At 32.4% G+C, this 144,179-nt stretch overlaps 3 protein-coding genes across 3 annotated transcripts; 1 reads left to right on the top strand and 2 right to left on the bottom strand.

Annotated features, from left to right (window-relative positions):
• Positions 1–77,783: 77,783 nt before the first annotated feature.
• On the bottom strand, positions 77,784–92,580 carry LOC134699730 (cytohesin-interacting protein-like). The gene is made up of 7 exons (XM_063561160.1): positions 92,425–92,580; positions 83,635–83,787; positions 83,244–83,346; positions 82,043–82,136; positions 80,961–81,027; positions 80,022–80,088; positions 77,784–78,247 (listed from the first exon to the last, which is right to left on the bottom strand). Exons 1-7 carry the CDS (start codon positions 92,482–92,484, stop codon positions 77,784–77,786), a joined length of 1,008 nt encoding a protein of 335 aa, XP_063417230.1. The 5' UTR covers positions 92,485–92,580.
• Positions 92,581–92,671: 91 nt separating this feature from the next.
• On the top strand, positions 92,672–133,996 carry LOC134699818 (alpha-catulin-like). Its single transcript, XM_063561231.1, has 13 exons — positions 92,672–92,867; positions 100,002–100,191; positions 100,926–101,095; positions 102,323–102,442; positions 102,894–102,983; positions 103,984–104,199; positions 105,899–106,084; positions 107,803–107,823; positions 126,307–126,357; positions 128,724–128,984; positions 130,103–130,225; positions 131,047–131,130; positions 133,562–133,996. The coding sequence occupies exons 1-13, from the start codon at positions 92,781–92,783 to the stop codon at positions 133,739–133,741; spliced, it is 1,779 nt and encodes a 592-aa protein (XP_063417301.1). The 5' UTR covers positions 92,672–92,780; the 3' UTR covers positions 133,742–133,996.
• On the bottom strand, positions 120,769–122,762 carry LOC134699745 (uncharacterized). The gene has a single exon (XM_063561174.1). It carries the CDS (start codon positions 122,656–122,658, stop codon positions 120,949–120,951), a length of 1,710 nt encoding a protein of 569 aa, XP_063417244.1. The 5' UTR covers positions 122,659–122,762; the 3' UTR covers positions 120,769–120,948.
• Positions 133,997–144,179: the final 10,183 nt, after the last annotated feature.

The following is a 144,179-nucleotide window of genomic DNA, read 5'->3' as shown; positions in this document are numbered from 1 at the left end:
TATTTTAATACAATGTAGGTGCCCACTATATACATGTGTTGGATGGTTTTGACACTCATTGGAACTACTATGTTGCCATGGAAACTACACCAAAAATTTCAAAATTCTCAAAATGCTCCAAACTTCAGGAAACTGCACAGTAATGATGAGCAACATTGAAAGATGTGGAATTTGGCGTTGGAATTTCCAAAATCGCTGTTGTTACCATGGAAACAATGCAAAAAGGTCAAAACTTTGAATTTTCATAGAACATTCCAGAACATCAATGTTAAATTTATTCTACAAACATTTAATTGTACATGAAAATGGAGGGAAAAAATTGCAGCGGCGTTTTCACTTTGGAATATTCAAAATGGCCGCTGTTACCATGGGAACAGCAAAAATATGAAAAACTTGAAAATGTTTTAAATTTAATGAAACTTATAATAAATGTTGCCTAGCTTATGTTGACTTGACTTTTGAGTTTGAAATTTTCAAAATGGCCGCCGTTGCCATGGAAACAGCAAACATTTTGTAAATGGCTGCCGTTGGCCTGGCAATGGGGGAAGGGTGCCATCCGCTATTGCTTGCAATGGCAAATCTAGTTATTATTATTTTTCTTGCAACCAATTTTGTCCAGGCGATTTCTCGAAATCCAATGGACCAATGTTGATGGAACTCTACTATAGTAAGGACCCCCACATGCAGAGTTGCAGTAAGCATGGAATGGTTCAAGATGGCTACCGTTTCCATGGAAACAGAACAAATGTGAAAAAATCCAGTTTTTGGTTTTGGTGAACTGTTTGGTTATGCATTAACTCAGAATCATTATATTTTAATACAATGTAGGTGCCCACTATATACAGGTTTTGGATGAGTTTGGCTCTCATTGGAACTACTATGTTGCCATGGAAACTACACCAAAAATTCCGAAAATCTCAAAATGCTCCAAATGTCATGAAACTTCACAGTAACGATGAGCAACATTAGAAGATGTGGCATTTGGAGTTGGAATTTCCAAAATAGCTCTTGTTACCATGGAAACAATGCAAAAAGGTCAAAAATTTCAAAAAAAATGAATATGCTGCAAACTGGATGAAACTTTACAGGAATGGTAACTAGCATAAGCAGAGTTGCATTTTGAAGTTGGAATTTTCAAAATGGCCGCCGTTACCATGGAAACAGCAAAAAAATCAAAAATTTCAAAATGCTTTAAACGTTTTGAAACTTTGAAAAAATGTTACTGGACATCTGTAAATACACTTTTTGACTTTAAAATTTTCAAAATGGCCGTCGCTCACCTGGCAATGGGGGAAGGGTGCCATCCGTTATTGCTAGCAATTACAAATCTAGTTATTATGGCACCCTCAACGGAGTTGGGGTGACGTATTGTTATTCTACGTTTCTTTTTTTTTTTATTATGGCACCCTCAACGGAGTTGGGGTGACGTATTGTTATTCTACGTTTCTTTTTTTTTTCTTATTATTTTTCTTCCACCGATTTTGTCCAGCTTATTTCTCGGAATCCAATGCACCAATGTTGGTTAAACTCTACTATAATAAGGACCACCATGATAAGTTGTGCAGTGGACTTTTTGATGTGCATGATGTGCACCGTTACCATGGAAACAAAATAAATGTAAAAAAAAATCAAAATTCCAAATCTTTCATTGTAAGACACTACTTGATGAAACTTTATGGAAATGTTGCTTGGTAGGCCCTGATGTACCGACAATATTTAGAAATTCCAAAATGGCTACCATTGTCATGGAAACAGGGCGAAAGTTTAACATTAGCCCTATGGGAAAATACATAAAAGCTGCATTTTCTTGAAGAATAAAGCATCAATCCCAATGATTCTTTAGAAACATGTAACATGACATGTACCAATGTGGCACCTGTCTTTGGAATTTTAGAAATGGTACCCGTTACCATGGAAATAGCAAAATTTCTAAAAAATTCAAAATGTTCCAAAATTAATGAAACTTTACAACATAGTTAATACACATCTGTAAACGTGGTCTTTGAGTTTGGAATTTCAAAATGGCTGCTGCTCACCTGGCAATAGGGGAAGGGTGCCATCCGCTATTGCTGGCAATGGCAAATCTAGTTTTTATTATTTTTCTTCCACACATTTTGTCCAGGAGATTTCTGGAAATCCGATCAACCAAAGTTGATGGAACTCTACTATATTGAGGACCCTTAGGCGAAGAGTTGCAGGCACCATGGAATGGTTTAAGATGGCTGCCGTTTCCATGGAAACGGAACAAATGTGAAAAAATTCAGAGTTTTGTTTTTGTGAACTGTTTGGATATGCTTGAACTCAGAAACATTATATTTAAATACAATGTAGGTGCCCATTATATACAAGTGTTGGATGATTTTGGTGTTCATTGGAACTACTATGTTGCCATGGAAACTACACCAAAAATTTCAAAATTCTCAAAATGCTCCAAACTTCAGGAAACTTCACAATAACGATGAGCAACATTGGAAGATGTGGTATCTGGCGTTGGAATTTCCAAAATATCTGTTGTTACCATGGAAACAATGCAAAAAGGTCAAAACTTTGAATTTTCACAGAACATTCTAGAACATTAATGTTTAATAGACATTAAATGGTATATGATTGTATATGATTATGCAGGGACACAATTGCAGCGGGGGTTTGACTTTGGAATATTCAAAATGGCCGCCGTTACCATGGAAACAGCAAAAATACAAAAAACTTCAAAATGCTTCAAATTTATTGAAACTTATAACAAATGTTGCTCAGCTAATGTAGACTTGACTTTTGGGTTTGGAATTTCCAAAATGGCCGCCGTTACCATGGCTACCTCTCACCTGGCAATAGGGGAAGGGTGCCATCCGCTATTGCTTGCAATTGCAAATCTAGTTATGGCACCCTCAACGGAGTTGGGGTGACATATTGTTATTCTACGTTTCTTTTTTTTCTTATTATTTTTCTTCTTGCAACAAATTTTGTCCAGGTGATTTCTCGGAATCCAATGGACCAATGTTGATGGAACTCTACTATAGTAAGGACCCCCATGTGCAGAGTTGCAGTATGCATGGAATGGTTCAAGATGGCTACCGTTTCCATGGAAACAGAACAAATGTGAAAAAATCCGGTTTTTTGTTTTGGTGAACTGTTTGGATATGCTTTATCTCAGAATCATAATATTTTAATACAATGTAGGTGCCCACTATATACAGGTGTTGGATGATTTTGGCACTCATTGGAACTACTATGTTGCCATGGGAACTACACCAAAAATTTCAAAATTCTCAAAATGCTCCAAACTTCAGGAAACTTCACAGTAACGATGAGCAACATCGGAAGATGTGGAATTTGGCGTTGGAATTTCCAAAATCGCTCTTGTTACCATGGAAACAATGCAAAAAGGTCCAAACTTTGAATTTTCACAGAACATTCTAGAACATCAATGTTTAATTTATTCTAGAGACATTAAATGTTATATGATTGTGGAGGGAAAAAATTGCAGCGGGGGTTTGACTTTGGAATATTCAAAATGGCCGCCGTTACCATGGAAACAGCAAAAATACAAAAAACTTCAAAATGCTTCAAATTTATTGAAACTTATAACAAATGTTGCTCAGCTAATGAAGACTTGACTTTGGAATTTCCAAAATGGCCGCCGTAACCATGGCTACCGCTCACCTGGCAATAGGGGAAGGGTGCCATCCGCTATTGCTTGCAATCGCAAATCTAGTTATTATTATTTTTTTTCTTGCAACAAATTTTGTCCAGGTGATTTCTGAAAATCCAATGGACCAATGTTGATGGAACTCTACTATAGTAAGGACCCCCACCTGCAGAGTTGCAGTAAGCATGGAATGGTTCAAGATGGCTACCGTTTCCATGGAAACAGAACAAATGTGAAAAAATCTAGTTTTTGGTTTTGGTGAACTGTTTGGTTATGCTTTAACTCAGAATCATTATATTTTAATACAATGTAGGTGCCCACTATATACAGGTGTTGGATGATTTTGGCACTCATTGGAACTACTATGTTGCCATGGAAACTACTCCAAAAAATTCAAAAATCTCAAAATGTTCCAAACTTTAGGAAACTTCACAGTAACGATGAGCAACATTGGAAAATGTGGAATTTGGCGTTGGAATTTCCAAAATCGCTCTTGTTACCATGGAAACAATGCAAAAAGGTCAAAACTTTGAATTTTCACAGAACATTCTAGAACATCAATGTTTAATTTATTCTAGAGACATTAAATGGTATATGATTGTGGAGGGAAAAAATTGCAGAGGGGGTTTGACTTTGGAATATTCAAAATGGCCACCGTTACCATGGAAACAGCAAAAATACAAAAAACTTCGAAATGCTTCAAATTTATTGAAACTTATAACAAATGTTGCTCAGCTAATGTAGACTTGACTTTTGAGTTTGGAATTTCCAAAATGGCCGCCGTTACCATGGCTACCGCTCACCTGGCAATAGGAAAAGGGTGCCATCCGCTATTGCTAGCAATTGCAAATCTAGTTATTATTCTTATTCTTCCAATGATTTTTGTCCGGCAGCTTTTTTGGAGACAATGAAACCTGACTCTTGATTATAGTAAACTATAATGAGGAACAAAAAATTTCGGGTTGCAGTGGGTCTGAAGACCATTAAAAATGGCTGCCGTTACCATGGAAACGGAACAAATGTGAAAAATTCCACTTTTTGGTTTTGGTTAATTATTTGGAGATGCTTATACTTAGAATCATTATATTTTGATACATTGTAGGTGCCCACTATATACTTCTTTTGGATGATTTTTGGCACTCATTGGAACTACCATGTTGCCATGGAAACCACACCAAAAATATCCAAAATATCAAAATGCTCCAAATTTTATGAAACTTCACAGTAATGATGAGCAACATGGGAAGATGTGAAATTTGGTGTTGGAATTTCGAAAATGTCTGCCGTTTCCATGGAAACAAGGCAAAAATGGTCAAAACGCTTTAAAAACCTTAAAAAGTGGCATTTACTATCTTAAAATGGTAGGTCAAATCCATTGAAACTCTGATGGTATGTTCCCTCCCATGTACCAATGTGGTATCTGCCATTAAAATTTTGGAAAGGTCTCTGTTACCATAGTAACCAACCAAAATGACAAAAATTTCCAAAATTTCAAAATGCTCCAAAATTAATGAAACCTAATATGATTGTTGACTGTCAGGTCTGCATGAGATTTTTGAAGTTGGAATTTCCAAAATGGCTTACGTTGCCATGGAAACTGCAGAAATGTCAAAAATTTTCAAAATGCTCCAAACTTAATGAAACTTCATATTATTGTTAACTAACATGTACAGATGAGACTTTCGACTTTAAAATTTTCAAAATGGCTGCCGTTGCCATGGAAACAGTAGAAATATGAAACTTTTAACAATGCTCTAAATGTACTGAAAATTTACAGAAAGATATATTGCAATTCATAGATCTGCTTAATTTACTGTTAAATTGTTTTGAGATGGCTGCCGCTTAGGGGCAATAAGGGAAGGGTGACATCCGCTATTGCTTGCAATGGCAATTCTAGTTATGGCACCCTCAACGGAGTTGGGGTGACATATTGTTATTGTTCGTTTCTTTTTTTATGGCACCCTCAACGGAGTTGGGGTGACGAATTGTTATTCATCGATTCTTTTTTTCCTTATTCTTCTTCCACACATTTTGTCCACGCAGTTTCTGGGAATTGAGTTGACCAATGTTGATGGAACTATACCACAATGTGGACCAGCATGTGAAGTTGTGCACCTGACTTTGGAATGGTCAAAATGGCTGCCGTTTCCATGGAAACAGCAAAAATCCGAAAATATTCAAAGTGTTCAAAACTGGCTGAAACTTCACTAAAATAGTAACAGGCATGGCCTGAGCTGCATTTTGATCTTGGAATTTTCAAAATGGCCGCCGTTACCATGGAAACAGCAAAAAATCCCAAAATTTTCAAATACTCCAAATTGTACAAATCTTTACTGCAATGATAACTGGCATGTTTTAATGTGATTTTCGACTTTTAAATGTTCAAAATGGCTGACGCTCACCTGGCAATGGGGGAAGGGTGCCATCCGCTATTGCTTGCAATGGCAAATCTAGTTTCTTTTTATTAAGTCACCAAAACGGAGTTTTGGGGACTTTATGTTTTTGTTCGGTTTCTTATTATTATTATTATGGCACCCTAAACGGAGTTTGGGTGACATATTGTTATTCTACGTTTCTTTTTGTTTTTTTATTATTTTTCTTCCACACATTTTTGTCCAGTCTGGAACTCTTATATCAATGGCCACAAGAAGATGGAACTATACCATATTGTTAACCACCAAATGAAGATTTGCTTTTTGGGGGTGGCACTTTCAAGATGGCTGCCGTTACCATGGAAACGGAACAAATGTGAAAAAATTCAGTTTTTTGTTTTGGTGAACTTTTTGGATACTATTTAACTCAGAATCATTATATTTTAATACAATGTAGGTGCCCACTATATACAGGTGTTGGATGATTTTGGCACTCATTGGAACTACTATGTTGCCATGGAAACTACTCCAAAAATTTCAAAATTCTCAAAATGTTCCAAACTTAATGAAACTTCACAGTAACGATGTGCAACATTGGACGATGTGGAATTTGGCGTTGGAATTTCCAAAATCGCTGTTGTTACCATGGAAACAATGCAAAAAGGTCAAAACTTTGAATTTTCACAGAACATTCTAGAACATCAATGTTTAATTTATTCTAGAGACAATAAATGGTATATGATTGTGGAGGAAAAAAATTGCAGCGGGGGTTAGACTTTGGAATATTCAAAATGGCCGCCGTTACCATGGAAACAGCATAAATACAACTTGAATTTTCACAGAACATTCTAGAACATCAATGTTTAATTTATTCTAGAGACATTAAATGGTATATGATTGTGGAGGAAAAAAATTGCAGCGGGGGTTAGACTTTGGAATATTCAAAATGGCCGCCGTTACCATGGAAACAGCAAAAATACAAAAAAATTCAAAATGCTTCAAATTTATTGAAACTTATAACAAATGTTGCTCAGCTAATGTAGACTTGACTTTTGAGTTTGGAATTTCCAAAATGGCCGCGGTTACCATGGCTACCGCTCACCTGGCAATAGGGGAAGGGTGCCATCCGCTATTGCTTGCAATCGCAAATCTAGTTATTATTCTTATTTTTCTTTTTCTAACCCCTTAAACGGTCCTACCATTTTCTTGGAAGGAGTAGAGGATGGAAATTTTATATTTTTTCTGGGTAAGGGTCTGCATCATGGGGGATGCAGAACCCAATGTCCATGATACCAGGGTGTCATCTTGGCATAATTAGGGGGGCTCAAAGATGGGTGGGGTCAATTTTTTTTTACATTTCCTAAATTTTCCACTGTATGTAGAGTAGATGGAATTATATATTCTCTTATGAATATTTAGAGACACATGTCTGCTTCAACTTGGCACTAATTTTATTTCAGTAGGGGGTCTCCATGGCATAATTTGAGGGGGGTGAATTTTCATGGAATATTCTAGAACATCAATGTTAAATTTGTTCTAGAGACATTTCATGGTATATGATGGTATATAATTATGGAGTGAACAATTTGCAGCAGAAGAGACACTTTGGAATTTTCAAAATGGCCGCCGTAACCATGGAAACAGCAAAAATAAGAAAAACATCAAAATGCTTCAAATTAAATGAAACTTATAACATATGTTGTGAAGCTAATGTAGACTTCACTTTTTAGTTCGGAATTTCCAAAATGGCCGCCGTTGCTATGGAAACTCCAAAAATGTGAAAATTTTCAAAATGCTTCAAAATTGATGAAACTTTAAACAAATGTTGCCAACCATATGTAGACATTACTTTTGACTTTAAAATTTCCAAAATGGCCGCCGTAACCATGGAAACGGCAAAAATGTGAAAAAAATCAAAATCCTTTAAATTTAATGAAACTTTACACACAGGTTATGTGGCATCATGGATACCGTAAAACAATGATTTGGGGTCCGTTTTGGTGACTTTTGTGTTAGCATCCTAACACAGGATTACTTGTTATTATGGCACCCTCAACGGAGTTGGGGTGACATATTGTTATTCTACGTTTCTTTTTGTTTTTATTTTTATTATTATTTTTCTTCCACTATTTTTTGTCCGGAGCAGTTCTCGGAATTGAATGGACCAAAGTTGATGGAACTATGCTATAATGTTGACCACCATGTGAAGTTGTCCCTCTGACTTTGGAATGGTCAAGATGGCTGCCGTTGCCATGGAAACGGGTAAAATGTGAAAAATTTCAAAATTTTCAAAATGCTCCAATCTTTCTAAAACTTTACAAAAATGGTAAATGGTATGTACTGATGTGCTCTTTGACTATGGAATTTCAAAAATGGCTGCCGTTGGCCTGGCAATTGGGGAAGGGTGCCATCCGTTATTGCTTGCAATTACAAATCTAGTTATTATTTTTATTCTTCCACACATTTTGTCCATACTATTTCTCAGAATTGGTCAGACCAATGTTGATGGAACTGTACCATAATATGAACCGCCATGTTAAGTTCTGCAAGAGACATTGGAATGGTAAAAAATGGCCGCAGTTACCATGGAAACTGAACAAATGTAAAAAAATCCATTTTTTTGTGTTGGTGAACTATTTGGATACTATTTAACTCAGAATCATTATATTTTAATACAATGTAGGTGCCCACTATATACAGGTGTTGGATGATTTTGGCACTCATTGGAACTACTATGTTGCCATGGAAACTACTCCAAAAAATTCAAAAATCTCAAAATGATCCAAACTTAATGAAACTTCACAGTAACGATGAGCAACATTGGAAGATGTGGAATTTGGCGTTGGAATTTCCAAAATCGCTGTTGTTACCATGGAAACAATGCAAAAAGGTCAAAACTTTGAATTTTCACAGAACATTCTAGAACATACACCAAAAATTTCAAAATTCTCAAAATGCTCCAAACTTCAGGAAACTGCACAATAATGATGAGCAACATTGGAAGATGTGGAATTTGGCGTTGGAATTTCCAAAATCGCTGTTGTTACCATGGAAACAATGCAAAATTGTCAAAACTTTGAATTTTCACAGAACATTCTAGAACATCAATGTTTAATTTATTCTAGAGACATTAAATGGTATATGATTGTGGAGGGAAAAAAATGCAGCGGGGGTTTGACTTTGGAATATTCAAAATGGCCGCCGTTACCATGGAAACAGCAAAAATACCAAAAAATTCAAAATGCTTCAAATTTATTGAAACTTATAACAAATGTTGCTCAGCTAATGTAGACTTGGCTTTCGAGTTTGGAATTTCCAAAATGGCCGCCGTTACCATGGCTACCGCTCTCCTGGCAATAGGGGAAGGGTGCCATCCGCTATTGCTTGCAATTGCAAATCTAGTTATTATTATTATACTTCCACCTATTTTGTCCGGAAGGTTTTTTGGAGTGAAATGGAACCAATCTTAATGATAGTTCACTATAAGGTGGAACACAAAATTTCGGATTGCAGTAGGGTCTAAGACCATAAAAAATGGCTGCCGTTACCATGGAAACGGAACAATTGTGAAAAATTCCAGTTTTTGTTTTTGGTGAATAATTTGGAGATGCTTAAACTCAGAATCATTATATTTTAATACAATGGAGGTGCCAGCCATATACTGGTTTTGGATGATTTTGGCAATCATTGGAACTACTATGTTGCCATGGAAACTACACCAAAAATTTCAAAAATATGAAAATGCTCCAATTGTTTTGAAACTTTAACATAACGATGAGCAACTTTGATAGACAAGGAATTTGGCTTTGGAATTTCCAAAATGGCTGCCGTAACCATGGAAACAATGCAAAAAGGTCAAAATGCTCCAAAAATGTCTGGGTTTGGGGACTAACTTTGATATGCTTGAACTTAAAATCATAAAATTTCTATACAATGTAGTTGTCCACTATATACAGGTTTCGAATGATTTTTACAATCATTGGAACTACTATGTTACCATGGATACAGGATCAAATATTTCAAAAATTTCAAAATGCTTCAAAATTGATGAAACTTAATATGATTGTTGACTGTCAGGTCTGCATGAGATTTTTGAAGTTGGAATTTCCAAAATGGCCACCCTTGCCATGGAAACTGCAAAAATGTCAAAAATTTTCAAAATGCTCCAAACTTAATGAAACTTAATAGTATTGTTAACTAACATGTACAAATGAGACTTTCGACTTTGGAATTTTCAAAATGGCTGCCGTTGCCATGGAAACAGTAGAAATATGAAATTTTTAACAATGCTCTAAATGTCCTGAAAATTTACAGAAAGATATATTGCAATTTATAGATCTGCTTAATTTACTGTTAAATTGTTTTGAGATGGCTGCCGCTTAGGGGCAATAAGGGAAGGGTGACATCCGCTATTGCTTGCAATGGCAATTCTAGTTATGTCACCCGATCGACAATGTCGGGTGACATATTGCTTTTCTTATGTTTCTTTGTTATTATTATTATTCTTCCACCTTTTTTTGTCCGTCAGGTTTTTTGTAGTAAAAGGGAACCAATGTTGATGGAACTCTACTATAATGAGGACCCCCATCTGAAGTTGTGCACCTTGCTATGGAATGGTAAAAAATGGCCGCCGTTACCATGGAAACGGAACAAATGTGAAAAATTCCACTTTTTGGTTTTGGTGAATATTTTGGAGATGCTTAAACTCAGAATCATTATATTTTAATACAATGTAGGTGGCAGCCATATACTGCTTTTAGAGAATTTTGGCAATCATTGGAACTACTATGTTGCCATGGAAACTACACCAAAAATGTCAAAAATATGAAAATGCTCCAATTTTTAAAAAACTTTAGCATAACGATGAGCAACTTTGGTAGATGTGGAATTTGGCGTTGGAATTTCCAAAATGTCTGCCGTTTCCATGGAAACAATGCAAAAACGTCAAAATGCTCAAAAAACGTCTGGGTTTGGTAAATAACTTTGGTATGCTTGAACTTAAAATCATCAAATTTTCATGCAAGATAGTTGTCCATTATATACAGGTTTTGTATGATTTTGACCATCATTGGAACTACTATGTTACCATGGATACAGGATCAAATATTTCAAAAATTTCAAAATGCTCCAAAATTGATGAAACTTAATATGATTGTTCACTGGCAAGTCTGAATGAGACTTTTGGCGTTGGAATTTCCAAAATCGCTGTTGTTACCATGGAAACAATGCAAAATTGTCAAAACTTTGAATTTTCACAGAACATTCTAGAACATCAATGTTTAATTTATTCTAGAGACATTAAATGGTATATGATTGTGGAGGGAAAAAAATGCAGCGGGGGTTTGACTTTGGAATATTCAAAATGGCCGCCGTTACCATGGAAACAGCAAAAATACCAAAAAATTCAAAATGCTTCAAATTTATTGAAACTTATAACAAATGTTGCTCAGCTAATGTAGACTTGGCTTTCGAGTTTGGAATTTCCAAAATGGCCGCCGTTACCATGGCTACCGCTCTCCTGGCAATAGGGGAAGGGTGCCATCCGCTATTGCTTGCAATTGCAAATCTAGTTATTATTATTATACTTCCACCTATTTTGTCCGGAAGGTTTTTTGGAGTGAAATGGAACCAATCTTAATGATAGTTCACTATAAGGTGGAACACAAAATTTCGGATTGCAGTAGGGTCTAAGACCATAAAAAATGGCTGCCGTTACCATGGAAACGGAACAATTGTGAAAAATTCCAGTTTTTGTTTTTGGTGAATAATTTGGAGATGCTTAAACTCAGAATCATTATATTTTAATACAATGGAGGTGCCAGCCATATACTGGTTTTGGATGATTTTGGCAATCATTGGAACTACTATGTTGCCATGGAAACTACACCAAAAATTTCAAAAATATGAAAATGCTCCAATTGTTTTGAAACTTTAACATAACGATGAGCAACTTTGATAGACAAGGAATTTGGCTTTGGAATTTCCAAAATGGCTGCCGTAACCATGGAAACAATGCAAAAAGGTCAAAATGCTCCAAAAATGTCTGGGTTTGGGGACTAACTTTGATATGCTTGAACTTAAAATCATAAAATTTCTATACAATGTAGTTGTCCACTATATACAGGTTTTGAATGATTTTTACAATCATTGGAACTACTATGTTACCATGGATACAGGATCAAATATTTCAAAAATTTCAAAATGCTTCAAAATTGATGAAACTTAATATGATTGTTGACTGTCAGGTCTGCATGAGATTTTTGAAGTTGGAATTTCCAAAATGGCCACCCTTGCCATGGAAACTGCAAAAATGTCAAAAATTTTCAAAATGCTCCAAACTTAATGAAACTTAATAGTATTGTTAACTAACATGTACAAATGAGACTTTCGACTTTGGAATTTTCAAAATGGCTGCCGTTGCCATGGAAACAGTAGAAATATGAAATTTTTAACAATGCTCTAAATGTCCTGAAAATTTACAGAAAGATATATTGCAATTTATAGATCTGCTTAATTTACTGTTAAATTGTTTTGAGATGGCTGCCGCTTAGGGGCAATAAGGGAAGGGTGACATCCGCTATTGCTTGCAATGGCAATTCTAGTTATGTCACCCGATCGACAATGTCGGGTGACATATTGCTTTTCTTATGTTTCTTTGTTATGTCACCCGATCGACAATGTCGGGTGACATATTGTTATTCCTCCGTTTCTTTGTTATTATTATTCTTATTCTTCCAATGATTTTTGTCCGGCAGCTTTTTGGAGACAATGAAACCTGACTCTTGATTATAGTAAACTATAATGAGGAACAAAAAATTTCGGGTTGCAGTGGGTCTGAAGACCATTAAAAATGGCTGCCGTTACCATGGAAACGGAACAAATGTGAAAAATTCCACTTTTTGGTTTTGGTTAATTATTTGGAGATGCTTATACTTAGAATCATTATATTTTGATACATTGTAGGTGCCCACTATATACTTCTTTTGGATGATTTTTGGCACTCATTGGAACTACTATGTTGCCATGGAAACCACACCAAAAATTTCCAAAATATCAAAATGCTCCAAATTTTATGAAACTTCACAGTAATGATGAGCAACATGGGAAGATGTGAAATTTGGCGTTAGAATTTCGAAAATGTCTACCGTTACCATGGAAACAATGCAAAAATGGTAAAAATGCTTCAAAAACCTTAAAAAGTGGCATTTACTCTCTTAAAATGGTAGGTCAAATCCATTGAAACTCTGATGGTATATTCCCTCCCATGAACCAATGTGGTATCTGCCACTAAAATTTCTTTGTTACCATAGTAACCAACCAAAATGTCAAAAATTTCCAAAATTTCAAAATGCTCCAAAATTGATGAAACCTAATATGTTTGTTGACTGTCAGGTCTGCATGTGATTTTTGAAGTTGGAATTTCCAAAATGGCTACCGTTGCCATGGAAACTGCAGAAATGTCAAATATTTTCAAAATGCTCCAAACTTAATGAAATTTAGTAGTATTGTTAACTGGCATGTACAGATGAGACTTTTGACTTTGGAATTTCCAAAATGGCTGCCGTTGCCATGGAAACAGCAGAATTTGAAATTAATCAAAATGCTCTGAATGTACTGAAAATTTACAGAAACGTGTATTGCTATGCATATATGCGCATTCACTGTTCAACAATTTTGAAATGGCTGCCGCTTAGTGGCAATTAGGGGAAGGGTGACATCCGCTATTGCTTGCAATGGCAATTCTAGTTATTATTATTATTCTTCCACCTTTTTTTGTCCGTCAGGTTTTTTGTAGTAAAAGGGAACCAATGTTGATGGAACTCTACTATAATGAGGACCCCCATCTGAAGTTGTGCACCTTGCTATGGAATGGTAAAAAATGGCCGCCGTTACCATGGAAACGGAACAAATGTGAAAAATTCCACTTTTTGGTTTTGGTGAATATTTTGGAGATGCTTAAACTCAGAATCATTATATTTTAATACAATGTAGGTGGCAGCCATATACTGCTTTTAGAGAATTTTGGCAATCATTGGAACTACTATGTTGCCATGGAAACTACACCAAAAATGTCAAAAATATGAAAATGCTCCAATTTTTAAAAAACTTTAGCATAACGATGAGCAACTTTGGTAGATGTGGAATTTGGCGTTGGAATTTCCAAAATGTCTGCCGTTTCCATGGAAACAATGCAAAAACGTCAAAATGCTCAAAAAACGTCTGGGTTTGGTAAATAACTTTGGTATGCTTGAACTTAAAATCATCAAATTTTCATGCAAGATAGTTGTCCATTATATACAGGTTTTGTATGATTTTGACCATCATTGGAACTACTATGTTACCATGGATACAGGATCAAATATTTCAAAAATTTCAAAATGCTCCAAAATTGATGAAACTTAATATGATTGTTCACTGGCAAGTCTGAATGAGACTTTTGGAGTTGGAATTTCCAAAATGGCCACCGTTGCCATGGAAACTGAAGAAATGTCAAATATTTTCAAAATGTTCCAAACTTAATGAAACTTAATATTATTGTTGACTGGCATGTATAGATGAGACTTTTGACTTTAAATTTTCAAAATGGCTGCCGTTGCCATGGAAACAGAAGAAATGTGAAACTTGTGACATTGCTCAAAATGAACTGAACAGTTACAGAAAGATATATTGTAATGCGTTGACCTGCATTCACTGTTAAATTGTTTTCAAATGGATGCCGCTAAGTGGCAATAGGGGAAGGGTGACATCCGCTATTGCTTGCAATGGCAATTCTAGTTATTATTATTATTATACTTCCACCTATTTTGTCCGGCATGTTTTTTGGAGTGAAATGGAACCAATCTTAATGATAGTCCACTATAAGGTGGAACACCAAATTTCGGATTGCTGTAGGGTCTAAGACCATACAAAATGGCTGCCGTTTCCATGGAAACGGAACAATTGTGAAAAATTCCAGTTTTGGGTTTTGGTGAATATTTTGGAGATGCTCAAACTCGGAATCATAATATTTTTATACAATGTAGGTGCCGGCCACATACTGGTTTTGGATGATTTTGGCAATCATTGGAACTACTATGTTGCCATGGAAACTGCACCAAAAATTTCAAAAATATGAAAATGCTCCAATTGTTTTGAAACTTTAACATTACGATGAGCAACTTTGATAGATAAGGAATTTGGCGTTGGAATTTCCAAAATGGCTGCCGTTACCATGGAAACAATGCAAAAAGGTCAAAATGCTCCAAAAACGTCTGGGTTTGGTGAATAACTTTGTTATCCTTGAACTTAAAATCCTAAAATTTCTATGCAATGTAGTTGTCTACTATATACAGGTTTTGTATGATTTTGACAATCATTGGAACTACTATGTTACCATGGATACAGGATCAAAAATTTCAAAAATTGTAAAATGGTCCAAAATTGATGAAACTTAATATGATTGTTGACTGGCAAGTCTGGATGAGACTTTTGGAGTTGAAATTTCCAAAATGGCCACCGTTGCCATGGAAACTGCAGAAATGTCAAATATTTTCAAAATCCTCCAAACTTAATGAAACTTGATATTATGGTTAACTGGCAGATAAAGATGAGACTCTTGACTTTAAAATTTTCAAAATGGCTGCCGTTGCCATGGAAACTGAAGAAATGTGAAACTTTTGACATTGCTCAAAATGAACTGAACAGTTACAGAAAGATATATTGTAATGCGTTGACCTGCATTCACTGTTAAATTGTTTTCAAATGGATGCCGCTTAGTGGCAATAGGGGAAGGGTGACATCCGCTATTGCTTGCAATGGCAATTCTAGTTATTATTATTCTTCCACCTTTTTTTGTCCGTCAGCTTTTTTGGAGTAAAAGGGAACCAATCTTAATGATAGTTCACCATAGGGAGGAACTAAAAATTTCGGGTTGCAGGTGGGTCTAAGACCATACAAAATGGCTGCCGTTTCCATGGAAACAGAACAATTGTGAAAAATTCCAGTTTTTGGTTTTTGTGAATAATTTGGAGATGCTTGAACTCAGAATCATCATGTTTTAATACAATGTAGGTGCCAGCCATACACTGGTTTGGGATGAGGTTTGGCAATCATTGGAACCACTATGTTGCCATGGAAACTACTCCAAAAATTTCAAAAATATGAAAATGCTCCAATTTTTTGGAAACTGTAGCATAACGATGAGCAACTTTGGTTGATGTGGAATTTGGCGTTGGAATTTTCAAAATGTCTGCCGTTTCCATGGAAACAATGCAAAAAGGTCAAAATGCTCCAAAAACTTCCAGGTTTGGTAAATTACTTTGGTATGCTTGAAAATGAAATCATAAAATTTTTACACAATATAGTTGTCCACTATATACAGGTTTTGTATGATTTTGACAATCATTGGAACTACTATGTTACCATGGATACAGGATCAAATATTTCAAAAATTTCAAAATGCTCCAAAATTGATGAAACTTAATATGATTGGTGACTGGCAAGTCCGGATGAGACTTTTGGAGTTGGAATTTTCAAAATGGCCACCGTTGCCATGGAAACTGCAGATATGTCAAAAAATTTCAAAATTCTCCAAACTTAATGAAATTTGATATTTGTGTTAACTGGCAGGTAAAGATGAGACTTTTGACTTTGAAATTTTCAAAATGGCTGCCGTTGCCATGGAAACAGCAGAATTTCAAATTATTCAAAATGCTCTGAATGTACTGAAAATTTACAGAAACATGTATTGCCATGCATATATGTGCATTCACTGTTCAACAATTTTGAAATGGCTGCCGCTTAGTGTCAATTGGGGGAAGGGTGACATCCGCTATTGCTTGCAATGGCAATTCTAGTTAAGTCACCAAAACGGAGTTTTGGGGACTTTATGTTTTTGTTCGGTTTCTTATTATTATGTCACCCGATCGACAATGTCGGGTGACATATTGCTTTTCCTCTGTTTCTTTACTATTATTATTATTATTCTTCCAATGATTTTGTCCGGCAGTTTTCTTGGAGCCAATGGAACCAATCTTAATGATAGTTGACTATAAGGTGGAACACAAAATTCCGGGTTGCAGTAGGGTCTAAGACCATTAAAAATGGCTGCCGTTACCATGGAAACGGAACAATTGCGAAAAATTTCAGTTTTTGTTTTTGGTGAATAATTTTAAGATGCTTAAACTCAGAATCATTATATTTTAATACAATGAAGGTGCCGGCCATATACTGGATTTGAATGATTTTGGCAATCAATGGAACTACTATGTTGCCATGGAAACTACACCAAAAATTTCAAAAATATGAAAATGCTCCAATTATTTTGAAACTTTAACATAACGATGAGCAACTTTGATAGATAAGGAATTTGGCGTTGGAATTTCCAAAATGGCTGTCGTTACCATGGAAACAATGCAAAAATGGTCAAAATGCTTCAAAAACCTTAAAAAGTGGCATTTACTTTCTTTAAATGGTAGGTAAAATCCATTGAAACTCTGATGGTATGTTCCCCCCATGTACGAATGTGGTATCTGCCATTAGAAATTTGGAATGGTATCTGTTACCATAGAAACCAGCCAAAATGTCAAAAAATTCAAAAAATTCAAAATGCTTCAAAATTGATGAAACTTATTATCATTGTTGACTGGCAAGTCTGGATGAGACTTTTAAAGTTGGAATTTCCAAAATGGCCACCGTTGCCATGGAAACTGCAGAAATGTCAAAAATTTCCAAAATGCTCCAAACTTAATTAAACTTAATAGTATGATCAACTGACATGTATAGATGAGACTTTTGACTTTAGAATTTTCAAAATGGCTGCCGTTGTCATTGAAACAGCAGAAATGTGAAATTTTTTACAATGCACTCATTGAACTGAAAATTTACAGAAAGATATATCGCAATTCATAGATCTGCATTCACTGTTTAGGTGTTTCAAAATGGCTGCTGCTTAAAGGCAATGGGGGGAAGGGTGACATCCGCTATTGCTTGCAATGGCAATACTAGTTATTATGTCACCCTGACGGAGGTCGGGTGACATATTGTTATTGTACGATTCTTTTTTTTATTCTTATTATTATTCCACACATTTTGTCCATACTATTTCTTGGAATCGTATGGACCAATTGTAATGGAACTATACCAGAATGTTAATGACCATTGTCAGAAGTGCAGTCGAGGTTGGCACTTCCAGGATGTCTACTGTTACCATGGAAACAGAAAAAGAGTGAAAAAATGAAGTTTTAAGTTTTTGGTGAATAATTTAACTATAACAAATCATCTAATCGTCATATTTTTATACAATGTAGCTGTCCTCTATATACATGCTGTGGATGATTTTGAGATTCATTGGAACTACGATGTTGCCATAGGAACTGATCAAAAATATCAAAAATTTGAAAATTCTTAAAAAATATATTAAACTTTTACAGAAATGTTGCCTGGCAAATCTAGATGTGGCATTCAACTTTGGAATTTCCAAAATGGCTGCCGTTACCATGGAAACAAGGCAAAAACATCAAAATGAGAAAATGTGATGGAACATTCCAGAACATTAGTGTTGTACAGCCATTAAATTTTATATGATTGTAAAATATTATGGGGAGAACAATATGAAGCGGAAGTATGACTTTGGAATTTTCAAAATGGCCGCCGTTGCCATAGAAACAGTAAAAACATCAAAATTTTAAAAATGCTTTTAACTTTCTAAAAATTTGCAAACTGATGCATTGTAAAGTAAATTAGTTAATTTAATGTTAAAATTTCGAAATGGCTGCCGCTTAGTGGCAATTGGTGGACCAGGGTGACATCCGCTATTGCTTGCAATGGCAATTCTAGTTATTCTTATTTTTCTTTTTCTAACCCCTTAAACGGTCCTACCATTTTCTTGGAAGGAGTAGAGGATGGAAATTTTATATTTTGTCTGGGTATGGGTCTGCATCATGGGGGTTGCAGAACCCAATGTCCATGATACCAGGGTGTCATCTTGGCATAATTAGGGGGGCTCAAAGATGGGTGGGGTCAAATTTTTTTTACATTTCTTAAAATTTCTACTGTATATAGAGTAGATGGAATTATATATTCTCTTATGAATATTTAGAGACACATGTCTGCCTCAACTTGGCACTAATTTTATTTCAGTAGGGGGTCTCCTGGCATAATTTTAGGGGGGTGAATTTTCATGGAACATTCCAGAACATCAAAGTTGAATTTATTCCAGACACATTTAATGGTATATGATGGTATATAAATATGGAGAGAACAATTTGCAGCAGCAGTTTGACTTAGGAATATTCAAAATGGCCGCCGTTACCATGGAAACAGCGAAAATATGAAAAAAATCAAAATGCTTCAAATTAAATGAAACTGATAAGAAATGTTGCCTAACTTATGTAGACTTGACTTTTGAGTTTGGAATTTGCAAAATGGCCGCCGTTGCCATGGAAACAGCAAAAATGTCAAAAATTGCAAAATGCTTCAAAATCGATGAAACTTACAACAAATGATTTCTAGTATATCTTGACTTGACTTTTGAGGTTTGAATTTCCAAAATGGCTGCCGTTACCATGGAAATGGCTCAAATGTAAAAAAAAACTAAATAATTCTTCATATTGAATAAAACTTTACACAGACATTATTTGGCATCAATGATAATGCAGAACAATGATGTGGGGTCCGTTTTGGTGACTTTTGTGTTAGCATCCTAACACAGGATTACTTGTTAAGTCACCAAAACAAAGTTTTGGGGACTTTATGTTTTTGTTCGGTTTCTTATTATTATTATTCTTATTTTTCTTTTTCTAACCCCTTAAACGGTCCTACCATTTTCTTGGAAGCAGTGGAGGATGGAAATTTTATATTTTTTCTGGGTATGGGTCTGCATCATGGGGGTTGCAGAACCCAATGTCCATGATACCAGGGTGTCATCTTGGCATAATTAGGGGGGCTCAAAAATGGGTGGGGTCAATTTTTTTTTACATTTCCTAAAATTTCTACTGTATATAGAGTAGATGGAATTATATATTCTCTTATGAATATTTAGAGACACATGTCTGCCTCAACTTGGCACTAATTTTATTTCAGTAGGGGGTCTCCATGGCATAATTTTAGGGGGGTGAATTTTCGTAGAACATTCAAGAACATCAATGTTAAATTTATTCTAGAGACATTAAATGGTATATGATTGTATATAATTATGGAGGGAACAAATTACAGTGGGGTTTGGACTTTGGAATATTCAAAATGGCCGCCGTTACCATGGAAACAGCAAAAATAAGAAAAACTTCAAAATGCTTCAAATTTAATGAAACTTATAACAAATGGTGCATGCCTTATGTTAACTTGAATTTTGAGTTTAAAATTTTCAAAATGGCCGCCGTTGCCATGGAAACAGCAAAAATGTCAAAAATTTTCAAAATGCTTAAAAATTGATAAAACTTAAAACAAATGTTGCCTACCATATTTAGACATTACTTTTGACTTTAAAATTTTCAAAATGGCCGCCGTAACCATGGAAACGGCAAAAATGAATAAAATATAAAAATTCTTTAAATTTAATGAAACTTTACACACAGGTTATGCGGCATCATGGATACCGTAGAACAATGATTTGGGGCCGTTTTGGTGACTTTTGTGTTAGCATCCTAACACAGGATTACTTGTTATGGCACCCTCAACGGAGTTGGGGTGACGTATTGTTATTCTACGTTTCTTTTTTTTTTTTTATTATGGCACCCTCAACGGAGTTGGGGTGACGTATTGTTATTCTACGTTTCTTTTTTTTCTTATTATTTTTCTTCCACCGAATTTGTCCAGCTTATTTCTCGGAATCCAATGGACCAATGTTGGTTAAACTCTACTATAATAAGGACCACCCTGATAAGTTGTGCAGTGGACTTTGGTAAGTGCATGATGGCTACCGTTACCATGGAAACAGAACAAATGTGAAAAAATACTGTTTTTTGTTTTGGTGAACTGTTTGGATATGCTTGAACTCAGAATCATTATATTTTAATACAATGTAGGTGCCCACTATATACAGGTGTTGGATGATTTTGGCACTCATTGGAACTACTATGTTGCCATGGGAACAACACCAAAAATTTCAAAATTCTCAAAATGCTCCAAACTTCAGAAAACTTCACAGTAATGATGAGCAACATTGGAAGATGTGGAATTTGGCGTTGGAATTTCCAAAATATCTCTTGTTACCATGGAAACAATGCAAAAAGGTCAAAACTTTGAATTTTCACAGAACATTCCAGAACATCAATGTTAAATTTATTCTAGAGACATAAAATGGTATATGATTATGGAGGGAAACAATTGCAGCCGGGGTTTGACTTTGGAATATTCAAAATGGCCGCCGTTACCATGGAAACAGCAAAAATATGAAAAACTTTAAATTTAATGAAACTTATAACAAATGTTGCCTAGCTTATGTAGAATTGACTTTTGAGTTTGGAATTTCCAAAATGGCCGCCGTTACCATGGCTACCGCTCACCTGGCAATAGGGGAAGGGTGCCATCCGCTATTGCTTGCAATGGCAAATCTAGTTATGTCACCCGATCGACAATGTCGGGTGACATATTGTTATTCCTCCGTTTCTTTGTTATTATGTCACCCTGACGGAGGTCGGGTGACATATTGTTATTGTACGATTCTTTTTATGGCACCCTCAACGGAGTTGGGGTGACGTATTGTTATTCTACGTTTCTTTTTTTTTTTATTATGGCACCCTCAACGGAGTTGGGGTGACATATTGTTATTCTACGTTTCTTTTTTTTCTTATTTTTCTTTTTCTTCTTCCACACATTTTGTCCGTCGTGTTTCTCGGAATCCAATGGACCAATGTTGATGGAACTTTACTATAAGGAGGACCCCCATGTAAAGTTGTGCACCTTGGTATGGAATGGTAAAAGATGGCCGCCGTTTCCATGGAAACATCATAAATGCAAAAAAAATCAAAGTGTTCCAAACTGGAAGAAACTCCACAGGAATGTTGACTGGCATGTGCTGATTTCCAGTTTGACTTTGGAATTTTCAAAATGGCTGCCGTTACCATGGAAACAGCTTAAATATCAAAAATTCTAACTCTTTCGTTATAAGATCCAACTGGATAAAACTTTATGAAAATGTTCTCCAGTATGCCAAGATGTCAAGACAATATTTGGATAGTTCAAAATGGCCGCCGTTGTCATGGAAACTGGGGCCAAGTTTTGCATTGACCCTACGGAAAAAGGCAAAAAATCAGCATTTTCTCAGAGAGTATTGCACCAAAGTAAATGAAACTGTATTGATATATAACATGACATGTGGCAAAGAGATGTACGCTTTTAGAATTTTGGAATTATCTACTGTAACCATGGTTGCAGCACAAATGTTCAAAATTTCCAAAAAAAATAAAGTGCTGTAAACTGGATGAAACTTAACAGGAATAGTGACTGACATGTGCGGAGTTGCATTTTGAAGTTGGAATTTTCAAAATGGCCGCCGTAACCATGGAAACAGCAAAGATATCAAAAATTTCAAAATGCTTCAAACTTAATGAAACTTTGCAAAAATGTTACTAGACATCTGTAAATGCATTCTTCGACTTTGAAATTTTCAAAATGGCTGCCGCTCACCTGGCAATGAGGGGAAGGGTGCCATCCGTTATTGCTAGCAATTACAAATCTAGTTTTTATTATTTTTCTTCCACACATTTTGTCCAGGAGATTTCTGGAAATCCGATCAACCAAAGTTGATGGAACTCTACTATATTGAGGACCCTTAGGCGAAGAGTTGCAGGCACCATGGAATGGTTTAAGATGGCTGCCGTTTCCATGGAAACGGAACAAATGTGAAAAAATTCAGAGTTTTGTTTTTGTGAACTGTTTGGATATATGCTTGAACTCAGAAACATTATATTTTAATACAATGTAGGTGCCCATTATATACAAGTGTTGGATGATTTTGGTGTTCATTGGAACTACTATGTTGCCATGGAAACTACACCAAAAATTTCAAAATTCTCAAAATGCTCCAAACTTCAGGAAACTTCACAATAACGATGAGCAACATTGGAAGATGTGGTATCTGGCGTTGGAATTTCCAAAATATCTGTTGTTACCATGGAAACAATGCAAAAAGGTCAAAACTTTGAATTTTCACAGAACATTCTAGAACATTAATGTTTAATAGACATTAAATGGTATATGATTGTATATGATTATGCAGGGACACAATTGCAGCGGGGGTTTGACTTTGGAATATTCAAAATGGCCGCCGTTACCATGGAAACAGCAAAAATACAAAAAACTTCAAAATGCTTCAAATTTATTGAAACTTATAACAAATGTTGCTCAGCTAATGTAGACTTGACTTTTGGGTTTGGAATTTCCAAAATGGCCGCCGTTTCCATGGCTACCTCTCACCTGGCAATAGGGGAAGGGTGCCATCCGCTATTGCTTGCAATTGCAAATCTAGTTTTTATTCTTATTATTATTCCACACATTTTGTCCATACTATTTCTTGGAATCGTATGGACCAATTGTAATGGAACTATACCAGAATGTTAATGACCATTGTCAGAAGTGCAGTCGAGGTTGGCACTTCCAGGATGTCTACTGTTACCATGGAAACAGAAAAAGAGTGAAAAAATGAAGTTTTAAGTTTTTGGTGAATAATTTAACTATAACAAATCATCTAATCGTCATATTTTTATACAATGTAGCTGTCCTCTATATACATGCTGTGGATGATTTTGAGATTCATTGGAACTACGATGTTGCCATAGGAACTGATCAAAAATATCAAAAATTTGAAAATTCTTAAAAAATATATTAAACTTTTACAGAAATGTTGCCTGGCAAATCTAGATGTGGCATTCAACTTTGGAATTTCCAAAATGGCTGCCGTTACCATGGAAACAAGGCAAAAACATCAAAATGAGAAAATGTGATGGAACATTCCAGAACATTAGTGTTGTACAGCCATTAAATTTTATATGATTGTAAAATATTATGGGGAGAACAATATGAAGCGGAAGTATGACTTTGGAATTTTCAAAATGGCCGCCGTTGCCATAGAAACAGTAAAAACATCAAAATTTTAAAAATGCTTTTAACTTTCTAAAAATTTGCAAACTGATGCATTGTAAAGTAAATTAGTTAATTTAATGTTAAAATTTCGAAATGGCTGCCGCTTAGTGGCAATTGGTGGACCAGGGTGACATCCGCTATTGCTTGCAATGGCAATTCTAGTTATTATGGCACCCTCAACGGAGTTGGGGTGACGTATTGTTATTCTACGTTTCTTTTTTTTTTCTTATTATTTTTCTTCCACCGAATTTGTCCAGCTTATTTCTCGGAATCCAATGGACCAATGTTGGTTAAACTCTACTATAATAAGGACCACCATGATAGGTTGTGCAGTGGACTTTGGCATGTGCATGATGGCTACCGTTACCATGGAAACAGAACAAATGTGAAAAAATCCTGTTTTTTGTTTCGGTGAACTGTTTGGATATGCTAGAACTCAGAAACATTCTATTTTAATACCATGTAGGTGCCCACTATATACAGGTGTTGGATGGTTTTGGCACTCATTGGAACTACTATGTTGCCATGGAAACAACTCCAAAAATTTCAAAAATCTCAAAATGTTCCAAACTTAATGAAACTTCACAGTAACGATGAGCAACATTGGAAGATGTGGAATTTGGCGTTGGAATTTCCAAAATCACTGTTGTTACCATGGAAACAATGCAAAAAGGTCAAAACTTTGAATTTTCACAGAACATTCTAGAACATCAATGTTTAATTTATTCTACAGACATTAAATGGTTTATAATGATTGTATATGATTATGGAGGGGAAAATTTGCAGCAGGGGTTTGACTTTGGAATATTCAAAATGGCCGCCGTTACCATGGAAACAGCAAAAATACAAAAAAAATCAAAATGCTTCAAATTTATTGAAACTTATAACAAATGTTGCTCAGCTAATGTAGACTTGACTTTTGAGTTTGGAATTTCCAAAATGGCCGCCGTTACCATGGCTACCGCTCACCTGGCAATAGGGGAAGGGTGCCATCCGCTATTGCTTGCAATCGCAAATCTAGTTATTCTTATTCTTCCAATGATTTTTGTCCGGCAGCTTTTTTGGAGACAATGAAACCTGACTCTTGATTATAGTAAACTATAATGAGGAACAAAAAATTTCGGGTTGCAGTGGGTCTGAAGACCATTAAAAATGGCTGCCGTTACCATGGAAACGGAACAAATGTGAAAAATTCCACTTTTTGGTTTTGGTTAATTATTTGGAGATGCTTATACTTAGAATCATTATATTTTGATACATTGTAGGTGCCCACTATATACTTCTTTTGGATGATTTTTGGCACTCATTGGAACTACTATGTTGCCATGGATACTACACCAAAAATTTCAAAAATATGAAAATGCTCCAATTCTTTTGAAACTTTAGCATGACAATGAGCAACTTGAGTAGATGTGGAATTTGGCGTTGGAATTTCCAAAATGTCTGCCGTTTCCATGGAAACAAGGCAAAAATGGTCAAAACGCTTTAAAAACCTTAAAAAGTGGCATTTACTATCTTAAAATGGTAGGTCAAATCCATTGAAACTCTGATGGTATGTTCCCTCCCATGTACCAATGTGGTATCTGCCATTAAAATTTTGGAAAGGTCTCTGTTACCATAGTAACCAACCAAAATGACAAAAATTTCCAAAATTTCAAAATGCTCCAAAATTAATGAAACCTAATATGATTGTTGACTGTCAGGTCTGCATGACATTTTTGAAGTTGGAATTTCCAAAATGGCTACCGTTGCCATGGAAACTGCAGAAATGTCAAATATTTTCAAAATGCTCAAAACTTAATGAAATTTAGTATTATTGTTAACTGGCATGTATAGATGAGACTTTCGACTTTGGAATTTTCAAAATGGCTGCCGTTGCCATGGAAACAGAAGAAATGTGAAACTTTTGACAATCCTCTAAATGAACTCAAAATTTACAAAAAGATATATTGCAATTCATAGATCTGTATTCACTGTTTTATTATTTTGAAATGGCTACCGCTTAGTGGCAATGGGGGAAGGGTGACATCCGCTATTGCTTGCAATGGCAATTCTAGTTATGGCACCCTCAACGGAGTTGGGGTGACATATTGTTATTCTACGTTTCTTTTTGTTTTTATTTTTATTATTATTTTTCTTCCACTATTTTTTGTCCGGAGCAGTTCTCGGAATTGAATTGACCAAAGTTGATGGAACTATGCTATAATGTTGACCACCATGTGAAGTTGTCCCTCTGACTTTGGAATGGTCAAGATGGCTGCTGTTGCCATGGAAACGGGTAAAATGTGAAAATTTTCAAAATTTTCAAAATGCTCCAATCTTTCTAAAACTTTACAAGAATGGTAAATGGTATGTGCTGATGTGCTCTTTGACTTTGGAATTTCAAAAATGGCTGCCGTTGTCCTGGCAATTGGGGAAGGGTGCCATCCGTTATTGCTAGCAATTACAAATCTAGTTTTTATTATTATTATTCCACACTTTTTTGTCCACACTATTTCTGAGAATCGGATGGACCAATTGTTATGGAACTTTACCAAAATGTTAAAGACCATGTGCAGAAGTGCAGTCGAGGGTTGGCATATCCAACATGGCTGCCGTTGTCAAGGAAACAAAAAGAATGTAAAAATGTAATGGAACATTCTAGAACATTGGTGTTAAAGTAAATCTACGACCATTAAATGTTATATAATGGTATTATATTATGGCCAGCACAATATAAAGCAGCAGTATGACTTTGGAATTTTCAAATGTTGCCATGGAAACTGTGCAAAAAAAGCAAAATTTTGAAAATTCTTCAAATCTGTATGAAACGTTACAGAAATGTTAACTTGTTAATCTAGATGCGGCTTTCAACTTTGGAATTTCCAAAATGGCTGCCGTTATCATGGCTGCTGTTTAGTGGCAATTGGTGGACCAGGGTGACATCCGCTATTGCTTGCAATGGCAATTCTAGTTATTATGGCACCCTCAACGGAGTTGGGGTGACATATTGTTATTCTACGTTTCTTTTTTTTCTTTTTATTTTTATTAATCTTCTTCCACACTTTTTGTCCACGCTAGTTCTCGGAATCTAATGGGTCAATGATGATGGAACTCTACTATAATAAGGACCCCCATGTGAAGTTGTGCATCTTGCTATGGAATGGTCCAAAATGGCCGCCGTTTCCATGGAAACGGTAAAAATGTAAAAAAAAATCAAAATTCCAAATCTTTCATTCTAAGACCCAACAGGATGAAACTTTATGGAAATGTTCCTTGGTATGCCCTGATATACTGACAATATTTAGAAATTCCAAAATGGCAGCCATTGTCATGGAAACAAGGCAAAAGTTTAACATTGGACCTATGGGAAAATACATTAAAACTGTATTTTCTGAAGGATTTTAAGATCAAATCTATTAAAACTTTATTGATATATTGCATAGCATGTTCCAAAGTGGCACCTGTCTTTGGAATTTCGGAAATAGTAACTGTTGCCATGGAAACAGCAAAAATTTCAAAAATTTCAAAATGCTCTAAACGAGATGAAATTTAACAACATAGTTAATAGACATGTCTAGAAGCGTTTTTTGACTTTAGAAATTTTCAAAATGGCTGCCGCTCACCTGGCAATGGGGGAAGGGTGCCATCCGCTATTGCTAGCAATTGCAAATCTAGTTATTATTTTTATTCTTCCACACATTTTGTCCATGCTATTTCTCGGAATTGACCATACCCATGTTGATTGAACTATACCATAATATGAACCGCCATGTTAAGTTGTGCAATAAACATTAGAATGGTAAAAAATGGCCGCCGTTACCATGGAAACTACAAAAATGTTAAAAAAAATCCAAATTTTAAATCTTTCGTTGTAAGAGGCAAAGTCTTGAAAGTTTGAGTAAATGTTGGCAGTGGTGCCCCGAGGTACCAACAGTACTTGGAATTTTCAAAATGGCTGCCATTGCCATGGAAACTGGACAAAAGTTTAACATTGACCCTATGGGAAAATGCATTTAAGCTGCATTTTCTTTAAAAATATAACAACAATTCCACGGAAATCGTAATTAGGAGTATGTGCATAGGGTCACATGCATTGCTGTACTGCTAACATGTACTAGAATATTCTAGAATAAAAACATGTATTTTATTTAATGTGCTTTAAAAGAGAAAATCGCCACCGACAGAACGAGAAACACTCAGAGTACAAATTGCTGACATTTCTGCACTTTACGTTAAAGTACATATCCGTGAATGACACACCTGCTAAAATATACACATTAGCTGAAATCAATCGATAAACATGTAATTAAATTGTACACGATAGGTTACATGTATTGTATGATACGCGAGCTATTGAAGAATAAATTGAACAGTTAATACGCCGCTCCGTCAATATATACACATGTTGTCTGTCCAAGGTCCCCTCTAAAAAGAATATTAATATGCTAAGTCCACGATAATATACTTGAGTATCACGTGACACCACCTTCCTACTCGCGCGCGTGTCTAATTTTAGATTTAAAAGGATTCCCAAACTATGTATAGAACTGAAACGTAGTCTACGGAAAAGAAAAAAAAGGGGGGGGGGGGGGGGGTGTTAAGAAATGCTGATTCTGTCATGTATAATAGATATGTCATTTGACTTTTGTACACTCATAAGTGTTGATGGTACTGTGACAATGTGCAGTACGGGGTGCCATCATCAGCTATTGCTAGCAATAGCAAATCTAGTTATTATTATTATGGCACCCTCAACGGAGTTGGGGTGACGTATTGTTATTCTACGTTTCTTTTTTTTTTTTTATTATGGCACCCTCAACGGAGTTGGGGTGACATATTGTTATTCTACGTTTCTTTTTGTTTTTATTTTTATTATTATTTTTCTTCCACTATTTTTTGTCCGGAGCAGTTCTCGGAATTGAATTGACCAAAGTTGATGGAACTATGCTATAATGTTGACCACCATGTGAAGTTGTCCCTCTGACTTTGGAATGGTCAAGATAGCTGACGTTGCCATGGAAACGGGAAAAATGTCAAAATTTTCAAAATTTTCAAAATGCTCCAATCTTTCTAAAACTTTACAAGAATGGTAAATGGCATGTGCTGATGTGCTCTTTGACTTTGGAATTTCAAAAATGGCTGCCGTTGTCCTGGCAATTGGGGAAGGGTGCCATCCGTTATTGCTAGCAATTACAAATCTAGTTATTATTATTTTTCTTCCACTATTTTTTGTCCGGAGCAGTTCTCGGAATTGAATTGACCAAAGTTAATGGAACTATGCTATAATGTTGACCACCATGTGAAGTTGTCCCTCTGACTTTGGAATGGTCAAGATGGCTGCCGTTGCCATGGAAACGGGTAAAATGTGAAAATTTTCAAAATTTTCAAAATGCTCCAATCTTTCTAAAACTTTACAAAAATGGTAAATGGCATGTGCTGATGTGCTCTTTGACTTTGGAATTTCAAAAATGGCTGCCGTTGTCCTGGCAATTGGGAAAGGGTGCCATCCGTTATTGCTAGCAATTACAAATCTAGTTTTTATTATTTTTCTTCCACACATTTTGTCCAGGAGATTTCTGGAAATCCAATGGATCAAAGTTGATGGAACTCTACTATATTGTAGACCCTAAGGTAAAGAGTTGCAGGCACCATGGAATGGTTCAAGGTGGCTGCCGTTTCCATGGAAACGGAACAAATGTGAAAAATTCCAGTTTTTTATTTGGGGGAACTGTTTGGATGTGCTTTAACTCAGAATCATTATATTTTAATACAATGTAGGTGTCCACTATATACAGGTGTTGGATGATTTTGGAACTCATTGGAACTACTATGTTGCCATGGAAACTACACCAAAAATTTCAAAATTCTCAAAATGCTCCAAACTTCAGGAAACTGCACAGTAATGATGAGCAACATTGGAAGATGTGGAATTTGGCGTTGGAATTTCCAAAATCGCTGTTGTTACCATGGAAACAATGCAAAATGGTCAAAACTTTGAATTTTCACAGAACATTCTAGAACATCAATGTTTAATTTATTCTAGAGACATTAAATGGTATATGATTGTGGAGGGAAAACATTGCAGCGGGGGTTTGACTTTGGAATATTCAAAATGGCCGCCGTTACCATGGAAACAGCAAAAATACCAAAAATTCAAAATGCTTCAAATTTATTGAAACTTATAACAAATGTTGCTCAGCTAATGTAGACTTGGCTTTCGAGTTTGGAATTTCCAAAATGGCCGCCGTTACCATGGCTACCGCTCTCCTGGCAATAGGGGAAGGGTGCCATCCGCTATTGCTTGCAATTGCAAATCTAGTTATTCTTATTTTTCTTTTTCTAACCCCTTAAACGGTCCTACCATTTTCTTGGAAGGAGTAGAGGATGGAAATTTTATATTTTTTCTGGGTAAGGGTCTGCATCATGGGGGATGCAGAACCCAATGTCCATGATACCAGGGTGTCATCTTGGCATAATTAGGGGGGCTCAAAGATGGGTGGGGTCAAATTTTTTTTACATTTCCTAAATTTTCTGATGTATGTAGAGTAGATGGAATTATATATTCTCTTATGAATATTTAGAGACACATGTCTGCTTCAACTTGGCACTAATTTTATTTCAGTAGGGGGTCTCCATGGCATAATTTTAGGGGGGTCAATTTTCATGGAATATTCTAGAACATCAATGTTAAATTTGTTCTAGAGACATTTCATGGTATATGATGGTATATAATTATGGAGTTAACAATTTGCAGCAGAAGTGACACTTTGGAATTTTCAAAATGGCCGCCGTAACCATGGAAACAGCAAAAATAAGAAAAACATCAAAATGCTTCAAATTTAATGAAACTTTAAAATAATGTTGACTAACTTGTGTAGAATTGATTTTTGAGTTTGGAATTTTCAAAATGGCCGCCGTAACCATGGAAACAGCAAAAATAAGAAAAACATCAAAATGCTTCAAATTTAATGAAACTTAAAACTAATGTTGACTAACTTGTGTAGAATTGATTTTTGAGTTTGGAATTTTCAAAATGGCCGCCGTAACCATGGAAACAGCAAAAATAAGAAAAACATAAAATGCTTCAAATTTAATGAAACTTAAAACTAATGTTCACTAACTTGTGTAGAATTGATTTTTGAGTTTGGAATTTTCAAAATGGCCGCCGTTACCATGGAAACAGGAAAAATATGAAAAAAATCAAAATGCTTCAAATTTAATGAAACTTATAACAAATGTTGCCTAACTTGTGTAGACTTTACTTTTGAGTTTGGAATTTTCAAAATGGCCGACGTTACCATGGAAACAGCAAAAATGTCCAAAAAAAATTCTGCTTATTGATTGAAACTTTACACACACCTTATTTGGCATCAATGATACCGCAGAACAATGATGTGGGGTCCGTTTTGGTGACTTTTGTGTTAGCATCCTAACACAGGATTACTTGTTATGGCACCCTCAACGGAGTTGGGGTGACGTATTGTTATTCTACGTTTCTTTTTTTTTTTTTATTTTTATTATTTTTCTTCCACACATTTTGTCCAGGAGATTTCTGGAAATCCAATGGATCAAAGTTGATGGAACTCTACTATATTGTAGACCCTAAGGTAAAGAGTTGCAGGCACCATGGAATGGTTCAAGGTGGCTGCCGTTTCCATGGAAACGGAACAAATGTGAAAAATTCCAGTTTTTTATTTGGGGGAACTGTTTGGATGTGCTTTAACTCAGAATCATTATATTTTAATACAATGTAGGTGTCCACTATATACAGGTGTTGGATGATTTTGGAACTCATTGGAACTACTATGTTGCCATGGAAACTACACCAAAAATTTCAAAATTCTCAAAATGCTCCAAACTTCAGGAAACTGCACAGTAATGATGAGCAACATTGGAAGATGTGGAATTTGGCGTTGGAATTTCCAAAATCGCTGTTGTTACCATGGAAACAATGCAAAATGGTCAAAACTTTGAATTTTCACAGAACATTCTAGAACATCAATGTTTAATTTATTCTAGAGACATTAAATGGTATATGATTGTGGAGGGAAAACATTGCAGCGGGGGTTTGACTTTGGAATATTCAAAATGGCCGCCGTTACCATGGAAACAGCAAAAATACCAAAAATTCAAAATGCTTCAAATTTATTGAAACTTATAACAAATGTTGCTCAGCTAATGTAGACTTGGCTTTCGAGTTTGGAATTTCCAAAATGGCCGCCGTTACCATGGCTACCGCTCTCCTGGCAATAGGGGAAGGGTGCCATCCGCTATTGCTTGCAATTGCAAATCTAGTTATTATTATTATTATACTTCCACCTATTTTGTCCGGCATGTTTTTTGGAGTGAAATGGAACCAATCTTAATGATAGTCCACTATAAGGTGGAACACAAAATTTCGGATTGCTGTAGGGTCTAAGACCATAAAACATGGCTGCCGTTTCCATGGAAACGGAACAATTGTGAAAAATTCCAGTTTTGGGTTTTGGTGAATATTTTGGAGATGCTCAAACTTGGAATCATAATATTTTGATACAATGTAGGTGCCGGCCACAAACTGGTTTTGGATGATTTTGGCAATCATTGGAACTACTATGTTGCCATGGAAACTGCACCAAAAATTTCAAAAATATGAAAATGCTCCAATTGTTTTGAAACTTTAACATAACGATGAGCAACTTTAATAGATAAGGAATTTGGCGTCGGAATTTCCAAAATGTCCGCCGTTACCATGGAAACAATGCAAAAAGGTCAAAATGCCCAAAAAACTTCAGGTTTTGGTGAATAATTTTGGTATGCTTGAACTTAAGACCATCAAATATTAATGCAATATAGTTGTCCACTATATACAGGTTTTGAATGATTTTGACAATCATTGGAACTACTATGTTACCATGGATACAGGATCAAATATTTCAAAAATTTCAAAATGCTCCAAAATTGATGAAACTTAATAGGATTGTTGACTGCCAAGTCTGGATGAGATTTTTGAAGTTGGAATTTCCAAAATGGCTACCGTTGCCATGGAAACTGCAAAAATGTCAAAAATTCTCAAAATGCTTTAAACCTAATGAAACTTGATATTATTGTTAACTGTCAAATAAAGATGACACTTTTGACTCTGAAATTTTCAAAATGGCTGCCGTTGCCATGGAAACGGCAGAAATGTGAACTTTTTAAAATGCTGTTAATTTTACTGAAAATTTAAGAAAGATGTATTGCCATGCAAATATGTGCATTCACTGTTAAACAATTTTGAAATGGCTGCCACTTAGTGGCAATTGGGGGAAGGGTGACATCCGCTATTGCTTGCAATGGCAATTCTAGTTATTATTATTATTCTTATTTTTCTTTTTCTAACCCCTTAAACGGTCCTACCATTTTTTTGGAAGGAGTAGAGGATGGAAATTTTATATTTTTTCTGGGTAAGGGTCTGCATCATGGGGGATGCAGAACCCAATGTCCATGATACCAGGGTGTCATCTTGGCATAATTAAGGGGGCTCAAAGATGGGTGGGGTCAAAATTTTTTTACATTTCCTAAATTTTCGGCTGTATGTAGAGTAGATGGAATTATATATTCTCTTATGAATATTTAGAGACATATGTCTGCTTCAACTTGGCACTAATTTTATTTCAGTAGGGGGTCTCCATGGCATAATTTTAGGGGGGTGAATTTTCATGGAATATTCTAGAACTTCAATGGTAAATTTGTTCTAGAGACATTTCATGGTATATGATGGTATATAATTATGGAATTAACAATTTGCAGCAGAAGAGACACTTTGGAATTTTCAAAATGGCCGCCGTAACCATGGAAACAGCAAAAATATGAAAAACTTCAAAATGCTTCAAATTTAATGAAACTTATAACTAATGTTGACTAACTTGTGTAGAATTGACTTTTGAGTTTGGAATTTTCAAAATGGCCGCCGTTACCATGGAAACAGCAAAAATATTAGAAAAACCAAAATGCTTCAAATTTAATGAAACTTATAACAAATGTTGCCTAACTTGTGTACACTTTATTTTTGAGTTTGAAATTTTCAAAATGGCCGCCGTTGCCATGGAAACAGCAAAAATGTAAAAAAAAATAATTTAATTCTTCATATTGAATTAAACTTTACACACACATTATTTGGCATCAATGATACCGCAGAACAATGATGTGGGGTCCGTTTTGGTGACTTTTGTGTTAGCATCCTAACACAGGATTACTTGTTATGTCACCCTGACTGAGGTCGGGTGACATATTGTTATTGTACGATTCTTTTTTTTATTATGTCACCCGATCGACAATGTCGGGTGACATATTGTTATTCCTCCGTTTCTTTGTTATTATGGCACCCTCAACGGAGTTGGGGTGACATATTGTTATTCTACGTTTCTTTTTGTTTTTATTTTTATTATTATTTTTCTTCCACTATTTTTTGTCCGGAGCAGTTCTCGGAATTGAATGGACCAAAGTTGATGGAACTATGCTATAATGTTGACCACCATGTGAAGTTGTCCCTCTGACTTTGGAATGGTCAAGATGGCTGCCGTTGCCATGGAAACGGGTAAAATGTGAAAAATTTCAAAATTTTCAAAATGCTCCAATCTTTCTAAAACTTTACAAAAATGGTAAATGGTATGTACTGATGTGCTCTTTGACTATGGAATTTCAAAAATGGCTGCCGTTGGCCTGGCAATTGGGGAAGGGTGCCATCCGTTATTGCTTGCAATTACAAATCTAGTTATTATTCTTATTCTTCCAATGATTTTTGTCCGGCAGCTTTTTTGGAGACAATGAAACCTGACTCTTGATTATAGTAAACTATAATGAGGAACAAAAAATTTCGGGTTGCAGTGGGTCTGAAGACCATTAAAAATGGCTGCCGTTACCATGGAAACGGAACAAATGTGAAAAATTCCACTTTTTGGTTTTGGTTAATTATTTGGAGATGCTTATACTTAGAATCATTATATTTTGATACATTGTAGGTGCCCACTATATACTTCTTTTGGATGATTTTTGGCACTCATTGGAACTACAATGTTGCCATGGAAACCACACCAAAAATTTCCAAAATATCAAAATGCTCCAAATTTTATGAAACTTCACAGTAATGATGAGCAACATGGGACGATGTGAAATTTGGCGTTGGAATTTCGAAAATGTCTACCGTTACCATGGAAACAATGCAAAAACGGTAAAAATGCTTCAAAAACCTTAAAAAGTGGCATTTACTCTCTTAAAATGGTATGTCAAATCCATTGAAACTCTGATGGTATATTCCCTCCCATGAACCAATGTGGTATCTGCCACTAAAATTTTGGAAAAGTCTTTGTTACCATAGTAACCAACCAAAATGTCAAAAATTTCCAAAATTTCAAAATGCTCCAAAATTGATGAAACCTAATATGATTGTTGACTGTCAGGTCTGCATGAGATTTTTGAAGTTGGAATTTCCAAAATGGATACCGTTGCCATGGAAACTGCAGAAATGTCAAATATTTTCAAAATGCTCCAAACTTAATGAAATTTAGTATTATTGTTAACTGGCATGTACAGATGAGACTTTTGACTTTGGAATTTCCAAAATGGCCGCCGTTGCCATGGAAACAGAAGAAATGTGAAACTTTTGACAATCCTCTAAATGAACTCAAAATTTACAAAAAGATATATCGCAATTCATAGATCTGTATTCACTGTTTTATTATTTTGAAATGGCTACCGCTTAGTGGCAATGGGGGAAGGGTGACATCCGCTATTGCTTGCAATGGCAATTCTAGTTATTATTATTTTTCCACACTTTTTTGTCCAGACTATTTATGAGAATAGGATGGACCAATTGTTATGGAACTTTACCAAAATGTTAAAGACCATGTGCAGAAGTGCAGTCGAGGGTAGGCATATCCAACATGGCTGCCGTTGTCATGGAAACAGAAAGAATGTAAAAATGTAATAGAACATTCTAGAACATTAATGTTAAAGTAAATCTACGACCATTAAATGTTATATAATGGTATTAGATTATGGCGAGCACAATATTAAGCAGCAGTATGACTTTGGAATTTTCAAATGTTGCCATGGAAACTGTGCAAAAAAAGCAAAATTTTGAAAATTCGTCAAATCTGTATGAAACGTTACAGAAATGTTAACTTGTTAATCTAGATGCGGCTTTCAACTTTAGAATTTCCAAAATGGCTGCCGTTACCATGGCTGCCGTTACCATGGCTGCCGTTACCATGGCTGCTGTTTAGTGGCAATTGGTGGACCAGGGTGACATCCGCTATTGCTTGCAATGGCAATTCTAGTTATGGCACCCTCAACGGAGTTGGGGTGACATATTGTTATTGTTCGTTTCTTTTTTTCTTATTATTATATTTATTCTTCCACACTTTTTTGTCCATGCTATTTCTCAGAATTGGCTTGAACAATATTGATGGAACTATACCATAATGAGGACCACTATATGAAATTGTGCAATCGGGGTATGGCACCATCAAGATGGCTGCCGTTGCCATGGAAACGAAACAAATGTGAAAAAATACTGTTTTTTGTTTTGGTGAACTATTTGGATACTATTTAACTCAGAATCATTATATTTTAATACAATGTAGGTGCCCACTATATACAGGTGTTGGATGATTTTGGCACTCATTGGAACTACTGTGTTGCCATGGATACTACTCCAAAAAATTCAAAAATCTCAAAATGTTCCAAACTTAATGAAACTTCACAGTAACGATGAGCAACATTGGAAGATGTGGAATTTGGCGTTGGAATTTCCAAAATATCTGTTGTTACCATGGAAACAATGCAAAAAGGTCAAAACTTTGAATTTTCACAGAACATTCTAGAACTTCAATGTTTAATTTATTCTAGAGACATTAAATGGTATATGATTGTGGAGGGAAAAAATTGCAGCGGGGGTTTGACTTTGGAATATTCAAAATGGCCGCCGTTACCATGGAAACAGCAAAAATACAAAAAAAATCAAAATGCTTCAAATTTATTGAAACTTGTAACAAATGTTGCTCAGCTAATGTAGACTTGACTTTTGAGTTTGGAATTTCCAAATGGCCGCCGTTACCATGGCTACCGCTCACCTGGCAATAGGGGAAGGGTGCCATCCGCTATTGCTTGCAATCGCAAATCTAGTTATTTTTATTTTTCTTCCACGCTTTTTGTCCAGTCCATATCTTGGCACTGTATGCTCCAATGGTGATGGAACTATACCATAATGTTACCCAGCATACGAAGTTTTGCGAACTGGGTATGGCACCGTCAAGATGGCTGCCGTTACCATGGAAACGAAACAAATGTGAAAAAATCCAGTTTTTTGTTTTGGTGAACTATTTGGATACTATTTAACTCAGAATCATTATATTTTAATACAATGTAGGTGCCCACTATATACAGGTGTTGTATGATTTTGGCACTCATTGGAACTACTATGTTGCCATGGAAACAACTCCAAAAAATTCAAAAATCTCAAAATGTTCCAAACTTAATGAAACTTCACAGTAACGATGAGCAACATTGGAAGATGTGGAATTTGGCGTTGCAATTTCCAAAATCGCTCTTGTTACCATGGAAACAATGCAAAAAGGTCAAAACTTTGAATTTTCACAGAACATTCTAGAACATCAATGTTTAATTTATTCTAGAGACATTAAATGGTATATGATTGTGGAGGGAAAAAATTGCAGCGGGGGTTTGACTTTGGAATATTCAAAATGGCCGCCGTTACCATGGAAACAGCAAAAATACAAAAAACTTCAAAATGCTTCAAATTTATTGAAACTTATAACAAATGTTGCTCAGCTAATGTTAACTTGACTTTTGCGTTTGGAATTTCCAAAATGGCCGCCGTTACCATGGCTACCGCTCACCTGGCAATAGGGGAAGGGTGCCATCCGCTATTGCTTGCAATGGCAAATCTAGTTATGTCACCCGATCGACAATGTCGGGTGACATATTGCTTTTCCTCTGTTTCTTTACTATTATTATTATTCTTCCAATGATTTTGTCCGGCAATTTTCTTGGAGCCAATGGAACCAATCTTAATGATAGTTGACTATAAGGTGGAACACAAAATTCCGGGTTGCAGTAGGGTCCAAAACCATTAAAAATGGCTGCCGTTACCATGGAAACGGAACAATTGTGAAAAATTTCAGTTTTTGTTTTTGGTGAATAATTTTGAGATGCTTAAACTCAGAATCATTATATTTTGATACAATGAAGGTGCCGGCCATATGCTGGATTTGCATGATTTTGGCAATCATTGGAACTACTATGTTGCCATGGAAACTACACCAAAAATTTCAAAAATATGAAAATGCTCCAATTATTTTAAAACTTTAACATAACGATGAGCAACTTTGATAGATAAGGAATTTGGCGTTGGAATTTCCAAAATGGCTGCCGTTACCATGGAAACAATGCAAAAATGGTCAAAATGCTTCAAAAACCTTAAAAAGTGGCATTTACTTTCTTAAAATGGTAGGTCAATTCCATTGAAATTTTGATGGTATGTTCCCTCCCATGTTCCAATGCGGTATCTGCCATTAAAATTTTGGAAAGGTCTCTGTTACCATAGTAACCAACCAAAATGTCAAAAATTTCTAAAATTTCAAAATGCTCCAAAATTGATGAAACCTAATACGATTGTTGACTGTCAGGTCTGCATGAGATTTTTGAAGTTGGAATTTTCAAAATGGCTCCCGTTGCCATGGAAACTGCAGAAATGTCAAATATTTTCAAAATGGTCCAAACTTACTGAAATTTAATATTATTGTTAACTGGCATGTACGGATGATACTTTGGATATTGGAATTTCCAAAATGGCTGCCGTTGCCATGGACTGAAAATTTACAAAAAGATATATCGCAATTCATAGATCTGTATTCACTGCTTCATTATTTTGAAATGGCTGCGGCTTAGTGGCAAATGGGGAAGGGTGACATCCGCTATTGCTTGCAATGGCAATTCTAGTTATGGCACCCTCAACGGAGTTGGGGTGACATATTGTTATTGTTCGTTTCTTTTTTTCTTATTATTATATTTATTCTTCCACACTTTTTTGTCCATGCTATTTCTCAGAATTGGCTTGAACAATATTGATGGAACTATACCATAATGAGGACCACTATATGAAATTGTGCAATCGGGGTATGGCACCATCAAGATGGCTGCCGTTGCCATGGAAACGAAACAAATGTGAAAAAATACTGTTTTTTGTTTTGGTGAACTATTCGGATACTTTTTAACTCAGAATCATTATATTTTAATACAATGTAGGTGCCCACTATATACAGGTGTTGGATGATTTTGACACTCATTGGAATTACTGTGTTGCCATGGATACTACTCCAAAAAATTCAAAAATCTCAAAATGTTCCAAACTTAATGAAACTTCACAGTAACGATGAGCAACATTGGAAGATTTGGAATTTGGCGTTGGAATTTCCAAAATCGCTGTTGTTACCATGGAAACAATGCAAAAAGGTCAAAACTTTGAATTTTCACAGAACATTCTAGAACATCAATGTTTAATTTATTCTAGAGACATTAAACGGTATATGATTGTGGAGGGAAACAATTGCAGCGGGGGTTTGACTTTGGAATATTCAAAATGGCCGCCGTTACCATGGAAACAGCAAAAATACAACAAACTTCAAAATGCTTCAAATTTATTGAAACTTATAACAAATGTTGCTCAGCTAATGTAGACTTGACTTTGGAGTTTGGAATTTCCAAAATGGCATCCGTTACCATGGCTACCGCTCACCTGGCAATAGGGGAAGGGTGCCATCCGCTATTGCTTGCAATTGCAAATCTAGTTATTATTCTTTTTCTTCTTTTTCTTTTTCCGCCAAATTAGAAAAATGAACTTGTCCGCAGCGTTTCTCTAAAACCACTTGACAGATTGACTTAGAGTTTCATAGAATGTTAGACTTATATGTCTAGGTGAGCCATCAGTCGTTCATTTGTGCATTGGGTCTATTAAGGGGTATTTTGGGGGGGTTGAAAGAAGGGAGGGGTTTACTATAGAACCCTATGAGATTTTATTTTCGAACATTTTCTTAATAAATATAACTTGAAAACTTTAAGTGATAAACACACACAGTCTTCGAAATGATCAAAGGACAATAAAACAAATCACATGAAATAAAGGGTGAATCCCTGGGGGTCATCCCGACCCTCTTAAATTTGAGAATATGCTATTATCTTGTAAACGGTCCAAATCCCCACCCCGAAACATGCTAAACCAAATAAATTCTTGAACGGGACTATAAAACAAATCACATGAAATAAAGGGGGAATCCCTTGGGATCATCCCAACCCCCTTGAATTTGAGAATATGCTATTATCTTGTAGACGGTCCCAATCCCCACCCATAAACACTATATATATTCTTCAATGGGACAATAAAACAAATCAAATGAAATTAAAAGGAAGTATTTGGGGGTCACCACCCCGATCAATTTGAGAAAGTGCTATTATCTTGTAAATGGTCCAGATCCCCACCCCTAAACCATATATATTATTGTATGGGACGATAAAACAATTTACATGAAATTGAAGGGAAGTCCCTGGGGGTCACCCCCACCCAATTCAATTTGAGAAAGTGCCATTATCTTCTTAACTGTCCAGATCCCCATCCCTTAACCATATATATTCTTGTATGGGACAATAAAACAAATCAAATTAAATTGAAGGAAAATCCATGGGGGTCATCCCCACCCCGTTCAATTTGAGAATGCTTGTAAATGATCCAGATCCCCACCCATAAAGCATATATATTCTTCAATGGGATAACAAATCAAATCAAATGAAATTAAAAGGAAGTCCCTGGGGGTCAACCCCACCCCGTTCAATTTGAGAATGTGCTATTATCTTTTAAATGGCCTATATCCCCACCCCTAAACCATATATATTCTTGTATGGGACAATAAAACAAATCAAATGCAATTAAAGGGAAGTCCCTGGGGATCACCCCAACCCGTTCAATTTGAGAATGTGCTAGTATCTTGTAAGCGGTCCAGATCCCCATCCCTTAACCATATTTATTATTGTAGGGGACAATAAAACAAATGAAATGAAATAAAAAGGAAGTCCCTAGGGGGTCACCCCACCCCTCTTGTTTGAAAATTTGTAAACGGTCAAGATCCCTACCCCTAAACCATATATATTCTTGTATGGGACATAAAATTAAATCTAATCAATATGGGACCATAGAAATGGTGAGTTATGGGAGCTTTGTTTGGCAGACTTCGTAAAAGCATCCTGTTACAATTACTTCTTGTTTTTTATACGACCGCCAAATTTTTGCAGTAACTTTGCGGTCGTATATTGGTATGACGTTGGCGTCATCATTGTCGTCGTCGTCCGAAGACACATTGGTTTTCGCACTATAACTTTAGTATAAATTTACAAAAATCTATGAAATTTAAACACAAGGTTTATGACAACAAAAGAAAGGTTGGGATTGATTTTAGGAGTTTTGGTTCCAACAGTTTAGGAATAAGGCTAGAAAAGGGCCCAAAAAAGCATTTTTTTTTTTTTTTCGCACAATAACTGTAGTATTAGTAAATAGAAATCTAAAACTCATTTCATTATCTCACCTAAACTGCTTTTAAATTATGTATATTGGAAATTAGCCAAAAACTATTAATAAATTCCATTTGAAATTTGCCAATAACTTTAGTTTAATGAACTTCATTGAAAATTTGATAATATAAAATGTTGCTGATGAAGCTTTTTTGTTTATCTCACATAATCTGCTTTTAAATTATGTTCATTGGAAATTAGCCAATACAAAATGGTGCTGATGAAGCTTTTTTGTTTATTTTTAGCCATGATTATTATTCTTTGAAAATTGGAGTTATCTTTCATTGTCCAGAATAGTAGTTGAATCAACTTTAATCAATGCCATATACAATATACAATGCAATATTCACTTTTAATACCAACTGATGAATCAAAACATTCGTTGCCATTCAGTGATTACAAGCACTTTGATTACCATTCTATTCCATTCTTTACAAGTGGAAAAATTGAAGATTTTTTTTCGTTTCTGTTCTAGCATATTTACCTGACGATATCAGGATACTGGTATTTAGTCAAATCTTAACCGGAATTTGTGACAAAATTAAATTCTAAAATTTATAAAACGTAAACAACATGTCGAAATATTTAGGCTTGAAATAAATATATTTTTGGATAAGTTAATGCATGCAAACGAGTTGTATAGTGTCTTATACGATTACAGGTTTGTAATGTTTAACAACCATATTATATCAGTGTGTAAACACGTTAATTATGTAGTTCGAGCATTTTTCTGAGTAAGTGTTAAAAAATTTCAAACAAAAATTCTTTACTGTGGTTAGCATTCATTAGTCGTCAGTATTTATAGATTAACAACTTGTGATTATATTGATAATTTAGAATCTTCCTTGAAGGTGGCGGACAAATTCGCAGCTTAATAATTCGATCGATGTGTCATTTGTATACAAGAGTTATATTCTTTTGAACTATGAGTCTATGTTCAATTTCATAAAGTCAATATGTTGATTGTCTACCTTGAACAGGGTTATAATTTTATCTTATACATGTAGTTTTTTTCATTGAATTTAAAATTTACAAAATATGTAATGTACTAGATACTCGCATTTTTCATTAGTTTATCAAAGATATTTATGTATATCTATAATTTCTTTTATTTGTTTTGAAATGTTTAAAATTAATATATACCAATATAAAGAATTATTTTGTTATCTAATTTATATGTTTTTGTTATCTAAATGCATTCATACCGTGGTTATACGTCAAAAATAAGCAAGGTCAAATCTGCCTTCATCTTCACTAACTTTCTTAGAGCGATGAGACAAACTGCTCTAAATCACAGATCACAGACACTCGTTTCAGGATAAAAATTTTCTTTATTATACCTTAATATACCATGAAGGGAAATAGGGGGAAATATTCCGAAACAAGTGACTATGTCACAGAAAAAGCATCTTCCAAGCATTCATGAAATTGCTCTCTATTAAAGCCATATCCTGGAAATTATTTTAAAAATCCCACTTTTTTCCTACTTTTAATTTGAGGTACAATATGCCGGTGAAAAACATTAATTGTGCTGTCAAGAATACACTGTTTCAAGTTATGGTATGCATAAAAAAATGCCCAACAGCATTCGTCCTTCTACTCGTAAAGGCATTTGTTTCTAAGATCGATATGGTGTATACCATTATGCCAGAACTCAAATGAAGCAGGAAGCTGATGTAACTTTTCTGCTTTACTCGATCCCTTAAGACAAATACATGAAAAAGTGTAATAACGCCTAACACAAACACACATACGCACAAACACAAAACAGTACACCACTTTATTCCAGAAGCTTCTAACTGATGCCGAATGCTAGAGTGTAAAATTGTTATTGAGACCTACCTAAAACAATTAGAACTTTTCTGAAAAAGACTATAAATGAAAACAGAACTATATCATCTTCCCATAATGATTGAATGTTAGGAAAATTGACCAGAGTTATCTTACTTTAATCACAAAGAGGGGAAAGCAAACTATTTTTAATTTAAGCCTAATTAACATTAAAACTATTTTCCACTAACAAATAAAATATAAGGACTTTGTTAGCTAAAGCTATTAATTTTATTAATTATTATGAATTTTTATGACAATACAGAAAGAAGCATGCTATCTGTTTTATTAACTAAATGAAATGAAATGTTTATATAATTATTAGTACCTCTAAACTCAGTTCAAGTTCAATTTTTGGCAGCTTCACTTTTACAGTTCTTTAGTTATGTCCCTTTTTAACGTTATATGCTACTAGTAGTATTAATTAAAATTAATTTTAACCATGACATTTTATATTTTAATATTTTATGATGTATTTGAATGAGTAGTTATTGTTGCAAACTCCATTAGAAATTTGAATTGAGATCTTTTTGGAATAAGGGAAATGGGGAGAAAAAAAAATATTTGGGGGTGTTCAATTTTTCAAATTTCAGAAATAAAATTTCTTCAAACATTTTGAGCTCACCTGGTGAGCTTTTCCCATCACTTTGCGTCCGTCGTCCGGCGTCGTCCTGTGTTAACTTTTACAAAAATCTTCTTCTCTGAAACTATTGGGCCAAATTAAACTAAACTTGGCCACAATCATCATTGGGGTATCTAGTTTAGAAAATGTGTCCGGTGACCCCGCCAACCAACCAAGATGGCCGCCGTGGCTAAAAATAAAAAAAAGGGGTAAAATGCAGTTTTTGGCTTATAACTCAAAAACCAAAGCATGTAGAGCAAATCTGACAAATTGTTATTCATGTCAAGATCTATCTGCCCTGAAATTTTCAGATGAATTGGACAACCCGTTGTTTGGTTGCTGCCCCTGAATTGGTAATTTTAGGGAATTTTTGCTGTTTTTGGTTATTATCTTGTAATATTATTACAGATAGAGATAAACTGTAAACAGCAATAATGTTCAGCAAAGTAAGATTTACAAATAAGTCAACATGACCTAAATGGTCAATTGACCCCCTAAGGAGTTATTGCCCTTTATAGTCAAGTTTTAACCATTTTTCGTAAATCTTAGTCATCTTTTACAAAAATCTTCTCCTCTGAAACTACTCGGCCAAATTAATCCAAACTTGGCCGCAATCATCTTTGGGGTATCTAGTTTTAAAAATGTGTCCGATGACCTGGCCAACCAACCAAAATGGCCGCCATGGCTTAAAATAGAACATAGGTGTTAGATGCAGTTTTTGGCTTATAACTCAAAAACCAAAGCATTTAGAGCAAATCTGACATGATGTAAAATTGTTTATCAGGTCAAGATCTATCTGCCCTGAAATTTTCAGATGAATCGGACAACCCGTTGTTGGTTTGCTGCCCCTAAATTGGTAATTTTAAGGAAATTTTACTGTTTTTGCTTATTATCTTGAATATTATTATAGATAGAGATAAACTGTAAACAGCAATAATGTTCAGCAAAGTAAGATTTACAAATAAGTCAAACTGACCGAAATGGTCAGTTGACCCTTTTAGGAGTTATTGCCCTTGATAGTCAAGTTTTAATCATTTTTCGTAAATCTTAGTAATCTTTTACAAAAATCTTCTCCTCTGAAACTACTGGGCCAAATTAATTCAAACTTGGCCACAATCATCTTTGGGGTATCTAGTTTAAAAAATGTGTCCGGTGACCCGGCCATGGCTAAAAATAGAACATAGGGGTAAAATGCAGTTTTTGGTTTATAACTCAAAAACCAAAGTATTAAGAGCAAATCTGACAAATGGTAAAATTGTTTATCAGGTCAAGAACTATCTGCCCGGAAATTTTAAGATGAATCGGACAACCCGTTGTTGGGTTGCTGCCCCTAAATTGGTAATTTTAAGGAAATTTTACTGTTTTGGGTTATAATGTTGAATATTATTATAGATAGAGATAAACTGTAAACAGCAATAATGTACAGCAAAGTAAGATTTACAAATAAGTCAACATGACTGAAATGGTCAATTGACCCCCTAAGGAGTAATTGTCCTTTATAGTCAATTTTTAACAATTTTCATAAAATTTGTAAATTTTTACTAACATTTTCCACTGAAACTACTGGGCCAAGTTCATTATAGATAGAGATAATTGTAAGCAGCAAGAATGTTCAGTAAAGTAAGATGTACAAACACATCGCCATCACCAAAACACAATTTGTCATGAATCCATCTGCTTCCTTTGTTTAATATTCACATAGACCAAGGTGAGCGACACAGGCTCTTTAGAGCCTCTAGTTTTTTAGAGGATTAATTTTCAACAGCAAAGTGAATTGCTCAAAAACAAAAAAATAAATGTTTAAGTTCATTTGAACACATTTATTCTGTGTCAGAAACCTATGCTGTGTCAACTATTTAATCACAATCCAAATTCAGAGCTGAATCGAGCTTGAATGTTGTTTCCATACTTGTCCCAAGCGTTCAGGGTTCGACCTCTGCTGTCGTATAAAGCTGTGCCCTGTGGAGCATCTGGTTGTTGATGATTATTTAAGCATGTTAGTACTACATAGAACATATGGTACTCTATTGACAAAACCTTCATCTTGTTACCTTCTTGACTTTCATCTGGCGAGGGGGATTTTGTCATAATATTGTCAAATTATTATTAACGCTTTGTATTATTTTCCTTATTAGTAAAATAAGCATGAAAACTCACTGTCATGTTATCAGATATGAAGAGAACTATAACAAAATAAACATTACTAGATGACATAAAATAGATTACAATTAAATGTGAAGACTACAAACTTAAGGAAAGGCAAGGGGGTCAACATTCTTACTCTTTAAATGTCAATAAAAACAAGGATATGTGGTATAACTGCCAATGAGACAACTATCCACCACAGTTCACTTTTACCGTTCTTCAGTTATGTCCCTTTATAACTGTATATGTTATGCAATCGGGGGCATCATCTGTGTCCCATGGACACATTCTCCGTTTATTTGATTTATTTTAATAACTGTTATAAGCTTACCCAAGGTATATGATTATTGCTGTTTGTTAAAAAAGTATGATCAGCTTTTCATTTGTAATAAAAGAAAAGATCACTGATATGTTCAAGAAATAAAAGATGCCGCTTCAATTTGTAAAGTATGTTATTACATATATGTTCAGGGAATCTGGGAAGCACTTTGCTTTCAATACCCACCATTACATCTTGATTCATAGAATTGACCACCAACCCAAGCTACCTGTTTCATTCTAGTTAAATCTTAATTTATATTAATCCTGGTCAATATATACCATACTTATGTAAAATCTTTTTAGAGATGTTTCAGTTGTGGATGAGTTCAATACATTGCTACTGTAGACTTGAAGAGCAGACAAATAAAGCTGAAAGTAATTCTGCTACAATGCATGAAAGAATTAGAGATACAGTTGATCTCCTTGATCCACCAATGGTCCTAGTTGGTTCACATAAAGACAAAGTGGAGCCCTCTGAAGGAGAAGAGGTAATATAGTTTTCACCCGATAAACTTCTATGGTCTCTGAATCAATATGTTCAGTATGTAAATATGGACATTGCAATTTCCCATAGGAACTCCTTCCAAATTAAATTAAGATATATATATATTGCTTAGAGGGGCAATTTTCGATCATAGTAAATTAATGTCAAATCTTAGTCTATCTGATAATGCGGGGCCAGATTTGTTTAGATTTCACTGAAATGATGATTTTGATTCCCATATAACAAACCTTCATGTAGTATGCATAGTGTGGCATACCTGCCATAATGCCATTGAATCTGCATAAAATCAATTTTTCATCAAAAATTCTTGGCAATTCTAAACTTTTCTTCCCAGGATAAAAGAGAGGCGAAATAATATCAAAGAGACATTTTAAACTCATTAGTCGAAAATGAACTGACAATGTCATATGCATGGCTAAAAAAAAAGATTAAAAAAAAACAATGGTACACCGCATTCAGCATTCCCTCTTTCAAAAGGAGTACAAAATAAGACTGAAACAGATCATATGTTAATGCCAAATAACACAAGTACAATTATCGACAATATTGACTCACTTTAAAAGTTTATAAGAACATATATGAATATTGATTGCAACTTTAATAACCTAAAGAAATTTCATATCGTAATTCTGATTTCATTTCCTAGTTTACAGTCCAATTAATACATCCGGTTAACTTTCAGAATTGAAAGATGTTTGATGCATATTTTATTATCACAGTATATCATGAATTTTACAATTCAATGCCATTAGTTTAGGTAAAACTAAATCTTTCTTCAACGTTTTACCTAACATGTAAGAAACGTCTTGTTGTTAATGCTTCAAAGTCTATATCGATATCATGACCTCTGAATGTGACCATGAAAAAAAATCACTCGATTTTTAAGTCCTAATAAACAATTACCAAAAAGCAATAATACAACTTGGGATTCTTAAGAAAAGCTTGTGGCCGTTCTTTACTATAGCGGAGGCATGCACACTTTACATTCAATTTGGAATTGTTACAAATGACGATTAATGAAAATATTGTTTACCTTTTAATGAAATAATATAATAATATATATCAGTCTATTCACCTTTCCTAACACTGAAATCGAGACATGAAATACTTTCGATCATGACATGACTTAAAGGTAGAGTTTTTCATGTTGAAATCCTTCATTGTTAAATTTTATTCCATGGCAATCCCTGGTATACACAAAACAAAATATAGAAAACTGAAGACTGAGCCACATGGTCCCAAACAAAAACTGAGGTGATCTCGCGTGTCGAAGTGTAGGCAGATCCTGCTCCGCATGTAGCACCCGTCGTGTTCATGAAAAGTTTAATTCAGTAGGTCATATGTGGGGAAAAGGGGACAGGATTATAGTAACAACAATTTGAACATATTCAATATCATCAGTGAAACAGATATTCTATAACTTTCATCTAACCTGTGATGGCGTCCGTAAAGTTTACGAAGGGACGATTTCGACTTCACCACTTGGAACTCTTTTGTTCAAGAGCTTCTGTGTGAGCTGCTACCCTCTATCAAACAAATTATAATTGGAATAATGTATTAAAGGTCAAGTGTTAATGAGTCTTCATTTTGAGTTATGAATTTGCTAAAATAGTGCTGCTGCCACCATGATACATTTGTATGCTTCATTTATGATAGCATGTATTCTGGTCCTTCTGTTTTTATTCATTCTGTTCGTCTAATATCAGGATAAGGTTTTTGGTCAAGTTATATGACTATGAAGTTGTGGTCACAACAATTTGAAGAAACATGTGCAATACATTCATTATGAAGTGAACTATTTTATTAATATGCCAAATTACCATTTTGATCCTTATAATTAATTAATCAGTGCATATAAATATATACTAGAACACACCCGTGATATCGTGATATCGCGGGTCCGTGACTGAATAAAAGTACAATGTATATAACTATGCGCAAGACTTATTTTTGTATTAGTATTGTCATCTGATAAAGTCATGCCGATTATAAGATAGTTATCACAGTTGTCTCTGCTTTCAAATCTTTCTGTTTGAACCCGTCTAACTGGAACTTATCAATTATTGGTAATATTAATTATTTGGAAAACAAAAGGTCCTTGGATGGAGTATTCTTTTAATCAACAGTATTGTCCTATATTAGTTATAAATAAAGTTGAATTATTTGATTCGCTGTTTTACGTCATGCCCGCTAACAAATTGAAAACTGTACCTATACGCCTTATTTTTAGTATTCGTATTGTTATCTTATAAAGTCTTACTGATTAAAATACTACAATAGGTAACCATTTGACAATTTAGTAGTGTCAACCCTGTGATTATGACCCGTGTATATAGCATATCCTGAATACACCGTTTGGTGGTGCGCCTGTCAAATGCAGAACGTATAGATAAGGTATAGGTAACAGATGAATATACTATTGGTATCGGTATCGGACTCGACCCGGAACTTCTTAATTATTGGCAATATTAATTACGTGGAAAACAAAAGGGCCTGGAGTGGTGTAATTTTTAATCTACACATTTGTACTATATTAGTCATATATAAAGTTGAATTCTTTGATTCGTCGTTTTTACGTGATGACGGCTGACAAAGTGGACCTCGTAATTTTAGTATTATAGATATATATGGTAATGTGAGCAGGGAAAAGTGACATTTATGGACACATTTTTAGCTCACCTGGCCCAAAGGGCCAAGCGAGCTTTTCTCATCACTTGGCGGCCGTCGTCCGTCGTCGTCGTCGTCCGTCGTTAGCTTTTACAAAAATCTTCTTCTCTGAAACTACTGGGCCAATTTTTACCAAACTATCTAGTTTAAAAAATGTGTCCGGTAACCCGGTCAACCAACCATGATGGCCACCAGGGCTAAAAATAGAACATAGGGGTAAAATGCGGTTTTTGGCTTTTAACTCAAAAACCAAAGCATTTAAAGCAAATCTGACATGGGGGTTAAATCGTTTACAGGTCAAGATCTATCTGCCCTGAAATTTTTCAGATGAATCGGACAACCCGTTGTTAGGTTGCTGCCCCTGAATTGGTAATTTTATGGAAATTTTACTGTTTGTGGTTATTATCTTGAATATTATTATAGATAAAGATAAACTGTAAACAGCAATTATGTTCAGCTAAGTAAGATTTACAAATAGGTCAACATGACCGAAATGGTCAGTTGACCCCTTTAGGAGTTATTGCCCTTTATAGTCAATGTTGAACCATTTTTCATAAATCTTAGTAATCTTTGACAAAAATCTTCTCCTCTGAAACTGCTGGGCCAAATTGATCCAAACTTGTCCACAAGTATCATTTGGGGTATCTCATTTAAAAAATGTGTCCGATGACCTGGCCAACCAACCAAGATGGCCGCCATGGCTAAAAATAGAACATAGGGGTAAAATACAGTTTTTGGCTTATAACTCAAAAACCAACGCATTTAGAGCAAATCTGACTGGGAAAAATAATTTATTAGGTCAAGATCTATCTGCCCTGAAATTTTCAGATGAATCGGACAACCCGTTGTTGGGTTGCTGCCCCTGAATTGGTAATTTTATGGAAATTTTACTGTTTTTGGTTATTATCTTGAATATTATTATAGATGGAGATAAACTGTAAACAGAAAAAATGTTCAGCAAAGTCAGATTTACAAATAGGTCAAAGGACTGAAATGGTCAGTTGACCCCTTTAGGAGTTATTGCCCTTTATAGTCAATTTTAACCATTTTTCTTAAATCTTAGTAATCTTTTACAAAAATCTTCTCTGAAACTACTGCGCCAAATTAATCCAAACTTGTCCACAATCATCATTGGGGTATCTGGTTTGAAAACCAAGATGGCTGCCACAGCTAAAAATAGAACATAGGGGTAAAATGCAGTTTTTGGCTTATAAATAAAAAAAACAAAGCATTTAGAGTAAATCTGACAAAAGGGTAAAATTGTTTATTAGGTCAAGATCTATCTGGCCGTAAATTTTCAGATGAATCGGACAACCTGTTGTTGGGTTGCTGCCCCTAAATTGGTAATTTTAAGGAAATTTTGCTGTTTTTGGTTATTATCTTGAATACTGTTATAGAAAGAGATAACCTGTAAAAAGCAATAATGTTCAGCAAAGTAAGATTTACAAATAAGTCAACATGACTGAAATGGTCAATTGACCCCCTAAGGAGTTAATGTTCTTTATAGTCAATTTTTAACAATTTTCATTGGACCAAGTTCATTATAGATAGAGATAATTTTAAGCAGCAAGAATGTTCAGTAAAGTAAGATGTATAAACACATCACCATCACTAAAACACAATTTTGTCATGAATCCATCTGTTTCTTTTGTTTAATATTCACATATACCAGGGTGAGCGACACAGGCTCTTTAGAGCCTCTAGTTTTCTGATGTAAAACTAGTTTACTTTCTTTGATTTTTGTTTAATGGCCAATATTATAGCGTACTGAGCAAAATTAGAAACAGAAAATTTTACCAGCAGTTCAGGATAAAAAAAAGAGATCTTAGTTATGAATAATATTCTAGGTGTCAATATTAAAATGTATTAGATTTCAGATAATCTACACACAAATTAATGAAATTCAAATTTGAATCAGTATGAGTGCAAATAATTGTTAATAGAAAAGCAAAAATCACAAAGCAATTATTTGCAAAATATAGAATTAATCTTGAAATTATTTTTTTTGTATATGTACATACTGACCAAATGGTAAAGGTAAGTCTGGTGCTTTGTTCAAAAATTTTAAAATATATGTGTTCTAAATTGCATAAAACTATTTTAGATGTAATATCTCTTCTTTTAAGCTTATTTGTGAGCTCTCAACCCTCCCCTTACCTATACAAGAGGTGTAATATCACCACATAGGAAAAAGTCAGTTGGAAAAGGTTTGACACCTTAAATCAAGACAAAAGACATAAATAATAATAATAATAGTATTAATAATAAATTCTTTATTTAAAGAGGGTAAACACAGTTAGTTACAATTACTAATCTTCCCTGAGGCCCTCATATACATGTATACAATACAAGTTAAAAAATTGAAATAATAATAAGAGACAAAAACAGACATACAACATATAAATACAATTGTATAGACATAATAGTTCAATGTACATGTACCATGATTAAAATATATAAAACAGTTACAGATTGCATGTAGTAAATAGATATAACATACAAATCAATAAAATCATACATTCTAAGAGTTATAGTTGCAATAATTTCAGACTGAATATTGGGACTGTCTCAAGTATTGTTTTATAATTTGTTTAAAAGAATAAGTGTTTTGCACTTTACGCATTTCATATGGTAGTTCGTTCCATAACACGGATCCAGAATAAGAAAAAGATTTTTTAAACAGTTCAGTATTTGGCTTTGGAACTATCAAATTACCTTGAGTAACACCCCTTAAAGCGTAAGGATTATTAACCGATATAAGTTGAAAAAAAATTACCAATATAAGAGTACTTGAAGTTACAGAAAGCTAGTTTAAAGCCAATTACAACAAACAAAAAGGAAAATAAAAAAAATATCGCATTCCGGTTTAAAATTAAAATGGAAAGCTATAACACATCAAACGAATAGAGAACAAATGTCATATTCCTGACTTGGTACAGACTTTTTCTAATGTAGAAAATCGTGGTTTTATAGCTAGCTACATGTCACTTGTATCATAGTTGCATCAAATTCCATTATTTTGACGACGATGTGCGAACAAAACAAAATAAATCCTTTTCACCCCGACTTATCTTGCATAAATCAGTACACAGCCAACCAATATAGTATAGATATTTAAGAAAGTTTGATAAAACATGTTCTTGTGCAATGTCAAAATATAAGCATAAGCATATTATATAGACATAGGCATGATGCAGGATTATAAGTTTTCACAATTGTTTAATGATTAAGTTATGTTTTAAGTACTCATATTTTTTTTTAGATTTTTCAAACACTTACTTCATGTCTTCATGTTCTTTGAATACAAGTAAAGGTATGCTTAGCACAACAATATCTGTATTCTTGTTGAAACTCTTGTTACTAGACTAATATAAAAATCATTTATATTGTAGATTGAAGATGCATGTAGGAAACGTATTGATAGATATGCCAAAAATGTTTCAGATGATGCATGTAGACATATAAGGAAGGAATACTTCATTTCAAATACAGAAGATGATGATAGTAAATTCTACCAAATAAGACTAGATATATTAAACTTGGCCAAATCAAGAAGATCATGGAACTCAGATTATCCTTTAAAATTTATTCAGGTGGAAAAAAGTCTTAAAGAGAAAAAAAAAGAGTTAGAAATACCAATTTTATCTTTAGATGATATTAAGAAAATCTGTACTGAAACAGCAAAACCATTAAACAATGAAGAACTTATGTTGTACTTGAAATTTCATCATGAAATCAGAGCTTTAGTTTATTTTGAGGATCTACCTGATTATATTATTTTAGACACTCGATGGTTGTCTGATGTATTTAAGTGTGTAGTAACAGCAAAAAAATTCCAATCAAGTATAAGGAGACATATGAACAAGAGAAAATGGGCCGATTTTCATGAAAGAGGAATACTACATACCGAGGTTTTAGAACATATATTTAAAGACAATCCAAACGTTTTTGAATATCAAAATCATATCCTGAATGTGATGGAGAAATTTGATATTATTATATGTCCAAAGATATCAGAGGGAGACTTTGCTTTTAATAAAAAGCCTTGCTACTATGTACCTTGTATGATTAAAAAAGAACCTAAGTGTGATATTTACGAAATGTTTAATATGACAGAAAATAAATGTAGCAAATCGAATTGGTTATGTTTTAAGTTTAGGTTTCTGCCACCACATCTATCAAATCATTTGATTGCATCTCTGTGTCGGAAGTATGAGGTTGCGGAAGTAGGTATCAGTAACCAGACAGAAAGGCAATTTGCTCTTTTCAAGGGCACAACTGTCTTCGAGTTAGAAAAGACAACAAAGTTAAGAAAATTACTATTAGTGACATTTCCAAATTTTATCCTGGTTCAGATTTTAGAATTTGGGAAAAATGCAATCATACAGAGAGATTTGTACAAACACATTAAAGACCTAGTTAAAGATGAAATAAACAATATTATAAATAGAAGATTCAAGATGACAAATGTGAACTATGAGAAAAAGTGGGAATGTGGCCTTACAAAACCAAGGTCTGTAACAGGATCAAATGACTTTAGTGAAGAGCAGATTACAGAATATCACTGTAAGACATGTAGAAATGTCCACAAGTGCAACAATGAATGGTCAGATATACAGAATGAAATGCTTTCTGTAAGTGAAACATTTACATTTTTAAATAATGAAAATAATATGAGTGTAATTGTCTCATTGGCTGAGAAATTAATTGGATGTGAGTCATATATAGATATAGGAAGATGTGGTGTGAGTGCCAATGAGACAACTTTCCATCCACATAGCAATTTATAAAAGTAAATCATCATACATGTTATTTTTCAAAAACGTGGTAGTAGTGTATAGGGTTGGTTGGTTAAAAATGCTGTGAGTTAGAGTAAAAACAATACCATTGACTAAAGAAAAAAGAGATAACAACCCTAAGCAAAAAAGAGCAAAAGAATTGAATAGGCAATACAAACTTGTCAATTATTTTTATTTCTCTTAAGTTTAGACATTTCCCGTTCAGCCGCTGTTCTGTAGTTTATGATTTTTTATTCCCCCGCTGTAGTGGAGGGGGATTAAGTTTGATCATTGTCCATCTATACATCCGTCCATGCATATGTTCGTATATCCCGAAATTGGTTTGCATTCTCTGACTTTAGTTTTGCTAAGTTTAACTTTCTTATCATTTTTAATAAAACAAGTTTTTAATATGAAGATGATCTAATACTTAACAGTCTTAACCTTTATATTTCATTGTATTTAGTAAACTGAGTCTGCATTTTGTATGCAGTTAGACTATTTACATTTTTAAACCATTTTGAAAAAAAGATTAAGATGTTATTATTATTAAATGCTGCATAGTATTATGCATGTTATATGTTCTTGTATTTTTAAAACAATATTAAATTGATTCCTCAGTCATTTTGTAACAACCAGAAGATATTTTGTCGTTTTCATCTGATATTTTGTGCAAGGCTGGCTGGATATCGACAAGCATATTGCAGTATGTTTCCTCAATTATTAAATGATTTTGAACGAGCTATGTCTCTTACAAATGTACATATAGTGTTGAACATAAAACTACCTAATAGTGTTTACTATTTTTATATCATTTCAGTCATCCACGAATTCTGAAGATACTCCAGAAACTAATTCTAAAACAGAAAACACCAGAAAACCCTTCACATTGACCACAAAGGTAATGTTACAGCCTTTAATACATAAGTTTCATACCCCAACATTAGGAGTTGAGCCATATTGCATTCACCTTGTCACTTATACTGTTCTTCCATCTCCAACCACTACACTTTTATCATGTACTATTGAACAGAATGCCATCTACTTTGGTCAGCAGTTTGCATAATGTCATTATGTGAGCACTGTGTTTATCAAATCAATGTCTGATTCGTTTGAAGTTTTTATTGGTCAAAATTTATTTATAATGTCTTGCTGTCCTCTGAAAATCCTAATGTAAAGTCATAAATAAAGACAACCATGCCTGATTATGTCACATATAAACAGAGGAATAAATGAAAAAAATGTGATTTATAGAATAATTTATTTAAAAGTAACAAATTTTAAATATTGTCGCAAATTGTAACGTCGTAGTTTTGCCGAAATAGCAAACATCTAGGTTTAGATTATATCTTATTATTAGTAGAAATTGATATTTCAGGATCATCAGCATTTTTTATTTTGTAGGTGCGCTGCCAAGCCCTTTGTGATATGAGAACAGTTTCTTATGTATCTGAGGAGTCAAGTAGAGCAGGCAGTTTGACACAGGTATATAATGCTTTAGTTAAGTAATATTGTAACATGATGAGTATTTAGACATATATATTCACCGGTGTGTTCATTCATTTTTAGTATTTCTGATGGAAACGCGATCTTAAGCTGAATGATCCTAAGGGTATTTAGAATAAAGTTTGTATTTTAATTTTTGTTTTGTTAAAAAAAAAAACAGGCCACCATGGCTATACAACATATGGGTAAAATGCTTTTTTGGGCTTATAACTCAAAAAATAAAGCATTTAGAGCACATTTGACATGGGGACGCGGGAGGTCTTGGGTAGGTGGGTGGGCTTGTCCATTCAATAAGATTGAAACCCTTTGACATTTTTTTCAAATTAAGATCTGTGATTTCCTCGGACTAATAAGATACAGGTAAAGTTTTTCACAATTTTAGCTTAAATAAATGTTGTTTGTGATTAATTGCTCTTTTTGATATACATAAGTGTTAATTCTTTGTAATTGAGGTAAATGTACAATTTCAAATATTTCAGTTCTTTGACCACACGCATTTTGTGTCACCAACCAATGATGTGTCAAATACATCATCATTATTTAAAATTAGAGCAGTTTTAAGCTTAAATGTAGTGTCAATACTTGCTAACCTGTTCAGCGTTGCAACCTGTGCCAGAAAACTTTGCACCAAAAAAAAATCTGACTCTCAAAGTAAAATGGTTGCTGCTGAAGCAAATTATTTTTATAGGTCATTGTAGGATCTTCATAATTTAGTTAAAGTAGAATTACATAATTTCTGAATTCCTATGAAATTCTAAAACTTGTTACTTTGTAAACAAATTTAACAGAGATAAACATAGAGATTAATCCACTTAATCACAGGCTCCTGACTTGTGATAGGTGCATGCAGAATATGATTGGGTTAAACATATTGTTATGCCCCACCTACGATAGTAGAGAGGCATTATGTTATCTGGTCTGTGTGTCCGTTCATCCTGCGTCAGGCTAATTTTTTGGTCAAGGTAGTTTTTGATGAAGTTTAAAATCCAATCAACTTTAAAACTTAGTTCACATGTTCCCCATAATATGATCTTTCTAATTTTATTGCCGAATTAAAGTTTTGGTCCCAATTTCAGGGTTCACTGAACATAGAAAATGATAGTCAAGGTTAAAGTTTTTGATCAAGGTGGTAATTGATGAAGTTGGAAGTCCAATTAACTTGAAACTTAGTACACATGTTCCCTCCAATATGTTCTTTGTAATTTAAATGCCAAGTTAAATTTTATACCTCAACTTCAAGGTCCACTAAAATGGAAAATGATAGTGCGAGTGGGCATCCGTGTACTATCATATGTACACATTCTTGTTTTTCATTTTTAAGCAACCAACTCTCCCCTAACTAAGAGTATTAAAAGTATATTTAAGCTATTCTAAAGCCAATTACGACTAATGGGCATAATTTCACTGACTAACACCTTTTTCTGTTCAAAAAGGAGATTATTCATCATACAATTATGCTAACCATCATTGGTTAGAATATCTAGCCAAACTTTCTTGTGCGTAATTTGCATGGCCTATTTTTAACTTTTAATTTCTTTCCAGTTCACCAATGAGGAGTACAACTTTGCAAAGATGGGGCTGATTGTACTGAATATTCTTGCTGATGTTTTATATGATCTATTGAGACAAGATCAACCAAACCTACGCTCAAGGAGTAATTGTGATTTAACATTCTTGTACAGTGAGCACAGGAAACTTAATAAACACATTCCCAGTAATTCATGGGGAGGTCAATGGCAAAGAATTCAGAATACAGACATACTGATTGGAGATGATATTGAACGCATGAGACTTACAAGAAATGATATGCAACATGCAAGTTCATTTAAGCTGGATAACAAACGTTTTAAAGAGTTATGTGATATTTTAGTTGATGTTTTAGAAAGATTTAATCAACACAACAAACCAACAAGGCTGTATACAGATCACTTTGATGAAATTTTGGTCAAAAACATTTCTGACAAGAAAATGAAATCTATCCAGCATTGCATACAAAATGAAATGAAATCAGGTAAATTTAGTTTTAGAGGATGGATTTCCATGACACGGAAATTTTGTATAAACTTCGAAAAAGTAGCCTACACAGGTATAAACATATTTAGATATTTGTAACCCAGTGTGCCATTGTGTGCAGTTGGTATTTCTCTTGGCTCCCTAAATGATATGAGGTCATGGTATCATAAGAAGAACAATAAACTATGATGGTCCACCAAAGACAGAAACAGCTCTTGCAGTTTAGAAGATCCAACACATTTAAGTTTTATCATTTAATTGCAAAGCAAAGTACTACTTTAACAAATACAAAGGATGATGTCAATGCAATATGACTCCTACTGTAATTGGCTTATGTTTGTACTCTCCAATTTTGATAATGGATTTACAAACCTTACAACAATTATTTATACTAAATATTAGAAATAGACAATACTCATTTAATATGATAATATTCTAAACTCTTCTTTTGCAAGTTAATTATAAGATAACTTATGAATAAATAAAATGAAATGGATAAATAACACTAATTATAGACAGGTTTCTGTTTAAAAACAATGCTTAGAACGAATGGTTAGTTTTTGCTTTGCTTAATCATTGCTTCAATTTTATTATTGGATTGCTACATGTATAATATACTTTAGATATATGAAATGGTTTTAATGTTCAAAATCTTCCTATCTTATTGTCCAGCATTTTAGATACTTTATGTTTGCCATCACCAACCCATGATCATTTGGGTATTGGCAGGTAGATACTATTTCGAAAAACAAAATTTCAAACAAAAACTTAAATAGTTGAAAAAAAATCATATCTCAGCAAGTATAAAAAAGAAGTCGTGGTATGATTGCCAATGAGACAACTATCCACAAAAGACCAAAATGACACAGACGTTAACAACTATAGGTCACCGTACGGCCTTCAACAATGAGCAAAGCCCATACCGCATAGTCAGCTATAATAGGCTCCGATAAGACAATGTAAAACAATTCAAACGAGAAATCTAACGGCCTTATTTATGTAAAAAAAAAATGAACGAAAAACAAATATGTAACACATAAACAAACGAGAATCACTGAATTACAGGCTCCTGACTCGGGACAGGCACATACATAAATAATTTGGCGGGGTTCTCTCCCCCTAACCTGGGACAGTGGTATAACAGTACAACATAAGAACGAACTATAAAAATCAGTTGAAAAAGGCTTAACTCATCAGATGGACAACGGCCTGTCATGACATAATATAGAACACCAATTTAAATACGTTTTTGCTTTGAAAATCTATAAATGAGATTATTTTAAAATGTACTGTAGTCTGTATTTATATTCAGAGGTTGCTTGTTTGATAATTTAGAACACCAAATCTGTTTGCATGCTATTATATAGTTATCATGGTTATGGTAACATTATAATGACAGCAATTGCCAATGCGAATTATTTACAACTAAGTTTCAGGTGTGTCAATGTTGATAAAGGTATTGATTATTTGCACCTTGCAGGCAACTTGAAATTTGTTGCCAACTAATTTTATCAGAGCTTTTGTTATTGATTTATCTTTTTTTCAGAAATGGTCTTTGATATTGAGATAGAACAACAATTGAATGTTTAAACAAAAAAGAACAAATTTGGGAAGGCACAGTATCATCTCCATAAAGGACTATCTACTTTTGTACAGACACTTTATAATGTTAATTGACACATGATATGTTACCATTTTTTTCTTACAGTATATATATATAAGTGAATAGATCTCTAAGAAATTGTACCACAATATTCCATACCACAAAAGGAAGGTTGTGATTGATTTTGGGGGGTATTTGTCCATACTTCTAAGGAATAAGGCACCAAAAACAAACATTGTTCTTGTTTCAGGACTATAATTTTTGTATGAATAGATATGGGAAGATAATGTATGAGTGCCTATGAGGCAGCTCTCCATCCAAGTCACAGTTTATAAAAGTAAATCATTATAGGTCAAGGTACTGTCTACAACACGGAGCATAGGCTCACACCAAACAGCAAGCTATAAAGGGTCCCAAAAATACTTGTGTAAAAAGGACTTAATTCTCCTAAATTCCTATAAATAAAAACTACATAGGTTTGATGGTTACATAAAATGGTTATATAACTATCTTTTTAATGGTGCAACAACCAACAAAATCACTGAAATTGTTTAACCTTATATAAGAAATATATCTATTGTTATTAAAATTTGATATATACTTTATGTATTATATGTATCAAAAAGTGATAAAAGATTCAAGATATTGATAAAAAAAAATCCACAAAACAATCTTCTGTTTCGTGATAAAATATAAAGTATTATTTCTTATGCAGCAAAAATACTGCAATCTGATTGGTTGACTACCCCGGTGTAAATAACACCCCATCCTTGTTCACCTGGGGATAAATAAAATTTTGCCAAAATTGAAAAAAAATAATAATAAGAAAATGCTTAAAAAAAATAAAAAAAATAAAAAATAAAAAATTTAAAATATTTTGGGTTTTTTTTGGTTTTTTTTTGTAAACTCAAAACACACAAAATTTTCTGACTTTGCCAAAAATAAAGTAAAAAAGTATTTGACAATGTGCAGCAACGTGGACATTGAAAAAATATTCCGCTGGAAATTTTTCATTACCATTTTTACAATTTTACATCCTGGTTTCAAAATGAGTAAAGGAATTGTTCATACGAAATAAATTCGTTATCTTGGTGTAATCAGGGGAGTACGGAATTTTACACCGTTGTTGAAAATTCTGTACACCCCTGATTACACCAAGATAACTAATAACACCTCCTGCTTAGGACAAACTCATTAAAAAGATCGCACCAGGTCATTATATCCTAATATAATTCATTCACAAAATTGCAACATCCTGTAAAACTTAAATCGCCAGGCCTTTTAAATTCACAAGATAAGTAATATATGACTTTAAGAAAAAGAGGAAAATTACCTTTAAAATACACATTTAGTTTGGAAATTAAACCTTATTAGAGTGCTTCGTGTATGCATGTCTTTAATGTTTGACAAAAGTTATTTATATATTAATTGAAATAAATTTTTATCGCTTTGGAACACATTTTCTCATTTAAAACGTTATCAAGGATTGCGCTAAGGAATGTCTATCTTCATGATCACATTTAATTCTTGATTTTCCAACTGGGGGGGGGGGGGGGGGGGGGTTACTGACTATCCTTTCAGGTATAACTGTGCCGACAGCACTTGCCAAATCATATCCTGTTCTTACCAGAAAACGTTTAACAATATACCCTGTTCTTAACAAAAATATTGAAAAATATACCCTGTTCTATACACGCTCAGAAAATGTATACCCTGTTCTAGACCGTATAAGATAAAACTAGTTCTAGACTATATCTTAAAGCGTTAAATAGGCGATCCTGTTCTAGACAAATAGTTTTAAAAAGACCCTGTTCTTACCAGCAGGGCATGAAAAAGAATCCTGTTCCAACCAGCAGGACATGAAAAAAAGACCCTGATCTAACCAGCAGGGCATGAAAAGGTGTTTTTTTAGCACACTCATACCACTAAAAAGAAGTAACCCCCTCCTGATTTTTCAAATCAAAAATGTGATTTTTGTTTTTATTTATTAAGTTGATTTATAAACTATTTATATATATTTAAAAAAAAAAAAGGTTCACTGCATTATTAAAACTAAACATACTGATACCATAAATATATACAAGGCTTAAATTTTCTAGTAACCATACAACATATCTGAAACATTCAAAATATTTTGAATAACGTTGTGAATACTACCCACAATTCAGTTTTAGATTATTTGATCAGCTTATTTTAAAAAAATTTAAAGGTGATATGTTAGTGTTGATGAATATTGTGTTGAAGTTATATTATGTTTATGGTTAAATTTTGGTTTCAATACCATATTGAATACATTTTTGATTTCAAATTGTTGTTCAAATTTTTAGTAAGGGGAAATAGCTCTTTTTAAAAACAGTACCTAAATTGATGAAATACAATAGATAGAATAAAAGATTGTCTAGGTCAGGTAAGACTGCAGTCGAGTATTATCAAGTAAATTTAAGCCCAATTCAGACTTGTCGAGTAAAAATCAGGAAAGTCGAGTACATACTTCTACAGGTTTGTAGTGTTAGGGAAGAATGATATTTTAGAAACATTTTTTCAAGTTTATATTTTTCATGATAGGTTTGGTTGTTATGCATACACTAATTTCCAGAATTCTATAATTATCGTGTTTATATATATATTTGTTTACATAGCAATTCCCCCTAAAACTGTTAATATTTTACATCAATAAATAGATAGATTCAATTCTTAGTGTAATTGGAAATACTGAATCGAACCATGTATCTAGATATTTAATATCGAACCATAATAGGTAAAAATTTAAATTTCAAATTTTTCATTTCTTTGACCACATTTATTATGTGTCAAATCCTATGATGAGTCAAATATTTGATTAAAATCCAAATTCAGAGCTGTATCTAGCTAGAATGCAGTGGCCATACTTACCCCAACTGTTCAGGATTCGACCTCTGTGGCCGGATAATGCAGTTTCAAGCAGAGCATATCATTTCAAATATTGACAATAAAATCATTTTTTAAGACAGGTGTGAGTAATAATTGTAGTCGACTCCAAACAAGGAATTATTGAATCTGGAATTATTTTAAATTCTGGAATATTGATAAAAAATAGTGTGACGATAACTAACCCAACTAACTAGGATTAGTCATGCATGCATGGCTCAGGTTAATTCAACAGTCACTGGTATTTTATTATGAACTAACTAATCCCTTAGCCATTCACGCATGGATAGCTTTTTTTAGTTGGGTTAGTTTCAATCATACATTTCTTACCAATTTTCTAGAATTTAAGACGATTCCCCACTCAAAAAAAGCCTTGTTGCCATATTAATACCAATCGTAATTGACGAAAGTTAATATCCTGTATTACCAGACACACCTATACACTTGATCATACAGCTCAATACACAATTTCTGACCGCAATAGTAAATGTAATATTACTTTTTATTTACACTACATCAAATCGTTCTGTAAATTATGTGACAAAGATTAATAAGATGCATTTGTTTCAAAGAAAATACCATGACTACATAAATTATTTACAAGAATATACTAACAAGCTATATTTTACTTAAATTAAGTGTCCTTATCATTGTATATTAGTCAATAATTCATATAAATTTGTTAGTAGTAGTTATCAGTTATTAACTTGAAGAAAAAAATGAAGTAAGTACACATCTCTTACTAGAGCATTTTCTGCAAAATAATGTATTATAATAATTATGCCTCGCTGTAGTGGAGGAGGACCTCAAGTTTTACCCTTGTCTGTGTGTACGTCCATACGTACGTACTAAAATTGAACTTCTTTAGATTTCATGAACCAAATGTTTTGAAACTAATGCTTATTACCACCAACCACAGATCAGGAATGCGTCACCTTTTATCATTTTAGAGTTTTGTCCCTTAACTAATGGAAACATTGCTGAATGTTTGTTTCCATTCTCTTACTTCAGTTTGCCTCAAACAACTGTTATGAAACTCATGTGCAATACTTATTACCTCAAAACACATCACAAGTTTTAATTTTGGTGGCATTACTATTACCTTTCTAGAGTCATGACGCTTTACAAATGTATACTTACTTACTTAGTCCTTGCTATGCCTAATGACACATAGGGCAAGGACAAGTTTCCTCCACTCTTCTCTGTTGTTTGCTGTTCTTTCCACTGTGCCCCAGGTATATCCTCTTTCCTTTAACTCATTTTCTACAGTGCGTCTCCATGTTGTTTTAGGTCGGCCTCTCTTTCTCTTCCCCTCTGGTGTCCATCTAAGGGCTACCTTGGTCATGTCATCAGATGGTTTGAGTATAACATGACCAAGCCACCTCCATCTTTTTTGTATGAGCAAAGTCACCATGTACAAACATTGTTAATTTTCGTTCCCGTTCTCTAATTTCAACCAAATATAATGACACGGTGACATCTATGTACAATGCTTATTACCACAAAACACAGATCAAATTTTTATTTGGGTTGCGTCACCTTTTACCATTTTAGAGTTATGTCCCTTTACAAATGGAAATATTGCTGAATTTTCACGTCGTCATCAGCATCATGTGAAGACAAATGGTTTCCGGACAATAACTTAAGTATGAGTAAATAGAAATCTTGGAAAAAAAGAAAGGTCGAGATTAATTTTGGGGGTTATGGTCCCAACAGTTTAGGAAAAATGGCCTAAATAGGATTTTTTTTAGTTTCCAGACAATAACTTGTGGAACAGTGTATGGATCTCTCTGAAATTCTACCACAAGCTTAAGTTTCCATACCAAAAAGGGATGGTTATGATTGGCTTTAGGGGATTATTGCTCAAACCGTTTAAGAATAGTCCATTTGCCAATTACCGATTTGTCTGTTATTACACACTTTTAAAACATAATTACTTCCCTTTGCCAATCGTAGACTGGTTCCATACTGGACGGAATTGGCTTTAGCCAATGCAAAGCATGATGAATTGAATGTGATTTATCGGCGGTTAACTAATTTTTCACGAAAAATAATTTCTGATTTCGAAAGTATTTAGTTAAACAACAAATTAATCTTGTTGACAGATTTAAAAACCTTATAAATTACTCACATTATGCACAGATAGATTTGCTCTTTCTGCTAGCTCTCCATTGTCAATAAAAAATAATGTCCCTCATAAGGGAGACAACTTTTTAAGGGATCTCAAATTACAAGGTAAATTACGGGATTGGCAAATAGCCTATTAGGGACAAAATAGGGGTGGGGGAGACAAAGGTTTACTGGTTAATGGACAATTACTTAAGTATTGGTCTTTGGATCTCTATTGGACTTTTAAGCATTATATAAGGGATAGTCTTCGATCTATTCATTATATTTTACAGTATATAGCAGGGAACAAAATTATGGGATTTTGATTTTGAGAAAGCTTTGATTCTTTATATTTGGACTTTTTGCTATAAATATTACAATTTTGTATGCTATAAGTATAACATTTTTTTTCATATTCTGAATCTAATTGTGTATTTGGTTGTTGGGGTCATTTGCTAATTAGTCAAAATTTTGGTCCTAATGCTATAAAGTTTGTTTTGTTTGTTTGAATAAACTTTAAGGATGTACTTAGGTGAGGTTAAGTAAAAATTAGGAAATTAAGAAATTAAAATTGATACTATAAGCTTGTAGAGCATCAATTAAGGATAAAGATAAGCTAAAAATATTGATAGGTCATGGACCTCCTTTTCGAGATATTTGAGATTTAAAATATGGCGGGGAAAGGCTGACTCGGACTTTTACTTTATATTTGCATTGGTATTATTTGGGTCTCAAAACAAAAGAAAGAAAATCAAGAATCTTCTAAAATTTTGGTAAATGACCTTTCATGAGCTATTAAGGTATATGAAAAAATAAATGGGTGTTATGGGGCAAAATATTTACATTGTATTGTATGGAAAAACACCAAGGAGTCCGAACATTTGACACAATTCCAAAACCTCACCTAAGTACATCCTTAAATGAAATTTAAAAGTTAATTATTACACTGTTATATTTGAATTACCTCCCTTACATTGCTTTTGAATTATGTAAAGTATCTTGTTCTAGTATGAATTATTTTTAAGTTGTTTCTAGAAACATCAAAAATTGTAATAGAAGTTCAAAATGTTAAGTGATAATAAATTTTCATATTCAGAATTCAATATCATTTGTTTGTTTCTTTTTTAGCATTACGAATTACCTCCCTTACAATGGTTTTGTTATAAAGAAATGTTGTATTGTCTTGAGGTGATAAGCTATCAATTTATTTTTATACAACCGCCAAAAAATGTTGCGTTTATATATTGGTATAACGTTGTCGTCGTCATCATCACCAACAGCGTCGTCCGAAGACACTTAGTTTCCGGACAATAACTTGAGTTTAAGTGAATGGATCACTATGAAAGTTAAACACAAGGTTTGAAACCGCAAAAGGAAGGTTGGGATTGATTTTGGGGTTATGGCCCAAACTGTTTAGGAATTAGGAGCCAAAAAGGGGCCAAAAAATACTTTTCTAATACTTTATATAAATTGCTTATTTCTTAACCAATTTCAATGGGGTTTTATTTTTGAATTCTTGGGGTTCTTTTATGCTGTATCTAACCATTTATTAAGTTTTTGGAACTTGGTCCCCGTTTTTAAATTGGTCCACATGAGGTCCGAAGATTTCAAAATTAAACTTTGTTTGATTTCGTTTAAAATTTGAATTTTTGAGGTTCTTTGATATGCCGAATCTAACCGTGTATTTAGATTTTAAATTTTTCGTCCATTTTCAAATTGGTCAACAGTAAGGTTGAAAGGGTACAAACTTTCATTTTGTTTGATTTTAACAAAAATTTAATTATTTGGGTTCATTGATATGCTGAATCATAACATGTATTTACATTTTTGATTATGGGTCCAGTTTTTAATTTGGTCGTAATTGGGGTCCAAAATTTAACTTTGTTTGGTTTCAACAAAAACTTAATGTATGGGGTTCTTTGATATGCTAAATCTAACCATGTATACAGAATTTTGATTGTTGGTTCCTTTTATCAAATTGGTCTACATTGAGGGTCAAAAAGGGTCCAAAATTAAACTTTGTTTGATTTTATCAAAACTGGTATTCTTTGATATGCTGAATCAATCCGTGTATTTAAATTTTGGATATTGGACCAAAATAGGTAAATTAAAATTTTAAGTTTATGAGAAAACATTTATTCTGTGTTAGAAACCTATGCTGTGTCAAATATTTAATCACAATCCCAATTCAGAGATGAAGCAAGCTTGAATGTTGTGTCCATACTGGCCCTATTTGTTCAGAGTTTTACCTCTATGGTGTTATCAAACTGCACTCTTTCGGAGCATTTACTTAGAAGTTACTATCAAATGCTGATGCGTTAACTAAACAGACATAATAAATAGAATAGTCAAAATATGGGTACAGCAGTCATCATCGTGTTGCAATTTTAAAGACACTATTTCGCGTGTCTGACGTCAGAAAATTTATACGTCAAATATTTTTGTCGTTTAATGTTTATACAAACAACTCTAAAATTTCACATAGGCAATGTTAGCACTTTTAGTCAGCACTTTTTGTGCTGACATGAATTGTCATTGCTATGGTTATATTTATTAATTTACTGTTTACAAATTTTTGATTTTTTTGAAATACTAAGGCTTTTCTACTTCAGGCATAGATTACCTTAGCTGTATTTGGCAAAACTTTTAGGGATTTTGTTCCTCAATGCTCTTCAACTTCGTACTTTATTTGGCCTTTTTAACTTTTTTGGATTCGAGCGTCACTGATGAGTCTTTTGTAGACGAATGTCGTCTGGCGTATATACTAAATTTAGTCCTGGTATCTATGATGAGTTTATTTACAACCACTGTGTCGATGCCACTGCTGGTGCAGATTTATTTTCACGAGGGTATCACAAACCCAGTAGTCAGCACTTTGTGTGCTGACATGAATTGTCATTGATAAGGTTATTTTTATAAATTTACTGTTTACAAATTTTTGAATTTTTTGAAATACTAAGCTTTTCTACCTCAGGCATAGATTACCTTAGCTTTATTTGGCAAAACTTTTAGGAATTTTGGTCCTCAATGCTCTTCAACTTCGTACTTTATTTGGCCTTTTTTTTTAAACTTTTTTGGATTCGAGCGTCACTGATGAGTCTTTTGTAGACGAAACGCGCGTCTGGCGTATATACTAAATTTAGTCCTGGTATCTATGATGAGTTTATTTACAACCACTGGGTTGATGCCACTGCTGGTGGAGATTTATTTCCCCGAGGGTATCACAATCCCAGTAGTCAGCACTTTTTGTGTGCTGACATGAATTGTCATTGTGGTTATATTTATAAATTTACTGTTTACAAATTTTTGGCATAGATTACCTTAGCTGTTTTTGGCAAAACTTTTAGGAATTTTGGTCCTCAATGCTCTTCAACTTCGTTTTGGATTCGAGCGTCACTGATGAGTCTTTTGTAGACGAAATGCGCGTCTGGTGTTTATACTAAATTTAGTCCTGGTATCTATGATGAGTTTATTTAGCATACAGGTTTAAACAATCAAAAGTATGTAAGAAATAGTTTCAGAAATAGCCCGAGATTTAAAATAGTCCAATAGTTCTATAAGATTTATAAGAATCCATAAATGGTTCATTCCGCTACGTAATTAAATATAGGAGCTTTCATGGTTAATCGTAATATTTGCAAACATTTCGTATTTTTGTTGTTATTTTGAAACAATGAGAGGTAGATCAAATGTGTAAAATGCAACAAAAAATTAGTAATAGGCATAACTAAATCTTATATTTTATGATTTTTTTTATTTTTACCGCAGTTTTTGGCTTCTATCTAACAAAAAATAAATATAAAAGCTTGAATAACGTAAATTGCAAAAACAAAATTAGCAATATCTATGGTACGTGCATCTTATTGTACTTATTATCAAACTCGATTTTTTCACAAGGTGAGTGATAAAGATACAGAAGTGCCTTTTGTTATGGTTCATTGATCAAAGTAAAGTTTTTGTGATAAGGTCTGTATTTGTAGATACTTTAAGCAAAAGTTTGAAATTTTCCACCTCTTTTAATATAATTAAAGATATTATTAAAACTTGTAAGTAGCAGTAACTATTATTAATATGTTCAAACTTGGATTAGTAATAATTATTGCATAGTTAATATTTTCAATATATAAAGGTAACTATAATATAAAAATGTTCAAATGCTCAATGCGAGTGATATAAGTAATATAAATCATAGTTTTGAAAATGCAATATCATATTTTTTTTTATAAATGTATCCGTACTAATCATTACTGTATTGTTGTACGTGGCACGTTTAAACGTGGACTAAAAGACAGCATTGTATACTAAACATTATGCTCAAACTAGATTAGTCATAATTGTGTGGTTCACATAGTTATTGCTCATATTATGCAATAAATATCATGTTTAATTTGGATTTGTAATAATCATTTGATTGACAGTTTGTTAAAGCATTGATAATAGTAAAACATGTTAATCATTGTACAGTAAATAGCACCGGCGGATCCTGTTTATACATTTATCAGTAATAGTTAAAAAAATATTTTAATGTTGAACGCAAGCTCTTTAAATTCGCATTTTATTACTCATTACTGAAATTAATTCAAACCAAATCTAGGACAGACCTGACAAAACTAATATATTAGTAGAAATGTAAAAACCAAGCACACGCCTATCGGATCTGTGTCGTTTGTAAAAGTGGCTAAAAACAGTAACACGGAAATATAAACTACATGCATTATACTTTACAACAAAATAGATCAGTTCAGCATTCCAATTGTGAATTGAACTTTGCAGTTGTATGTTTGAACACGCTAGTGTCGCGATGATCTTTCAAAAGCATCAAATAAGTGTTGCCATTAAGGATCGTTTCATACAATACGCCGCAGACAGGCATGTTTAATAATAACTTGAAATTTCTGTGAACAAAATACATCAGTGACAATTTTTGCAGTATTTCAGCTGATGGTTATTGTCAACATTGAGGTGAGTTCGATCTCCGCATGTGGCATGTTCTTTTCGAGAACTCCAGCTTGCTGCTTCAAATAAAACTGGCCATTATGATATAGCCAATCACCGGGATGACAGTAGCGTAAAACACAAAAAAAATCAATCACTCAATATTTCAGCTGGTTTCGGGCGTACAGGGTTTTATTGTTGTGCATTTATTCATTATCTTTAGTATTTTAAAAATTGTTGAAAATATTACGTCTTTATGTGAACAACTTGCAAATGTAACTTGTTTTTGTCTCGCCCTGACGTTAATATTGCTGAATATTAATTAAGTTCCTATTTCAAAAAAGAGGAACTCATTTTCAAACAATTCCCCCAAGTGCAAAACTTCAACATGTGTGAATTCCTGTGTAGTTTTTGGTTGAAACTATAAAAGTTGACTGCACAAATCTGGTACAAAATGTTGCCAGTATAATTGAAAATACTTAATTTTTTTGAGTCTGGAAACGGATTCAGGTTCCCACAAATATTTTTTAAACCACAAAAACCACCATAACATAACACATTTACTAATATAGGAATAAGAAGGTATGGTATGATTGCCAACAAGACAAGACATCTATCCACCAGAGACCAAATGATGTAGATGTAAGCAGCTATACGTAACCCTTAGACCTTAAAGTTTGTTATTTGCATAAATAATATAAAAAAATCTTTTATTATCATCTGAATTCATATTTGGTATATGAAATGATTGTAAGGTGTGCATGTCTGCCTGCCAGGGTTAATCTGACCTCCATCCATCCATCATTTAACATTACAAACAATCTTAACTCTTTTTTAAAGTAGTCACTGAACCATGAAAATGAGGTCAAGAACATTGGACATGTGACTGACGGAAACTTTGAAATATGAGGCATCCATCTACAAAGTATGAAGCATCCAGGTCTTCCACCATTTAAAATATAAAGCTTTTAAGTTGCAGGCTCGACAAAAATGGCAAAATGTCCTTAAAAATTACCAATCTAGGGGCAGCAAACCAACAACTGGTTGTCCGATTCATCTGAAAATTTTAGGGCAGATAGATCTTGATTTGATAAACTATTTTACCCCACATCAGATTTGCCCTAAATGCTTTAGTTTCAGGGTTATAAGCCAAAATCTACATTTTACCCCTACGTTCTATTTTAGCCATGGCAGCCATCTTGGTTGGTTGGTCGGGTCACTGGATACATTTTTTAAACTACATACCCCAATGATGATTTTGGCCAAGTCTGGTTAATTTGGCCCAGTAGTGTCAGAGGAGAAGATTTTTGTAAAAGTTAACAACGACGGACGACGGCGATGACGATGGACAAGGGACGCCAAGTGATGAGAAAAGCTCATCTTCCAGTTGATACATATTACATGGCTTGTACTTCCTATCATCATTTCCTTCATGGAGGGTTGCTGCTCATAAGGAAAGCTTTTTGAGCATAAGCAAGAGAGGGGAAGTTGAAATCACCCCTACTTACATGTTACAGACACCACCAATAGTTGGTTGACCGTTATGGAAGATATGTTTCACAGATGACAACAGATTAGTCTAATTGTAACTACAATCTCGTCCCCTTTTCATCAAATACGACATACTGAATTAGACTTATCATCCAGTCTGTATTTACATGAGCAACACGACGGTTGCAACAAGTGGAGCAGAATCTGCATACCCACTACTTGTTGCAAATTTAGCCATGGCATTGTCAGTTTTATTTTCGACTTGTGAGTTGGAGTGGGGCTCTTTGGGATATTTCGCCTCTGTTTAGTCGATATATATACTGTAAATACATTTATATTCATGGGGAACCAATTTGCATTGATTATGTTTGTATATGCTATAGATTAAAATGAGAACAAAGTCTGAAACATATTGTAACTTTTAATAATTTACATTTCATTCTTTTTTCCAAACATCCATTTAACTATATAATAACAATAATAATATTTTCATAAATATTAATTTACAAAACTGACTTATCTGCAAGTAGTGATGTTTTGATAATCGATTATAATAAAAATTTGGTCTGTTGAAGCAATATTAATCTAACAAGATAATCTATTGTAAAATTTTAGAAATGATTAGAAACAGTTGTTCATAAATTGTTTGATCGGCTTAGAACGAAGAAGGTTCAATGAAGAATGACTGCAAAACTGACTGTTTGAGGACCTTTTTGTAGTCCAACTACAAGAATCACTGCAAAATGCTCTATTATAATCAAGTAAAATGTTTTGCTCCATATTCAGTGAACTTCTAGGCATTACTTTTCAAGTGCACGTATAATGTATGGGTTTTAGGTCATAAAACATTACTAGGAACTTATAATTACAATCTTTTTTAAATTTTACTTGGTGTTCCAGGCTGTGTTTTTATCAACCAATTTTCTCTTTTGACACTTTGAAATTCCATTCATTAATTACACCCCCAATTGAAACAGTTACCTCTTAATATATTGTGTATATAAAAATGTATCATTTAAAAAGGTGGGGTAACAGATCCACAGCTGCATCCCTATCAAATAAGAATGGAAGTAGATCACCCTCCCAAAAAGAAATAACTAATTACTTTAAAATGGGAAAGCATGTGATGTGAAACACATGACCTTGTTCAGATTCCATTATAAGTATAATTCAACCTGGCATTTGTAACAGAAGATCAATAACAGTTGCAGACATAAACCTTGTATTTCAGTCAACTTTCAATGATTAACATTTATAAATGTACACCTAAATTTCTGTGATTACTGTATAACAAATTACATTTTAACTTTTGATTTCAACACTTTTTTTTTATTTCTTTAATTATCATACATATCACATACATTCTTATAACAAACAGGGTCTTGCTAGGTTTATCTACAAGAAATTGAAAAAAATTCTATGAACAGACAATACTAACAAGTCATTATAATTTGAATTAAGTACATCTAATTGAAAACATTTTGATTATTTCAATCTATCTTTAGACTTGCAAAAAACATATAATTCAGCTCTTTAACATGTTTTTGTGACCAGCACAAAGCTACTAACACTAAATAGAATTTGAGCCAGCAAATTCAGTCAATTCACTACTGTAACAATAGTATATTAATCTATTATTATAAATGAACCAGCTTTTCAAAATCAAATACTACCACTGTGAAAAATATGATCTTGGCACCACATTACCAAAAAAATGAAAAATGATTCACTTATTGTTTTCTAGCATAGTCTTCTGTTGTAAGCGTTCATGGTTGGATTTTAATAAAGCAGGTGTTGAAAGACATTGTTTTATCTGGGTTTTTTTGTTGTGCCAAAAGAAATCTTGTCTAAAACAATATGTTTGTATGTTTCATTTTAAAAGTGTACCACTCCATAATAAATTTTACTACAAGATGTTTTTTTAACAACCAATAGATCCTAGGGAAATAAAGTATCTTTACAAACTATGCATAAAGCATAAATATAAACTGAAAAATATAACAATCTATTTTTTGTAACAATGATATATAACTATTGCCTATTTTTTCTAACTCTATAAATAAGTACAATTTATCACAAAATAATGAAAGACATATAGTTATTCTTACAGCCATTTTGAAAAAATAACAAGATTGCACGCATTTTCTTGCTAAGCATACACCTACTCACTTCAGCACCTTTCAAGGAAAAGAAAATTTAAGCACCCTTCAAGGAAAAGAAATTTTAAGCACCTTTCAAAGAAAAGAATTCTAAGCACCTAACTATGAACAAGTAAACAGTCTATAATTAATAAAATGCAAACACATTCTCAATTGAGCATATAACAATAACTACATTGTATCTAACAAATGCCCCTTTTCCGTAGCAATCCCTCCCTTATTTTTGAGAACATGACAATAACTATCTAATAAGTGCCCTGTATCAAGTCAACACAGTTAGCCACTAGTATAATGCCCATGACTAGTTAATTTTTATCATTAGAGCATATAACAAGAGCTCCTTTTTTCTTAGCAATCCCTTACTTTTTTGTGAGAACTAACAATTACTATAAAATAAGTTCCAGTCTGCACCATTAGCCACTAGTATAATACCCTGGACTAATTAATTTTTATCATTTGAGGATATAACAATTACTTTCTAACAAGAGCCCCTTTTTTCTTAGCAAGCCCTTCTTTATTTTTGAGAACATGACAATTACTATCTAATGAGTGCCCCTAATCCAGTCTGCACAGTTAGCCACTAGTCTAATACCCTGGACTCGTAATTTTTATTTGGACTAGTACGTATTTGAAAAGAAATATGTTGTAATTTTAGTCTTCAAACTATTTGGATGAGATTTAGGTGCAGGCTGATAATCCTTTATGCAATCTTTGGATTATCTGAAATAACAGGGCACTTATAATTTGAAAAGTTTACACAAGAGAAATAAAATAATGAAATAACCGTTTCAGCATCAAATGCATTCTGACAATAATTTCAAAAGCCTAAACCATCACAATCCGATTGGTTGAGCACTTTTGAAAAATGAATAACTAATTAAACAATGGCCTAACATTGTTACCTACAATACTTTAAGTTCTAAAAGCAATAAATTATATAAATAATTGCCACAAAGCAAAATACAAATTAATATTTTCATCAAAAATAAATTAGCACAAAAAAAAACATTCACAATTTAAATAAATCACACATAGTTTCAAAGAAGGAGCTGTAACATAATGGGTTATCTCCCATTAGAAATCAAACTTATACAAGTGTATGTCTCATACTTTGATTGAATTTGGAACATTCAAACAAGAGATTAATAATTATTGTCTATTTTGTTGGTTTCTTAAGTCAGCTCAAATTTGGAACAGATACAGATTTAACATAGTAATTTTTTTTTACCCAACATCCATAAAAAGTAAAATCACAAAAATGCTGAGGAAAAATCAAAACAGAAAGTCCCTAATCAAATGCAAAATCAAAAGCTCAAACATATTACACGAATGAATAACAACTTTCATATTCCTGACTAAGCAGATGCATCAATTATCATTTGCATATGGGCTATTTCTATCATTCGCAGCTCATATCATAAGTATATTATTGACTATTACCATGATCACAAAATTATATTCCATAACTAAGGGCTGTTCCAGAAAATACTTTGTCCCCCCCAGGGACGGCACTTTTTTTTAACCCCCACCACCATATCATACCTGTCAACTGACCCGTTTTCTGCGGGTGTGACCCGAGATTTTGACAATTCTGAGGGATCACCCGGACACCCGCCGGGTCATTGAAATAACCTGGGAATTCCGAAAAAGACCCGATTTCACCCGTATTTCTTAGCCTTGAGATTGATTTGATAAGTAATATTCCTTTGAAATACCGGCAAATTCGTAACTTTTCCATGAACAGGAAGTTCATCTAGCTATGTAAACTGTCAAGTTAAGTGACCCAATAAATGCATGGCTTCATTTGACAGCTTTAGTGTCAAACATACTGTTCATTAACACCAATTACCTAAGCTTTAGGTCGTAAATAAATTGCACTATAAACATAAACAAATATATTTCAACTAGTTACTTCCCCTTATTTGTCACCATTCAAAGTTATTCCTTATATTTACGTTTTATGGGTGAAAAAGATTAAATCATAAAAAATATAAAATTCAAATACATATTGAAAAATAACTTTTCAATATTTTTATACCTTTATACAATATTTAAAAAAAAGTTGAAAATTATTTTTTACATTTATACTCCTTTACTGTATTACTATATTTTATCATATTCTAATTTCCCTATGAAACAGGATTAGATTTAATTAAAAGGCAATATAGCTACTAACCTAACACTTTCTAAAATTACATTAGAAATTAAATGGTAGTGGATGATGATAACAAAAAGTAAAGGATACAAGACTGAGTTACACATATTTATAAAAATCTTTATGAGTGCAATGAAACAAAAATTAATAAGATTTAAAATGACTGAACCAAGTGAACATGCATTGATGTTTTGGTATCTTTGATATACATTGTAAGAAAATGTACCATAATTACTGAAATTCAGCTCGAAAAACTTCGTACGCGTTATGACCTGAGATTTGATTCTTCAATACAGGTCATGACCTGCATTTTCATCGTCACAGGTTGACAGGTATGCCCCACCACCCACAGAAATAAAATTTAATTAGAACAGCACTCCCTTTGCATTTTGGTATTTCAAATACAACCACCCACATAATATTTAAAAAAATTGCCTTCACTGGGGGGGACATAGTATTTTCTGGAACAGCCCTAAATGTAAACTGACATCTACACTTTTTTTCACAAGGACATTTTAGGATAACAATAGTATAGTGCATACTACCTTAAAAAAATAATATAAGCTCATTTTTTGCAATGTTTTGATTTTCTGTAAAGTCTTTAGTAAAACTATGGAATGTTGATACATGTATATTGGAATATTCATTTGTGAAAAAAATACACAAAATTGTAACTTTTAAAGAATCTATCAAATTTCTACATAATTGTTCATGAATTTAACAGAAACATTCGGTGGGTACAATATTTACGATGAAATTACATTCTGGCGATAAAAAAAAGTTTTCTGAACATCATGAACATGTTTAAATTTGATTTGGGATATTTGTCTATTTGACAAAATAATTGTTAAACCTCACCAATGGTCTCTCAACCTTGAGAAAGCCTGTGTACACATTATAAATACGAAAATCAACTCTACAAACTTCAAATAACATGCAAAAGATGCTGACCTATGCCGATGAGAGAAAAAACTGTGTATGTCAGATTAATAACTTTCTTTTTGATTTACTGAAGATAATCTTGAAATTTTCTTCTAAAATGTACTGTGGATACGATATCATTTGTTGGATACCAATTTTTGAGGATTTCAAGGGTACTGAGAAACCATATTTGATTATTTGCTGTAAAGTTATATGCAGACTTTCGTTAAACCACCAAATTCATTATCCACGAAAATGCAAGCTTATCTAAATCCATGAAAATTGGTACAACCAAAAATAATTGAATCCACAGAAACTAACAATGATAAATGAATTGCAAATATATGTAAACTGATAACAGAAATAAATAATTAACAAAAATGAGGTAACTCCCTACGGATGGAATGTAATAGTTAAGTAGCATTAAGTTTCTCTTAAGTACAATTAAATTTCTTCTTAAGTCAAACTAAATTTCTTTTTAAGTAAAACACATCAAACGAATGGACAACATAGCATTAACTATTCTTTTTTAGTCACATTAAATTTCTTCTTAAGTAACATCAAACTTCTCCAAAATTTACATCATATTTCTCCTAAGTAGCATCAATTTTACCTTAAGTAGCATTAAATTTCTCCCTAAGTCACATCAAATTTCTTCTTGAGTAAAAAGTTGAGAGAGTATTTATATTAATTAATCAACTGTAGAGCATTTAATCAAGGCATCATTGTAAAATTACAATCTCAATTCCAATTCTACCCTTTAATAGATATTTTCTGAATTGGTGGATAACTTATGTTTCCTGTATATTGAATCTGAACTTGAATAAATTTAACATGATTTCTTGGCTATCTAATCATTATCATAAAATGGTCCTAAACATTCATTAAATATATATTTTTATTTTTATTTGTTAGAAATATAATAATAATGTCTACATATAAAAGCCATCTTGGATTTTTGATATTTGATTTTGAATTTTGAATTTTGGAATTCTGTCTTTCAGAACTAAACATAATGTCAGAAATTTACCCAATACTAATTGGCACCTATAGTCAAATGAATTAGATTAAAAATTATATAATTTTGTAATACAAAAATTCACCACAATTTGAAATACTCTAATTATAATTTTATTCAGATTTCATTGGTTCGATAGACAAGGCAAAAGTCCAGGAGACTTTTCAAATACTGAATATCATAAAAATCTTAATTTGCATTTTTTTAGGTTTAAATTTCTTAATTTTATCTAATTATGAAAACTAATGAAAACAGATACCAAAGAGCTATTCTTAGAATGAATATGATACTCTCCAAGATTAATTTTTACTATAAAACTTCACTTTTGAAAGTTCGGTAATAAAGTTGAAAACTTAATTATGAAGAATGTGCAAAAACATATTCTCAAAACTTAATTGTTTTACATTCTATCAAGGAAACAAAATTAACCCATTAAATCATAATTCGGTAGACTCGTCTTCTTCATTAATATATACATAATCAGAATACACAAATGGAATGCTATTACTACGTAAATAAACAACATCTTCATTTTCCCCAGAATTCAACTTTTTTGATTTGCCAGTGCCAGCCATTTTCAAACTCTTATTAGATTCTGAATCCTTTAAATTTTTCAAAGCAATATGTTCATCTGTGTTTGGACAACAAATACACATTCCGCTATCAGCATCTGAATCCACATAAGAAATATAACTGTCATCCAAATCTTCACCTATAGAGGAAGAGTAGTCACCCTCAAATAAACTCTTCGATGTTGAAGGTACATGTGGTACTGGGAATGTTTCTAACATTTGTGGTGATTGGATAAGACTGTAACGATCCCAGCTATTGGTTGATACTGTGCTAATCATGCTCTGTCTAATTCTTTGAAATCTTGTTATACCCTTTGACTGACAATAATCTGTAACAAAATAAGTTTAAAATACAAATTTAAGTTTTAAGGTTGGGAATTGTACAAAGTTTAAACAAATCATAGCAGGATCACATATACTGTGAAAGTACTTTAATTCGTGGGTATCAATTTTCGTGGTTTGAGCAATATTAACATGTTCGTGGGTTTTTAAATTCGTGGATTTTGGTTTTCGAAAAAAAAATTTGAAAAAAGCCTTCAAAAACGAAGGTTACAAATAGTCTGGATTAAAGGAAATTGCAAGGTAAACATTGACCCGTGTAAATTGTAGTGATAACACTAATTAACCCATGATAAAGTGCTCAGCAGATTAAAGACCATCAAAGGTGTTCATTAGGTCATACACATGTCACCTTAAGAAAACAGTAATATAAACAATGCTGTAAACTATCTTGAATTGTCAAAAAAATATTATGAAAATCAAGCCCAGCATGAAATTAGTATTCCCTATATGTACGAGAACTATGAGGATATAAAATGAACACTTTATTATACTATCATATCAATACCAGAAATCTGACTTTCATCGATCAAAAATATTTTTTGTGAGAATTAAAAGATCAAAAGTTGTACAGTTTAGGTTATAAAAGATTTAATATGAATAGTCCTACATGCGATTGTAGTTATGTGACTCAGTATTCTCAAATAAGGCGATATTCTCTAGATCATATCAGTAGTCAAACGTACATGGGGATCATTCCATGTCTTGATTTGGACAGTGGTTGTTTTATTTCGTTGGACACATAAATTTGTGGATAAAGTCATCCACGAAAACCACGAAAATTGGTACCCCACGAATAAAAGTACTTTCACAGTATTCCATTTTGCATAAGTGAATAATAGTATCAAGCTTTTTGTGATAATGTCTTGCGCTATATTAAGGAGAAACATTTATAAGTAATGTGCTGTGCTTATTATTTGTGCAGCTTCAATCTTACAATACAGACTTTTCCTTTAAATAATATATGCCAACACTCCATCATGAAACTTTAAACCGTAGGTGTCAACTCTGAATCTTGCAGAGAGTCTCAAATTGATTTTACAAATTTTGCATCTTAATTTTTCATAAGAAAGATTTTTCATTTCTAGTTTGGATTTTTTTCTCTTAATTTTTTGAAAATGTTGCTTTCATGACCAGACAGGAAAACAAAGAATACTCAGCATGGGCAAAAGCTGTATACACTTATAAGATGTTATGCATATGGTTTGTGAGAGAAAAAAACATGTAAATTTCAACCGCTTTTACCTTAAATTTATAATAAAATCAAAAACTTTGCATGAAGTCAATTCAAGAATATATCCACCTTTAAAAAAGAATATGGGCTGAAGATGAAGTAAGGTCGATACATCCTCATACAAAGACTACAACATTTTATTATTATTGTCAATTGATTCACTTTACCGCCACTCCACTTTTAAAACTATTGTGCAATTTTGTGGTCGTCCGTTTTTATTTGAGGAGGAAGCTGGAGTGCCCTGTGAAAATTCAATTACGACCTTCAGTAGGAAAACTGACAATCCTAGTCAATTAAGATTGGAGTCAGATGCACTTGCCTTGTGAGGGATTTGAACTCACAGCCTTAGAGTTAACTAACAAGTGATACAGTAGTTCGACTACTAAGACCACAGAGCCACCAAGGCCCTTACCTTTGTACATACATGTACATTTAAACATGCAGCTTTTTTTTTTAGAACAAATCAAATAATTTAGAATATATTAAAAATAATAATTAGTCAACATAAAACTTTCTGTAATATACATTACCGTCTATGATTTCTCTTTCTTGTTGTTCAAGTTCTTTTAATGCCAATTTCTTGTGAGCTAGAATTTCCTAAATACACACAAAATAATTTATAACTTAAAAGTCTCTTTGAAAATATAATGTAAGAAGTGCTTGTATTCCAATTAAATAGCACCACCTCATTACATTTTTACAATAATTTTTAAGTCATGAATTGGAAATATTTTTAGTCTAGAAATCGTTTGACCCAATTGTGGATGGAAGCCATGACCTCCTGCACTTGACAAAAACAAGCTGTTGGGATCCCACTAACATGTTTAACCCTGCCACATTATGCATTATGTGGCTGTCCCAAGTCAGGAGCCTGTAATTCAGTGGTTGTCATTGTTTATGTGTTACATCATTATTTTTGGTATTTTTTTGTACATAAATAAGGCTGTTAGTTTTCTTGTTTGAATTTTTTTACAGTCATTTCAGGGCCTTTTATAGCTGACTATGCGCTATGGTCCTTGCTCATTGTTGAAGGCTGTATGCTGACCTATAGTTGTTAATTTTTGTGTCATTTTGGTCTCTTCTTGAGAGTTGTCTCTTGGCAATCATACCACATCTTCTTTTGTTACATATATACCATTAGACAACCAATAGGTTTCCAATGGTGTAGTTTGAGATTGAGGTATTTCCCTTGGTCACCATTTTGGAGGGATGAACAGTTGATTTTATAATTTTAACAACCAAACTGCCACAATTGATAAATAATAACTATACCCTTGTGATGAATTGGGCAAAGCTAAAGCAAAAGAAAACTGTTCCGGAAAAAAAGTTATATTCGGTTGATTGTAATGGAATTTGTGCACTTTTCCCTCCACAATTGTGATAAAAGGGAAGTAACTCTTGCTCAAATTGTATCAATCCAAACTGATCAAATGAGATGGTTTAAATTACTTTTAATTGAATAAACTGACCTTTAATCTAAATATTCTGTCATGAAGTTCTACCTTCTTACAACAATCTTCAAACATAACAACCATCCTACAATTAAAACATAAAATATTTTCAAATACAATGTATAATAAAAAACGTGTATCTGTACAAAACTATTCTGTGTTTCATTGTGTGGTTATAAAATATTACAAAATGTGTATGTCCTGTTTCATTCTGTGTTTTATTGTGTAGTTTGTCTTGTGAATATAGATCTGTGCCCTTTACCATTATTCTGATAACAAACTGTTCAGACATGTCTCAAAATTCTGAGAGTTATTCCTTTAATCAAAGTGCTTGTAAGCACTGAAGGATAAAGATTACTTTAATTTATCAGTGGGAATTCAAATTAGACATTACATTGTATAAAGCATTGGTTGTAGTTGATTCAACTAAAATCATAGACAAAGGGTGATAACTCAAATTTTAAAGTGAATTTAAACAAAACATTCTGTAACAATAACATCATTGATATGTGCACAAGTTTTGTAATTTTCTTGACAAGTAATGTTAGGGTAACTATTCTTTTACTACTTGTAATGGTTGACCTTCACCTTTGATCTTGACCTTGAAAAATATAGAATTCATTTCCCCAATTACTAGACGCAAGATTGGAGCTCTTAACATGTCTACAAACTAGAACATTCAAAATCATGTTGTGACTTTGACCTTTTAACTTTAACCTTACATTATTACTGGATTCAAACTTAGTAGTTCAACATGTTAGAAGAAATTTTGATTGAAATAAGAAGCAATCCTAAACATTTATTTCACATTTTTGTGAAATGATGATAAGGGCTGTTCCTAAAATAAATGTATGGAGGGGAGGAAGGCACTTTTAATTTGACCCCACCATGCATACATTCTAAATTGGATATTTCATTTTTAACAACCTTTCTTAAATAATCACCACCCATCAAATTTTAATAAAATTGCCTTCCTGTCCCCACCATACAATAAATTCTGGAAAAGCCCTTCGGATTACAATATGAGAAAGGTGAATGGGATTATAAAAGGTATGAGAATAAGAAATTGAAAGAAAGTATGAAAGAAAGAAAGGAAGTACCTCATTGAGTCACCACAACCTCTTATCACTCTTACTAATTCTTTATGAGAATTTCTGTCCACCGATTCACCATTTACTGAGAGTATTACATCACCTGTTAAAATAGTAAAGTATACACATTGTAAATTAATTAAATGTAATATAGCCCGAGGGTTCTAACAAACACACATATCCCTGAAAACAACAAATATTATACAAGAGTATAAGACTTTTACAGTGGAGATTCAGATTTCATTTCATAAAATTCCTCGAAAAAAAGATGGTATCCTGCTTTGCTACTAAAGTAGGTGAAATCATAGACATGCTTACGGCGTCAAACATAAACACGGGCGTTTTCTGGCTTCTTGGCCGCTTCAGAATGTAATAAAATTTGATAACAGGAAGGTTTCTAAGAGCAACATGCTAGTGTTTTGGCTTATTATTGTAGAAATTTCATGTCAATACATTCTGTATTTCAAAATGTTGGCTTCCTTAGTTATCCAATAAGAACCACTGATACAAAATAATTGCATTAGCAATATCATTAATAAATCAAAGATAAACAGTGAAAACTGTCAAATCTATAACTTTTTGCTACTAATCCTGTGAAATTTAACTTTCGATATTTACACTTATTACTTGTTTCACTTGATAAACAATCTTAATGAAACTTGATACAATGAAAATAAAGAATGCATAAGTTGTTGAACTTAGCGAACACAAACTTGTAATTCAAAATATTGGAAAACAGGAAGTATGTATCTGTCCAATAGAATTAAATAAGTTTTTACTGTACATAATAATTAACACTATTTAATTGATTAAAGAGCATGCCTACATATGTGAGCTCACATCTATATGCTTCACATCTTTCTTTAGTCATATTTAACCTTTGTGTTAAAGTCAATTCAGAAATTATTGTATGCAGGCATATAATATTGTAATTTTTGAAGACTTCAACTTAAACATGTAAAATGCAAGATTATTTTTTTGCAATTTCAAGAAAAGCTTCATACAGATATTTGTGTCCATGTATCCATGGTGTTGATATTAGAATGTAAGTTATTATCATGATTATTATTGCAGAACTTGCAATGTTGTATAATTGGCATGAATAACCTTGCACTAATTTTTGAATTTAGATTTTTTTAGAAGAGATTTATACATAAAATAAAACTTCTAGTGATTTTCTCTATTTATATTGTATATAATGTAACCATACCTTTCCTCATTCCAGCCATGTATGCTGGCCCAGTAATCTCAATGTAGTCAACATAAGTCATTATTTCAATCTCGTTCGTTTTCTTGTGTTTAATGCCATAGGTCTAAAATAAGAAATAATATCAAATAATGAACCATTTGTTGTAAGTTTTGAGGAATGTTGATTTGTTTTGTTTTGTCTTTTCTTTTTCTTGGGGGTGGCATGGTGTTTTTTTTCCCTACGACTAGATGTTGATGTACTGTGACCTTTAGTTCTCAATTTCTGTGTCATTTGGTGTCTTGTGAAGAGTTGTCTCATTGGCAATCATACCCCATCTTCTTTTTTAAATGATGTAATTGTTTTAAATTGCCCATTGGTATCATCCCCCCTTTTTTTTTTACTGAAATCTTACCTGCAAAGTAAAGCCCCATGAGTTATTTATTTTCTTCAGGAATAGAGTGCGTCTTTTAGTGTTGTCATTGGGATGGCTCTTTATGGATCGTTCAGGCTCTAAACAATGAAGATCAGCACCGATAGAGCTACTTGACGGAATCATTGGGATTTTCTGAAATAAAATTAAAAATACTAAATAAGAAAATATTAGAAAAGATTTGTTTGGAGGTACAGATAATTAAGTTAAAATTTATACTACGACCATGATTTTTTTATTTTGACCCTAAGACCATGATGACTTTTAATTTATCTGCCAGTCATATCATTCACGAAAGAAGAAAAAAAATCCCATGTTTAAGTCATTAATATGATTGATTGTTGGATAGAAAATAAAAAGAAGAATATATTGGAGGACAGGAATGACCCTGTTTAAGGTTCAAGCAAATTAAAATAGGACAGAAGGACAGAAAGACAGAAAGACAGAAAGACAGAAAGTCAAGGGTGACATATATGCACTCAATGCCCCTTTCTCCTACAGCAGAGGCCTAATAATTAACTAAAACATTTTTAGATGAAAATAATAATTGTATGTATTGTTGGGTGCAATTAAAAGAAGTTCTTTAGGCATAATAGAGCTCATGGTAAATTCAATTCACAGGATTTCATGTTTGAACTTTTTATTCACTTTGTTTCAAGCATATTGAGAAAAAAATAATGATTGATCATGATGATATATCAGCTATTTCTATTTTGTTCATTCATTGTAAAATAGCCATTCTTTTCATCAGTACACATATATATCCCTTCTTTACATCTCTCATATAAATGATCATGATGATATAATGATCAATATATATATACTGAAGCTAATCAATCATAAAAGTAAAATCTATAGTAGACTTGATGTACATATCATTTACAGTTTTCAAAGTATAAAATGTTCAGTAAAAATAAAGTATTTACTACTATTGACAAAATATTTTGAGTGCTAGTAATCATGCTGATGTTACCAATCAATAGTGTTATAACAAGTATAGTCAGAATTCAATCAAAACTGGCCAATTCTTATTGGATTTATCAAATCTAGGACTGGAGTGCATGTGTTGACAAATACATCTTGTAATGCCAATTTCATTGTGATGTCCATGTACCCCCTTTTTATTGAAAAAGTATATTTCAACTTGCAAATAATTTTTAAGAATTTCAAATTAGAATTCACTTTCTCCCATGTCTATTCATTAACTTGTGACACTTTTATTAATTAAGTTTAATCGACAAATCATGCCAAAGGAGTTTAGTTTTCTCGTTTAGATTGTTTTACATTGTCTTATCAGGGCCTTTTATAGCTGACTATGCAGTTAGGGCTTTGCTCATTGTTGAAGGCGGTACACGTACCTATAGTTGTTAATGTCTGTGTCATTTTTGTCTTTTGTGGATAGTTGCCTCATTGGCAATCATACCACATCTTCTTTTTATATTAGCAATATTGATCTCTTTTCATATTCAATCATGTTCCTGTCTTTACATAAACTTAGGTTTGTTATTTTTAATAAACAAATTACATATCTGACCTGAGAGTAATGTGAATATGAAGTCTCAGTCACAGAACCTGCACTATGTTTTTTTTTGTTTTTTTTTTAAATTTTAGCAACAAAACAGTTTATAAATTCACTTACCTAGATGCATTCGATCATTATCAATCAAAATTAACTATACAGTCACGAATGTAACAATAAGTTACTAATCTGACGGGGAAAGACACTTCCTTACATCATTGTGTTTTTCCATTAATGTTTAAATAATTGCACAGTTACAACATTGTACAAAAAGACAGGAAATTCTGATTATAATGATACGATTTTCCTGTGCATTTAATCTAAACAATAGATCAATTATCTATTAAACTTAATGTTTGCCTGTATGACAAAAAGATGCGGGAAGAGGACAACATAACCTAAAAATACCTATTATTTGGTTAGGGACTTTTCATTTAGAATTTTCCTCGGAGTTGAGTATTTTTGTGATTTTCCTTTCTACAACACAAAAAAAACAGACGAAGGGTATAGGAAAAGGAAGAAAAAAACAATAATTTACCTTTTATATCATGTATATGTTTCAGCAGTTTACAAACCTCAGACTATAATCAATATGAATATGTGTATAAAAAAACTCAAGTCACAAAACTTTACTCAATACTTAAAGAACAAAATTTTTGATCCAGTATTTTAATTGGTTGAAAGTTCTGAGTACATGAGTACAATAAATGATAAATTTGTAAAACTGCAATACTGCAAGGTCACTTCCTATTAACTAAAAATTAAACATGATCAAGAATTAAGTACTTATGTTATTAAAAAGTATATAGTTTCATCATCTGAGATGACTGTCAAATGATATATAAACCATCACTGAATAGCTAAATCCACTTTCATCAAGTATGCCATTCACATAAAATTGTACTTCATGTGTCAAATGCATCATGTGTCAAATGCATCATGTGTACATGTATGTTGCCAATAATAGAGTATCATGTGTACATGTATGATGCCATTAATAGAGCATTTGATACATAATACATGATTACTTAGTAATCTAACTACATGTTCATCACTTACATGTTTGTCTGAATTGGGTACTTTGTTTCTGTAATCTTAAAATTTTAGGTTGTTTTTCTCTTTCTTTTAATGTTTGCCCATTAATTTCATGATTTGCTATTCAATATATTTAAATATATATTATATAAGCACCACATTTGATATTTCACATTCTGGAAACTGAATTGACACATTTAACATTTATCTGCATTGAGGTCTTGAAACTTTTCCACTTTTTTTCAGGAATTTATTTCTACTAATTTTCTTACAATCTCATTAAGCACAATTTTTTTTTTATTATGATTATAAAAGTTCAATTATATAATATCTTGGCACAAATATATATTATTTAAATAAAAGTAGTAAAATTTTTTGTAACCCTTGAAAATTAATCTAAATTGGCTGTTAACCAAGAGATATGTTTACAATTTTATGCAAATATACATGACTTTCTTTGATCTATATAATTTGATATTCAAAATAAACATTTAATCCATTTATATATATATATATATATATATTAAATACTATGATATACCCTTACATCATAAATACACAGGTAAAGCTCTATATCAAAAAATTATCATTTATATACAAGTATATAACTATATATCGGTTAGTCATGTTTGTAAGGTCATCATGCATGGGGTTATCTTGTTCAGATCAATCTTAATTTACAAAATATTACAAACATCTTGTTTTCACCATATGTTCATGATGTTTAAATAAATTAAATGAGCACAATTTGTTAATCAAAAATTAATAAATTTTATACACATCTTATGTTACATTCTTAGGCTACATTTGCTGTTAATGAAATATGTTTTAGAGTACATATGTATGTACACCAGTTTTATTGTTTACAAATGTACATCTTTGTTAAAATCAAAGCGCAAATGCACAGAAAATGGCAGAGTTGGTCTAAAAATGTAAAGGTTTCTTTGCCTGGAACTGCTGCTTTGAGTGGAAACTTTTTATGCTGACTATCAAAAATATTCTGTCTCAAATTTGTTACTGAGTTTTCTGAAACTAATATGTTCAGCCATATACAATGATATAGCAAAATTAGAAAATCTATCACATGACATATTTACTGAAAAGGTCTTAGCTGTTCTAATAATTTAAAAAAAAAAAAATTCTTCTACTGTGAAAGTACTTTAATTCGTGGGCAGTGATCAGGAAGGACGTGCGCCTTGCGCCAATTGCGCTTATCGACCAGAAATGGCGCATAAAGTGACAAATGTAAACGCCCGCGTGGCGCATGATATTTTTCACTTCGTTTTAAAACGTTGAGATATCGTCAAATATATTTCCGATCGTATTTCGTGCCGCCATGTGTGAGTACACAACTGTGTAGTGTTTACTCCAATGATAGGAGCACCTTTATATTTTTGGGACGTCTCCGGTGTTTTCCTATGGTAATAATAGCAACATGCGGTATGACTGATTACCCAAAAAACGTAATTAACCATCATTCATGATATAATTTTTTATAAACAACTTTAAATTTGTGAAAATTGGCTAGTACAGGCGAGAATTCTTCTCTAATTATAATCTTTTAAGTAAGCTTGCTATTATTTCGATTGAAAAACCCAAAAGCCTTTTTATGAATTATCAAAAGTATAGTATTTGTCGCCATAAAAGGGGCTTAACTGTCCTTGTCAATTTTTTTGGTCTTTGACTCGTTTTGACATTTTGTAAACATGCCTTCAGCGAATTGTTGTTGTGTCTTATCAATTAACGTTGCTCTCTACTGTTATTCTTGTCATCGTGATGAAGTAATAATAATACAAGTGCAGAGGAAATGCCAGAAACGTCCTCTAATACGGAACGTCTGGAATAAGTATGGTATCGACGAAGACCCAAATTTAATGTAAAAAAAAACATGAACATGAACAAGGGAACAGTACCAGTTTTAACATTGTAAATAAAGGTTATCGTAAATATTGCACGGTTTGGAAGAAGTTATTGTATATTCATTGAAATTCAAATTACAAAATCACAGGAACAATATCCATGATATTAATTAGAATCATACTTGTAAGTACAGTGAAATATACACTTTTTTTAATTTTTTTTTTATTGTAAACGAATGGCCCTATCATTTGACAACATGGCCCATTAATTCTAAAAATGGCCCATTGAATTTATTTTTGGGGGGCCCTGGGCCCATAGAGAAAAAATCCTTCCAGATCACTGCGTGGGTATCAATTTTCAGGGTTTAAACAACATTTACATGTTCGTCGGTTTTTATCTTCGTGGATTTTAGTTTTCTAAAAATAAAAAGAAGGAAAAAATTGAAGATGATAATAGACATGATAGAAACGAAGATTACAAAATGTATAGATTGAAGGAAATTGGATAAAATCATCCACGAAAACCACGAAAATTGGTTCCCTACGGATAAAAGTACTTTCACAGTATAACAGTCCCATCAGAATGCATGTAGCAAAACAAATTTGAGTAAAAATAGAGAAGTTAATTTTTAAACAGAATCAAATGTCAACCTTGTACTTTATTTAGCTTTTTGAACCTTTTTTTAATCGAATGACACTGATTAGTCTTTTATAGACGAAACGTGCATCTGGCGCAAATACAAACTTCCAACCCTGGTATCTATGATGAGTTTATTTACCAACTAGACAGTTACTTTGTACATTTCGTAAATAGAGAAATTTAATATAGCACTTTCTCAGGAATGTAAAGTTTAAAACTGAACTCATTATTATAAGAGATATACAAGATCAGTCATTCTTAAAAATCAATAATCAGATGATTTCAAACATTGTTAAAAACCTGGATTAAATTACAAATCATCAACCACTTTTAAAGTAAAAATTAATTTAAAATCCAGAACTTGAACTTTTGTTAGCAGTTGGCAACTTTCTATATAATACATATATATTTTCCTCTAATTCTTTGACAATTAATCCCTTTCTGCACCCATTGTATAAATTAACAGCTGCACCATGAGCGCATGATAAGCCCATCGTCTAGTGTGAAGTTTTATGCAATAATAAATAGTTTCTGAGATACGGCGCAACATGTGAAAACACCCTTCTTTTTTTCTTCTTCAAAAACTAAATTACTCTAAAATAAAATTTTGAATCACCACCAAAAAGAATTCAGATCTTAATATTAATATAACTAAGAAGTGTGTAAAGTTTTAAGCAATAATAATAATTAATGTTTTTTGAGATAGAGTGCGACATGTGACCCCCCCTTTTTTTTTACAAAAAAACTCACCAACTATATATTTTTAATCATCACCAACATGACCAAAAAGTATACAGATCTTTAGAATAATATAACTAAAATGTGTATAAAGTTCAAAGCAATAATCATAAATTGTTTTTGAGATACAACACGACATACATGTGAAAAAAACACACCCATGTTTAAGTTACTAACTCAAAAAGTTTAAATCTTGTTTTCACCAAAAGGTATATAGAGATATCCTTTGACCATTTGACCATCATAAGAAACAACTGTATTAAGTTTCATGAAATTTGAATAAGTGCATGGTTCTCTAGTTACGGTGCAACATGTCATGCATGTGGATACTGGACAGATTGTTGGATGGGTGGAAGACCAGACTTGTATTTGAATACCAGGGTTTCCGCTGGCGGTCGCCATTTTCGCAATTTGCGAAAAAATAATAATTGTTGCGATTAAAATTCGTCATTGGCGAAAGAATATGGCGAAAGAAATATATATAACGATTTATTTCCAGCCATCTTGTTTATTTACTTTTTCGGGTTTCTCTGTCTTTACCGATCAGACAATGCTCGGAATTCACCTTGAACTCGTTAAGATTTTGACAGAAAATCAATAATCAGCTGATTGCATTCATAGCTATAGAAATCAAAGGACTAATTAATGAAGGTGTTGATTGTATTTTATAACAAAATGATATGGTTAAATGGCTTCTGTCACATGTCACAAACAGGATTTATTTACCACTTTGCGACGCACCTGTTTGAAGCAAAGTTTTTACGCTTCCTCTCCTTCTTTTAGTTTTAATGATAGTCCAGAAAAGAAAATTGTTGTTATGACGGAAAATGTTCAAAAGCAAGAAAAGTCTCTAATTTAAAACTGTCAGTGACACACGTGTTTCAAGCATATAGTTTTACTTATTTACGATGGTCTAGAAAAGAAAACTGTCGTTATGAAGAAATCTATTCAAAAGGTTGGCATGAGAGTAACCCTTCAATGTCATGATTACACCTTACACGAAGGATCAATTGCAAGTGATAAGATGCTTCATTTTTTTGTCATCTTAAAACCACGTCTTATATAAGGGGGGGGAGTGCTGGAAAAAAGGAAAATTTTAAAAGAAAAATATGTTTGTTACTTGGCGAAAAAAATAATAAAGTGGCGAAAAATAAATTGTTTTGGCGAAAGAGGTGGCGAAAAAAATAATTGACCCAGGGGAAACCCTGTTGAATACCATAATATGTCCCTTCAAAATTTTGATGGGCATATATATATATTAAAAATTTAACCAACATGTGGTTGCCAGTGATCTCAGAAGATGATTGGATGAGTTTAAGGGTCATAACCTTGATCAGCTCCCTAGATGAATCAAAATATATATATATACTAGAACACACAGGTCTGTGATATTGCGGGTCCTTAACTGAATTAAAGTCATGAAAGTATATATGTAACTATGTGTAAGACTTATTTTAGCCTGGATTTTTATTATTGGTATTGTCATCTGATAAAGTCATGCTGATTATAAGATGCACAGTTTTCTCTGCTTTTGAAATCTTTCTTTTGAACCTGTTGAAATGGAACTTATCAATTATTGGTAATATTAATTATTTAGAAAACAAAAAGGGCCTGATTCGATGGAGTAATTTTTAATCAACAGCATTTGTCCCTTTATTAGTTATAAATAATTTTGATATCTTTGATTCACCGTTTTTACGTCATGCCAGCAAACAAATTGAAAGCTGTATCTAGATTTTTAGTATTTGTATTGTCATCTCATAAAGTCATCAAGTCATGCTGATTAAATACTACAATAGGATGCAATGTGACATATCAGACAATGATTGAATTTAGTAATATAAAAGGCAAACGAGTATCTGACTGAGTTTTACCTAAAATTGTACATTGTACTTGCGAAATAGGCCTTACGAGCGAGTTATCATCCCTAACATGCCCAATAAATACACACTAACTAATTTTTATGTAAATACAAATGTACCACCAAGGTCCCTAGACTTAACTTTTTTAATCATTGTTAATGGCCAAAGTAGTGTTGTTTTTTTGTTTAAAATGCACATGAGTCAATAACACGCAAAAAACCACTTTCAAGTTAAGTCTTACACCAGAAAAGCTCAAATATGGGCTTCTTTTTGTCTTCATTTACTAGAGAGAGGGATCGCCTCTATGCCTGCACTATAAAAGTGCATCATGCGTCATTGTGATCTTCATTAAATTTAAGCAGCTGGATGACCACAGACACTTGTTTCTATGCATGGGAAGGTCAACTATCCATGTAAATAGATTAGCTTCTATTTATATAGATAGTCGACCTTCCCATGGATAGAAACAGGTACCTGTGTGGATGACCTAGAAATAATGTTTGTTCCATAAGTACTGGATCAAATACCCCAATGACAGCAGTGCATATTCATGATATTATAAGCATTTAATTTGCCAAATTATTCATGCAACATAGCATCCTATTTTTCAACAGCTCGTTCAAACAGGGACAAAAGTGGTCTTGCCCCTAAACGCAGAAATGATTTTCACCAAAACCAGTTTTTGATGGAAATGCAAAAACTTGAAAGTATGGTCTATTGCAGGCTACGACTTATAACAGAAAAGAAGAAAAACATGAGTGAAGCAAATTGGTAGCAAGTAATGAAAGTTGGTAGAGAGTAATAAGAGTTGGTCTAAGGCGATTAAGCAATGACTGAGTTCAGTTCAGTTGTCATGGATTTTAAAACACTTTAAAAAACCTTTTGATCCGCCCCCTTTATTAACATTTATTGTTTCAGTTTTACTCCTTTACATATTCTTTTGTAAATAATAGGATAATATTTGATAAATACATACTTTCATTGTTATTTAGTCCAATGCAAGTACAACATCACATGGTTTGTGTAACTTAAACTCTTATTCGGTTATTGAATTTAGTTATGTCCCTTTAGTTTCTGATAGCCAGATTTCAAAATGAATTTAACCAAATATGATCAAACCTTTTTATCTTGTTTCCAACTTAAATGGGACACCATCTCCATGGTATTCACCCATGTCATTTCTACGAAACTGTCATCCCGTGGTTTAGGCAGGATTTATGTTTAAACTGGTGCTAATCTCCGCCAGTGCGAGTGGCAACCTGAACTTGCCGCTTAAGCACCCTGAAATAAAAACAATATTTTAAAATTTTTAATCTTTTCATGATACATAATCATAGCAAATTAATGTTTGTCAATTTATTTATTGATGTTTATTAGAATAAGTCTAAAATGAATTATTCGTTAAATACGTCATTTATTAATATTCTTTAGTTCTTAAGCGACACAACCTTTGACCCAGCTTGGAAGCTGGAAAGATGGCAGGGTTGAGAAATGAAGCCCGGTTGTCGTTGGAAATTCGAACTAAATCTATCGAACAGACGTTGATTCCATTGGTAACACAGGTATTTTCTTACAACTGTATTTATAGAGTATAAAAGCTTCAAGTTTTAATTGCAACTGTAATAAAGTGAGTTTAAATTGCCATGAATGAATGAACAATGCAAATTATTTATCATGTTTATTAATCATGTTAATATTTACATAAGTTAAAACATGTATACTTGCATGTAACTCCAACTTACATGCATATTGCAAAAGATAGAAATGATAAAATAATTCCTATATCTGCTCCCTCCAGGCTACAGTACATGTACATAGAAATATATGTATTTGAGAAATAAACAAAGAACTACGACCACATTCCATTTCATGCTCTTTCCCAGAACTTTTCTACATATATGTGTCACAATGCTCTATGTCTATGTCAAATAGAGGTGAAAATACAGTCATATTTTGTCCATTTGTTATGATGAACCTTAAGAACTGTGATTGTTCAATGATATTTACATGATTTACACCGTTTTGATATCGTCTGTATAATAATATGGGATCACACGTGCACAATTACAATGTACATGTTTGTTGACTTAACATTTGGACAATGAGACCAGTAAATATTTGTCTATCAGACAGCAGAAGGGACAAATTTATTACTTACAATGCTTAGGGACGACATCAAAAGTTCAATGAAGGATGAAAAACTTAATTCACATAGTTTTTTCACTGACCCCCCACCCCGTTCTTAACTTAATTTGGGGATAATTGATTGACTCATATGGATATATGTAAAAATCAATGTCGGATAACCAAATCTTGCAGCCTTTCAACCCCCCACCCCCAAATTATTTGAATTAAGTTTTTTTATCTTACATTGATCTTTTGATGTCGTCCCTTACAATGTACTGTAAACATGGTAAACATTGTAAATTCAAGAAGTATTGCGATGATTTTATCCAAAAAATATGTGAGTGGGTTATAATCATGGAATGTGATAATCGCAATAATTTGAACTCTCATTCTGAAATTTTTTATATGAATTTAAGAGGATTATTTTCAATAACGCAAAAACAAAATCACATTTTAGTCTGAAATGACAATATCTCAACAAAAAGTGCATGCAATAATTTCTGAATTTGACACAACATTTGAAGAAATACATTGTACTATAGCTAAAAGTGTTAATATAATGTTTTATGCTATTTGGGGGAAACATCATTGGTACATTTGACTTTTAAATGCTATATCTTTTCATAAATATCATGACCAGGTAGACCAACTTTTGTAAATAAGCAAATTTTATTTAAAATCAAACAAAATGAACTGATGAAAATGATGAATATACATCATGCATCTACAAATAGCATCTAAAGTATATACATGTACATGCATACATGCATGTATAGGAAACAAATCCATAAATTTAATGCAAAAATACAAAACCTGCTGAACCAGGTTAACATAAAATGTAGCAAACCTGATTAACCTTCTAAGTTATACATGTTGAGAAAATTCATTTTTAATTACATTAAACTTTTTAAGCTTATTATGATAAATATTGTTTACAAATAACTGCAGTCATAATTGATTATGACAGATATTACATAATATTGTTATATAATTGTTTACACCTGGTACAAGTTAAGTGCAGGTAAATACAGGATCTCCTTTGATCACAATTCCATTATAATATACAAAGTGACATCTGTTTACCATTATCAAGGACTATTTTGTTACAAGAATAGTTTTTATTAAGTTATACATTGTTTATGGCATAGGCATTTATTTTTCTGATGCAAAAACTAGAGACTTATTTTCCGGACAGAAAATGATGCAATCTCACACAGTTATATACTTTTGTAGAATGTCAATGCTTCATATACATTGTAACATGTACATATATTAATCAATCTAATCAACATGATATGTATGCCTACAATGGCTTATAATATTTATATATATATATAACATGATGCAATTAAATATATATATAATTTGATATACTTTATTTATGGTGGGTCAAATTAATCCTTTATATTCATCGAAAATGTAAAATTTCGGAAAGAGTCCTTTCCTGAAATTATTGCAATAACCATAAATATATATAATATTGTGATGTCAATTAGACGCACTCAATCAAGTTAGGGAGCTGCCATTTGATTTTTATGGGGGGCTTGGATGAAATTTGAAAAAAGGCAGGACAGGCATGACCAGATGACAAGAGTTTTGAGTAAAAAAAAAAGGCAGGATGAGCAACTTGGCAAAAAAAAAAGGCAGGATGACAATTTATGTAAAGAAAGGTCAGGATAAACTAAGAAATAAAAGGCAGGACCGAAAAGAGTGAAAAATAAAAAGGCAGGACAGAGATAACAACTAAAAAAAAAAGCAGGAGAAAATTTTTCATCCTAGCCCCCTTAAAAATCAAATGGTAGCTCCCTTAGTGCCATCAAGGATATCTCACATAAATGACAATGGTACTCATATATCATGTACATGTATGTATGTTTTATAATCAACAAAATTAGGTATATATATATGTAAAAAAAATTCTGAGGGGCCCATCAAGATTGTTAAAAACTTCCATTTGTTGTTTGAGGGGCCTTAGTCATTTAGTGGACTTAGTGCACTAGTGGTGAATCATCATATGAGCATAGTCCAACTACTTCTATCATAAGCCTGTCAACACTGTGGTAGTGTGAGTTCAAACCCTGTATGTGGACAGTGTTAACATTGGAGGCTTGTAGATGGTTAAGGAAGTATGTTTATGATAACAGAAGAACGAGATTTGCATTGACCATGAAATTATGCATTTAGATATTTATTACTTCAATTATGGCATGTTTGGAACAGGTAAACAAATTTGTCCATGGCCAAGAGTGGTCAATCATTACTTCAAATTGACAAAAGACAAATGTCTATAAATAACAGTGACACTTAACACTACATACAAATTATTATTTAAAGACTGCTGGAATTGATAAAGTTGATCAACAATAACCCAACTTAAAAAAAATGATTGTTGTTTGAGTACAATCCAGTGGCAAGTATTTCATGCATATTCAGTACAATAGAATGCACTGTATGTATCTCCAATAACCATGTTCATACTACACTATATACATGATACATTTTGTACATGTATACCTTGTATACAATTATCGCACCGCGGGTAAATTATCACGTTGTGATTGGTTTAACGCCGTCACATGGTGACCCCCTATGAGACCGTAGGGGGTTCGTGACGCGGTAATGGTGACGTCATCTATTAATGTTGTTGTGTTTCGTTGTTTATTTTACAACAAAACGCAGCAGAAAAAGTATAGCGTGCGATAAATTCGTTATACGGTTAACTACTGACCCCCTACGGATCCATAGAGGGTGAATAAAATCCATAGGGGACTCGGCCTCCGGCCTCACCCCCTATGGATTTTACTAACCCTCTATGGATCCGTAGGGGGTCAGTAGCGAACCATATAACTTATAATAACATGCATATTTAGAATTTTTGGCAAAATTCAGATTCTTATTTCAAAATTTAGCAATTTTGGGCATTGGTTTATTATGTTTATAAACAGCTGATAAAGTTATTAAATGTACAAATGTACATTGAATGTAATTAGTTTTATTTTAAATTAATTCCTCCATTTTTTGGCTTGCAATTTATTTTAAAAAGACACTTTGGTTTTCACCAAGCAAACATTTCACTTTGAATTTATTGACGAGGCTAGACTGCTTATTAGATGTATTCAATTTTTAAATACAATATACAAAATTTATCTTTAATAGCAATCAAACTTACATACAGACTTATATCTTTACATTTTCCTTTCAATAATTGTTTACATACTGTAAGAACTGAAGTGTTAATGTCAATTTAATAGTTAGACTTTTAATAGTTCAGGTTACCAACTGTGTGACAGATCGCTTCACATCCATGTCAAGTAGATAAAAAGTCTAAATATTTTGATTTACTCAATACCATCTAAAATCTTGATAACCTGGTAAAAAAACCAACAGTTAGAATTGTTATCTTTGCTATTTTTATTGTCCTCCCTCACAGGTCAAGTTGCAGGGATATAGATATATTGGGTGATTGCCTGTTTGTCTGTCCATCCTGACTTGTTAGAGCTCTCGTTAGTACAATTCTTGCTAGAGTTTTATCAATTTTTATCAAAGGTTTATATACAGTATGCAATGTCTTGGACTGTTTCAAAAATTGGGACTCTCAAACAATCAATTGATCACTTATATTTAGTTCAAAGTGCAATCCCCAGTCAAATTATCTGTAATATATAGTGAAAATTATTGCAATTTTAATTGAAAACTGTATTAAAATGAATTTAAGTGATGTATTTGCTTATAACTTTTGGAAATGTTTTCTTACTCATTGGAGGTAGCTATTTACTAATTTAAAACTTTGTCGAAAAAGCCCTTCACTTATAATTGAAACATTTAAAAAGCTGTATAAAAACTATAATAACCATTTCTTGTTCATTCTATATGTATCATGATATATTAGATATTTTTGTTCAAATGATCAAACCTTTTAATAAAAATAATTATTAAGAAGTTAAGGTGGAGAAAATGACTACACCATTAGAACTTGAAACAAACATCAAACAGTCAGCTATAATTGGAGATAAATGTCCTCTGATAGGCATCAGTAATTATGAAAAGATGTCAGTTTCAATATGGCTATTTGAGCATGTTATGTGATAATTAGGCCAATAAAAACGAATTTTCTAACACAATATTGCAGTCTCTTCTCTTTCTATCTAATTGTCATATATATATATACTGCTATATTTATTTTCAGTATAATTGACAACTTCCCCAGAAAAAATAAATTAAGTATCACATCCATAACACAACCTATTAAAGCACCATATTCAATCACTATCATCATGATCATGGCATCACATTAATATAGTGTTTTAATGTCCAAAGGCAAGAATTATCAAGAATCAAATAACTAATTTATCAAGATATTTTTTTCAACATGTTCAACCAGAATTGTAAGATCCAAATGCTGTCATGCATCAGCGTAAACTGCCTAGATCTTTCTCTTTCGTAATGTTTTATGACACTTATACAGTTGATGTAGAAAACAAAAAAAATCAAATTATTAGTCTCTTTAATTTACTTTACTAATTGTTCAACAAATTTATAAAAAGAAACATAAAATTTCTTTATTATTGCCTGTTTGTGAAAGGATGACATTTCTTTCAATTTAGCCATTTAAATGTTTTATTAGACCCATTACCCTGTGTAATTTTAGACAGTGTATGTAACAGGATGTCTGTTATCATGATGTTTAACTTTTGAACTCCTATAATAATAGTATTATATACCTATATAATCTGAAGTTTAAATAGAAAGTAACTTTATAAGCATTGTCAAACATTGTCAAAGTGTGACTACTGGAGGCAGAAATGGAGCCAAGGCCATGCCAAAGTAATAATAAGTTTTTAAAATATAGAAAGTAACTTTATAAACATGATCAAACAACAAAGTTCGACTATGTCATGTATGTACACAATTAGGCCATTCTTAAGAAATAATAGGTTTTAGTAGAAAGACAAAGTAATTTTATAAACATTGTCAATTTAAGTGTGATTGGTATACTGAAGGCAAAATGGAGACAAGACCATACCCCCAAAAAATAATAGGTTAAATGATTCGAACAATTTTATAAACATGGTCAAAGTTTGAAAAGGAGACATTTAACATGCTTAACTGTCATCTAGATTAAAATGTACATGTATTTTGAAATGTGAATTTTTGTTTATCCACCCTGACCTTAGGGTCATAACTTCACATGTATTAGAACAAAAAGATGCATACATGTGTACATACTTGTATTACCTTGAGCAGATAGTTGCATGTAAGTGCACTAGCTGCTATAATGATAGTAAAACAAGAATTTCGTGTTTGTACAAAAGTGTGTCATACCAATTGTCATCTAAAGTGTCAAAGAAGTTCCGACACATTTGTAAATGGATACTTTTTACAAGAGGCCTCTAAGAACATCTTGTATAATTCAGGTCATGTCATGTGTCACAAAGCATTTCTGTTCAAACAGACTTTAGGGTATACATGTAATGATTTCTTCTGATATTTGAATAAAGGAAAGTTAAGCTTTGAAGATTCTTCAAGCATATCATCATTAATTTTTCTTTTGTACATATACTGAGTAAAAGAAGTGTATTACCTTTTTTAATATTAAATTTCAAAAGTTGTAGAAATATATTTTTAATATTTAATGTAATTTCTTTTTGTTCATTCATTCTATAAATATAGCTATGTTAAATTAAATTAGTTTACTAGTGTTGTTATGGTATAGGTGGTGCCTTGAACAAAAGTATAGTTTCGTTTCAATTTAAATTGAAAATATATGTAGCTGAACTTTTGATACTCAGTATATTATATAAGTAAAGAATATAAATACAGATATAAAATTGAGCATGTAATGACATACAATGGTAGATAGGGCAATTTATCATTGTTTATTGATCTTATAGATATAGGAAGATGTGGTGTGAGTGCCAATGAGACAACTCTCCATCCAAAATCCTTATACATGTTATACACAAAATGTACACCTTTGCCAAGATTTTATATCTGTTAAATAAAACAGTTGCTTCCTTGAAATGATAAAAGGTCAACTATTAATGTGGTACAACTGTACAACAAAAGAGAAAGTTTTTAAGTGCATCCACAATCATCTATTTTGAAATATTAGTATTAAACAGCTTTGCTTAGATCTATCAAATTCATACTTAAACCAATACTTAGATATTAAAAGAAACTTTTCATTTTCAAAGAGAATTATTTTCTCTGTTTTGGTAAAATCTAAAAGATCTATGTTAAATTAGTATTGATGAGAAGTAATAAACCATGTGAAGAATACAAATTTGTAAGATTTAAAAAACTAGACTGCAAAATGAGATGGGAAAGTTAAGTCTTTATAAATATTTAAAAAAAAAAAAACAGGAATACACATTTTCATCTAAAATTTGTTAACAAAGTTGCGTATTATCTCAATCTGTCTTTTAATGTTATAAGCTATCCTGCGTTCATGAGAGGGTGTCTATAAAATATCTTCAAGAAAACAACAAAATCAGCCTGAATCAATTTTCACAAACATTCTACAATTATGTTTAAATTTATACATGTTATACAAAAATATCTACTTTCAGATTACAACCCTTGTAAACCACAAAGAGAAAGCCCGCTTTACAGAGAAGACTAGTCGGTCATTGATCAGAGTAGGACAAGGTGTAGCCCTGGCTGTAGAGAAATTTGTAACTGTTGGACAGACAATAGCGGCAGAAAATATGGAAATATCTGAGGATATGTGCGAAGCTTGTGAAGAAGCCAGAATGGCGGGTAAACACATTTGAAATGTTTTCAATGCCATTTGAAGTGCTTTGAATTTTATTTTCCTCTACGTTTCGGGGCAAAATTTGTTTTCTCTTCTCATGAACTTTTTTGTTAATATTTGGGTTACATTGTTGTTTTCTGAAACCAGTAGTGTGAAAGAAGCCGTTTTGTTTGCCCTAACATTTCCCAAGGTCCGGGCATTAACTGTTACCCTTGACCGTCCATCTGTTCTACATTTAAATCTGTCTGTATGTTCTCTAAATTAGTTAACATTCCCTAACTAAAGATTGCCTCAACCAAATGCTACGAAACTCATATGCAATGCTTATTACCAAATAACACAGATCAAGTAAAAAATTAAGATTGTGACATGTTTTATTTTCTTCAGTTAAAGTTGTTTTTATTAATGAATTAAATGTATGGGCATGTCAAAACAGAAAGGGAATTGCCGTATTTAAGTTAAAAACAATAAACCAAGACCAAATATGATGTGTTGCAACATCATAATATCTTCAAGGTTGATCAATAAAAGACAGACAAATAAATAAATAAATACACAATAAAATACGAAATTGTTGACAACTTTTTTATAAAACTTCTGTAATTTGTCCTATTGTATTGACCAGTTAATTTGAGAGAGTTTTAGAAATGTGCCATCAACCACAAATTCTTCACTAACATACATCATTGTATATGGCAAAGTACTAAGTTTTAAAACAAAACTCATTTGTTTTTTCTAGGATCTACAATACAAAGACTTACTATGATTGTACCATCAAAAGGGAATAAAACAGTAACAGAGAAAACAGCCATGGTCAGGTCAGCTAGACAATTATTGTCAGCCATTACAAGGGTCCTACTGCTGGCGGATAAAGTTATTGTTAAACAGTTATTAGTATCTAAGGACAAGGTAAAGCAATGATTAGATGATATAGGAACTCTAGAAGAATTGGTGTAATTGCCAATGAAACATGATTACCGATGAGACATGATTGCCAATGAGACAACTTTTCACAAAAGACCAAATGACACAGAAACTAACAACTATAGGTCATGGTACGGACTTCAACAGTCAGTTATAAAAGGGCCTGAAATAATCAATTGTAAAACTATTCAAACCTGAAAACTAATGGCTTAATTTATGTACAAAAGATAAACAAATATGTTACACAGCAATAAATGAAAACCATTAAAATTCAGACTCCTGGCTTGGGACAAGCACACGCATACAGAATGTGGCGGGTTAAACATGTAGGCGTGTTCAAAACCCCCTAGCATGGGACAGTGGTTTAATAGTACAACATAAGAATGAACTATAAAAATCAATTGAAAATGGCTTAATTTATCAGATGGACTAAAATAAAAATACATCAAACATAAACACAGAAATGATGTGGCTGGCTACTGTACATCTTTAAAACAAAATAAGAACCTAAGTACAGATCTGAGGGTACTCCCAGCTACTGACAGCTAGTTCAAAAACGCTAACAACTAATGAAAAAAATCTTGCATCTTATCATCTTTTTATTCATGTTATTTAGAGACTTTGTTGAATTTCTTTTTAATGGTTTCTAACTTTAGATGAAGGTAGACATTTATTTTTGACAAAACAGTTATTAAATCTGTGACTTGAAATATAATTGAATATTATTAAGCAATTCTGTGACTGTTGCATGTCCCTCTGAAATGTCTTAAGAATAGTAATCTGCCTAAATCCTCAATAAATTTAGAAATGTTTACATTAACATGATTAACTTTGAGTTTGTTAATTACTGTGGATTCATTCTTATTCATTAGATACCAATTTTTATGGGTTTCATTTGTACAGGTTACCCACAAATTCAAATGTTCAAATAATAAATAATTTTCAAACGGCTAATTTACATGCAGAAATTGGCAAAACCACAACATCAAATATCCCCAAATGCAATTTTTCAGCAATCCATGAAAATTGATATCCAAGTAAAATAGATGAATCCATAGTATTCCAATTACAGGAAGAAGTACATTGTAAATACTACTGCATTTATGAAACCTATTCCCTCACAGTTTTCATAATAATAAAAATATCACATACAAATCTGTAATTCAAAAAATGTATTTTCAAATTTCACCATTATTTTATGTTTTATTCCAGGTTTTGAATGCCTTAAATGACCTTGATAAAGTGACTTCATTTACAGACTTTGTAAATTACTTCAGCAAGTTTGGAAATGATATGGTAGAACTTGCCCATCTAACAGGAGACAGGCAAAATGTAAGTTTATAAGCATGATAAGGCCATTTAAAATGCAGGGAAAAACAAACTATCAATCACAGAAAACACTGAACTAAAAGTTTATGTATGGCAGTTGACAAAACTACATGAAACCTAGTCAGAGATTGATCCTCTTAATTACAAAAAAGTAAGAAATTTTATGTTTTACATTACAACTCTGTTTTTGAATTGAATTTTTCAATGTTTTAAACTCTTATAAATACAATTATAGGATAAGTGAGAAAAACACAACAAAGTTATTTTTTTACTAAAATTTAGAATGAAAATGTAGAATGTGTCAACAACAGATCAAAAAGCATAAAACATTTGAAGGTAACACAGCAGGAAAATTCTGCACCTTAAGTGGGCTTTAGCCACTTACTTTCTTCTTACAGTACAACATTAACCTTGTTTCGAAAATATATTTCTTAGATGTTTAAATTTATTGTAGGATCTAAAAAGTGAGAAACACAGAGCACAAATGGGTGCAGCTAGAGCCATACTGGAGAGATCAACTTCCATGTTACTACCATCATGCAAGGTAAAAATATTTACTTCAGACAAAAATTTAAGCTGGGTACATTTGTGTTAATACAGTTATACTAAAACCAGTGGTCAATTTTTTTCATCATAATCTTTATAATTAAAGAAGATTGAAGAAAAATCATATATATCACTCAACCATCAAGAAATGATACATATACACTAGATTGTTTTGTGATCAGAAAAAATGCACTTTGAGAGATGACAGCAGGAAAACAAACACTTTAAATTTTAAAAGACAGGAGAAAGGCATTCAAATTCACCAGTTGAAAATAAAATGAGAGTGACAAAAATATAGAAAGTCTGAAAGAGAAAGAAACAGTATACAAAATACAACATAAAAACTGAGCAGTAATAACCCTACAAATGTACTAGGATTGATTTCAGATGCCATGGAAGGTTAAGCAGATCCTGCTCACATATGACATGTTGTACATGAATTACACAAAAACACAATAACATAAAACTGTTAAATTGAAAGCAAGGTGAAATAATTATGAATTTACTATGAAATTGTGTCTTCTAACATAAAATTGAGAATGGAAATGGGGAATGTGTCAAAGAGACAACAACCCGACCAAATAAAAAACAACAGCAGAAGGTCACTAACAGGTCTTCAATGTAGCGAGAAATTCCCGCACCCGGAGGCGTCCTTCAGCTGGCCCCTAAACAAATATATACTAGTTCAGTGATAATGAACGCCATACTAATTTCCAAATTGCACACAAGAAACTAATATAAAAATAATACAAGACTAACAAATGCATATGTTATCTTTACTAACTTACTTTTGCAAGCCTTATAGTACACAACATAAGGGGGTAGAGTGGTTACCTGAACATGTAAAACTTGTTTTTCTTTAAAATTTTAGATGTATAGGGCAACAAAGCTTGAAAAAGCAAAAATTAAGCATCAATTTATTTTTACTGGCATAAACTGATCAATTCTTGATCCCAAGATTTCTCTAAGTTACAATTTATATGTTTACTATTTTTCAGACATGTTTAAGACACCCAGACTGTGGGACAGCTAAACGAAACAGGGACTGTGTCTTTAAACAGATGAGACAAGCTCTTAACATGATACATTTTATTGTGACAGACGGAGGTTGCAGTCAGATGAACGGTCACAGTTCACCGATTACAAATGGGGATTCTGGGATAGGTCTTGATAATGTTCATCCATCAGCCAGTAAAGCATTGAAAGATCTAGAGGTAACTATTGTCAAAACTTACAATTTGTCAAAGTAAACTTCAACACTATTGTAGAATATGTCATGTCTCCTCTCAATTTTTTAAAACATTTATATACTGTTGAAATTTATACATGAATGAAGGTTTTTTTGCCTTTTTTGTAATAGCAATTTATTGACCTTTACATTTGCGTGAAATTGATCATAATCAACCACAAAACATTATCTGTGAACTGTTCAAGGGGAGATAACTCATTATAACATAATTATCTCCCATGTGCAATTTTAGGCAAATTTCTGCAAACCACACAACAGAATTTCACGAAACCTTTTCAGGTAATAAGGACATACTATGTAGTTGTGCATATCAATGGGAAATTGCGATTCAATTTTTTTTCTAGGAGTTACGCCCCTTTGAACTTTTTTTTTTTTTTAATGTACTACTGCAACAGTTTGTCATCGCAACTCCTCTAAAACCACACAACAGAATATCACGAAACCTTTTCAGATAATAAAGACATACTATGTAGATGTGCATATCGACGGGAAATTGCGATTCAATTTTTTTTCTAGGAGTAACGCCCCTTTGAGATTTTGTTTCTCCAGTGACAATATGAAGACGTGGGGTATGTGAGCGTACTCAAAAAGGTTCTTTAATTTTCAAATCAAAAAGTTTTCAGTTGATATTTTTAGGTTAGTTTCGTGTAGATAATAGATATGATGAGAGTTGAAAAAAATCGAATTCAGGAAAATTCTTACTGCAGAGAAAAAAGACTTTAATATTGTGGATCCTTTTATATTTGTGGGCTGTTTATTTTTCCAGGCTTAAGCAAAAATTGTTTTTCATGATTAGTGCATAAGTATGTGAACAGGCCTATAGATAATTGGCTGTTTAAGAATCTAAAGCATCATGGGTAATTTCATTGTTTGTACCCCAAAATTAAAATAACGTCACTTCATTGGTTGAATTTCCATTGTTTATTACATTTTTAACCAATCACAATATTTTGGTGTACATTTTTGAAAATATTACCCAGGATGCATTAGATTCTGAAACCGCTAATTCATACTTGGTCAACATTTACAATTCCTATTCCCCTGATTTAGAGTAATTATGCCCTTGGTTCTAATGCAGGAAGAGGGAGGTTGGGAGGTTGGATATAATTGTTTATGTCTGTCTTCCCAATAAGCTAATCAAGTATCACTTGTATCAACAAATACACAATTTATTTTTCTTAAATTCCTAAAAATTTCATAAAATATTGTTTAATTGAATTTCTCTAATTTTTGCACTATTTTCACATTTCTTTATCAGTGCGAGAAAAATATTTCTCCTCACTAGTGGAAAATTAGTTCTTGGCAAATGATTGGTTGAAATTTAATTGTGCTGTTAAATTTTCTCGGTATCGTCTGTGTTTTCCTATTGTGACGTCATGAAAAAAGGCGATAATGCCTGATGACGTCACATAAAAAGTACACAACTTTCTTCAAATCTTTAAAAAGGAGGATAAAAATCATAATACTAAATAGAAACAGATTTTACCACTATAATTTATGTATTACAATATTTCTCCACTCTCAACAGTTAAATTTTAATTATTTGAAAAGCTCGGCAAGCCTCGCGCTTTATATATATCAAAATTTAACTGTCTAGTGTGGAGAAATATTGTAACACACTTGTTGCAGTTCAGGAATCTATTTGCAATTTCTGTTTATTTTAGGTTTTGCTAGCTGCCAAAACTCTTGCAGAATATTCCAATAGTAAAATTGCTCGAGAAAACTTGGAGAATTTTGCAGAGGCCTGGGAGAGTCAGATTAATGACCTTTCTGTACTGGTAAAGGAAGTCAATGATTTTTGTCAAGGACGTATGGACAAACCAGTTTATTTGTCATTACCAAGACCAGGGGTTAGTATTTTATAAATTTTATTGATGCATTATATTTACCCCATTCTGTAGATAACACCGTTCGTACAAGATCTTCATTGTGGCTTTTCAGTGACAGAATCAGAAATTTTCAATAGAGAGGGCCAGCTATAGGCATGCTTTAGTGATTCCCTAAATAAGGAACCAATTTTCTCCCAAGAAATGGTGTGGGCAACTAAAACCATAAATAATGACATTTTTATTCCCTTTTACATTAGTAGCAAATGACTATTATAGACTGCAGTGCTCTCCCAGATATTCCATTTAGCATTCTGGTTAACAGGGAAATTTGAAATACTATCTTATGTCTCACCATTATAGAATCACATCTGTAGCATAATCTATAAAAAAAAACTATTTCAGGCAGCATCACATTCAAGAAATATATATTCACATTACCATGATGCTGAAATACCCTTGGGGAGAACACAGCCAGAGTATTCTTGATTAATACACAAATAAAACATTCTTCTACTAAATCTTTACATTTCACAGTCATTCACAAAATACACTACATGTGTGGATACTGAAGTAGGAATGGCTTCTTTTCTGAAACACTGGAGTTCCCCAATGTTTTCTGGGGGGTAAAGATTGCATATTATGCAATCACACCAATACAATACTGACTTGATATCCATATCTTCCAAAGTTTATCACTTGACAAAATGATTGATATTTAGATCCTTTACAGTCACAGTCATGCAATTTATTGACAATATGTTATACTTTGATATTTAAATTAAGATGTGATATGTATTTGAGTTATTATACTTGTCAAGAAAAAAAATTGTTGATTAATAACTACATAAGTCATGCATGGATCATGAACAAAGGAAGATAACTCCAATTCAAAATCAAAACACATTTGAAAGTTTTATTCAGAATTTCACCAAATTGCAAAATTAAAGCAATCTTTACCCTTTTTTGTTAACTAGTAATTTATTACAAGCTGGGTTTACTGTTTGAAGCCTGTTGCTTGGCTTGTGCATATTTCTTTCTCTCACTTGGATGCCTTCTGTTCATATAAAAATTATGATTTAGATTATCTCCCTTGGTTAATTATTAAAAAAAAATACTGTATGAATAAATATGTTTTTTAGTCAATATTGTAGATGGGAGGCAACTATTGTTCCAATTATATCAAAATCTTGTAAGAATAATTATTTAGTCATTCACATATAGAAGTGCTTGGATAGGGAAGGATTCTGTTGGCCACTTGAAGTTTTGTATTTACTTGCTTTTTTTTGGGGGGGGGGGGGGGGGGGTGCTATTTTTAGAACACAAAACATAAAAAAATATAATATATTCATTCTATTTAGGATATATTATGATAAATTAAGATTACTGTAAATTCATAAACTAATGTGTGCACTTATTACTTTTTATGGACACAGGACAAACTGTTAGATTAGTTTGGTGATTTTGGGAAAAACTGCATAGAGTTATGTGGAGTAGATATCAGAATACTAATTCTTATCATTGCGATAATCAACCAGTCACATAATGGGATTGATAAAAACCTTGCTATAATTTCTGAATTTACAATATTCCTTTTTAAAACATAGAATGCCAGTTCCTCCCAACCTAAAAATCTGAGAATTAAGATTCATTATCTTAAATCTGTCCAGCAGATGTCATATTCATCTATGTAGGGGAAATTAGAAATGGTCACATACTAACATTATCACATTTACTAACAGACAGCACCTAACACACCACAAGTAAGTTATTTGTGTTGTATTTACATGATCTTTAATGTATTTTGAATATATCATTGAATTTAAATTCATATTATCTGCATGTTGTATTTTGATAAATTTCTAGTATTTATTTTTTGTATTTCTTTTTTCTTTGAATGTTGTAATAAAGTACATAGATTTGTACATTAATTTTTGATTAAGCATGAATTTTTCATAAATTTATATCACCATTGGCGGATCCAGGGGGGGATCTGGGGGTTGCCATCCCCCTTTTTTTGGACAATCAATGCATTTGAATGGGAGCATATAGTTGGACCCCCTTTTTAAAATGGCTGGATCAAATTGCACTGTACTCAAGTGGAGTATCAAAATGCATGTTTTTCATTTATGTAAACTTTAATAAAAAAAAACAAATTAAAGAAAGTTTGTAATAGAACTTGAAAAACACTTGCCCATGACCCTCACTGACAAGCAATAACTTATGAACCTGACAAGCAATAACTTATGAACCTGACAAATACTTGCTCATGAACCTGACAAGCAATAACTTATGAACCTGACATATACTTGCTCATGAACCTGACAAGCAATAACTTATGAACCTGACAAGCAATAACTTATGAACCTGACAAATACTTGATCATGAACCTAACAAGCAATAACTTATGAACCTGACAAATACTTGCTTATGAACCTGACAAACATTTACCTATGAACCTGACAATCACTTGCCATAAACTATATACTCGACAAACAACCTTACAAATGCTTTGCTTACTCTTTAGTTTTCTATGTTGTGTTTTGTAGAATATTGATGTCTTTTCTAAGTTTTTTGTCTTATTGTTGTCAGTTTGTCTTTGCTGTATGAGTTTGAATATCACTATGGAGTTTCCTCTGTATGAGTTTGAATATCACTATGGAGTTTCCTCTGTATGAGTTGGAATTTCCCTATGGAGTTTCCTCTGTATGAGTTGAAATATCCCTATGGAGTTTCCTCTGCTTGTCTTTGCTGTATGAGTTGGAATATCCCTATGGAGTTTCCTCTGCTTGTCTTTGCTGTATGAGTTGGAATATCCCTATGGAGTTTCCTCTGCTTGTCTTTGCAGTATGAGTTGGAATATCCCTATGGAGTTTCCTCTGTTTGTCTTTGCTGTATGAGTTGGAATATCCCTATGGAGTTTCCTCTGCTTGTCTTTGCTGTATGAGTTGGAATATCCCTATGGAGTTTCCTCAGCTTGTCTTTGCTGTATGAGTTGGAATATCCCTATGGAGTTTCCTCTGCTTGTCTTTGAGCACTACTAATGTTAATAAGTGCAAGTGTTTGCCTTCCCTCAATGAAATGAATAACTCATACTGTTTCTACCTGCATTAACTATGTATTCAAATTCTGGGACAAGGTCAGTTTGAGGGAAACCACTAATGATAGCTCTGTAATACTTGGGATGCAGATGTATAAGCATTGGCACATCTTGAGCTAAAAATGTTTTGCATAACTTACATATTAAAGTTTATGACTGTTTAGGTTAGTTTTAAAGTCAATGGTATTTGATTTGTAGTTTTATAATTATACGTCATTTTACATAAGTATTGATAATTCTCATTTCCTTGGAGGTAATTTTGGTTCTGAACCTTCTGTTTTTCCTTATAACAGTCAGTCGATCTGTCCTAATCTTCCTATCTCATTTTGGTTTCCGCACTCTAACTTAAGTTTTTCTCATTCAAGTTTTTTGAAACTCCTAGACAATGCATTTTATATGAAAAATACAAGACATTCCTTTCTAGTATTTTAAGTTCTTGTATAGATCTGAAAAGCAAGCACTTACATGACTTAGTCCTATCTTAATTTTAATCGTGTCATTTTGAATTTGACAGCAGCAAACATCATTATAATTTGATAAACTATTGTTTATTATTCAATTCATGATAGAAAGGATTTCCCTACTTGGTGTTTGTGACAGATGATTAGCTATTTAACTTTGCTCTTTTTCTATTTATCTGCCTTAGTCAGTCTAAATGACAAATTAACCAAAGCTTCTGATCGTAGTTCTTTAAAACGGCATACCTTATTAAATTTATTTTTTGTCTGCGAGTGATTTAGATGAAGGAATAGTTCTAACTAGACAATAAGGAAAATAATGACCGTGCGCTTGACATTTTATAGTGTAATTGCATGGTTTAAAACAAAATGATGCAGAAACTGAAGTTTTTATGTCTTGTCCCTATTGATTCGTATTGATACAGCTACACAGAGAACTACTTGCTGGGATGGTTGAGATAAATTGTTTTTTCTGTGCTACTTTAATGGTTATTGAATTTTTGCATACATTAATCCGTTTCGTTGTTACATATAAAGGAATCTTAGAAAATATATAGATTTATTTATTTCTTGGTGGTTTTTTTTAAATGTATGTGACTTCTCAAAAATAAAGAATTTTTACCATCATTAATCCATTTAAGTATACGCATAAAGGAATCTTTGGAGAATATATATATACATATTTTTTTGTGTGTTTTTCTATATATGTGACTTCTCGAAAAGAATAGAAAAGTGAGATTTTAGATACAGAAACTTGCTTGGTTTGTTTAGATCCTGAGATAGATTGTTTTGTCTGTGCTTTACTTTAATGGTTATTGAATTTTTACATTCATTAATACATTTCAGTGTACACATAAATGAATCTTAGAGAATATATAGTTATATACTAGACTATTTCTTTCTTGTTTTTTTTTAAATGTATATATGACTTCTCAAAACTCAGAATAGAAAAGTGAGATTCAGATGCAGAAATTTAAATATCTTAGGACTTATTTCTTTCTTTTTTTAATACTTACACAATGTATATGTGGCTTCTCTAAAATGAATAGAAAAACAAGATTTCAGATTGTTGAAATTTGCATGATTTCAGATTGTTGAAATTTGCATGATAGTTAAAAACTTTTGATTATAAAGTAATTATTAATCAATCATATTAAAAATTATATAAATCATTGTAACTGAGTTTCAATGTTATTAGTATAAATGATGTATTGGCCTTAATTTGCCCCATTTATTTTTATTACAAAAAAAAATCATCAATAAGATCCAAAGAATTAAAAGCAAAAATAAAATTCAATTAGTTTTTCTCTCAAATCATGCATAATTCAGTAAAAAGTCAATAAAAGAGTATTTTCTTCCTGGTCTAAGCAAACTTTTAAAATAGAAGGGACATCAATTCTCCAATTCCCTTTCAAAATATTATGAATATAGAAAATTCAAAAAGCTTGAAAGAAAAGTTTAATTTTTTCATGTCAAAGTTTGTTCTAACCTCTGACAGCTCTATTAGGACTTGTTATTGCTTTGAATGGGTCAATCGAAAACCCCCCCAACAGATGTCAGAGTAATTTCAGACTACATGTTATGAAATGATGTGTCTATTATAATGATTGTATGGTAGTGACAAAAAAATCTAACAAGATTGATTTTAAGTTATATTGACTTGTTCATAACTTGGAGCAGGTTGGTCAGCAGGTGCAAAAAGCGTCAATTTTGACAATTTTTGTCATCCCTTTTCTTCACCCAGAAGACCCATGGATGCTGGTAAAGGTATCCAGCTGTAGCCTGCATGTAGAGTGGACCCTAGTGCATAAATTGCCCCAACAGTTGTTAGGTGGGAACCAATCTGATCTTGGTTCAGTAGTCTACAGACGGTCATTTGGACTAAAAATACAGAATTTCACGATTTTTTTGGATTTTTGACTTCAAATGCACCCAAAACCGGAAGTAGTCAATTCCTATGTGTATTTCAATAATAATAACAATCAGTAGTAATATCATATATGGCCTTGGGTTTGCACTTTTTTTTCTTCAAGTTTTATGCCTCTGAACTTCCTGTGTTAAAGACACAGATGTGAAGCCCACCTCTCCAGAAAACTGAGTTTCAGCCGATTTCAATTTTCCACATCAGTATTTGTGCTCAAAATACAACTTATACATGAGAAACATAAATATGGATATCCTCAGGTTGACAGTACATGTTTAACCTTTTAAAATAAGTATCATAAAGTGGACTTCTTAAAGTATGGAACACCATTGGAGCCAAATAACGGTTGTCTGGGTTGACAAATAAAACATTGACATGTATGGTCATCTCAAAGACATCTTTGGTAAATTATTTATATGTCTAGATTGACAAATAAAACATTGACATGCTTGGTCATCTCAAAGACATCTTTGGTAAATTATTTATATGTCTGGATTGACAAATAAAACATTGACATGTATGGTCATCTCAAAGACATCTTTGGTAAATTAATCATATGTCTAGATTGACAAATAAAACATTGACATGCATGGTCATCTCAAAGACATCTTTGGTAAATTATTTATATGTCTGGATTGACAAATAAAACATTGACATGTATGGTCATCTCAAAGACATCTTTGGTAAATTATTTATATGTCTGGATTGACAAATAAAACATTGACATGCATGATCATCTCAAAGACATCTTTGGTAAATTATTTATATGTCTGGATTGACAAATAAAACATTGACATGCATGGTCATCTCAAAGACATCTTTGGTAAATTATTTATATGTCTGGATTGACAAATAAAACATTGACATGCATGGTCATCTCAAAGACATCTTTGGTAAATTATTTATATGTCTGGATTGACAAATAAAACATTGACATCATACATCTTTGGTAAATTATTTATATGTCTGGATTGAAAAATAAAACATTGACATATATGGTCATCTTGAACTTATTTGGAGAATTATTTATTTTGTCTGGATTAATTAATAAAACATTGATCTTGTAGACATCTTTGAGAAATTTTATGGAATAAGACATTATATGATTCACCCCTCACCAATCATCCAAAAAACTTTTGATGAGGTTATTTTTAGTTGATTAGTAATACACGGATCAATAGTGTAAAATTTGGCATGTTTTTCTGCTTCCCCCATTCACTGACAAATATGATGCTGCAATCATGATTTATTATTTGTTTTCTGTTTTGATATGTTACAAATATTTTATGAGCTTTGATTGAAAATAAAGTATCTAGGATTATATTGTAAATTAGTCAGTAAATGTGAAATTTTATTATTGAATTAAAAGTAATGCTTTTATAATCTATGCTTTATTGCTCTTAAGAGGGGAACATATCATTTTGCTGGAGAACAAATATTTATAAAAGATCAATCATTACTAAATATTCCTGCAAGTATTACTGAAGATAAACTTAGATCTGGTGCCATTTTACCTCTGCTTTACAAAACTTTCGTATTTAGTGACCAGGCAGTCCATCCCATTCCTCCATATTATATCATATCTGATGAATTTAGTAAAGGTTTAAAGTTAATTTCACTTTTAATATCATATCTTGGGTATATAAATAAAAGAGACATAGAGCTGCAATTTTTAAGTCAATAAAACTGCATGCATTGCTGGGTCTTTGTCAATCCAATTTAAAAATTGATCTATCATCATCTTTCCTGTTTTCTGATGTATGGCAACATAGCACCATACTGAAGTGATGCAAGATTGCCTTTTAATTAGATTGGGTATCTGTCTTGGTGATGTCTTATTTTTTACAACTTCTTAGTTGGTAAATGTCGATTGGAGGATACAGAGTATGTATGGTGACTTGCAGTGGTGGATCCAGAAATTTTCATAAGTGGGGACCCACTGACTGACCTAAGAGGTGGCCCGCTCCTGTCAAGCTTCAGTGATTCCCTATATAAGTAACCAAATTTTTTCCCAAAAAGGGGGGGCCCGGGCCCCCTGGGCCCTCCCCCTGGGCCCTCCCCCCTAAATCCGCCTCTGCCTTGGACTTTCTGAGCTAAAATCCAGTGGTAAGACCTGTTCATTGTCTGTAGGAGATATATATATATACAAGTCTAAATTAAAAACAACGTTCAAACCTACGATTGTGTTGGATAAAAACGGCAATTTTTATATGTGTGCATGTAACAAATTTCCTTGTAGAACGGTCTAAATACAGCCAAAGACCAAAAGAGTGAAAAAAATATGTTATAACAAAACACATTTGACTAGCAGGTCAAACAACTGATGTTCTTAATGTAAATGCTGCTGACCACCATGGTGATTGCCCAATAAATTGATCACAAGATGTAACAAAATTATTCCTATATTTATTTAATAAGAAGTAAGAAAACAATAAATTTGCAGTAAAGATGGTAAACCGTAAACCACGACAAAAGCTGTTATATATATATATATATTAAAGTCTCCAGTCTGACTGGACACTACAGTAGGTGTATTTGTATACAGCCATGTCTAATGATTAAATAGACTGCCATGCTCTTTGCATGTGAAAGACTGTTGATAGGTTACTTATTCAGTGGTCTAGATTTGTAGGTCAAAATAAAGTAATTTGTTGTAGTTTCCTCTTATTTCAGATTAAGTATTTTCCAGATCATTGTCAGGGTTGACCCTGTGACCTTGCTAACTCAATAGATTTTGTTTTAATTTATCTTCATCCTGAATATACAAGATATATTTACTAAAGTAAACAACCCAGAGCGAATCAATCAAAACTTCTTTCAAGATTGTTTTTTATTATCTTCTTTGAAATTCTCATAGGACCTATAGGTTTCAAAGGTTAAGAACACCTTCATTGAGAAGTTTTACAACTTAGATGTTGTGTTCTGCTATTTGAATGATTTATGATCTTATTTTTTGTATTGATTAGTATACTTAGTAAAACACTCTTGGGATCTGTTATTTAGAATGGACTGTTTTAATACTGAAGATAATTGATTCGAAGTAATTGTATATATCTGTGTCCTGAAAATTTATTTACAATAAAGTAGACAGATGGTCTCTATTGGATTCATATAGCTTCTGTGCTGTTGTTATTTTCATGATTGACAGTTTTGCACATTTTTAAATATCAATTTCACATGATATTTCATGGATTTAACTTAGTAATAAATATAAAGTAACTTAATTTCATGCTTTATATATTTGTGTCTTGAAAATTTATTTAACAATAGAGTAGTCAGAATGTCTATTGGAGTTAATATATCTTTGTGTTTTTGTTAAATGTCTTGATTGACTGAATTTTACATTTTTTAAGCATTTTGAAAATATCAATATTAAATGATAATTAAAAGGATTCAGTCTAGGAAGTTATTGTATATATTTGTGTCTTGGAAATTTATTTACCAATAAAGTAAGTCAGAGTGTCGTCTCTATTGGAATTAATCTATCTCTGATATTGTTTTACATCCTGGTTGAAAGTGTTGCACATTTTTTGCTTATTTTGAAAATATCAATATCACATGATATTTATGAATGAAAAGGATTTAACTTTGTACATGAAGTAAAGGAAATATTTATATATATATATAATATATACAACTCGTCTAAACATCAGCCCAACAATGTTAGATCTGTAAATTTTGCTTTCGTATCTGTGTCTTAAAAATTTATTTACCAATAAAGTAAGTCGGAACGTCTCTATTGGAATTGGTTTATCTTCATTGTTTAAATGTTGTTATAGTCCTGATTGATTATATTGCAGCGTTGTACATTTTTTTAGCATTTCAAAAATATCAATATTACATGATATGGAAAGGATTTAACTCAGTAATAAATCGGAAGTTATGATTTGTTAAGGAACTACTTTATTACATCATAAAGATATGTAAGTACTTCTTGTTAGCCTTCAATACACTATAAGCATACCCTTTCACTTGATTATAACTCCACTTTAAAAAGAGCCCTGGGTAATTATTGCAATTACATTGTTGATGATCATTATTAATTATTCTCGAATAATACTGGTATTTGTGTTTTTATGCCTCACCTACGATAGTAGAGGGGTATTATGTTTCCTGGTCTGTGCCTCCGTTCGTTCGTTCATCCCGCTTCAGGTTAAAGTTTTTGGTCGAGGTAGTTTTTGATGAAGTTAAAGTCCAATCAAATTGAAACTTAGTACACATGTTCCCTATGATAGGATCTTTCTAATTTTGATGTCAAATTAAAGTATTGACCCCAATTTCATGGTCCACTGAACAAAGAAAAAGATAGTGTGAAGCTCAGGTTAAAGTTTTTGGAAAGTTTGCTATAGCTTGCTATTGCTGCTTTCCATAGCCATCGACCTCAAACTTATGGTGACAGATTATCGCCATTTATTCTGATCCGAGATAATTTAGTACTAGTACTAGTGTTTGAATTCTGAGTCTTGGAAGGTTCTTTTAAAATTTCGAGTAACTACTCATTTGACACAGCTTTATTAATAAAAAAGAATTGAATATTCACCGACGATTCAGATGAATTTAACTTCATTTTGAAATGCCATACGATGAAGAGAAAATCACAAGAAATCTACGCCAGATTGCGTCAGTTTCATTCATGAAAATTTCATGAATGAACATTTTCCGCTCTACTTTTACCTGTTTACTATGTACGTACGTAAACGTGTTACTAAAAGCCCGAGAGTATCGAAAAAAATCGGGAATGACTGATTAAAATGCGAGAGCAAGTTGTCATTTTGACTGCCAAGCCGTCAGATAATTGACAAGTGGTGATGTTTTGTTAAACAAAACACAGGTGATAGAATATAAAATACTTGATAATTGTATGTCTAATGTCTCATTAAGGGACGAGTACAGGTAAATACGGTACCACCGGCTTTCATACAAAAAAAAAATGCATTATTTTGTCGAAACATCGATCGAAATGTTTTGATGCCAAAAATCATTTGAAAACTGTTAATTCCGTTATTTAAACACATTCCAATGTGGATATAAGGGCCTTCACTCGTTCAGCATGCTAAAGTGGATCAAACTGACAGCAGAAAAACATCGACCCAACGTCAATTCTTCTTCAGTCTTCTTCCACATGATAATTTACATCATATCACCTCTGGTGTATTATCGCAAATTCGTATCATATAGCATCCGTATTAAAAGCAACCGAGTGTCAGCATCTACTTCATAGAATAGCATAGCTCAGGGTATGAAGACAAATGCTGTAGAAATGATTAAGGTTCATGAAATTATGATGATGTGTACCCTTTGACTTAAATGGCTGCATTTTCACATCAAAATTTATATAGATTACAGACAAACATGTGCATAGCATGCCCTATTTAAATAGAAATTCAATTGCTTTGTCATCCAAACACAGAGGCAATGATTACCATAATAATAATAATAATATATCAAACGAATGGCTTACAACAAAAATTCTATGAATCTAGCGTATATAAACTTTTTTTTCATTTGGTCATATTGCTGTTGTTATACTCCCACCGTATTGAGTTTTATCCTTCTTCTTCTGTTAGTATGTACATTCTTCCCTTACTTATGTACCTCTGTCACGGATATCCCAAAATTCGTTTCTGTTTTCTTACTTTAGTTTGCCTGAACCAAATTGTATGAAACTGATACGCAATGCTTAGTTATAACCACAATTCAAAAGTCAAGTTTGAATTGAAGTTGCGTATTTTTTACCATTCTATAGCGTTTAATGCTACGTTACAAAAAGAAAAGTTGCTGGAAATTTTAGTTTCTGTTCTCTAAGTATAGTTGTCTTAAACAAATGTTATGAAACTTATACACAATTCTCATTACCACAAACACTGATCAAGTTTGAATTTTAGTGGATTTATTTTTACTGCTCTAGGGTTGTGCCTTGTTAAATGGAACCAGATGCTACACAGGGCACATCTTTATACGACCGCAGAAGTCAAACCCTGAAGTTGAACAGTTGGGACAGTATGGACACAACATTCAAGCTTGATACAGCTCTGAATTTGGATCGCGATCAAATTGTTGACATAACAAATAGGTTTCTGACAGAAAACAAATGTCAAGATCTTACAATTCTATTGCACAATACTGTATAATTAGGATGAATACACAATGTTTATTAACCCATAATTCAGATCAAGTAAAAAAAATTGTATTGTCACATTTACAGTTCTTGAGTTTATAACGTTAATGCTAGCGAGGGCATCATTTGAGTCCCATGGACATGTTCCTTATTTTTGATAAAAGCCTATAATATAAATTCACTTTTTTTACAGTTGTATTGATTTAAGTTACTGTAACTATTTATAAGTAAGGATGCAGTATTTTTTGCAAAGTACCAATGCTATCCAAAAGAGTTCAAAGAATGAAAATGTATTAATAACTATAGGCCACAATAAAGGTTGTCAAAAATGAGAAATGTTTGTACCATATACATGTAGAAAGCTTTAAAAGGCCCCGCCGGATATGAAATATGTGGAACAATTCAAACAAACAAAAAACTTGCGTGTTAATTTACTAAAAACAAATATGAAGGACATAAACCAATAGAAAAATACTAATTCACAGGCCCTTGAAGTTGACATGGTACTTAAAAAAATTAACAGAGCTTTCTGAATGTATTTTTCATTATTTAAGATCTACAGCTTAAGGTTGTAATCATGAGAAAATATCAAAACTTTTTATGATAAACATAAAAAAGTGATTTTTTTTATCCTTACTGTTGAGCCAATGGTTTAGTTTAAAACATCAAAGCTGTGATGAAATACATATTTGAAATAATACACGTCTATAACCTTTTTGGAATAATACACAGCTACAGTTGCAAACTTTCCAGAGGTGCTATCCAGCACTTTGATTAGTCAAGGTAGTTTTTGATGAAATTGAAGTCTAATCAACTTGAAACTTAGTACACATGTTAACTATGATATGATCTTTCTAATTTTAATGCCAAATTAAAGTATTGACCCCAATTTCACGGTCCAGTGAACATGTAAAATGATAGTGCGAGATCCATGTACTATGGACATATTCTTGTTGTTGACTGCCATACAAATATAAATGAGTTAAAAACTTTTTAAAAAATATTGACGTTGTGCCTAAGATAGCAGATAGCATTATTTGATGTTGACAGACCACACCAGGGCCAGGAGAGGGAAAGATTTATAATTAGGGCTTATACTGTTATGAACCTTCACATATTCTGTATTTGTCTGTCCCAATACAATCATTTTTATAAGAGCCTGTATTTCATGGTCCTGTTTGAATGGTTTTACAATTGTAATTTTTGGGCCCTTTGTAGCTTGTTAATTGTTCAGTGTGAGCCAAGGCTCTGTGTTGAAGGCCGTACAGTGACCTATAATGGTTTACTTTTATAAATTGTTATTTGGATGGAGAGTTTTCTCGTTGACATTCACACCACATCTTCCTATGTCTATTAATTGCTGATTGCTGTTTGCTTTATCTGTCTTACTTTAATTTGTCATTTTGTAATTATAATGATATTTTTTTTGTGTTTAATTTTTTTTTATTTTGTCATGTTAGGGGCCTTCAACAGTGTGTCACTGTCAAATTGATGATATGAATTTTACTCATTGTTGAAGGCTGTCCAGTTGCCTATAATTGCTTAAATCCAGATAACTTCATCACTTTTAAATAAACTTCTCACTGGCAATCATACCTATGACATCTCCTTATATAATATTATATGTTTTTGGAATGTTCATTCATCTTTAAATTGAGCATGTATCTCAAAGTAAAGTTTTTGAATAAGCTCACATCAGCTTGAAACTTAACATACATATATATATATGATTATCAGATACAATCTTTTTCAAATTTAAACCAAATTGAAAATCTTTTATCACCCGCTTACAAACCTCTCACTCTAAATTTAATAGTATATATATATCTTTACATAGACTGACCTAGACCTTATAAGTATCATTGGATTTACTATTCAAATCAATTATAAATCTGAATTAATGGTCAAGTTGAATAATGATTAATTTTTGAAGCTTCATTTTGACCCAATAGATATTGACCATTTATCTTCAGACTAGCTATAGACCATGATTGTAAGAGCTTATTTGATTAAGTTAATGAACTATAGAAGTTAATACACATTATATGTTTGCTTGATTAATCGTCTGTCTGATTAATCGTCTGATTGATTAATCGTCTGATTGATGATCAGCGATTGTTGTGTTTTATTGGTGATTAGAAAACGACTTTCACTTCAAATAAATCACAGCCTCATTTGGAGTTTTTCTGATAAGATTGTTGTTAGTATAAAAACATTTGTACTTAAAATTTCCTTTTAACATGGTCGATAAAGCACTTTAGAATTGCTAACTTTATCAACTTCATAAATTTGTTTTTGTATCATACAATTGAATATTGGATAATTTGTTGTCCTGGGATAGAGATATTTCTTATGGTAGAATTATTTTATAGATACAATAATTACAGCATTATGTGTTAAGTGTGTAGGTAAAGATAGAATATTAAGTTCAAGTTTGCTTGTTAGATGAACAGTGAAGTCATTATAAGGTAAGGTAAACTAACCTCCTAAAATGTTCAGATAGAGCCACATTCACCTTTATCAACTGTCATGCATGTTTAGAGGCTTAAATTAAAAAACAACTACATGCAGCAGGAATTTAAATCTAACAGCAAGTTTTGGAAGAGCATTTTACAAGTATCCAGTTTGCTTTTGAATTAAGATTACACACTTAGAAGTTTTCTGTTTACAGCTTATTTCCTAAAGCATGTAGAGCAAGACTTTAGTTAGCTTATTTGCTTTATTTTTATAATGTACAATCATTAGGATAACACCCAATTTAATTCAAATATGATATATACAGGCAGGGACGTCTATATAAGTCCTAGATACAGGTTAAATATGTCTATATATATTGTTTAAAAATGTCAATCTTATTTTCAAAGCTTGCATAAACAATTATACATACAAAGCAAGCAGCTCAACCAAAGTTTTGCTTTACATGCATTAGGAAATTAGCTGTAATAAATTTAATAAGTTTAAATTAGTGCAGACCTAAAGCCTTAGGTACAGCATTTACAAAATCATGAAAAACACAACTGATACCTGAAGTTTTTATTAGTGCTGACAACAGACTTTTGGTTATAACATTTATATATCATAAAATACAATCATTTTCTTTTTGGCAGATGAATATAATCTTCAATAATACATACAAATTAACTATGATCATTGGAAAATTAGTTAACACTATATATAAGGTCTACCTCAGTTTTTATCTCTATAAGGAAGGGATGGTCCTGCCATTCTTATTAAATAAAAAGTTTGGTCATTGGCTGTAATGATCTTGCTTTGTCACAATTTTCTTAATTAAGTTATTTGAACACAGCTTATCTTAGCCCTCCTTATTTTGTCTGTAAAAGTAGCACACCCAATCCACAAAAAGTCATTTTTGTCAATTTCAAGACTTAAAGGAAATTCTACTCCTAAGCTGTAAACTTCCTGCCATAAAATAAGTTCTCCAGCAGAATTTAATACATGTATAGAACTATTAAAACACTCAGAAACTAAAATTATATCCTTAGAAGTTATTATCACACTTTCAGGATGAAACTTAATTTTCAGCTGATCATAGGGTGTTAAAGTGTACCACCCTTTATAGGTCCAATGGACCTGTCCCCCATAATTTAGCTTTACAACCCTCCCCTCCCATTCACTGTTAATTAAATCTACAACTACTATCTCATCATCGAGACTTCTGATTCTGTGAGGATAAGTTAATATTCTTTGATTGTTTTTATCCTGTTCAATAGTGTGTTGAATGTCACCATTCTCATTCATAACTATAAGTCTTCTTGTACTACCTTTTGGCCATGGTAGTGTTACAGGGTAAAACTCCACTAACCCTATTATAATCTGATTGTCTTTAGTTACATGCACGCTTAAAGTTTTCAAAGGAGAAAAGGACTTAAATGTCTCTAATTGTCCATCATTGGTATATAGTTTTAGATTGTTATATCCATCTGCTATAAGAATTCCCCCATCCTTTGTCTTTGCCATATCAATCACATACATCTGAATTTCTCTCTCTACTTTGATAGTATGATTTTCAAATCTGACTTTTTGCAACTTTTGACTAGAAGGGCTAGATATGAATGCAGTATTTTGATCACGCCCCAATACTAAACTTTTCACGCCTACAAGTTCACTTTCATAAGTATCCATAAGTTCAATGTCTGGATGTGTATAAAGTTCACCAAACAATAGTGGTCTTTCTAATTTTACCTGTATGTTGCTAGGAATAAACGCTGTTGCATTTGATTTCATTTGCATTGCTGAATACTTTGGAAATGGCTTATCTAAGTTTTTACTTGTATTGAAAATGTCTTCTGCTTTATGAGACTGAAGTGATTTGTTTATATTGTCCTTCCTATTTTCCATATCCATCTCGTTTTTTATAACATTAGAGATTTCTTCATTTATCATATTTTCAGATGGTTTCCACTTTGCTTCAAGTTCTTGTAAGAGGTCTTTAGCATGTTTTGCAATGGAGTCTTTCATTTCTTTTTCAGTCTTCAGTATTGCATCTCTTGCTTCTTGAAAATATATGTTCCCATCTGAAATCATCTTTTGAAGTTTGTCCTTTTTATATCTAAATAGCTCAATATAGATTTCAATTTGTTTTATTTGTTTCTTCATTTCAGAGAGAAGATCCTGATACACTTCATCTATAGCTTTATAATCATGTAGTTTATGAGTCTCCATTAAACACTTTGAACAAGCAGGCTCACTGCAATCTTTACAGAAAACAAAACACTTTTGTTTTTCATGGGTTGTACACCCCATGTTTTCAAGGTCGACTTTACGTACCGAAGTTGCAAAATCCTTTTCTTTAAAATCTTTCAAATTTATCATTTCATGTTCTTGAGATGTTTTAATTTTGCTATGTATCTTTGAACAGCACAGTTGGCATAGAAATAGTTCACAGTTTATACACTTCCATTTAATCTCTGATGATTCTTCACAGAATTGACACAGGGCTGGGGTCTGTGCTGTCCCCACAGACTCAGAAAATGCCATTTCTGTAACTTTTGAAATCAATAATAGGCTTTATAATCCACTTACTAAGAATAATTTAAAAATAGGTATCATTCTTCCCCATTGTAGGACAAGGTGACGCACTATGTTTCATAGATATATGTTATACAGATATGTATCATCCAAAAGTTTAAAGGTCTCTGATTATCATTACTTCAAATTTGGATGTTATCAAATTATATCAACATTTAAAGATAGATTAAAACGAGCTACAAAAAAAAAGTGTGTATAATAACTGTTGGGATATAAATTGTAATTTTGATTTTTTACGATTTTGAGAAAAATCCTGTTTAGTTTATATAAAATATTTCAAAATGCGAGTTCAAATTAGTGCATTTACAACTCTGTCACATTTTTTGCAAAAATAAAAACCTTGCAATTATAATTTCTGAATTTACAGTACATGTATTGTTAAAAAACGTCAAATAGTTTTGTTAAAGGGCCCTTAGCTAGTAGCCTAAGTTGTATAAAAAATAATCCTCTGAAGTAAACATTGAATACCTGAGTTTATATCCTTTTTGTCGAGCCTTTGACTTTAGTCGAAAAAGCGAGACTAAGCGATCCTACATTCCGTCGGCGGCGTCGGCGGCGTCAACAAATATTCACTCTGTGGTTAAAGTTTTTGAAATTTTAATAACTTTCTTAAACAATACTGGATTTCTACCAAACTTGGACAGAAGCTTGTTTCTGATCATAAGATAGTATCCAGAAGTAAATTTTGTAAAAATAAAATTCCATTTTTTTCGTATTTTACTTATAAATGGACTTAGTTTTTTCTGCTGGGAAACATAACATTCACTCTGTGGTTAAAGTTTTTAGAATTTTAATAACTTTCTTAAACTATACTGGATTTCTACCTAACTTGGACAGAAGCTTGTTTATGATCATAAGATAGTATCCAGAAGTAATTTTGTAAAAATAAAATTCCATAAATGGACTTAGTTTTTTCTGCGTGGGCAATTACATTCACTCTGTGGTTAAAGTTTTTAAAATTTTAATAACTTTCTTAAACTATCCTTGGTTTGCACCAAATTTGGACAGAGGCTTGTTTATGATCATAAGATAGTATCCAGATGCAAAATTTATAAAATAATAAATCCATTTATTCCGTATTTTACCTTTAAATGAACTTAGTTTTTCTGCAGGGAAACATTGCATTTACTCTGTGGTAAAAGTTTTTTAAATTTGAATAACTTTCTAAAACTATCCTGGGTTTCTACCAAACTTGGACAGAAGCTTATTTATTATCACAAGTTAGTAAATTTTGTATAAAGCTAACTCCATTTTTTCTGTATTTTTCTTTTAAATTGACTTAGATTTTCTTCCAGTTAACATTACATACAGTCTGCAGTTAAAGTTTTCAACACATTTATTAGATTCATTAACTGTCCTAGATTTTTACCAAACTTGGACAGAACCTTCTTACAATCATAGGATAGTATCAAGAGGAATATTTATATTGATTTTTTGCCTCATTTTTGTTGAGCCTGCGATTTACAGCAAAAGTAGGCGAGACACTGGGTTCCGCGGAACCCTTACAAATTTTTTAACTTTTTGAAGAAATTTTATATTCTTATTAAATGAGGAGATGAGGTATGATTGAAAAAATTATAATCCACCATAGTTTAAATGTAGTGATAGTTAGCTTTTTAAAGCCACAGTATGGCCTTCAAAAATGAGAAAAACCCATTCCAGATCCATTCCAGATAGGAATGGATCGATCATCTTTCAATGTATTCAGGGAATTCTTAGTAATGATATTAAAAAAGTTAACTTAATTTCTCTTAAAAGTTAATAGCTGAAAGTTGAAAGTTACATAAACTTTGTAAGAAGCTTCTTATTTGAAATTATTTTTATCAAGTCAAAGCTGGGAATTTATTTTCATTCAAGAAGTTTAATCAAGATCTTTTTCTCTTGTGTTCCTTTATATTGTATACAAAAAAGACTAAATAAAATGGTACCAAATTGTCTCTTTACAATCAATTTGATATTTAGAGTTGAGAGTGAAATAAACTCTGTCTTGAAGGCTGTATATATCCCATCAACAGTGTTTCTTTAACTTTGTATACACAAATGACTGAATACAATGGAACCAAATTGTCTTTTTAACATCAATGTGATGTTCAGTGTTAAAAGTGAAATAAACTCTGTCTTGGAGGCTTTATTATCCCTTGTGTTTCTTTAACTTCCTATACAAATATAACCGAGTACAAAATATGCAACCTGATATTGTCTTTTTACCATCAATTTGATGTTTAGAGTTGAAAGTTGGGAAACATAACTACAACAAGCTTAAGATTTTGAAGGCTTAATTATCCCTTGTGTTTCGATTACTGCCTATAAAAACATGAATAACTACAATGGAACCAAATTGTCCCTTTACCATCAAATTGAACATGTCTTAAAGGCTACATTATCCCTTGTGTTTTGAAATTCTTTACTTCCTATACAAGAATGACTAAATACAATGGAACCAAATAGCCTGGTCATCAGTAAAATTGACTATCAATATATAAACATTGTACATGATCTGTTTATACAGTAAATAATTCCTTGTTGAGATTAACAGCAGTCATTGATGTTAGATAAAGTCTACAATTTGAACATGTCTTGAAGGCTTTATTATCCCTTGTGTTTTCTTAACTTTCTATACAAAAATGACTAAATACAATGGAACCAAATTGTCCCTTTACCATCAATTTGATACTCAGAGTTGAAAGTTGAATTAAGTCTACAATATTCTCAACATCTTGGAGGCTGTATATATCCCTTGTGTTTCGCTTACTTCCAATACAAGAACGACTAAATACAATGGAACCAAATAGTCTGGCCATCAGTAAAATTGACCATCAATATATTAACATTGTACATGATCTGTTTATACAGTAAATAATTCCTTGGTGAGATTAACAGCAGTAATTGATCAATATTTTGTTTTTACAGAACCAAGTAGAACTAATTTAACATTTGCTTTCATGCAGACATGCAATGTTACGGTATTAAAGGCCAATATATATGTTAGAAAATGAGCTTTTGATTACATTAAAGATATTGGTAATTTTTGTTTTTATGATCAATCTTTTTAAGGCAAATTGAGGTGATTGGTGTCCAGTAAATCTCTTCTATTGCATGGTGATGTTGATAGATTCATATAAATATGTAGACAGAATGGGAAAGTTTTTTGAGTTATCTAGATTTTTTCAAGATATGAAACTATTATTCGGTATATACTTTGTTTAAGTTCTTATCCAAATTCTTTATTGTTTATCAAAAATTTCAGAGGAAAAGCATTAAGAGTTGTACTGTTGAAATCCATCAAAAGTAAGTAGAAAAAAAACGGATAACAACTATTATTGCACCTTGAGTGAACTATATATTGATGTTGTGATTGGGTTAACTTGGTCACATGGGGACCCCCTATGGAGCTCTAGGTATCAGTAGATTTCATATATAGGTATGATGATGTCTAGTCTACTAATAATGTCATCTATTTATGTTATTGTATTTTTATACAAAACTTTGCAGGGAAAATCCTGTGTGCAATAAATTTATTTTATAGTTCATAACTATATGAATCCTTAGGGGGTCAGTAGTAAACTATATAACTTATAGCATGTTTTCTCTTTACAGAAACATGGTACATCTATGAGAGGACCAAGACCAATCAAGCTTGATGCAGAGGTAAGATTCATGTTATTAGTAACTTAATTAAACAAAACAGGTCAGAGTTATTTTTAGAAAAATATACTTGAAATGTAAATAGATATCCATGAGGAGGACAAATTCAACAACCCATCCATACAACCAAAAGTCCTTTATAACCGACCTTACGTATGGGGTTTTCCGCACTGTGGATGCCCTTTAAAAAAATCACCATGCAGCAATTTAATTTCTCGATTTTTGTTTTAACTTGATAAGATGGATCAAATTTTACATATTCATGATGATTTATATTTGCGTCTTTCGTCTACTCACATAAATCATGTAAATTAGATTGCACCCAAAAAATAGTTGGTTTATAGTATGTCATCATAGTTATACAGATTATTTCAATCGCAACGCATATATATTCTAAATGTTCTAGCTGTTGTCATACATATGTGAAAAAAAAAGTAAAAAGTTTATACAAAATTTGTTTTTCTTTTAAAATATATCGATTTGAGAAGTTCTTGTTTTGTGATACTTCAGAACATAAAAGGAATGATATAAGATTTGATTTGTGAGATTAGATTGTAACACTTAAAAGATTTCATTGAACATTGCAATGAATGTTACTAAATCATTCCCACAGTTTTATTGGTTTGTTCTTTAAGTTTTAATGACGCTGAAGTGAAGTTGAAAACAAATTTTTAAGATCCACAATTGTTTTATGAGCTGATTATGAAATTTAGTGCTGGATTTGTATTTTGTATTAAAAATAAATTTGTATTAAAAATAAATTTAGATTTATTTTATTTTTTTTGTTTTGTATATTTTGAATTTGAAAAAGTATGGGCACGTAACATTTTATTTTATGGAGCTTTCAAACACGGAAGAGTTTTGTTACCATGGAAGATCAAAATCGCTCACGCCCGCTTGGTTATATAGTACCTATATCCGCTGTACAATGATACACAGTGTCAAAATTAGATAAAAGAAAGCTAGTCTGTTATTATTTTTTTTTAAATCATTACATCATCGAGTTGTCTATTTCGTTTAACATTGATAGACATGATAGATATTTCTTAGTTTCTATATATACATGATATATTTAAAATTCTTTCATTTGCAAATTTGGAGTTAATACGTTCTGAAAATTTTCACTTTCAAGGGACAAATAATATGAACAAAAACCCAAATGCTGAAATGACAAAAAAATCTATATAATATTTTGAGGAAAAAATAAAACAATTTCAGCAATTAATTATTTTGTCTATTTATAACTCCAATCAATATCTTTCAATTGACAAGCTTGACTGACAATTTCTCTATTTCTTTTAACAAGGATATTATTCTTTGGTTTGGGACATACTTTCCTCATACACAATTAAAAGAGAACTGATGCATCCAGTTATATTATATTTCTGTCTTGAATAAACAAACAGTTAAAGATTTCTGATATTTGAGCAATGATTTAATTACAGTAATAAAGATTTCTGATTTCTTTATATTTATTTTCCATCTCAGTGTATTGATTGTAAAAAATGTTTTGTTAGACTGTTTTTACCAATTGCAAGTTGTTATTTCATTTGATTTTTCAGAAAGCTGATTTAAAGAAAAATATCATTTGTTTTAATCAATTTTTCTCAGTGCATACTGTAGTAATCTAAGTTTATATACCAGTATATATACTTTATTATCTTAACTCAGGCTTAAGCTTTATGGCTCATTGGGGTAAACAAGAATTAACAACATATAACTGCAATGAAGCAGGTTTATTGATGAATTACCACACTCATACTTTTTAACTTGTGATGTATTCATATCAGAGAATATTTTTTTTTTTAAATATCTCTTGATAGAATATTATATAGACTGACCTATTACAATTTGTTAATTTAAAACCACTTACTTTGTGTAAAAGAAACAACTATGGGTTATTAAACACATATTAAATATAAATGGATTTTATTATATTAAGTGGGGTCTGGATGGCAGAGTGATCTAAGTTGCTCATCAATAGCAATCTATAGAGTGTCAACACTGAGGTTGTTACACCTGCTACATGCAGAGTTTGAACCCTGGCTGTGGCAGGTGTATTAGACTTTGACCTTCATTGACTATGATTCTGAAGGTTGTGGTTCTCTCCAGGCTCTCAGACTTCACTGCCACAATATAGCTGATATCAAAGTCCAGTTATTTATTGGTACATGAAATTGCCCAAAAAAAATATCTTCATTTTCGTTCCTTTCAGTATATAATATTTATTTACTTATAAACAGACAAAATGATGGAAATCGGTTTCGCTTCACTGTCATCAACTTGAATAGTTGAATTGTCCTTTCATTAAAACTATTGCAATATTTTTCATGTTTTTGAAACAATAACAAAAATACTTGTCTTTGCAGGAACAAGCCAAAATTGCCAAGTTGGGGCTGGAGATGAAATTAATCACATCTGAGATGGATGCTGAAACAGATAAGTGGGAGGAGCCAGACAATGACATTGTCAAACGTGCCAAAAACATGTCAAGCATGGCATTTTCAATGTATCTATTTACAAGAGGGGAGGGGCCATTGAAAACAACACAAGATCTGTTTGTACAGGCTGAATATTTCTCAGAAGAAGGATATAAACTGTATAAATCTGTCAGGGAGTTTGTTGATAGGGTAGGTTCAATGACATTTTTTTTAGGTAGAATATAATTAAGGTAGAGTAAAGGGTTTGCATACCATTGACATTGTTTTTACTGAAAATTAAAGCTGTATAAATCTATTAGGGAGTATGTCGATAGAATAGGTTTAATAAAGACTTTATAGGATATAAACTGTATTTATATTTGGTCCGAGACCACCATTGTCGTCCCTTGATTTTCGTTGTTCACAAATATAGTCCCTAGTGTTGTCAGTGGGTTACTTGCCATTAATTTTTATACCACTTCCAAATTTATTTCTCCATGTTTAATGCCTCAAATTGCAAGTAGGGGGATGAAATTACACTGTAAAATAATTTGGGTCCAGAATTTTTAAGGAAAGTAGTGATTTGGTCCAGCTGAAAAAGGTTTAAAATTAGCACTTCAGAAGCTGTCAAAAGATTTCAAGACGCCCTAAACATACAATGGTCCATATTTTGAGTTAGAGCCGATAAAGTTTCAATAATTTTGATATAATTTTTCCCAAAAGTATTGCAACACACTGTAAAAGTTTCTTTGAGAAAGCGCAGGTGGGATTTTTTTTATTTTCATTTATGTTCTAAAAGAAAAGCACTACGAAATAATTGTGTTCTCGGACCATTTGGCTACTTTACAATGGCAATGTAAATGCCTGAATGCATTGACAAACCAATTTTGTTATCATTCATTTGGAATTAGCTAGGGACTTACCTATTTCAGTAAAACAGAAAAAAACTATGAATTGATCACCTCACCTGCAGGGCATCAATCAAAATCCATGAATTGTGAAAGTGTTTATAATGTGTAAGAACATCAAGCCCTTACAAATAGGTGAAATATATTATGTGGAGGGCACTGTTTTTCACATCCATGGCTTATCAACTTCCTGTTTATCCAATGAATATAAGCAGATGTAATATTGTTAGCAGTTGCTCTGAGTTCAATTTGTTTAATGTTGTAACTACAGGTACCAGTTGTGCACACAGAAATGAACTGCTTTCTTGTTTTATTTGTTTACATGTGTATATATTGTTATAACAGGTACCAGTTTGTGCTCACAGGGATGAACTGCTTTCTTATTTCATTTGTTTACATGTGTATATATTGTTATAACAGGTACCAGTTTGTGCTCACAGAGATGAACTGCTTTCCTATCTTGAGAAGATCCCTCCCTCCTGTCAACAACTACACTCAACATTGAAAATCTCTACTGTGGGTAAAGCAGCTACATTCAGCAAGGTAAGACTCAGAAATAATTCTTTTAGTTTGAGCAGATCTGAAATGTAGATAAAATGAAACCTGTCCAAACCGAATCTTGCATAAACAGAAAACCTATCTCAACCAAACATGTTATCAAGTCAAGTCATATAAAATTTTATGAGTTATTAACCCAATTTAACCAAACATTTGACAAAATCAAACAATCAAACAATACATGTATGTGCTTTAGTCCTGATGAGGTTTGGTTTAGACAGGCTTCACTTTACAATATTTTAATATGCAAATAGATACAACTTTATGCACCAAATACTGTGAATTCAGAAATATTGCATGCAATTTTGTTGTTGCTATTTTTGGATAATTGACACAAATTGAGTTTAATTATTGCAATTTTAGGAAATGCTGCATACATATAGTGTTTCAGTTGTATCAATATTTAAATGTCAATTCAATTTAAATGAGGACACCTATCTCATTGCAATGATTACCATAACATACTTCAAAAGTATCTACATGTTAAGTTCATATTAAAATAGATAAATTGTGAGTTATATTATACTGTAGTCATATATCCAAAGATAGCAAATTTTGATACAAGTGACACAGTGAAATCTCGTAAGAATTTATCAGACTAGTATAGCTTAAGGTTAATTAAATTAATAAAAATGTGTACTGATGAAAACATCAGCAAGCTTCAAGTCAGGAAAATAAGGTGTCTCAAGGTCTACAAGTGTATTGTAGATAAGGCGGTACACTTTTGCAAAAGTCTTTTCTGAATCTGTACAATGCTAGCTAGTGAGTAATTGATACCTAACAATTGTTCTTCTTCAATTTTTAAGGTTGATGGTGCTATTCAAGAAACAAAGAACTTGATGAATGTCATTGCTAAAGTTGTCACTACATCATTCATATGTGCTACAAAGGTAGGATTTCTAAAAATGTAATGCATTCTGGGTAATATTTTAAAAGCACACGCCAAAACACAGTGGTTATAAAAATCCTATACCATGGGAATTTAATAGGACACACAATTTTATTTCACATGTCCCAACCACTGCAGTTTTAACCTTGTCTGTCTGTGTATCTGCCTGTCTGCTTGTCCCAACATAAGTTTCTGTTCTTTTTTAGGTATAAACCAAATTTAATGAAACTTTTACACATTGCCTATTACCACCAATTCAATAATTCTTGAGTTATGTCCCTTTGTACATGAAAAATTTATCAGATTAGCAATTTCCACAATGGAACTTTATTTTACCTCAACCAAACACAGATCAAGTTCGAATTTGATGTGTGTCAATTTCCCCATTCTCAATAGTAATATGTAGTATGATGATCTATGATTACCAATGAGACAACACTCCATCAGTGGAAAAGTGAATTTGAATTAAGGTTCATCATAATGAATTGAAAAATATGACCGTGTTTATACCTCAAAAATTACTATGAGTACAGACAAACTGGTACATCCTGGAAAGTTTTAAGGCATGGCAGGAACTAGATATATAAAAGTTATATGAAGTCTACGTTTCAGAAAATTAAAAACTTACCTGGATTTTGATGTCCATTTTTTTTCCAGTCTGCAGAATAGAGCAAAATAAACAAACACCCGAGTTTCATTTGATACGGTCCACTCAATTACACAGTTTAAACCTGTTATATCACCTGTTGTTTACAGGTGTCTATTGTCCATCTATTGTCCATTTAAATCAATACTACTCACAACATTGATTATATGAGGGGAACTTCTCAATCGTTTTCACTTCTTAGTTAATTTTTGCACCTTCTGCAGGAACGAAAAAAAATGGATAGCAAAATCTAGAAAAGTTTATAATTTTCTGAAACATAAAATGCATTTAAAATTTATATATCTAGTTCCTGCCATCCCTTAAAACTGTTGCAGGTGTATAGGTTAGTCTGTACTCAGAGTAAAATTTTGGGTGTAAATACGGCCATTTTAGCCAAAAGGTTATGATGAACCTTAAGTTGGCTTCACTTTCACATTTTCACTAATCAATTGGGACTTGTTAACATCATAGAGTCTTCATAATCTACTTTAACAAACTAATTTTTTCTGTATAGCAATAAAGGATTAAATTTTAAAAGTACCTCAAAAATGTGACTACCTCTTGGCAGAATTGAGATTTAGAATGATATTATGTGATGGGGGAGGGAAGTATTTGAATACATTGTATGGCAATATAATATTTCCAACAGAAAGTAACCAAAGGTTAGCGTGCAATAAATTCCTTTATTGCACTAGTGCAATAATTCTTCAAAATTCATGACGTTTTCAACGACAAAACCTCGGTTTAAACCAATTTTTACTTTCAAATATTATATTGCTATACAATAAAAGGGTTATTGCATGAATATGGGGGAATACTGTCCCTCATAGAACATATATTGCACTTGCAAGCTCGTGCAATATAAAATCTACTTGGGACAATATTCCCTAATATTCATGCAATAATCCTAGTATAACACAAGTGAGAGATAAAATAACCATTTCACAATAAACAAACAAAATTTATAAGTTGGCATATTTCTTTTCCACCACTTATACAAAATGGTGTATAACAAGCTGCAGGAATGAAATCACTTAAGACAAAATATAAACTAAACTTGTTGCACAATTACAACCCACAATTAGATGTACACATGAATAATAAATGTTGTAAGGACAAGAATGTATTCTGATAAAGTACATTAAACAATGAGGATGTTAATTATAGAGCATATAAATCAATACACCAACACAAAATTGTCTACACTTTGAATTTTTAGAAAAACAATATATCTGGATTCTACCATTTTTAGCATTTTCAAAGTAAACAGGCTATTATTTGAACTTGGAATCATTTTTAATTATGGAATTAGCATAATTTCTTGTGCTGGAAATTTTTTAATAAATTCCATGGTTATTTTTTATCATAATGATTTGATCAGTGCATAACACTTTCCACACAATGTATTTTGTATAGATAGTGTTATGCGCGGCACATTACATTCTATAGAAAAGGTACTATCTTCTTTGTAATAGAAAGTGTTGTGAGCAGCATAGAACATTAAAGTACAGAATATACATGGAATTTATCAAAAATTTCAAGCACAAGAAATTATGCAAATTCCACTTAATAGCCTATTAGTACTATATTTATGTTGTAGTGCTGTATGTGATAAATTCATTGCTATGACTTTGTAAAGAAAAGCAGCTTTAAAAGCATCAGTTCTTTATTTCTTTTTTTTTCCAAGCATGTAAGGGATTTTGAGTTTATACAAATCATTAGACTAAACCCCTAGCTTTTCTTGGTATTGTTTCTTATTTTCTAAGATGTCCATTGTCTTTTGTAGTATAGTATAGACTATCGTAGATCCCCAGGAGGTACAAGACGATGGAGGACGTCCTACGAGAACAGATCTAGTAGTGACAGTGAATCGATGCACAGCAGTACACAATCAGATGGTCTTAACAGAAGTTCATCATCAAATAGACAGTTCTCAAGCAACAATAGTCTGGAAAAAGAATCTTAGCACTAGAATCTTAGAGCTTATGTTAGTTGTGATTATAAATGTATGTCATAAAACTACACTCAGTTATATGCCTGGAAAATTAGTCCTGAATTGAATTTAAACGGTTGATTTCTGGTTATGAGAATGATAATTGTAGTGGAAAATTTTATGACAACTGAGAGCTGTTCCATAAAAACATACATGGAACCTAGGGCAGGTGCGTAAAAATCTTAAGTATGAGGAATCAAATATTTTTTGGTAAAATTGTAAATTTAATTTGTAAAATGTGTAGGTTTATTTCCTACTTTCAAAATTCTTTCCCTAGTAACATCAAGGGGTACAATCAAAATCACGTGATGGATATACACACACCGGAAGTTACAGTCGAACTCGCCCCTTGAAAGGTTAGTAGTTGCATTTTCTTGTTTATATCAATTAAATTTGGATTAATAAGTGGGCACAGCGAATGTCGGATAGTATGTAGTTTTAAAATACACAATTGTTTTGATAGAGAGCGTGCAGTTATTGCAAACACTTCTACACAGTTCCAAATTTTCGACGGATAACTGTGTCGAAGTGTTAGCATTAACTGCACGCTTTCCAGCAAGGATAATTGTGTATTTCAAAACTAGATAGTATCCGATATTCGGTGCACTACCTTATTTATTAAATTGTATTGATATAAACAAGTAAATACGACTACTTACCGTTTAAGCGGTCTGCTCGACTGTAACTTCCGGTGTGTGTATATCCATCACGTGATCTTGATTGTACCCCTTGAACATAAGGTTTTAACAGTCCTTGTGTCCAAGCTGCTATTCAATGAAATATGATTTTAGGCTTTTCTTTATTATGTTTATTATGTTCACACCAAAACTATTTTATCAGGGTGTGAAAAAAAATGTTTGAAATGTGATAAGTCCTGTTTCATACCATTTTTTCAAGTAAAAATAGATGCTTTTAACAGAAAGTGTAATATAATGGATGAAAATGTGTAAATATAATTGAATTTTTTTTATTTATATTTAGTGTCTGTATCAAGAAAATACTCCAAAAGATTGTATGTATCTATATTTAATTGGGTTTTGGAAAGGAAAAATCTGTTATTAATTTTATTTTGGGATGTATGGTGGGCGGCTGTAAAACAGTGTCCATTCATTAACATGAAAACTCTTTGACGTAATCTTTTCAAATTAAGATATGTTGTTTCCTATGACTTAATGAAGATCAAGTTTGATATTCAAAGCTTAAGCCTTTCTCGTTGTTGAGTTGTAGATCTTTCAGTAGCAAAAGAGATTCTTGTTATATGATTTATTTATATTGAGTTATTTCCCTTTGAATTAAGTTATCAAACTGACCGTAAAAGTCTAATCTAATGATCAATTCATTTCATTACATTGTGTTAAAAAATGCAAGTTCCAGTTTATAACTTATTGATAGAATAAGGTTGTATTTATTTTCTACCTCTTTTTTTCCTGTGTTGAAACTCTATGATATGCATGTGATTTATTGACACATTTAAAGATTCTAATGAGCTATTTCTAGTGCAATTTTTTTTAATCAATTTCTGGCTATTCTATTTGAATGAACGGGGTAGGGTAGCTCTTGGAATTGTTTTTTTTTTACCTGAGTAGGGGCTATTAATGATTGTATGTTCATTTGTTGAATGTAAAGTTTCAAAAGTTCCCCTTTCACAATTCTAGATTGCATCAAAATCTTTTCCAGTGACTAGTCTGAAGACCAACATTCAGACATTTTTTTTATTTGTCTAAAAGTGTAAAAAGTTTAAAAGTTCTTACTAGTCTGATTAAAATTTCACTTATACTGGTCTCCAGACAAATGGCTAGCAGTGCAGACTGCCATCCCATCTATTTTAATTGAATTGAGCTCTTTGATAGTAGAAAATGTTTTGTTATTGGTTGAGTCATTGCTTTACATGCTACCTGAAGAAAAAAACATTTCAATGGTATTTTTTAATAGATTGAATATATTTGACAGGACTGTTTTTTGCTTTTGTTTTCTCTGAAATCCATTAATTGTAATGCATGATATTTCTATGCAAAATATTTTTTGTAAAGTGTCATCTGATTGGCCAGCATCACATAAACATGATAAATAAGGATTATAATTCTGAAATGTGTTTTCTTGACACTCCCTACCTTTCTACATTGAAATGAAGGCAGATCATACTATTCCAGCATAGAATCTGGACCTTGTTTTTAATGGGTTTTTTTCAGAAATTTCTGTTTAAGTTCTTTTGAATATACAGGTATATATTATGATTATAAATTTATTCAATGATGACATTCAAGTTCATGCTTTTGTTTTCTTTACCTGAATGCTGGTTTTGGGGTAAACATTTTTGTAATCTTCTTAAAAGGATAATACTTTTAGACATTTTTTTTATCGAAATTATGACTTATTTATTGTAATATTATTTTAACATGTTTTTAATCATTTATAAAATCAAGATCAGTATATTATGGTTGTAATGTGAAGAGTTTTGTATTTTATATTAGAAGACTAATCTCCCTTTAATGGGATAAATTTGCATATTTCTTTTTAAAAGTTTGTATATTAATGTATGTTGACTTTATTTATATATTTCAAATGATGTGATGTAGAATAGAACTTTTTAGATTGCTAGATATTTTCAAATCCTTCATCTCTCAGGCCTTATTTGCCATTTTGTAATCTGTGCTCCTGTCAAATAAGACAGGAGCACATACTGGGGTTTTGTAATAAATTGTTGTCTTGAAGTTATAAAGGGAGTAAAATGAAGATTTATGACTTATTTCACCTACCTTCAACAAACTGCATCACAAATGTATTTAAATGCCTTTTTTTAAATGATCATGTGTAAATATTTTCAGGGGTATAAATCCTGTAAAAATTAATTGTGTTCAAAATTATCCAGTTTGTATTTCAACTGAAAATCTTTGATGTTGTCCTTTTAGAATTAATTTTGAATAATGTGTTCATATCTAGAGAAATATGTTTTATAATATAATATAATTTGAACTCCAGACATTAAGTGGTTCTGATATAAAGCATTATTTTATTATCATGGTCTTTTAAAAAATAACTGATGTTTAGACTGTAAGGCTTTTCAATTAGTACATACATTCAAGTTGGGTTCCCTGGTTCCCATATATGTTTTTGTGGAACAGCCCTCATGAGAGAGACTAACTCAGTTTTAAATGTTACACTTTTTATCATTTGAATTTTGAAATGTTTTGAGTTATTTCCCTTTGATGAAAATATTTAAATAATGATTTATAAAGATTTTTCTTAATGTTTCTAATTTTCTGTTTGCTGCATATTGGAAGTTATAATTATCAGTATTTTGAATGCTGGACTCCTGCAGCTTTTTTTATGCCCATCTTAAAAAGAGATTAAAAATTCTCACAGATTAAACAATTGATCCCAGTACATTTTACAGGTTTTAGGTGTTTGTACAAATGAAATTATAATCTGTAAAGTATATTGAAGAATCTTGTTAGATGCAAGCAAGATAAATATCTCTTACATTACAAAATACTGTAAATTCAGAAATTCTTGTGTGCATTTGTTAGTGCAATTTCGTCATTTTAGACTAAAATGCAATACTTTTTTTTACAATATTGAGAATAACACTGTTTAAGTCAAATAAAAAATTTCAAAACGGGAATTTAAACTATTGGATTTTAACCTAATTGCATTTTATCAAAATAATATAAACATTGCATTAATTTCTGAATTTACAGTAGACAGTTCATAAGCTTTTACATCCATTCCAATTTTTGTTATTCATTCCAGAATAAATATGCTTGTTACTATATTTTTCGCTTTTTGTATAAAACTGCCATATTTATTTATTGCCTTGAACTTAAATAAAACTTGTGTGCTGTATATGACGTGTGACTGAGATAGACTTAAGCCTTGACTCTTAAGTAGTGTTGCTAAGTGTTGGGTAAATTAGGCTTGCATGAAAATGGCGTGCAGCAGTTGTGTTTTTATCTCTCAGCAAACATTTTTATACATGAATTTTTATTTTATCTGCCATATTAAGAATTAAAATGATTCCCTGTTTATTTCTTTCCCTAATTCTGTCACAATAAAAAAACCATTTTACAATATAATTTAATAAGATTATTATCTTTTTCAAATGTCATTTATAAAACTTAGTTCAGTGTTTGTAATTTCCAGTAAGGCTGTAACCAAACTATACTTAATACTTATCACATTAAAGCTAAGATGCTTTGAGAAGATTGCAAAAATTTTGATGGCTGCATAAGTAAAATATTTTTCCTTTTTAAGGATTTTACAAAATAGACCCAAGCCAAGGGAAATAAACCTTTAATGAAAACAAAAGTATGTTTGGGTCTTCCATTTGAATAAATTCTGTTTCATTTCACATGAAGGCTTGAACAGCATTGTTGTATCTGGCTTATACAAACATAGTACTGATCTATAAATTTATTATCTCCCTTTAGCTATGTTTAAAATCATTTAATTGTATTGCTTTACCTCATCATTACACACATTGCTGGATGAGCTCAATAAAATAGAATGGAAATGGGGAATGTGTCAAAGGGACAACAACAGTTACTCGACCATAGAAAAAAACAACAGCAGAAGGTCACCAATGTACTCTCCAAGGCATTTTTTATACTGAATGCTTAAATATGTTTTGTGACAGTCTTAAGGAAAGGGGGCTTTGTGAGTACTTTGACTGAATTGAAGGAAATGGGGTAATATTTATACTAAGATTGTATATTATTTAAATGGCATTTGATTTTTCTTTTTATTTCTTTAGTGTTATCTGGTTTCTGACTAAATATTTTATATATAATTATTCACAAATTATTTGTTTATGATTTATTATTATTTTTAAATCTTATCTATAACCTCAAAATTGAAAGTAAGTCGTGATTATTTTCTAACAGGTACCAAAAACAAACTTTAAAATAAAAGTTTCTAGTCTAAAACAGAAAAAAACTATTGTACAAATTCTTATTTGATCAGAGATTTTATTGACTAAGCGTCAAGTTTCTATTTGGTTTCCAAAACATGAGAGGAAAGCCAATTATGCAGTGCCTTTGTTACAGTGCTTATCCAGTGATCTTTGGGGTAACACATTAGCAAAGACTAAAACAGTTTACCAAATTGCAGTTAGATTTCTACTCCAACTAACTGATCAACTGGTAAAATATTTTAGCAGATTGCTCAAGTGAAATGTTGTTAGTAAGAAGTGAGTGCTGTAAAATATAAGTAATACTTACCATCCAGATCCAGTTAGTTGATACCTTTGTCAATCATTTCTAACACAAATAATATCTTACTATAGTATGAGTCACTGAAAAAAAAGGTCTAATTTTGACATTAGAAGACAAAGCTATAAAATATACACCTACAAAACAATGTTTTGAACTATTCATTTATAATATTTATTTATGATAGAAGTTTCCATGGCAAAATTAGACCTTTTTATTCAGTGACTCATACTATAGTAAGATATTATTTTTGTTAGAAATGATTGACAAAGGTATCAACTAACTGGATCTGGATGGTAAGTATAACTTATATTTTACAGCACTCACTTCTTACTAAAAACATTTCTCTTGAGCAATCTGCTAAAATATTTTACCAGTTGATCAGTTAGTTGGAGTAGAAATCTAACTGCAATTTGGTAAACTGTTTTAGTCTTTGCTAATGTGATACCCCAAAGGTCACTGGATAAGCACAGTAATACTTTGTATTCTGAATATGGACCTCATTAGTGCAATTTACATTTATGTGCAATTACAGAACTGTTTATCCAATTGATTGTTACAGAATTAAATGCATTCTGGGTAATATTTTCAAAGAATACACAAAGAAGTTGTGATTGGTTTTAAAATAATAAACAATTGAAATTCAACCAATGACATTATACTTTTTACATTTTTGTGTACAACAATTATACTACCCATAATCCTTTAAACTCTAATTCAGCAAATTGAGTGTATTATATACATTATTTTGCATTTTTATTTGTATGGAGTTTGTTTACTCCTTTTATCCTAAATGAAACTGTTAAGGTAGTATTACTAATGTATTTATATTTACGTATCTTTAAAACGAAAATCTGACTTCTATTTGATTCTGTTTATTAATGTAGGGCATTCAAGTTGATAAGTTACCTTGTATGAATGAGTTTCTATTTATTATTATTTATGCTGTAATTTGATTAAATAATATTACGCTCATTATTTGTTGTGTTTTATTAAAATGCCATGTTCATATCACTATACCTGTGATTCAGGGGTTGGCATTTGTTGCTATGCTACAGATTTTTAGTGCATTATTTTGTACACAAATGAGGCCTGTTCGTTTTCTTGTTTTTAGCTCACCTGGCCCGAAGGGCCAAGTGAGCTTTTCTCATCACTTGGCGTCCGGCGTCCGGCGTCGTCCGGCGTCGTCGTCCGGCGTCGTCGTCCGTCGTCGTCCTGCGTTAACTTTTACAAAAATCTTCTTCTCTGAAACTACTAGGCCAAATTTAACCAAACTTGGCCACAATCATCATTGGGGTATCTAGTTTAAAAATTGTGTCCGGTGACCCCACCAACTAACCAAGATGGCCGCCATGGCTATAAATAGAACATAGGGGTAAAATGCAGTTTTTGGCTTATAACTCAAAAACCAAAGCCTGACATGGGGTAATATTGTTAATCAGGTTAAGATCTACCTGCTCTGAAATTTTCAGATGAATCTGACATTCTGTTGTTAGTTTGCTGCCCCTGAATTGGTAATTTTAAGGAAATTTTGTTGTTTTTGGTTAATATCTTGAATATTATTTTAGATAGAGATAAACTGTAAAAAGCAATAATGTTCAGTAAAGTAAGATCTACAAATAAGTCAACATGACCAAAATGATCAGTTGACCACTTTAGGAGTTATTGCCCTTTATAGTCAATTTTTAACCATTTTTCGTAAATCTTAGTAATCTTTTAGAAAAATCTTCTCCTCTGAAACTGCTGTGCCAAATTGATCCAAACTTGGCCACAATCATCTTTGGGGTTTCTTGTTTAAAAAATGTGTCCGGTGACCTGGCCATCAAACCAAGATGGCCGCCACGGCTAAAAATAGAACATAGGGGTAAAATGCAGTTTTAGTCTTATAACTCAAAAAACAAATAATTTAGAGAAAATCTGACATGAAGTAAAATTGTTAATCAGGTCAAGATCTATCTGCCCTGAAATTTTCAGATGAATTGGACAACCTGTTTTTGGGTTGCGGCCCCTGAATTGGTAATTTTAAGGACATTTTGCTGTTTTTGGTTATTATATTGAATATTATTATAGATATAGGTAAACTATAAACAGCAATAATTTTCAGCAAAGTAAGATCTACAAATAAGTCAACATGAACGAAATGGTCAATTGACCCCTGTAGGAGTTATTGACCTTTGTAGACAATTTTCAATCTGCTTCCTTTGTTTAATATTCACATAGACCAAGGTGAGCGACACAGGCTCTTTAGAGCCTCTAGTTTGTTGAACCTGCAACTTTTGTTGCAGAAAGCTCAACATAGGGATAGTGATCCGGTGACGGTGGCTACGGCGGCCGCGTTAGCTAACTTTTTAAAAGCTTTATATTTTAGAAGGTGGAAGGTGGAAGACCACAGTTTCATGGTTCAGTGGTTATAGTTAAGTTTTTGTGTTTTGATCTGTTTTTCTCATACTTTATGCAATAGATTTACTATATTTGTTGTATGGAATGATTGTAAGGTGTACATGTCTAGTTGGCAGATGTTATCTGACCTTGACCTCTTTTTCATGGTTGAGTGGTTATAGTTAAGTTTTTGTGTTTTAGTCTGTTTTTCTCATACTTTATGCAATAGGTCTACTATATTTGTTGTATGGAATGATTTCAAGGTATGCATGTCTAGCGGGCAGATGTCATTTGACCTTGACCTCATTTTCATGGTTGAGTGGTCAAAGTTAAGTTTTTCAGTTTTGGTCTTTTTATATAATGCTATATGCCATAGCTCAACTATATGTGTTGTATGGAAGCATTGTTAGCTGTACATGTCTGCCTGGCATGGTTCATCTGACCTTGACCTTAATTTCATGGTTCATTGCTCAGTGTTCAGTTTTTGTGGTTTGGTCTATTTTTCTTAAACTATAAGCAATAGTCAACTATATTTGTTGTATGGAAGCATTGTTAGGTGTACATGTCTGCCTTGCATGGTTCATCTGACCTTGACCTCATTTTCATGGTTCATTGGTCTTTGTTTTGTTATCTTGGTTAATGTTAGATTTAAGTGACAGTTTTTAATAAAGCTTTATACTTAGGACTATCAACATAATATCAATGATTAGTAAAGAAGGCGACACATTTCAGCGTGTGCACTCTTGTTTTGTTTTACAATTGTCCTTTTAGGAACTTTCAAAGTTGACTTCTTGGTATTGTCTTTGCTCATGGTTGAAGGTCATACTGTGACCTAAGTTGTTTATTTCTGTGTCATATGGTCTCTTATGAGTATTTGTCTCATTGGCATTATTCATTGGTATATAAATTGATATACCTTACTTACTGTGTATCAAATGATATGCTATTGATCTTCATCAGTCTCTGCGACCATCCATCTAAAACTCATTAAGACATGGGAGATCATTTAACATAAACTTTTATAATTGATGGCATTATTTGTTTTATTCTCTGGACAATGATATATTGGAGTTACGGGACGTTAAGCACTCTGTTTTAGTACTGTTGCAATGGAAAGACATGCTAACTCGACTTCTTTAACTCTCTCTTGTCTAGAATTCTTTGCAATATTGTGTAAAACGTAATTGTAAGGTGATAAATTATCTTGTACTATTACACCACTGATCTATGTAAGGAGAGGATTGTGCACCTGCAAAAATGTCTCCAACAATTATTTTAGGAAATATTGTGTGATTTGCGAGTAAAACCTGGCTTGATAACTCTATGTTCCTGAGTTTATCACTACCTCTGAAAGTTAATCATCATAGTGCAGATATTTACACATACTTCAGATGCTATACAGGCAATGTCATGCTGTATATTCATTTGTTTAATTCAGAATTTCTGGTTACAAAATGACGGAACTCACAACTGCAATGCCCAGAATGAGGGCAAATTCCCTGGTAGGATCTCAGAACATTCTATTTTATCGTGAATGACAAAGGCAAGGATGAATCCAGCTCTAGGCCATATGCCTATACTTTAAAGATTTTATTTTTGAAAACCTTCTTAAAGTCTTTATACCAGATTTATCTCTGACGATTGAAAACTGAGAATAGCGTATCGGACTTAACGTGATTTATTTGGGTGATTTAATATTTTTTTCTGCGATCATTATCAACATCTGTTTATAAGACAACAAATTTCCAGGAGCTTTTGTTTACATTTTAAATGGCCAACGACGTTAACATTTTAAATGGCCAATGACGTTTCCATTTTAAATGGCCAATGACGTTTACATTCATAGGGATTGAGTAAGAGAGTGAGAGTTTCTTATAAATAAGTGTGATAAACAACGACAGAAGTAATATACCACTGTTCAATAATCATAAATCGACATCATAACGCCTTTGTCATATAACCTTAGAAAAAAGGTGTTGTATGTACACTATTGGTATTATTTTCACACAATATCATTAATGTTGGGAGTTTTGACACTGTTCATCATAAATGAAATATCAGCTGCATGGTCAATTCAATAAGCAAGTTGTAAAAAAACTTTAAGGTGACAAATTACGTTGTACTATTATACCACAGTGTCCTATGTAAGAGGAGGATTGGGCGTCCATACGCATGTCTCATGTTAGAAGCCTGTCATTTAGTGGTTACTTTTTTATAGAAAGTTGTCTCAATGTTTATCATACCCCATCTGTTTATTTAATAAAGACACAAAACATCACTTACTATGATAATTCCTTTACTGAAACATTTTGTTAGCACAAATTGATAAATGTGATTCCAGAACAATTATGTGAAGTCACTAAACTTTGCTGTGTTAAATTCTTGAATTTGAAGAAAAATTTTGTTTTCATAAGTTGTACACCCTAAATAAGAAGGTATGATATGAATGCCAATATGACAACACTCCATAAAAATCACAATTTGTACAAAGTAAACCATTATAGGTCAAAGTATGACATGAAACACATAGGATACACTAGTGTGTAACATTTCAAGCAGGAAATCAAAATTCTAATCTATATGCAAACAAGAGTGCACACGCCGAAATGTTTAGCATTCATTTAATACTAACCATTGGTATAATGTTGAAGGCGGAAACCCGGTTGAAATAGAACAACAGAAATGAAGCTCTTTGTTAGAGAAGGTGATAAATGTTTATTGTAATGTTTACTATAGTAAGAAAAGTTATAAAAGTTAATAAAAACAAATTAAATGAAAATTTTCTTTTCAATTACGAAGTTTTTTATTTCAATTTATCTATTAAA

This window comes from Mytilus trossulus, unplaced genomic scaffold (genome assembly GCF_036588685.1).
Source record: "Mytilus trossulus isolate FHL-02 unplaced genomic scaffold, PNRI_Mtr1.1.1.hap1 h1tg000085l___fragment_1__unscaffolded, whole genome shotgun sequence".
Taxonomy (NCBI): domain Eukaryota; kingdom Metazoa; phylum Mollusca; class Bivalvia; order Mytilida; family Mytilidae; genus Mytilus; species Mytilus trossulus.
This window is presented reverse-complemented; position numbering and strand designations above follow the sequence as displayed.

What these genes read in the sequence shown, in the direction of transcription:
- LOC134699730 (XM_063561160.1), bottom strand. Translation starts at nt 92,484, where the DNA reads ATGACATGGGTGAATACCATGGAGATGGTGTCCCATTTAAGTTGGAAA. An exon ending in CATGGCTGGAATGAGGAAAG is followed by an intron (nt 82,137 to 83,243) that starts GTATGGTTACAT and finishes CTATTTTAACAG; the next exon opens with GTGATGTAATACTCTCAGTA. An exon ending in ACAGAATATTTAGATTAAAG is followed by an intron (nt 80,089 to 80,960) that starts GTCAGTTTATTC and finishes GTGTGTATTTAG; the next exon opens with GAAATTCTAGCTCACAAGAA.
- LOC134699818 (XM_063561231.1), top strand. Translation starts at nt 92,781, where the DNA reads ATGGCAGGGTTGAGAAATGAAGCCCGGTTGTCGTTGGAAATTCGAACT. An exon ending in TAACAGGAGACAGGCAAAAT is followed by an intron (nt 102,443 to 102,893) that starts GTAAGTTTATAA and finishes AATTTATTGTAG; the next exon opens with GATCTAAAAAGTGAGAAACA. An exon ending in AAGCATTGAAAGATCTAGAG is followed by an intron (nt 104,200 to 105,898) that starts GTAACTATTGTC and finishes TGTTTATTTTAG; the next exon opens with GTTTTGCTAGCTGCCAAAAC.
- LOC134699745 (XM_063561174.1), bottom strand. Translation starts at nt 122,658, where the DNA reads ATGGCATTTTCTGAGTCTGTGGGGACAGCACAGACCCCAGCCCTGTGT.